This window comes from Schistocerca gregaria, chromosome 1 (genome assembly GCF_023897955.1).
Source record: "Schistocerca gregaria isolate iqSchGreg1 chromosome 1, iqSchGreg1.2, whole genome shotgun sequence".
Taxonomy (NCBI): Eukaryota; Metazoa; Arthropoda; class Insecta; order Orthoptera; family Acrididae; genus Schistocerca; species Schistocerca gregaria.
In genome coordinates this window covers 137528909-137673087 of record NC_064920.1, presented here as the reverse complement: position 1 = coordinate 137673087, position 144179 = coordinate 137528909, and positions in this window count along the sequence as shown.

The window sequence follows — 144179 nt, the reverse complement described above, 5'->3', positions numbered from 1 at the left end:
TTATTGGGAAAATTACTTTCATTAACTTTCTTTTTTTATGTTCAAGAGGCATTAATTATCAAAAACACTGTTGATGTTCTTTCAGTAGGGACACTCGGAAATCACTTTAGTTCAAACGGAGAGGAACCTGAGAGGTGTTATGATAAGGAGAAAAATCAAGGTAGGTACATAAATGCAGTTATAAATTACCTTATATTTGAGCACACGAACACATCCATTTAGCTGATCCTTCACTGTACATTATTATAGTACTCCATTACAGTGATTGCGCAATGTGGTGGCGATTGCATGTCGGTAGGTGGAATTGCAGGTAGAATTGCTGGACTCTGTCATTTCTTGGTGGCGATGATAGGTACAAATTCCAGAATAGTTCCAGCTATTTATCCATCCATCCGAGGCATTGGAAAAGAGCAGAAAATTCCTCTCTCGGGACCAGCACAATATGCAACATTTACATGGCAATGCACATGTTTGGTAGCTCGTCCCCGACTCGTAGCTCGTCCACGACTGACTCTTGTTCCACCTTTTCTACCTAGGCCAACCACAATTTGCGCGCGCTACACAGTTCCGTCCCCGAGGGGAACCACAACAACTTTTACATACAGAATAACAAAGAACCCTAAGTGAGGATGAGCAGTTTACATAACAGTAAAGAAATACATTAAATAAAACAAAACATTTGCACATATTGACATTTCTACCAAAAATTATTCACACAAAATTAGAATCATATACAGTAAGTTTTGTTCCCTCCAAATGTGACAAAGAATTTAAATGACAGATACATTACTTTGCATAGAATCAAATCATGACATCAAAGTTTTAAACAAAGAAAACAGTATACAATTTTGTGACATCTATTCAATCAAAAACATTTACAAAAGCTTAACGATGTAATATTAAATGAAACAAAAACCAAAATAAATCATTGGAGTATTAGAGCTATGGTGTTACAAGTTCTGCAGAATTTCGGGGAAAATCAGTATTACTTGGGGAAATTGTAATCATGTAAAAAAATTATTTGCCAAATTAAAATAACAGAAAATAAAAAAGAAAAAAGGCTCGCATTTCCGAACAGCTCTCCAAGAATTCTGTAGAACATCCTAATGACATTTTTTGCGCGAATACTACAAGGTGTATAACTTTGCTTTCGCCATTTTTCCCCAACATTTGAGGCTTTAATGAAACAAATTGGTTATGCATGTATCGTTCAAAGTATTTTCCATCGCTGGCCACTATTTCCTCCCATCTTTCGGGCAGTGTACGAATCCCGCGTCGAAAAAACTGTTCATCTTTTGAAGCAATCCACGAATCGATTCAATTTGTGACTTCGAAATTGTTGGTCAGCCAGGCCATGGGCCATTGATCTAAACAGGTAATAGTCAGAGGGAGCAATGTCTACGGCGGGTGCGGTAGGACTTCCCATTTTAACAAGTACGTTTTGAGCTCTTTTGCAGCGTGGGGTCGAGCGTTGTCGTGCTGCAAAATCACTTTATCGTTCCTCTCGCTGTGTTGCGGCTGTTTGTCTTTTAATGCTTTGCTCAAACGCATTAATTGCGTTCGATAACGATCACCTGTGATTGTTTCACTTGGTTTTAACACCTCATGGTACACGACGCCGAGCAGGTCCGACCAATGCATAGCATGATCTTGGAGCCTTGAATATTGGGTTTGGCGGTCGACGTGGAAGCATGGCCGGGATATCCCCATGATTTTTTGCGTTTAGGGTTATCGTAATGAACCCATTTTTCGTCGCCGGTCCCAATGCGATGCAGATATCCCTTCCGTTTTTGCCTCTGAAGCAACTGTTCACAAACACACAAACGCCGTTCAACGTCTCTTGGCTTCAGCTCACACGGGACCCAATTTCCTTCTTTCTGAATCATGCCCATAGCCTTGAGACGTTTCGAAATGACTTGCTGTGTCGCTCCCACTAATCGTGCCAATTCGTCCTGAGTTAGACACGAGTCTTTACTCAGCAATGTCCCCACTTCTGCATCTTCGATAACATTCTCTCTTCCACCACTGTGCCGGTCTACGACGTTAAAGTCACAGTTCTTGAAGCGTTGAAACCACTCACGACACGTTCTTTCACTTATAGTGTCCTTACCATACGCACTTGAGAGGATTCGATGAGACTCAGCCGCTGTTTTCTTCATATTGAAACAAAACAGTGACACCTCCCGCAATGGCGAGAATCAGGCTCGTAAACTCACATTTTCAATCGAGAACAACTTTATGATGCAGACACAAACCGACTAATGTCTGAATGAGGTTATGCTGACCGACGTCCAAGCTAACTGCCTGACGTCCGCGATCTGTTTCTTTCCACCGCTACTTACCGATACCTATCGGCATACGGCAAAAGTAAAGTTGTAAACCTTGTAGTTTACGAAATAAATCTAATAACGAGGGACTCTTTTTTCATGTCGCATTGCCATACGGTATAAAAGTCACCGCCCCCCAAAAACGTGCAAATATGTGAACTAAAATACCATACATTTCGACTTGTTAACTACACTAGTATAGTGGTGGTTGAGCCATTTATAAAAGTTGAGCCACACAGCCGATTGGTTTATTTGGGGCAGGGGACCAAACATGTAATCGTGCACCTTCCAGTGCCTGTGCTGGTCTGAATAGCCTCGTCCTGTTTCCACAATGAGCGCCCACAGGAACTACAGCACTATGAAGTTGGACAACGAAACACCATGTGTCACTGCAGAACTGTCCAGATGGATATGCAGCGGGCTGGGTTCTTAAAGAATCTATATCTACAGTTCTGCACTGAAAAACGTCTGTGTCCATTTAAATGGATATTAGGTCTCAGCATGAATCATAGAATGCAAGCTTTCATAGCCAGTATTTGTGTAATTGCTGATACTTGTTTTACGGGCATAAGGTCATGGTCCAAGACATAATTCTGTGCCTAGCGTTTCGCCTTCTAATTCTTGAGACATCATCAGAGGTCTTAATGAACTCAGAGACCAGTTAGAGACCCGAATAAGCTCAGCAATCCGATCAGTTTATATGTATCCAGCCGATTTGTGACGTCATTGGACTGCTGCCTAAGGTAGCGAGCGGAGACGCACCGACATATGCTACGGAGCCTGTAGTGTGGAAGAGTTGGCGCTGTTTGTTTTATCTAGCACTAGGGCCCCGCATATTGGTCACTTTCAATTCTTCTTCTTTTCTGACAGGTCAGTAATTAGGACTGGCACATGACATGCATGACTGGAAAAAAAGTGGAAATATTCCACTTATTACGTAGGTACCAACACTGCAGTGAAGGGGTCTGAAATCATATTTTGCTGCCGAAGTTTGGAAAATGTGGAACTCTGGCCGGCAACAGTCGGTTTACTACGAAATAGTCCAAAAAATCTCCAAAATATACGTTTACTCATCTACATATACTCGTAGAGTGAAATCTGGATGAAGGATTGAACTAGAATATTGATTCTAAAATTTGTCGAAAGCACAAATGTAATTTATAAAATGATTTAGTGAACGAACTAAGTTTGTCAATATTTTTTTACAAATGATAACAAAAAATTAACTGTTCGTACTGTAATACAGAAAAAATTTCATATTCATATATTCGTGAAAACTACTCTGAATTTATAAAACAGTCGTACAAAGAAATATGCGTAATTTATAAAAGTATAAGTATCGCAACGCCTTTTCATAGTTTCGTACACAGCTATTGTTGCCTCCGTTTGAGCTTCGCAACTGAAGCGCTATCAGGTGCTAGGCGTTTCCGTAAGTTGACTCGAGTGTAGGAGCGTCTTAATAATAAAGAATAAATGTATTAAAACTTCATGCATGATGGGAAGTTTTTCAGCCATCTCGTATATGGTGTCATATCTTCTGAAATATGATAGGTAGGTGCTTTTACCCCAACAGCAATTGTTGCCTGATGAGGGATACGTGCATCAAGTTTGGTTGAAATCGGTCCTGTGGTTTACGAGGAGATGCGGAACACACACACACACACACACACACACACACACACACACACACACATACATCCATTTTCATAACAACATATATGGATGTAGTATTACGGTTTTTGATCTGTTGGGCGTTGGAAAATATACACTACATCACGACACATGTATAATTTTTCATACATGGGAAAAAATGGGAAAACCACTCGAATATCACGTTTACTTCGCACATTAAATCTCAGCACCTAGATTTTCGAGCTGAATTTTTGGGGTAGGTGAGGTCTCATTCGTACACAAAGGAAAACACAGAAGTAAATAAACGTGTAAAATATGCAGATTTTGCATTTGTCTGGTTTCACGACGCATGTGTAGAGAGCTAATGATGAAACAGGTAGTGTCAGTTTGTCTCACTAGAAACGGTGAAAATTGTGGAGCACAATAAACCATGCCTTTCGCATTGTGGTCAATTTAATGGTTTGACTTCGCACCCAAAGACTGCTCCCCTATTTCGACGCCTTAAAAACTGCCTTCCGTCTAAAATTTTGTGGAGAGGAATGGAGTGAAATTCTGGAAGTTTGTGGAGCCTCGTTTTGCGATATGAGAAATGTCTACAGGCTCATTTAGCGCATGCAGAAAATGAATTTCATGCGTGCATTTTTGAGCATTGGAGAGTGTCTGACAGATATTTTTAAGCGAGTCTCCCTGAAAAATGGTAACTATTTATGGAATACTGGAACTGGAAATTGAAAAGGTGTGGTACGTTCCTGCTGAGGTCATCGGTCCCTAGGCTTATACACTACTTAATCTAACTTAAACAAAATTACGGTAAGGACAACGCACATACCCAAGCTCGAGGGAGGACTCCAGCCTACATCGGGGGGAGCTGCACGAACCGTGGAAAGGTTCCACTGACCTCACAGCTACCAAGCGTGGCTGAAATACTGAAAAAAAAAACGGTATTGGCGGACATAGCAGTGGTATGGTTAGACAGTAGGTGTGTTGCAGAAATTCTTTTAAACGTTCACAGTAAAGTATTTACGTGCTTCTTCTCGGAACAACGGTAAAGTTACCCCAAAATAGAATCACACTTAGAGGTGTTTGCGGTGCATGTATGGTGGTGGTATACACTCGCGAAAAACAAGTATCTATGTGTGTTGTCTCGATGTGTTGTGTCGGGTTCTTTAGCCCAGAGACTGATTTGATGCAGCTCTCCATCCTACTCTATCCTGTGCAAGCCTGTTCATCTCACAGTAACTACTGCAACCTACATCCTTCTGAATCTACTTACTGTATTCATCTCTTCATCTCCCTCTACGATTTTTACCCTCCATGCTTCCCTCCAATACAAAATTGGTGATACCTTGATGCCTCAGAACCGATCCCTTCTTCTAATCAAGTTGTGCCCCAAAGACCTCTTCTCCCTAATTCTATTCAGTACCTCCTCATCAGTTACATGATCTACCAACCTAATCTTCAGCATTCTTCTGCAGCACCACAATTCGAAAGCTTCTATTCTATTCCCGTCTAAAATATTTGTCATCCATGTTTCACTTCCATACATGGCTACACTCCACACAAATACTTTGAGAAAAGACTACCTGACACTTAAATCTCTACTCGATGATATCAGATTTCTTTTCTTCGTAAAAGCTTTCCTTGCCATTGCAAGCATACATTTTATACCCTCTCTACATAGGCCATTATCAGTTATTTTGCTCCCCAAATAGCAAAAGTAATCTACTACTTTAAGTGTCTCGTTCCCTAATCTAATTCCCTCAGCAGTACCTGATTTAATTAGACTACATTCCATTATCCTTGTTTAGCTTTTGTTGATGTTCATCTTATCTCTTCCTTTCAATACACTGACCATTCCGTTCAATTGGTCTCCCAGGTCTTTTGCTGTCTCTGACAGGATTACAATGTCATCGGCAAACCTCGAAGTTTCTATTTCTTCTCCATGGATTTTAATTCCCACTCCTAATTTTTCTTTTGTTTCCTTTACTGCTTGCTCACTGTACAGATTGAATAACATCGGTGAGAGGCTACAACCCTGTCTTACTCCCTTCTCAACCACTGCTTCCCTTTCATGTTCCTCGGTTGTTGTAACTGCAATCTAGTTTCTGTACAAATTGCATATAGCCTTTCCCTCCCTGTATTGTACCTCTGCTACCTCCATATTTTGATAGAGAGTATTCCAGTCAACATTGTCAAATGCCTTCTCTAAGTCTACAACTGCTAGAAACGTAGGCTTGCCTTTTCCTAATCTATCTTCTAAAATAAGTCGTACGGTCAGTATTACCTAGCGTGTTCCAGAATTTCTACGGAATTCTAACTGATCTTCCCCGAGGTCAGCTTCTACCGGTTTTTCCATTCGTCTGTAAAGAATTCGTGTTAGTATTTTGCAGCCATGACTATTACACTATAGTTCGATAATTTTCACGCCTATCGACACCTGGTTTCTTTGGGTATTATTATATTCTTCTTGAATTCTGATGCTATTTCACCTGTCTCATACATCTTGCCTACCAGATGGTAGAGTTTTGTCATGGCTGGCTCTCCCAAGGCTGTCAGTAGTTGTAATGGAATGTTGTCTACTTCCGAGGCCTCTTTCTGACTAGGTCTTTCAGTGCTCTGTCATATCCTTCACGCAGTGTCATATCTCTCATCTCATCGTCCTCTATGTCCTCTTCCATTTCCGTAATATTGCCCTCAAGTACCTCGCCCTTGTACAGTTACTCTATGGACTCCTTCTATCTTTCTGCTTTCCCGTCTTTGCTCAGAACTGCTTTTCCATCTGTGCTCTTAATATTCATACAGGTGGCTCTTTTTCTTGCAGAGGTCTCTTTAATTTTCCTGTAAGCAATATCTATCTTACCACTAATGATATATGCCTCTACATCTTTATATATCTCTTCCAGCCATCCGTTCTTAGCCATTTTCCACTTCCTTTCGATTTCATTTTGGAGACGTTTGTATTCCTTTTCGCCTGCTTCGTTTACTTCAATTTTATATTTACTCCTTTCATCACTTAAATTCAATATCTTTTCTGTAATCCAAGGATTTCTACCAGCCCTTGTCTTTTTACCTTCTTGATCCTCTGCTGCCTTCACTATTTCATCTCTCAAAAGTACCCATTCTTCTTCTACTGTATCTCTTTCCCCTGTATTTGTCAATCGTTCCCTAATGCTCTCTCTGAATCTCTCTACAACCTCTGGTTCTTTTCGTTTATCCATGTCCCATCTAATTTCCTACCATTTGACAGTTTCTTCAGTTCATAACCAATAAATTGTGGTCAGAGTCCACATCTGCCCCTCGAAATGTCTTATAATTGAAAACCTGGTTCCTAAATCTTTGTCCTACCATTATGTAGTCTATTTGAAATCTTTCAGTGTCTCCACGCCTCTTCCACTTGTACATCCTTCCTTCATGGTTCTTAAACCAAGTGTTAGCTATGACTAAGTTATGATCTGCGGAAAATTCTACCAGGCGGCTTCATCTTTCATTCTTTACCCCCAGTTCCATGTTCACTTACTATAATTTTCCTTCTCTTCCTTTCCGTACTATCGGATTCCAATCCCCCATGACTATTAATTTTTCGTCTCCCTTCACTATCTGTATAATTTCTTTTATCGCATCATACATTTCATCAATCTCTTCATCATCTGCGGAGCTAGTTGGCATATAAGCTTGCTCTACTGCGGTAGGTGTGGGCTTCGTCTATCTTGGCTACAATAATGAGTTAACTATGCTGTTCAAAGTAGCTTATCCGCATTCCTGTGTTTATTCGTTATTAAACCTACTCCTGCTTTACCCCTATTTGATTGGGCAATTATAACCCTGTATTCCCCTGACCATAAGTGTTGTTACTCGTGCCACTGAACTTCACTTATTCCCATTATATTACTTTAACCTGTCCGTTACCCTTTTTAAATTTTCTAAAAAAAAAACTTGTCCGATTAAGGGATCTGATATTCCACGCTCCGATCCGTAGAATGCCAGTTTTCTTTATCCTGATGACGACGTCCTCCTGAGCAGTTCGCGCCCGGAGATGGGGTTTACCTGCGGAACATTTTTTCCAATTGAACGCCATCATCATTTATCCATACAGCAAAGCTGCATGCCCTCGGGAAAAATTACGGCCTTAGTTTCCCCTTGCTTTCAGCCGTTTGCAGTACCAGCACAGCAAGGCCGTTTTGGTTATTGTTACAAGGCCAGATCAGTCAATCATCCAGACTGTTGCCCATGCAACTACTGAAAAGGCTGCTGCCCCTCTTCAGGAACCGTACGTTTTTCAGCCCTCTCAGCAGATACCCCTCCGTTGTGGTTGCACCTACAGTAGGGCTATCTGTATCTCTGAGTCATGCAAGACTCCCCACCAACAGCAAGCTCCATGGTTCATGGGGGGAGGGGGGGGGGAGTGTTCCTTGATAAATCGGACAATGTAGCCACGAAAAGCATACTTACATGTATCCTTATTAAAAAAAAAATGTGGGGAAAAAGCGGTGGAATAACTCTGACGACACGAGCTGCTTGTCTAAAAAAAGGTGAATCTAGTCGCGAAACCAGTAGCTACGTGTATCTTCCTAAAAAGTGGGGGCAAACAGCAACAGAACCCATATTACATGCATCTTCTTAAAAAAAAAAAAAACAGGGGAAAATTAGAAGTGAAACGTGTGTGCTATGTTTTGCTGGAAATTTTAAAAATCAGCTGAATGCAGTGCTGTTGCTGCTCCAATGAACTTGAGATGAAAAATGACAGTCTCACGACACCAGGGACTGGTGGGGGAGGTGTCTGGGGAACAACAAATAGCAGCACGCAGGGGCGGTGGGGCATCGCTTTTTTTATCGCAAATTACCATCATTAAAATGAGAGTTACCTCTTTAAGCTAAAAGCATTGAATACCTGAGCAAACATGAACCAAGGCCGCCGTATGGTGTTTCATAACAGTTATTGGCCATTAATTAAGACCTGAATGAATAAAACATGCGCCCATTTACATTAGGGGCATTAAATTAGGCTAGTGCAACTGGGCGGTTTGATTACTTAAGGAGAAGAATGCTCCCCATTGGCCCAGAATCGGCAACCCCCTACTAATATGTGCATTTTATGCCTTATTATAATTATTTCATTTTGTTACTGATTGCCGCTTAATTCCTCACTGTGCTTTGTATATCCCTTAAGACGAATGGCGTAAAATGTGTAAAATAAAGGTAACTGGCGATTTTCTGTGACTACATATAATCGTGAAACAGGATTCAGATCTGATTCGCGATAATGCTCAACATAGGGTAGGAATCGAAACAAAATGAAAGTGTGTTAAAATACACATCCCTAACGGTGCTGTAATTTATCGAGTTTTCGCCACGCGGACGGAAACACATGCGTTTTCGCACCCGTAATTAACAGCCTGCCTCGGAGGGCAGCCTCATCAACACTTGCTCGAGGCAGGCCGCACAGTTAGCGCTCATCAGGGAATCACAGGGCAACCGACGGCTGTAATTCGTTCTCATCGGCTGCTCGTTATAGCTGGGGCCGAAGCAGTCTCTGGCCGCGGAGGTGCTTAATTACAAGGACCGGCGAAAGCGCGCCATCCGTCTGCCGGCCGCCAACACGCGCGAAGGGGGGAGGGGGGGGGGGCTGCCGGGACAGGTGCTTATTTTAATCGGCGGGGATTCACCGGAGTTCGGTATCGCCTGGTGTGAGCGCTCGGTGTTTGAAGAAAATCTTGTGTGTGTGTGTGTGTGTGTGTGTGTGTGTGTGTGTGTGAAACAGAGAGAGAGAGAGAGAGAGAGAGAGAGAGAGAGAGAGAGAGTTCGTAGGGTCAGGCAGAGGGAGAAGGGATGGGACTTAAAGGTCGAAGAGATGTGTTTTTTCTGTCCCATTGATATTGATAAACGCCTGAACAGCTGGGAAGGTGCTGCCCACATTATTAAGGGGAACTGTATGTCGTGCGCGGCAGTTTCCCGACCGTGAACTATGTTCTAACGCAAGTTTCAGCATCATCGACCAAACAAGTGAAAGTGGAAGAGTAATTTAATTCATTTGTTCCCTGAAGTATCACAGGAAACGGTGGAGATCCCGAGAAGTCTCGAGAAAAATGACAAATGGAAACTTCTAGCTTTTTTAATACACGATATCCTGCAGACAGTACATGCAAGTGACGAGGTACACTGTGTGTTTCTTAGATTTCTAAAGGCCTCTCGACACTTTCCCTCATCATCTGAGGCTAAGATTGTCTCACTGAATCTATGACTAACACAACTCAGCATGTTAGGTCTTAGAAGAATTTTGCTGTATAGACCACCCCTTTTTTTAAAAAATACACTGTATTTCATTACTAGCTGTGCACCTTTGCTTGGTATGTATTTATGCTAGTCCATCTCCTGAATCTCCCTCTTTCTGCCCAACTTCTTTGCCCATCTCCTTCTCCGCCTTCTCTCTGTCCACCTCCTCGAACTCTGTCTCCATCTACCACTATCTGTGCCCGTCTGCTACTCGTGCCTCTCTTCTCCATCTGCTACTCCCCATTTCTCTGCACATCTCCTCCTCTTTCCTCTTTATGTACCCCCCCCCCTTCTCGATGCCCATCTCCTCCTCTTTACTTTCTCTGTCCATCTCCTACTCCCCCTCTCTCTGCCCATCTCCTTGTTCCCTCATATCTTCTGAACTACGTGTCATATAATGTTATAATTTCGCAGATACATTCAGGAGCGAATGTGGACACTGTCTGATAAATCTATTGCGAGCAGAGTTAGTAGCAAGGAAGCAATAAATGTAATCACATCAGGCAAGATCAAGATTTTTAATGTATACACAGTGTAAATGTGGTAAAAGATAAACATTTTTCCTTCCATCATTTTGTGGGGGTTTTCAGTAAGAAAAAACTTCGTTAAGGTCTCAATTCATATGTAAAGTCAGTTGCAAGCCACTAAGTTATGTCGTTCGCAAATACTGGAAAATGAGCACAGTACCTGTGCATTATGCAGTGTGTACATTATGCAACAAATAGTGTGAAAGTATGGAATAGACACTGAAAATTGTATAAGCGTTGCGTTCATTACTTTGAATCACACTGCTTGTTTACCACTTATAAAATAACAAGAACATTTTCACAAATATGATAATTTTCCAACGTCAAATAGTAAACAGCTGTTTCAAAGAGTAAATATTTCCCCCTAATTCGCGTAATATTCTTGAAATAAATAAGTTTCTTTACTGTACACTTCCTCAGGTATCAAGCTATCTCCTCACCAAATTTCATCGAAATCAATCAGCAGGTTGGTAATAATAAATTTAAACGTCATTCATGATGTGGCGGTTTTTCAGGCTTCTGACTGTTTACGAAGTCATATATCACGAACATTCAGTGGTAAGTGTGAGCATTATCTGCGTAAGTGTCGCGAATACAGTTAGTAAAGAAGTAATAAATTAAAACGTCATGCTTGATGCAAAAATGAACAGCGAAAGCTAGCGAACGGTAATTTTTTTCCGTTCATCATTATGTGGCAGAGGTGGGCGACCAAAGTATCGTGAAGGTTTGAAATTATTCGTAAAGTTTGTTTCAAGTCACTATGTGCTCTCATACTCAAATACTGGTTTAATAAAATCTGGGTAACCGCACGCCGTGGTCTTTTCCACCAACCTCACCCCGCCCCTCCCCCCTCCTCTCACCCCCTTTCCCTGTCTTTCCAGACAGTGAGCGATATGTGTACCAGGTTTATCTGACGTCGGTCCAGTGGTTTCTGAGGACATATATGAATATCTTTTTTCATAATGTGTTTTGACTAGATATAGCTTAAATGGTGCCCCTAGCTAAGCTGAAATTACCAGCGAAAACCCCATAAAAATCCATCCAGCAATTCTGGAGATTAGCGCGTACAGACAGACACACAAACAAGAAAGTTTCAGTAAGAATTTAAATCACTATATTTTTTTCATGATCCGATTTTGAAGAACGAAAGCCAATACGGTGCCCGAAACTACGCTCAAGATACTTGTGGAAACCCTATGAAAATTCGTCTGATAGTTATTGTGAATAGCGTATTCAAAGACAAACAAGCAGACGCAATGGTTTTACAGATTTGCTATTATTACAGATCAGCAATTACCTATTCGTGTCCCTTGGACATTAAGAACGGATATAAAAAAAAATATGCTTTCACCTTCTCATGGTTCACACAGGAGTGAGTTAAAAGAGCAACATAGTTTTTTCGTTACTGTTATTTCGTCCCCGTCCTCCCATACGGGCAAAGAGTGGGCTGTCACTTGTAGAACGTCCCACACGTCAGCCACAAGCTTTAAATTATACATAAATGCGAAACAGTTATGATTAAAAAGTGAAGTTTGTTTTTGCAGATCTTACAAAAATCAGTAAAATGATATATTTTTAAGGTATTTAACTGAAACAAAACTATTGATTTTCTTTGTTTAAAAATCAAAGATTGAAAGTGTAAATAGTAGAGATAAGAATAAAAATACATATTTCAAACACTTCCCAACGACTGTGATGTTCATTAAAACGGAGCACTGTACCTCCACTAAAACCGCTGGAAGGGCAGCACTGGGAAAAAATGGTTCTGCGCAGAGGAAACGTTAAGTGTTCTGAGGGGCTGAAGGGTGTCGGTATGAATATAAAGTTCATCAGTCACCTAGACTTAGAACTACTTAAACCTGAAGGACATCACACACATCCATGCCCAAGGCAGGATTCGAACCTGCGACCGTAGTAGCAGGGCGGTTCCAGACTGAACGGATCGGTCACCGCGGCCGGCTGAAAATGTGTACCGGACCGGGATTCGACCGCGGGATCTACTGCTTACTAGGCAGGTGCGGTAAGCACTGCGCCATCACATTGAATCCCAGTCCGGTACACATTTCCACTCGTCGCCGCCGATTCCGCGTAATGTCCCGATACAGCCGACAGTAGTGATCCGTCCCCTCTCCTTTCCTTCCTTCCCTTCTCCATCTTCACTTTACAAAACGGCTTTTCTGTGCTGGTACAGCGAACGGCTGAAAGCAAAGGGAAACTACACGCGTTAGTGTCTCCGAGGGCTGCAGCTCTGCTGTATAGTTAAATGATGGTGGCCTTATTTTGAGTAAAATATTCCCGAGTTAGCATAGTCCCCCATTCGGATCTCTGGGCGGGGACTTCTCAGGAGGACGTCGTCATCAGGAAAACAAAACTGGCGTGCAGCGCATTGGAGGGTGGAATATTAGATCCCTTATTCGGGTAGACAGGTTAGAAAATTTAAAAAGGGGGAGAAGATACACTGAAGTTAGATATAGTGACAATAAGTGAAGTTCGGTGGCATGAGGACAGGACTTCTTGTCAGATGAATACATGTTTATGTATATAAAATGAAACGGGGGTGATGAAGGAGTGGGTTTAGTAGTGAATAAGGAAATAGGAATACGTTTAAGTCACAATGGACAGCATAGTGAATGCTTTATCTTAGCCAAGATAGACACCAAATTCACGCCTACTGCAGTAGTGCAAGTTTGTATGCCAGCTATCCCCGCAGATGATGAAGAGATTAAAGACATGTATGATGGGATACCTAAAGGAGACGAAAATTTAATTCTGATGGACTGGAATTCGATATTAGGAAACGAAAAGTAAACTTAGCTTCGCCCAAACAGCCCATGAAGGCCCAACGGTACCGACCATCTACTACAGTGATCTGAAGGGGACCGGTGTTACCACTGCGCCAAAACTGTTTGGTAGTAGGAACAGAAAGAGACGCATGGGATACTTAAAGGAGACGAAAATTTAATTCTGATGGACTGGAATTCGATATTAGGAAACGAAAAGTAAACTTAGCTTCGCCCGAACAGCCCATGAAGGCCCAACGGTACCGACCATCTACTACAGTGATCTGAAGGGGACCGGTGTTACCACTGCGCCAAAACTGTTTGGTAGTAGGAACAGAAAGAGACGCAAAAATGGTAGGTGAACATGGACAGGGGAAAGGCATGAAAGGGGAAGCCATCTGGTAGAATTTTGTACACAGCATAAATCTGTCATCTCTAACGGTTTCAGACTCACAAAAGAAGGCTGTTTACGTGGAAGAGACCTGTAGACACCGAATGGTATCAGATTAATTATTTAATGGTAAGACAGAGATTTAGGAAACAGATTTTAAACTGTAACACATTTCCAGTGGCACATGTGGACTCCGGCCACAATTTATTTGTAATGAACTGTACATTAAAACTGAAGGAATTGGAAAGAGGTAGGAAAATGAGGAGGTGGGACCTAGATAAGCTGGAAGAACCAGAACATGCTGAGAGTGTCAGAGGGAGCATTAGGCCACGGTTGACTAGAACAGGGCAAGGAATACAGTAGAAGAATGATTAGCTCTAAGAGATGGAATAATGAAGGCAGCAGAGGACAAATAGGTAAAAAGGGAGGATCTTGTGGAAATCCTTGGATAACAGAAGAGATACCGAATTTAACTGCTGAAAGGAGTAAAGATAAAGATGCAGTCAATGAAGCAAGGGAATACAAACGTTTAAAAAATGAGGTTGACCGTAAGTGCAAATTGGCTAAGCAGGAATGGCTAGCCGAATCATGTAAGGATTTAGAAGTAAGGAGAAAAATAGATGCCACCAAGAGGAGAAATTAAAGAGTCTTTTGGAGGAAAGAGAAGCTACTTTATGAATATCAAGAGCTCAAATGTAAAACCCGTCTTAAAGAAGAGCTGAAAGGTGGAAGGAGTATTCAGAGGATCTATACAAAGGAGGTGAACTCAAAAATAATGTTATACGAAAGGAAGAGAATGTAGATGAAGATAGGATGTGAGATATGATACTGCAAGAAGAATTTGATAGAGCACTGAAAGATCTAAATCCAAATAAGGCAACGGTAATAGACAACATTCCGCCAGAACTACTGATAGCCTGGAAGAGCCAGCCATGACAAAACTATTCCACCTGGTGTGCGAGATTTATGTATATTCAAGAAGAATATAAGAATTCCAGTTCCAAAGGAAGAAGGTGCTGACAGGTGTGAATATTACCGAACAATAAGGTTAATAAGTGATGGTTGCAGAAACTTAACAAACAAATGGCAAATGGCTCTGAGCACTCTGGGACTTAACTTCTGAGGTCATCAGTCCCCTAGATCTTAGAACTACTTAAACCTAACTAACATCACACACACCCATGCCCGAGGCAGGATTCGAACCTGTGATCTTAGCGGTTCCAGACTGTAGCCCCTAGAACCGCTCGGCCACCCCGGCCGGCTAGAAAATTAACACGAATTCTGTACGAGAGAATGGAAAACTGATTGAAGCCGAACCCGAGAAAGTTTAGTTTAGATTCCAAAGAAATACAGAAAACACTAGGTAATACTGACCCTGCGACTTATTTTAGATGATAGGTTAAAGAAAGGCAAATCTACGTTGATACCATATGTAGACTTAGAGAAAGCTCTTGATGTTGACTGTATTTGAAATTGTGAAGGTAGCAGGGATAAAGTACAGGGAGCGAAAGGCTGTTTACAACTTGCACAGAAACTAGACGGTAATTAGAAAAGTCAAGTGGCATGAAAGGGAAGCAGGGAATACGAACGGAGTGAGACAGTGTTGTAGCCCATCCCCAATTTTATTCGACCTGTATATTGAACAAGCAGTAAAGGAAATGAGAGAAAAACTTGGAGTGGGAATTAATGTTCTAGCGGAGGAATAGAAACATTGAGGTTTGCCAATGATACAGAAATTCTGTCAGAGCCAGTAGAAGTCTTAGAAGAGCAGTGTCTTGAAAGGAAGATATAAGATGAACATAAAAAACTGCAAAACAAGGATGATGGAATGTAGTCGAATTAAATCAGCTAATGTTGAGGGAATTAGATTAGGAAACGAGCCACTTAAAGTAGTGGAGTCAGCCGCTGTGGCCAAGCGGTTCTAGGCGCTTCCGTCCGGAACCGCGCTGCTGCTGCGGTCGCAGGTTCGAATCCTGCCTCGGGCATGGATGTGGTTGATGTCCTTAGGTTGGTTCGGTTTAAGTAGTTCTACGTCCAGGGGACTGATGACCTCAGATGTTAAGTCGCATAGTGCGTAGAGCCATTTTAACCATTTTTTGAAAGTAGTAGATGAGTTTTGTTATTTGGCCAGCAAATTAACTAATGTTGACCGGAATAAGGAGGATATAAAATTTAGACTCGCAATGGTAAGAAAAGCGCTTGTGATGAAGAGGAATTTGTGAACATCGAAACCAGGTTTAAGTGTTAAGGAGTCCTTTCTGAAAGTGTTTGTCTGGGGTGTAGCCATGAATGGATGTGAAATATGGACAACAAGAAGTTTAGACAAAAAGAGATTGGAAGTTTTCGAATTGTGATGGTAGAGAAGAATGCCGAAGATTACATGTGTAGATAAGGGAACTATTGAGGAGATACTGGACAGAATTGGGCAGAAGAGGAATCTGTGGCCCAACATAACTAGAAGAAGGGATCGGTTGGTAGGACACATTCTGAGGCATCAAGAGGTCTCCAATTCAGCATTGGGGGGAAGCGTAGAGAGTAAAATTCGTAGAGGGAACCAAGAGATGAGTACAGTATGCAGATACAGAATGATGTAGGTTACAGTAGTTATTCAGAGATGAAGGGGTTCGCGTAGGATAAAGTAGCACGCAGAGCTGCATCAAACCAGCCTTCGGACTGAAGACGACAACAGCAAGGATATCATATTCACTGTTGACCGTAGAAATTATTTATTTCACAATTGCAAAAAATGGTTCAAATGGCTCTGAGCACTATGGGACTCAGTGCTGTGGTCATTAGTCCGCTAGAACTTAGAACTACTTAAACCTAACTAACCTAAGGACATCACACACATCCATGCCCGAGGCAGGATTCGAACCTGCGACCGTAGCAGTCCCACGGTTCCGGACTGCGCGCCTAGAACCGCGAGACCACTACGGCCGGCTCACAATTGCAGTTTCGGCCTTTGGACCATTGTCAAGTGGTATTGCAAAAGATTTTGCTTCAGCATATGTCAGACAAATATCCCACGACATATATGCATGTTATCGTCAAAATTAGGCCATTTTACTGTAGAATTATAGTAACATCAGACGAATGCGAAGCACTGTATAGCGTGAAATGACGTAAATTACGTGAAATGCTACCAATGTTAAGATCATCTACGTAAATGGCTACAGATCAATGTTCTAATACAGTCTTTAAATGTACACTAAAGCCTTAGTTTGCTTGCAAACTGTGTGCTAGAACACTGATTTTCAGCTATTTACATGGATGATGTTAACGTTGGTTACATTTAACGTAATTTATTAACAATGTTAGATGATTCGATATTTCAGCTGGGATAAATTGATTGGTCTGTCTTCGTAGAATGTCTTTGGTGGTGTGGTTGGGGCGTGCGAGGCCAGTGAGAGAGCGCGCGCGAGCGAAGATGTCAAGTGGCTCGGCGCGCGCAGGGAGAGTTTGCGGGCATAAACGGCCAGCGAGTGGACAGCTCTGGTGAGGCTGCTGGGAGCAGAGGAGTGAGCATCCGTGGAGGAGCGCACATGATCGGATTCTCGCTAGTTCGCAGGAATAAGGCGGCGCGCCATGGTAGCCATCTTGTGTAGAATGATGGTATGTCGCTTTTGGAACTTGTGGTCATCGGAAACGAGGGGACTGATTTTGGTTTCACCCGATGAAGTGACCTTGTTCTAGAACCTCGTAGGACCTTGTAAGACGGGGAGAAATATGGACAGCACCGGTAACGGATAAGTTGGTTTTGATTTGGTGGAAATTAGGTACGAACTGTAACGTACTGCGTTGGTCGAGAAGGACCTGTTGTGCTGGTAGTCAGGTCTGGGAAGTGTTCGTTGGTTAGTTGATTTGGGGGAAGGGACCAAATAGCGAGATCATCGGTCCCATCGGGTTAGGGAAGGATGGGGAAGGAAGCTGGCTGTGCCCTTTCAAAGGAATCAGCATTTGCCTGAAGCGATTTAGGGAATTCAAGGAAAATCTAAGTTAGTATGGCCGAGCGCGGGTTTGAACCGTCGTCCTCCCAAATGCGAGTCCAGTGTGCTAACCACTGCGCCACCTCTCTGAGAAGTGCAGTTTGAGTAGTACAAAAGAGCGACCGGTCCAAGGGGTTGGGTAGATGTTAAGTAATTTTAAGTAAGGTTAGTGTGTACGTTGTACTTTGTTAAAGGATTATCTTTTGTGTTATTGTAACATCTCACTGTGTACGGTTATACTGTTCACTGGAATTTTTCTTGTTTGAGGGATATGCGTTTTGGCACAGTGTTGTAATAGCTGGAAATTGTGGACAGCTCTCAGCTTAATATGTTGGTAACTGTACTCGGTAAACTGAATTTTATAAATTGCATTATCTTTGCGTAACTGTAAATGATAACGTGAGAATTTACGCTGATCATTTTGCGCGGGAGCTTTGGATAAATTATTTGTTATCACGTGCTCTCGTAAATGCTTTTGGTAGACTGATTTAACTTGTGGAAGCTTAAAGACAATTGTTAGTTTATAAATTATTGTAAAAGAACTGTCATCTGGTATTGTCCGAGTTTTTTTTTAATCTTTTTATTTTGTTCATTTCAACTTCAGTGATTGAAATGCAACTTTGTCCAATGGAGTCAGTTTTAAAAAGTGTTTTAATATTGTTGTTTAATTAATTTTTTTTGTATTGTCTTTGTGTAAGCTCTTGTCAGTGAATGCTAGAAAATGAAACAAAAGAATTTCAGTGTAAAATGGAAATGATAAACTAGTGATAGTTGGATCATAAATACACGAAAAGACTAACACTTTCCATTAGCAAAATAAATGAAATGTACAAAAGAGGTTGTTTGGCTACCGTAAATCAATAAGTTCTTGTAATAAGGAGTGTTCGACTTTCAGTGTGCAACAGTCCACTCCACTTCCTCACTAAATCCGCGTCTGTGCCTTTCAATTTAAATCGTTTCACTATATAACAGAGAAGAAAGCGAAAATGGGACAGAATGAACTATATCAGAATATACTTACGTTCAGAAAAACCTGAACACCTTAAAAGTCTAGAGATGTTGTTGTTGTGGTCTTCAGTCCGGAGACTGGTTTGATACAGCTCTCCATGCTACTCTATCCTGCGCAAGCTTCTTCATCTCCCAGTACTTACTGCAACCTACATCCTTCTGAATCTGCTTAGTGTATTCATCTCTTGGTCTCCCTATACGATTTTTACCCTCCACGCTGCCCTCCAATGCTAAATTGGTGATCTCTTGATGCCTCAGAACATGTCCTACCAACCGATCCCTTCTTCTAGTCAAGTTGTGCAACAAACGTCTCTTCTCCCCAATCCTATTCTATATCACCTCATTAGTTATATGATCTACCCATCTAATCTTCAGCACTCTTATGTAGCACCACATTTCGAAAGCTTCTATTCACTTCTTGTCCAAACTAGTTATCGTCCATGTTACACTTCCATACATGGCCACGCTCCATACAAATACTTTCAGAAAGTACTTCCTCACACTTAAATCTATACTCGAACATTCCATTATTATCGTTTTGCTTTTGTTGATGTTCATCTTATATCCTCCTCTCAAGACACTGTCCATTCCGTTCAAGTCCTCTTCCAAGTCCTTTGCTGTCTCTGACAGAATTCCAATGTCATTAGCGAACCTCAAAGTTTTTATTTCTACTCCGAATTTTTCTTTTGTTTATTTCACTGCTTGCTCAATATACAGATTGAATAACATCGGGGATAGGCTACAACCCTGTCTCACTCCCTTCCCAACCACTGCTTCCCTTTCATGCCCCTCGACTCTTACAACTGCCGTCTGGTTTCTGTACAATTGTAAATACCCTTTCGCTCCCTGAATTTTACCCCTGCCACCTTTAGAATTTGAAAGAGAGTATTCCAGTCAACATTGTCAAAAGCTTTCTCTAAGTCTACAAATTATAGAAAAGTAGGTTTGCCTTTCCTTAATCTAGCTTCTAAGATAAGTTGTAGGGTCAGTATTGCCTCACGTGTTCCAGTACTTCTACGGAATCCAAACTGATCTACCCCGAGGTCGGCTTCTACCAGTTTTTCCATTCGTCTGTAAAGAATTCGCGTTAATATTTTGCAGCTGTGACTTATTAAACTGATGGTTCGGTAATTTTCAAATCTGTCAACACCTACTTTCTTTGGGATTGGAATTATTATATTCTTCTTGAAGTCTGAAGGTATTTCGCCTGTCTCATACATCTTGCTCACCAGATGGTATAGTTTTCTCATGACTGGCTCTCCCAAGACCGTCAGTAGTTCTAATGGAATGTTGTCTACTGCCGGGGCCTTGTTTCGACTCAGGTCTTTCAGTGCTCTGTCAAACTCTTCACGCAGTATCATATCTCCAATTTCATCTTCATCTACGTCCTCTTCCATTTGCATAATATTGTCCTCAAGTACATCGCCCTTGTATAGACCCTCTATATACTCTTTCCACCTTTCTGCTTTCCCTTCTTTGGTTAGAAATGGATTTCCATCTGAGCTCTTGATATTCATACAAGTGGTTCTCTTTTCTCCAAAGGTCTCTTTAATTTTCCTGTAGGCATTATCTATCTTACCCCAAGTGAGATAAGCCTCTACATCCTTACATTTGTCCTCTAGCCATCCCTGCAGTTTTCTGTCGATCTCATTTTTGAGAAATTTTCATTCCTTTTTGCTTGCTTCGTTTACTGCATTTTTATATTTTCTCCTTTCATCAATTATATTCAATATTTCTTCTGTTACCCAATGATTTCTATTAGCCCTCGTCTTTTTACCTACTTGATCGTCTGCTGCCTTCACTACTTCATCCCTCAGAGCTACCCATTCTCCTTCTACTGTATTTCCTTCCCCCATTCCTGTCAATTGTTCCCTTATGCTCTTCCTGAAACTCTGTACAACCTCTGGTTCTTTCAATTTATCCAGGTCCCATCCCATTAAATTCCCACCTTTTTGCGGTTTTCTTCAGTTTTAATCTACAGTTCATAACCAATAGATTGTGGTCAGAGTCCACATCTGCCCCTGCAAATGTCTTACAATTTAAAACCTGGTTCCTAAATCTCTGTCTTGCCATTATATAATCTATCTGAAACCTGTCAGTATCTCGAGGCTTATTTCATGTATACAACCTTCTTTTATGATTGTTGCACCAAGTGTTAGCTATGATTAAGTTGTGCTCTGCGCCAAATTCCTCTTTCATTTCTTAGCCCCAATCCATATTCACCCACTACGTTTCCTTCTCTCCTTTTTCCTACTACTGAATTCCAGTCACCCCCGACTGTTAAATTTTCGTCTCTCTTCACTATCTGAATAATTTATTTTATCTCATCATACATTTCACCAATCTCTTCATCATCTGCGGAGCTCGTTGGCATATAAACTTGCTCTACTGTAGTAGGTGTGGGCTTCGTCTATCTTGACTACAATAATGTGTTCACTATGCTGTTCATAGTAGCTTAATCGCACTCCTATTTTTCATTCATTATTAAAGTTACTCCTGCATTTCCCCTATTTGATTTTGTATTTATAACCCTGTATTCGCCAGACCAAAAGTCTTGTTCCTCCTGCCAGCGAACTTCACTAATTCCTACTATATCTAACTCTAACCTATCCATTTCCGTTTTTAAATTTTCTAACCTACCGGCTCGATTAAGGGATCTGACATTCCACGCTCCGATCCGTACAACGCCAGTTTTATTTCTCCTGATAACGACGTCCTCCTGAGTAGTCCCCGCCCGGAGATCCGAATGGGGGGCTGTTTTACCTCCGGAATATTTTACCCAAGAGGACGCCATCATCATTTAACCACACAGTAAAGCTGCATGCCCTCAGGAAAAATTACAGCTGTAGTTTCCCCTTGCTTTCAGCCGTTCGCAGTACCAGCACAGCAAGGCAGTTTTGGTTAGTGTTACAAGGCCAGATCAGTCAATCATCCAGACTGTTGCCCCTGCAACTTCTGAAAAGGCTGTTGCCCCTCTTCAGGAACCACGCGTTTGTCTGGTCTCTCAACAGATACGCCTCCGTTGTGGTTGCACCTACGGTACGGCTATCTGTATCGCTGAGGCACGCAAGCCTCCCCACCAACGGCAATGGTCATGGTTCTAGAGATAGGACGTTAATATTCACAGGACATGTACATTAGTATGTTCTGCAGAAAAGATTAACATTTGAACCACGTCCGTACGCGGACTCAATCGATATCGTAGAGCAACACCAGCTACTGGTTAAATGTGCCTACGGATTTCATAGTCGCTATAAACGGAAGGCAATGGATCAGTGTGACTTGAGCAGACGTCCATGATGCCTCGCAGACGTATGCGCGAACCGTACCGTCAAATCAGCGAGTTTGAAAGAGGGTGCATTACTGGCATGAGAGGATGTGATGCATCCATCCGCGAAACTCTTGCTCGTGTTGGACGACGTGTTTCGGCAGTGCAACGGGTGTGTGCAGAATGGTTCAGGGAAGGCCGTAGAACACATGATGGGTCAGGTAGCACCACACGGACAACCGCGCAGAAGATCGACAGCTCATTCGAATGGCACTGCGTCCCCCTCAGCTCTTTCGCAACAGTGGAACAGTGTACCACGTCGTACACTACTTAGGGTAACAGTCCGTCGCCGTTTATTATGGCATGGATTACGTACGAGTCGTCTACTGCTCCGCCTAACTTTGACAAGTGCTAGACGGCAATGGTGTATGACACGACGTCAGTCATTTTCCCAGACCTACCAGATCACCAGACTTGTCGCAAATCGTAAATTAGTGGGATATGTTGAAATGACATGTAGTGCTGTGACCCAATGCCAACCAACCACAGATGAACTTTGGAAGCAGATCAGTTCAGCATGGATGGCTATATCACAGGCCACCATTCGCCCCTTATAAGCGTCGACACCGTAATGCATGAAACAAGCTATCAGGGCCCATTGCGGGCTCTGTTCCCGCTACGAAACAGGACACATGCTGAACCGGGGTGACTGAAATGCTAATGGTTTCTGCAGAACATACTAATGTACATGTCCTGTGAATATGAACACCCAGTGTCTAGTCGTTCATGTGTTTTGTTTTTTCCTGAACACAAGTGCAGATGTTCAGTATTCATCACATCCGACAGTGAGTAAATCGTACTGCGTTTGCTACCTGCTGAGTTGTAAGATCTGTTAGGCTTTGAGTGAGGATAGTAACGTCCTGCACGTCTAAGGAGTTGCGTGGGGTAGTACTGAGACGTGCTGTTCAAGACAGCTAATTATACACGAACAAACTGTTAACTGCTACGTGCCTATTAAATGTAAGACCGCATAATTTTTCTGTGGGGTTAAACAAAATAATTACGCTATTTGGCAATACAATTAGAGCAACGTACGTAGAAGGTCTTATGACAGCAGCGACGTGTTCTTCTGTTAACTTCAAGAGACATGAAACGAATTGTAGAGCCATTCTCATTCAGCTCCCCACGGTACTCGATCCTGTGCGAGCCGCTTCATCTTTTGTTTCATGTCTCTGGTCACAAACTTGTAGGTTCTCAGAGAATCGGTTTCGGTCAGCAATGACTATCTTCAGATCTGTTTTATAAAAACATGTCCTAATATACTGGGGCAATAGTGGCATCGTCAAAAGCTTAAACACAAAATCAGCACCAGCATCGTTGCACATATATAAATAATAGTATCCGCAAGAGTCATCTTGCCACTATGGCTCCAGCATATTTGGACACGTTTTAATAAAACAAATCTGAAGATGTCAGTGCTGATCGAAACCGGTAGTCTGATGACCTACATGTTTGAGACCACAGACGTGGAATAAAAGAAATGTATTCTTTGTTTTCGGGTCACTGTTCCATTAGCGACCATGTCGCAGCTTGTGAAGGCTCTTCATCTCCGAATAACTACTTCACGCTACGTCAATAAGAAACTGCTTACTTTATTCGTTCCCTAGTCTCCATCTACAATTGTCGCCCCCCCCCCCCCCCCCCAACATCCTAACATTTCACTCGGTTACCAGACTGACGATACTTTCACGTGTCTGGATGCATTCTGCCAAGTGTTCCCGTTCCTTGATCAAGTTATACCGTGATATTCTTTTTCCCTCATTTCGATTTAATGTCTCCTCATTAGTTACTCTGTCTGTCCATCTAATCTTCGGCATTCTCCAAGGGCACCAAATTTCGAAAGCCTCGAGTCTCTTCTTGTCTGAAGTGCTTATCTTCAACGTTTCTGAAACGTGGTTGTCAAGGAAAGGCAGGATTCGGTTACGATTGTGGACGGGGCCGTAATCAGTTGCTATTGGTTGACTTTTACACACAATTTATTTTAAATCAGTAGCTCCAGACTCAACAATAAATTTAAAAAAGTACCACACTTTATTAATGAAGGGATAAACAACATTGTAAATAATAGTGTTTTGAGTGAGTTACAGTTTATCAAATCACCATTAAATACAGGTACAACAGAAAATGTTTTAAAAGCAAGCGGCTGCGATGTGTGCAGAAGGCCTTACACGCCAGGAATGGCAATGAATTAAGAACTGTTCAAAACTCGCTACAACTTACAAATTACAGGTATTAAAATATTAGAGGCAAGTCGCCACGTAAACAGCAGGCGGCATCAGACGCCAGGAATGGCAGTAAATAAGGTTTTAAGGCTTACTGCTGAAATACAAACACCAGATAGAATTTTAAAGCAAATGACCACAATAACGGCTGAAGGCCTTACACGCCAGGAACGGTGATAATATCAAAAACAAAATTGAAACCTGCTGTAAAAGAGCAAATACAATAGGAAAAAAATTAAAAACAAGCAACTGATCCAGACGGTGCTCCAGGAATCGACCTCTGAGGAGGTCTGGCCATAAACACTTTCGCGAGCGATGAGATAGGCAGCCAAGAGTTGCATTCATTTCACAAGATGGTAACTCAGATTAGTGGCAGTCTAACGAATGACTAATGATAACCTTGTGAAGCTACGTGGCGTCCGGTAAACCAAATGCAAGGATGAAACAATATGCCAAAGCCGGAGCTGGTGGTCTGCACAACGCCCAGAACAACGGAGAACAGCGGCAAGGCGAGAAAATGTACACTACTGTTACATATACTAACCCCCAGCGCAGGTAACTAGGGCGTTAGCGGCCACCAGGCAAGAAAAATTTCCGCTGGTTGAACTTAACAAATTGTAACAAGTTCATCGCAGTAAATAGTAATAATAAGTCGAGGAAAGCTAGTCAGATGTGCCTTCCCCAAGCACTCCACTCGGTGCTCTTCGCCTTGGCGACACTACGAGCAGCAACACGTACTCAGGTCACTGGAGAATCGCGAGATGTCACAGTCGTGGAGGTTTCTCTACTTGAATTGAAATGCACTCATCTTGAAGCTTGGAGGATCTGGTTTACTACGAGGTCGTGACCACAGCCCTTCCATCAGGCAGTCCATGCGCGCCGCCAGTGATTCCGACGTGTTCTGGCACTGCGCGGACCTGGATCCTCCTGAGTCCCCAACTGAACTGCCACACTCACACAGATTGACGCGGGAAAACAACGACGTCGCGCAAAAGATAGGGCAACAGTTACTACATATCGATAACCGCCTCTGCTGCCACTGGCGGACGAGCAACGCTTGCGGAACGAGCGGCGCCAGTGAAGAGGAGCAGAAGACAAACAGCCGCAACCATGCCAATTAAAGGATACGGTCTGGACTCCAACACAGGGTGGAAGCCTTCGGACAGCACCAACGCGAGCCGCAGCACGGCTGTTTCACTTCCTAACACTTAAATTTATATTAGCCTAGTGACACGTCCAGGCTTCACACGAATAGCACAAGCATATACGCCAGGGCGACTTTCTACAGTAGATCCTAAGACAGAAAAACGCGGCGGAGGACTTTAAAATATTTATAGATAGATATCGATGGTAACGAATTTCTCTTCTTCAAAAATGCTTTTCGTGCTGGAGCCAGGCTGCTTTTTACTATCCGTTCTACTTGGGCCATCGGCAGCTATTTTGCTATCCAAACTGTCCAGTATCTTATAATCTAAATCCTTCAGCATCCTCTGATTTAAACACAATCCATTAATCTAGTTTTCATGGTGTTCATCTTATGACCTTTTTTTCAAGACAGAACTGTAGTAAAGGGGTCTATCAAAACTTTGCGTTTGAGGGCGTTGCTGAAGAGTATACGCTACGTAGCGCGATTCCATTGCAGGTTATAAGCACCGATATCAATAGGCGGGATTATATGGCATTAATTCTTCTCGACGTGGGGGGCGGTAACGTGAACTATGGTGACGTCATTACGAAAAGCGTCCAGACAAGACCAACTTGCTGTTATTCTTTTCCTGGCCGCCAAAGGACAAACACCGGTAGCCATCCATCGAAGAATGAAGAATGTGTATGGGGTAGCATGTCTGTCGAAAATCACGGTTGTCCAATGGTCAATCAAGTCCTTTGCTAGACGGCATTAGACAAAACACGCCCACATATTGCAAACGTTGTGAAGTAGAAGTTACGCCTAATCAAGTTCGAGACACTCGAGCATCCGCCCTAGAGCCCTGGTCTTTCCCCACGCGGTTATCACGCCTTCAGTACCTTACAGAATACATGGAAGTGTCGAGGAGCCGGAGATCAGTGTTAAACGTCCCGTCGACAACGAAATCATTAAAGACGGAGCATAAGCTCCGATTGGGGAGAGATGGAGAAGGGTAGCGGACGTTCCCTTTCGAAGAAACCATCCCAGTATTTCCCGCAAACGATTCAGGAAAATCACGGAAGACATAAATCAGGATGGCCTGACGTGTGTTTGAACCGTGGTCCGCCAGAATCTAGTGTGCTAACCACTGCGCTGCCCAAATCGGTTTCAAGTCTCGACGATCCCTAGGACGATCGACTGGGATGTGCAGCTGCCAATTATGGACTTCTTCACGCAGCGCGACACGGTGTTATACCAAACGGGTATCTTCAACCTGGTGCTTCCGTAGGATAACTTCCTCAAGGCTCACGGCGATTTTCCATGATTGGCATACCGATTCTCGAGTAAACGACCTTCGAAGGGAAACTTTTTGATCACCCATTATACGAGCACTAGTCGAGATTGTGTAGCAGGTAAGCACTTCCTCGAAGGTGCTTCAGAAGTCCTCGGTGTGGACCGCTGTCAGAATTGTATATATATAAGGGGAAGCCGTTTAACTACATGAAACTATCCACTTCGGGAGGATACCTGTTTCACCCACCGGAAACGGCATACAGCTACTCGTCAAGTGGACACACTGATGTCTTTGGCCTCGGGAGAGCCAGTCCTGACTAAACTCTACCATCTGGTGAGCAAGATGTATGAAACAGGCGAAATACCCTCAGACGTCAAGAAGAATATAATAATTCCAATCCCAAAGAAAGCAGGTGTTGACAAATGTGAAAATTACCGAACTATCAGTTTAATAAACCACAGCTGCAAAATACTAACACGAATTCTTTACAGACGAATGGAAAAACTAGTAGAAGCCGACCTCGGGGAAGATCAGTTTGGATTCCGTAGAAATACACGAACACGTGAGGCAATACTGACCTTATCACTTATCTTAGAGGAAAGATTAAGGAAAGGCAAACCAACATTTCTAGCATTTGTAGACTTAGATAAAGCTTTTGACAATGTTGATTGGAATACTCTCTTTCAAATTCTGAAGGTGGCAGGTATAAAATACAGGGAGAGAAATGCTATTTACAATTTGTACAGAAACCAGATGGCAGTTATAAGAGTCGAGGGACATGAAAGGGAAGCAGTGGTTGGGAAGGGAATGAGACAGGGTTGTAGCCTCTCACCGATGTTATTCAATCTGTATATTGAGCAAGCAGTAAAGGAAACGAAAGAAAAATTCGGAGTAGGTATTAAAATTCATGGAGAAGAAATAAAAACTTTAAGGTTCGCCGATAACATTGTAATTCTGTCAGAGACAGCAAAGGACTTGGAAGAGCAGTTGAATGGAATGGACAGTGTCTTGAGAGGAGTATATAAGATGAACATCAACAAAAGCAAAACGAGGATAATGGAATGTAGTCGAATTAAGTCGGGTGATGCTGAGGGAATTAGATTAGGAAATGAGACACTTAAAGTAGTAAAGGAGTTTTGCTATTTGGGGAGCAAAATAACTGATGATGGTAGAAGTAGAGAGGATATAAAATGTAGACTGGCAATGGCAAGAAAAACGTTTCTGAAGAAGAGAAATTTGTTAACACCGAGTATAAATTTAAGTGTCAGGAAGTCGTTTCTGAAAATATTTGTATGGAGTGTAGCCATGTATGGAAGTGAAACATGGGCGATAAATAGTTTGGACAAGAAGATAATAGAAGCTTTCGAAATGTGGTACTACAGAAGAATGCTGAAGATTAGATGGGTAGATCACATGACTAATGAGGAGGTATTGAATAGAATTGGGGAGGAGTTTGTGGCACAACTTGAATACAAGAAGGGATCGGTTGGTAGGACATGTTCTGAGGCATCAAGGGATCACCAATTTAGTATTGGAGGGCAGCGTGGAGGGTAAAAAACGTAGAGGGAGACCAAGAGATGAATACACCAAGCAGATTCAGAAGGATGTAGGTTGCAGTAGGTACTGGGAGATGAAGAAGCTTGCACAGGATAGAGTAGCATGGAGAGCTGCATCAAACCAGTCTCAGGACTCATGACCACAACAACAACAACAACAACTAGCAATAAGCCTGTATGGCAACTTCACAGTGAGGGGATGTTACTGGATAGACATACGATACATCGTTACAGTGGAAAGCACTTTGTCCCACGCCGATTGCCCAGAAAAATCCACGAGGCGCTGCATCCACTGGCCAACAGGGAAACGTGCGGACGGGTGGTAGAGGTCTCTCCGTAAGGCTGATATTCCCTTGGGATAGAATATCACAATCGCCATTGAACAAGCGAACTGGAACACACTATCCGATCATGTGGTTCAGTTTGTCCGCCTTCGTCTCCACACAGTACCCTGAGGAACAGTTTACTGCTTGGTGGTCATTATATGGCACCACAGATCGCCTGACCGTAATGATCTTGATAATATCTGGGACGCTATCGAACGAGTTGTACGGGGTAGGGTAGACAAGATCTCCACTAGTCAAAAAGTGTAGAGAAAGGGTCCACTAACTTCAGTGTTAGATTTCCAAAACTTCCCCTTAATACAGAGCAGGGCATTTCCTGGGAAACTGTGTCGGTTTACGTCGCCTCGTAGCTGGCGGCTGAGGTGAGCATAGTAGTGCTCAAACTAGGTCAGAAAAGTTACATACGTAGGATAGTAATGCAGCAGACAAAGATTAGCTGAAACGAGGTCAGACAATCCTACTTTATGGCAACGTTACTTTGAGATACTGTAGGAAAGTGCGATACACAGATATGGGGAAGCTCGAAGCGAATTTTTGACAACACGGAGTGAGCTTGTTTTCTTTCTAGGCACGTAGGAAATCACACTGGTGATCCACCTTCAGTACTAAAAGCACGTACGCAGACTTTTTTTTCCCTTTATAGCTCCCTCTAGTACCATGGAATTCGTTCCCTCATGTCTTAGCAGATGTCCTATCATCCTGTCCCTTCTCCTTATCAGTGTTTTCCACATATTCCTTTCCTCTCCGATTCTGTGTAGAATCTCCTCATTCCTTACCTTATCAGTCCACCTAATTTTCAACATTCCTCTACAGCACCACATCTCAAATGCTTCGATTCTCTTCTGATCTGGTTTTCCCAAAGTCCATGTTTCACTACCACACAATGCTGTACTCCAGACGTACATCCTCAGAAATTTCTTTCTCAAATTAAGGCCGGTATTTGATATTAGTAGACTTCTCTTGGCCAGAAATGCCTTTTTTGCCATAGCGAGTCTGCTTTTGATGTCTTCCTTGCTCCGTCCCTCATTGGTTATTTTATTGCCAAGGTAGCAGAATTCCTTAACTTCATGGAATTCGTAACCATCAATCCCTATGTTAAGTTTCTCGCTGTTCTCATTTCTACTACTTCTCATTACCTTCGTCTTTCTCCGATTTACTCTCAAACCATACTGTGTACTCATTAGATTGTTCATTCCGTTCAGCAGATCATTTAATTCTTCTTCAGTTTCACTCAGGATAGCAACGTCATCAGCGAATCGTATCATTGATATCCTTTCACCTTGTATTTTAATTCCACTCCTGAACCTTTCTTTTATTTCCATCATTGCTTCCTCGATGTACAGATTGAAGAGTAGGGGCGAAAGGCTACAGCCTTGTCTTACACCCTTCTTAATACGAGCACTTCGTTCTTGATCGTCCACTCTTATTATTCCCTCTTGGTTGTTGTACATGTTGTAACATGTTGTATATGACCCGTATCAACCTATAGCTTACCCCTACTTTTTTCAGAATCTCGAACAGCTTGCACCATTTTATATTGACGAACGCTTTTTCTAGGCCAACAAATCCTATGAACGTGTCTTGATTTTTCTTTAGCCTTGCTTCCATTATTAGCCGTAACGTCAGAATTGCCTCTCTCGTGCCTTTACTTTTCCTAAACCAAACTGATCGTCACCTAGCGCATTCTCAGTTTTCTTTTCCATTCTTCTGTATATTATTCTTGCAAGCAGCTTCGATGCATGAGCTGTTAAGCTGATTGTGCGATAATTCTCGCACTTGTCAGCTCTTGCCGTCTTCGGAATTGTGTGGATGATGCTTTTCCGAAAGTCAGATGGTATGTCGCCAGATTCATATATTCTACACACCAACGTGAATAGTCGTTTTGTTGCCACTTCCCCTAATGATTTTAGAAATTCTGATGGAATGTTATCCATCCCTTCTGCCTTATTTGACCGTAAGTCCTCCAAAGCTCTTTTAAATTCCGATTCTAATACTGGATGCCCTATCTTTTCTAAATCGGCTCCTGTTTCTTCTTCTATCACATCAGACAATTCTTCACCCTCATAGAGGCTTTCAATGTATTCTTTCCACCTATCTGCTCTCTCCTCTGCATTTAACAGTGGAATTCCCGTTGCACTCTTAATGTTACCACCGTTGCTTTTAATGTCACCAAAGGTTGTTTTGACTTTCCTGTATGCTGAGTCTGTCCTTCCGACAATCATATCTTTTTCGATGTCTTCACATTTTTCCTGCAGCCATTTCGTCTTAGCTTCGCTGCACTTCCTATTTATTTCATTCCTCAGGCAGTTGATAACAAGAAGAAAGGAAGGCGATGGTGTAAAAGGGATGTGTCTTCAATGTTGCTTCTCTCTGACTCACTTTAAACATGAAGAACTTGCGTTTGTGACTTAATAACGTTCATTCTGGAACATCCATTAATCACTATAATCGCTGTCTCCATTATTGAATATTACAGTGGTTGGACAAAAATACGGAAACAGCGCGAGAAATATTTGCTTGAACGGACCTGCTAGACAAGCCAGTAGGTTACGCTGTTGTATTTGATCATGAACGGCACCTGTGTAACGTCCTCAATACGTTACAACTGTCATTCGTGGCCAGAACAATGTTCCGTATCGTTCTGAGGGCGTTATATAGAAGCTAAGAGAATTCGAAAGTGGGCCAATTGGTGGTGGTCTTGCGGAGGAGCCGAAGTAGCGCTTTAGTTTACATGATGGGTTGTTGATTTGGGGGGGGGGGGGGGGGGGAAGAGACCAAATAGCGAGGTCATCGCTCTCATGAACCCTTTCAGCCCCAAGTATCACGAAGCAAGCTCCATAAGCTAAGGAATTGCAGGACGAGTTAGAATTGCGGAATCATACATCAGAGTTGCAAATGCCCGTACCAGTAAAACACGGTTCCAAAGCCATATAAAATGAATTTTGGAGCAATGGAAGGAAGTCATTTGGTCAGATGAGTCTTGATTCATACTGTTTCCAAATTCTAGTAGAGTTTGCGTTCTAGGAGTAATACGTGGGGGAGGGCGGTTCTGTGATGATTTTTGTGCAGCCATATAGTGGTATTCCATGTCCTCCGTGATAAATCTACAGGTCGTATTACTGCCAAAGATTAAGTGACAGTTTAGGCCGATGAGGTTCATCCCATGGTACTATGTTTGTTCTCCAGTGGCGATGCTTTGTTCTGCGATGACAGGGTCCCAGTTAAACAGCTAGTATTGTCCAGGACTGATTTTGTGAGCACGACGATGAATTGTCGCAACTCTCCTAGCCATCACAAAAACACGATCTCAAAATTACTGAACCTTTGTGGTCTATTTTGGAGCGAAGGGTGCGTGATCGCTAACCAGCTTCATCATCGTTGCCTGTGTAAGATCTCCTTGAAAACCATACAGAACCCGAATGTATACATTCCGAGACGTCTGGAAGCTGTTTTGAATGCCATCGTTTTTTCTACACCCTGCTGGGCACGGTCAGTGTGTTGTGTTTTTGGTGTTTCGATGTTTTTGTCCAAGCCTTGTATATTGACAAATAAGGAATACTTATCTCCTTGTATTTGAGCAAAGAGGTTCTCTGAGCTTTGGAGAAGGGCAAGTGAGCACGAGAGGTTACAGCGTTATTTTAATTACACACATCAAAAAAAGTTTTGCATCACCCCAGTTCCCAGAACTCCTGAAGACAGACGTTGACTATGGATATTGTATCACGGACACAGTCCCTTTCACTGTTCAGAGATGTCAATAAACCCGCCCAAAGATGTAAACAATCATGCATGAGCAGCGCCTGTTAGACGGAGGGAGTCCGACAGCCGATCAGTTCCAGTCATTCCACCAGGAAGGAGGTACATGACTCATGCTGTCCCGAAGTTCAACCATGCCTAAACGGCCAATACCGTGGATCGAACTAGTACGCATTGTCACTTTCTGCCAGGAAGGGCTCTCAGCAAGGGAAGTGTCCAGGCGCCTCGGAGTGGACAAAAGCGACGTTGTTTGGACATGGTGGAGATACAGAGAGACAGGAACTGTCGATGACATACCTCGCTCAGACCGCCCAAGGGCTGCTACTGCAGTGGATGACCGCTACCTACGTATTACGGCTCGGAGGAACCCTGACAGTAACGCCACCATGTTGAATAATGCTTTTCGTGCAGCCACCTGTGTGCAATAGGCTGCATGATGCGCAACTTCACTCCCGGCGTCCATGGCGAGGTCCGTCTTTGCAACCACGGCACCATGCAGCGCAGTACAGATGGACCCAACAACATGTCGAATGGACAGCTCAGGACTGTCATCACGTTCTCTTCACCGACGAGTGTCGCATATGCCTTCAGTCAGACATCGTCGGAGACGTGTTTAGAGGCACCCCTGTCAGGCTGAACGCCTTAGAAACACTGTCCAGTGTGTACAGAAAGGTGGAGGTTCCCTGCTGTTTTTTTTTTTTTTGGGGGGGGGGGGGGGTGGACGTACGCCGCTGGTGGTCACGGAAGGCGCCGTAACGCCTGTTCGATACGTGAATGTCACCTCCGACCGATAGTGCAACCTTATCGGCAGCATATTGGCGAGGCATTCGTCTTCATGGACGACAATTCGCGCCCCCATCGTTTATATCTTGTGAATGGCTTCCTTCAGGATAACGATATCCTGGCCAGCATGTTCTCCACACATGAATCCCATCGAACATGCCTAGGATAGATTGAAAACGGCTGTTTATGGACGACGTGACCCACCTACCACTCTGAGGGATCTACCCCGAGTCGCCTTTGAGGAGTGGGACAATCTGGTCCAACAGTGCCTTGATGAACTTGTGGATAGTGAGCCACGACGAATACAGGCATGTATCATTGCAAGAGGACGTGCTACTGGATATTAGAGGTACCGGTGTGTACTGCAATCTGAACCACTACCTCTCTGTATGGAGGTACAACATGCAATGTATGGTTTTCATGAGCAACAAAAAGGGCGGGAATGATGTTTATGTTGATCTCTATTCCAATTTTCTGTACAGGTTCCAGAACTCTCGGGACCGAGGTGATTTGTGTATTTATTGAATCAGCGCATTCTAAACTTCACAGTTTTGCCAGTAGTTTAAGAAGACTACAAAGAGATACAGTCGACTAAATATTACCAGCTCTGGTACCGCACCAAAAACTGACAAAAAATCAAAGAAAGATAAGTATTCATATAAAACAAAATTGTGCAATGGCTAAATGGTGAAATGGAAATACGTTATTTTCCTTAAATACTTTCTTATCCTCATTCAGTCACCTAGGGCATTTAAAATTGTAATTTATCTTTTTTTGTAATTTTGTAAGAAAACGTGGAAGCACTCTTTAGCTTAACATTGCTACACTCCTATGGCTACCTGACTTGTTGCGGGGAATGTGCAACTGAAAATCACAGGTCTCAATAGTTGCGGAATTCGTATTCAGACTGTAAGCGCAGTTTTGGGCGTTTTGTAGAGTTCGTGCGTTGACAAGTTAAGGCTGCCGACATCGTTTCTAGTAATGTCCGCAAGCTTTGCGCGTCATATTAACACTCACGGTTCAGAACGGCTCCTCTTCACTTTTGGTGATGACTCCATACGATGACGTAAGGCCGTCGCCACCAGTGCGGAAGTGATTGCTACATACACCTATGTTCGCGTCTCTATTTCAATTGCCCACACGATTGTATCTGAGGGCTGTCAGCAGAGAAGTGATTACCGGAGCGGTAGTCGACGTTTGAGCCGCCCATTACATCTGTGAAATGAAGTACTACAGTCCCGCGGTCGGTACTTACTTTCGCGACTGACCGATAATCTCAGATCACGGTTCGTAAGTCAGCCCGCGTATTTTCCTCTCTATTGCTTCCTCACGCCACGTTACTCTGCGCAAGAGAAATTTCGTTTACGACTGCTGCAGTCTAGTTAAACTCGAGTCCTCCCGCTACGCACTAGGCGTACCTAATGCGGTAGGCGCCTAGTGCGGTGCTGCGTGATTTCCTAGGTCGCCGTGCTCCTGCATCGTTTCAGCTTTCCCGACGCCTTATTCTCCAACTGCTCGTAAATCACGGTGCGCCGTAGGCCTCTAACTGAAAAGCAGACGTAAAAGTCTTAAACAAACACGTCCCGAGTGCGGCAGTAAAACAGGTAGAAACTGGCTTCTGAAAGTCATTGTTATAACGCAGCAAGTACGATAATGTATTTATACTACGGCATAAAATATACTGTATTCCTAAGTGTGAAATTTGAATAGAAGTGTGAAACTTCCTAGCAGATTAAAACTGTGTGCCGGACCGAGACTCGAACACGGGACCATTGCCTTTCGCGGCCAAGTGCTCTACCATCTGAGCTACCCAAGCACGACTCACGCCCCGTCCTCACAGCTTTACTTCTGCCTGTATCTCGTCTCCTACCTTCCAAACTTTACAGAAGCTCTCCTGCGAGCCTTGCAGAACTAGCACTACAGAAAGAAAGGATAAAGTTAAAGTAAAGATAACGTTTGGGAGGTAGGAGACGAGATACTGGCAGAAATAAAGCTGTGAGGACGGGGCGTGAGTCGTGCTTGGGTGGCTCAGATGGTAGAGGACTTTCTCCGGAAACGCAAAGGTTCCGAGTTCGAGTCTCGATCCTGCACACAGTTTTAATCTGCTTGGAAGTTTCATATCAGCGCACACTCCGCTGCAGAGTGAAAATCTCATTCTGTGAATAGAAGTGTACTTACGCCAATAACCCGAAGGCCACTCGTTAGAGATTACGAATCTTATCATACAAACTTAGAGTTTTACTGGGTCTGGTAGTACTGCATAACGTCCATAGGCATCACCGTAATTGTGACTTCAAGAAAAATATTTTGTTGTTGTTGTGGTCTTCAGTCCTGAGACTGGTTTGATGCAGCTCTCCATGCTACGCTATCCTGTGCAAGCTTCTTCATCTCCCAGTACTTACTAAAGCCTACATCCTTCTGAATGTTCTTAGTGTATTCCTCTCTTGGTCTCCCTCTACGATTTTTACCCTCCACGCTGCCCTCCAATACTAAATTGGTGATCCATTGATGCCTCAGAACATATCCTACCAACTGATCCCTTCTTCTGGTCAAGTTGTGCCACAAGCTCCTCTTCTCCCCTTCCCCAATTCTATTCAATACCTGCTCATTAGTTGTGTGATCTACCCATCTAATATTCAGCATTCTTCTGTTGTACCGCATTTCGGAAGCTTCTGTTCTGTTCCTGTCTAAACTATTTATCGTCCACGTTTCACTACCATACATGGCTACACTCCATACAAATGCTTTCAGAAACGCCTTCTTGACATTTAAATCTATACTCGATGTTAACAAATTTTTTAGATGTGTAAAAATCGATACATGCATCATGATCCTGGCTGGGGTCAGTGATGCTGCTCACAGTTTGTTTACTCAGATTTTGAATTTGCAAGATAACTCCTGTAACATCACTCGCATCTCTTAATATTTCTCCGTACTGTCTCAGACGTGAGCAAGAACACTGTAGAACTCAAATACCACAAACCTTTGTAAGTCCAGTAGACATCAGTAAGTGTGAAGTATATCAAAAAATCTACAGTGATGTCAGCTAGTGATAAGAATACGCCGCCAACCTGGGCGTCTTTGTGAAGCTCTTAGACAGGTGGGAAGGCACTGATTATGTCAGTTGCGTTGGGACTTTATGGAGAATCAAAGGCGATGGGTGAAAATGTTTCCTGGACCGAGATTCAAAGGCGGGATCTGCACCTGCACATGTGCGAAAGAACAGACACCACACATTCTCATTACTGATTCGCCTTTGGAGTGGATGCAGTTACGTTCGACTTCCTGCAGGAATCACAAAGTAGCGAGCATGGAGGATAGCGATAGGGACTGAGAATGGGTGGCGCTAGATGGGAGTGTGGGTCGGTAGGGAGGCGTGCTAAAATAGTCCGTGCAGCTGCGATAAACGCTGTGTCCGAATGGGGCAGTGGTTAACCCAGATGCCCAGTCAGCCGGCGCGGTAGCTCAGCGTGTTAGGTCAGAGTGTTTAGCCACCCTCTGTAATAAAAAAACTGAGTGAACGGATCAACGAAGAACCTTAACGGGTGCCATCGGACATCCGCGCAGAACAGATTCCACGAAAAATATAGAACAAAATGAGATCAACAAAGAAAAACGTAAGTAGGAGATCCTAGCTCAGAATCACTGTCTGCTACACATTTTCACTCGTTGCCACTGAGTCTACATAAAGTTTCGATGCAGTTGACATCAATAATTCCTTCCCTCCCCTTTCCTTTCTCGCCTCTCCACCTTCAATTTACATAATATTAATATGTGTCACAGTTACAGATTTTGCGTGGTTTCTGTTTTTTGAGAGATGTTCGACAGAACAAACACTACGGATTCACATGAAGGTTGCCCAGAAAGAAATGCACCGTTTTTTTCTTCTTCAAGGGTTTTTCATTGAACGTAATGAGAATTACACACACGAAAGAATGGTGTTTTATCTACACGCTCTATTCTGCCACGCAATGTCTGTCAGGCCGGCCGGTGTGGCCGAACGGTTCTAGCCGCTTCAGTCCGGAACCGCGCTGCTGCTACGGTCGCAGGTTCGAATCCTGCCTCGGGCATGGATGTGTGTGATGTTCTCAGGTTAGTTAGGTTTAAGTAGTTCTAAGTTCTAGGGGACTGATGACCACACATGTTAAGTCCCATAGTGCTCAGAGCCATTTGAACCATTTGAACCATTTAGTTCCCGGATAGACCTCTCACCGACCAGGTGGTGATACTGGTGTATAGGTGTCTATCGGGTCTGATCTTATAGCGTTTCATTGCATGGTGTAGCGAGGCTACTCAGTTGACACCTAAGTCTTGGGTGAGTGCACGGAATTTTGTTGATTATAGTTGTGGGGACAGTTTTGTTCGTAAAATTTGCTCGGGTGAGTCCCGCGTGAGCCTGATTTAATTGGGAGATTGATTTGTTAGGTCCTAGGATTTGTGGAATCGATGTGACCGATATCCCGTCTGCATTGTACGTTGAGTGGTCGTGACGCGGCCAGAGGTAATTGAGTTGCTTGTCGTTTTTACTGAGGTGGTTTGGGTATTGTGCGTGTGTGTATCGAGAAGGGAAAGCTTCGAACACGTGTTGGTAGTTGTATTTTCAAGACCACTAGCTTGCAGCAGACAGCGAATTGGCTCATAGAACGACGAATTGTTTCACTTTACCATAATGGTGTGCACCTATCAGTGAGTAGACAAGCGATAGTAAATTGAAGGAACCATTTAACGAGCTACACGTAGCTAAACCAAAACTTGATTCTCAAGGTGACGAGTGGCCGATTTAAATGTTAGGGAACTTAGCGGGTCGCGTGTGGTCAACGCCTGAAGAAGTCAAGATTTGCTTTTAAATTGTAACTTAAGGTTAGTTGAAAAGTAGCGGTAACATTTAGGATTTTTGTTTGATTTTTTTTTTATTAATTGTTTCCGTATGTGTGGACTGATAATATACTTGCTGGCACTCGTTCACTGGCGATAACCAAAGTGTAGGGAAATACTTAGAAGTTAAAAAAAAATCCAATTTTATTGGGGTTAAAGGAAACTTCCCAGTCTATTCAATTGGTATCTAGTGTGAATATATCCATATCATTTTCGGAAGTATAAAAGAGTGTAATTTAGAGATATTGATACAGTGGAGTCGATATCACGTATAATGTTGCGTTTTTAAATGTGTTTGGTAAAAGGTACTTGAACGAATGATATTATAAATAAGCTACTGAAAGTAGATCGTCTCAATATTAAAGAAAAGACTTCAATTAAGGGGAAAAAGTTTTCTAAACGATGAATAAGTTTAATTGAAGTAATTGAATTATTTATGGAAAGGCCCAAGATTTTGCTACTAACAAAGGTTCGTTATTCTGTGACGCATGCCAAGTCTCATCACTTACATACACTCCTGGAAATGGAAAAAAGAACACATTGACACCGGTGTGTCAGACCCACCATACTTGCTCCGGACACTGCGAGAGGGCTGTACAAGCAATGATCACACGCACGGCACAGCGGACACACCAGGAACCGCGGTGTTGGCCGTCGAATGGAGCTAGCTGCGCAGCATTTGTGCACCGCCGCCGTCAGTGTCAGCCAGTTTGGCGTGGCATACGGAGCTCCATCGCACTGGTAGCATGCCGCGACAGCGTGGACGTGAACCGTATGTGCAGTTGACGGACTTTGAGCGAGGACGTATAGTGGGCATGCGGGAGGCCGGTTGGACGTACCGCCGAATTGCTCAACACGTGGGGCGTGAGGTCTCCACAGTACATCGATGTTGTCGCCAGTGGTCGGCGGAAGGTGCACGTGCCCGTCGACCTGGGACCGGACCGCAGCGACGCACGGATGCACGCCAACACCGTAGGATCCTACGCAGTGCCGTAGGGGACCGCACCGCCACTTCCCAGCAAATTAGGGACACTGTTGCTCCTGGGGTATCGGCGAGGACCATTCGCAACCGTCGCCATGAAGCTGGGCTACGGTCCCGCACACCGTTAGGCCGTCTTCCGCTCACGCCCCAACATCGTGCAGCCCGCCTCCAGTGGTGTCGCGACAGGCGTGAATGGAGGGACGAATGGAGACGTGTCGTCTTCAGCGATGAAAGTCGCTTCTGCCTTGGTGTTCTTATTTCAATTTCCAGGAGTGTATATGAAAATCACTGGCTGTGCTGTGTGCAGTCTGTGGCTGGTTGTCACTGTTGTAATATATGCTATTGTAGTGTTGGGCAGTTGGCTCTTAACAGCGCGTAGCGTTGCGCAATTGGAGGTGAGCCGCCAGCAGTGGTGGATGTGGGGAGAGAGATGGCGGGAGTTTTGAGAGCGGATGATCTGGACGTGTGTCCATCAGAGACAGTAAATTTATAAGACTGGATGCCATGAACTGCTATATATATTATGACTTTTGATCAGTATTAAGGTAAATACATTGTTTGTTCTTTATCAAAATCTTTCATTTGCTAACTATGCCTATCAGTAGTTAGTGCCTTCAGTATTTAGAATCTTTTATTTAGCTAGCAGTATTGGCGCTCGCTGTGTTGCAGTAGTTCGAGTAACGAAGATTTTTGTGAGGTAAGTGATTCATGAAAGGTATAGGTTATTGTTAGTCAGGGCCATTCTTTTGTAGGGATTTTTGAAAGTCAGACTGCGTTGCGCTAAGAATATTGTGTGTCAGTTTAGTGTTGATCAGAATAAGTTAAGAGCGAAATCTCTCAGTAAGTTCAGTTCTGCTCAGCTGTTTGAAAATCAAATAATGTAAGAGGTTTATCAGCACAGCAATTCTTAAATTTTTCTAAGGGGACGTTTTATAAAGTACATCAACAACAGACACCATTTTGAAAGTGTCCTGCAACTACGCTACCAGTCAGAAGTGAAGGAAACTTGGCGGGCTTACTCGGGAGACTTCAGATAAGGCATACGTAACGTTTCGCACTCGTAGCATTGTTTTTGGATGATAAAAAAAATGCGATGCATTACTTTATGGGCAATCCTCGTATAAAAGATAACACAGCTATTAGCAGAGGCCTCTCTGCAATACACAACGACATATGGGAGAGGCTGCTGAAGACTATGGCTTTACTCACTGTATAGCAGCCCTCTCATGCTGAGGGCATATAGTGTCGAGCATGCAAGAGCTCTGTTCAGCTCGAGGCCTCAGTTACAGCAGTCAACATCATTGTCTAGGACCAACTAGGAGTAAAATTTGAGATGTACTTGTACTGTAGTTAATCTTGAACATTTCACGTCAAGAGAACACTTCGTTAATTAAGCATCAAGTTACGCTTTGATAGTGAACGATATTACCACATCAGTCCTGTAGCTAAGAACGTCAGAGTAAAGTAACTCTTTTACTCATTTATATAAGAAATTGAACTAGTGTCATGAGCCTTCTCCCTGCGCAATCACAGAACACACAGTTATGTCGCCAAACGAAAGTAGTTCTACTTGGTCACAACAGTTCGAATACACTACTGACCATAAAGCACTGTTAAGAATGACAAATATAAGACATCTGGGAATAGCCACCGAAGCGATGAACAGTGAAATGATGACATCATAGTAGTTGTAACAAAAGCAGGTGCCAGCTCAAATTTGCTGCAAAAATCTTACGGAATTGTAGGTCATCTACCAAACGAGAGACTCACATAACACTCATTCTCCAGATACTTGAATATTGCTTGTCTGTATGTGACCATTAACGTATATGGTTAATGCAGGAGAAAAAGAAGATCGAAGGAAGAGCGACACGTCTCAGACGTGGATTTATTTAGCAAATGTTGGAGCGCTATTCGGAGATGCCAATAAAAAACCAATGGTAGACGTTACAAGCTATATGCATGACAGTGAGGGTCTCTGGTATATTTCTGACTGCGTACGTTCCTAGGTGGATCGTACAACCATACAGGGAGTTTTAAAAAGAGTGTCACACATTCCTATTGTAGGTAGTATTGGTCAGAACTAGAAGAAAAATTCTTATAATCACATTTCCGGAGACATGTACCTGTTGAGATATTGGCCAGTCAGGTCGCTAATATTCCCGTACGCTTACCACACACTCTGACACACCATTCAGCTCCTCGCAGGGGTGAATTACGCATTCTTTCTAATTCACCTACCTCTGTTCATATTGAAATTAGAATTATGTATTAATACCTTCAGCTGCTGATGCGTGTTGATATATATCAACGAGGACAGGTGAAAATTTGTGCCCCGACTGGGACTCGAAGCCGGGATCTCTTGCTTACATGGCAGATGCGCTAGCCATCTGATCTAACCGAGGGCACAAAGGATAGCGTGACTGCAGGGAATATCTCGCGCACGCCTCCCGCCAGACCCACATTCTCACCTTGTATGTCGACACACTAAATTCTTAGTTTCCCTGCCCAACATACTATCACTCGTGGAAGACATTCTTACCAAGTCCCGTAAGAGTTAAGGTAACATGTGTGCATCTGCACAGAAGAAGAAGGCCCTGGCCAGTATTGCCAGAACTATATACTTATATGGATGTGGTGTCTGTTCTTTCGGACATGTCCAAAAGAATAGACACCATTGATGACCCGCAGCCGTCTAGAACGAAATTAGAATTATATATTAATACATTCAGCTGGCGACGGGCGTTGATATATATCAACGGAGACAAGTGAAAATGTGTTCCCCGACCGGGACTCCAAGCCGGGGTCTCCTGCTTACATGGCAGCCGGAATAAGAAAACCGGCAACCAGAAGTGTTTACATAAACACTCAAAAGCGGTATTGGGAAATCGGTTTACGAAATCCTATTTTGGGAACCCCATGTAAATGTGGTGTGTGACGTCCGTATATTGTCGATGTGTTGGGCATACACCAATGCTGTTAAATGTCCTCATGGCCAGAAATGAAACGGATTCATATCCAGTGAACGGGAAGATCTTTCTACCGCTGTTGTTGTCTTTCTGCAACAGTAACGTTCTCCATTTCTGCTGGTAATTCATCGCGCAGAAAGCGGCGATAAACAGCAGCTGTTAATCAGTTTGGTAAAGTGTATGGCGCTATGACTCTGTCATCGACTGTTTCTAGCCGTAGACTGATAATGAAGCGATCCAGGTGCCTCGCCTTGTAATAAATCTTGACTTATCAAAAATGTAGATGAAGAATAAAAGGGAAAAAAATGTTGCAACTTAAGTTCTCTAAACTTGATAAAAACTGCAAAAGGAGAGTGGTTATTGTTATTCCTTAGATCTATGCATTGAAAGTTGCTTAAGTTTCATATTAAGTTCATATAACTTGGATTATACACACTGTTGAATTAAAAATGTCCGTTTCACGTAATAGTACACGCAGTTAAAGACGAACGTGTCACGACAGTTACTATTTTCTTAAAGATGTGGCTAGCTTCGTAAGAGTGTAACGACGACTATTCTCTTTAACAGTAGAGTAAACAGGAGAACATGATGAGAGTTTCACTCTGCAGCGGAGTGTGCGCTCATATGAAACTTACTGGGGTTTTAAAACTGTGTGCCGAGCCGAGACTCGAACTCGTACCAGTTGCCCGCGAAGGGCAATGTCCCGAGTTGGAGTCTCGGTCCGGCACACAATTTTAATCTGCCAGGAAGTTTCAGGAGAACTTGAGCCACCTTATTTTTAGAATAAATATGGTTTCAGCACGTACGGCTGCTGATGATATAGAAAATATTTATAAGTAGCTCAAAATAGGAAATGAAATGAGCTGCGTCAAAAATGGTTCAAATGGGTCTGAGCACTATGGGACTTAACATATGAGGTCATCAGTCCCCTAGAGCTTAGAACTACTTAAACCCAGCTAAACTAAGGACATCACACATATCCATGCCCGAGGCAGGATTCGAACCTGCGATCGTAACGGGCGCGCAGTTCCAGACTGAAGCGCCTAGAACCGCTCGGCCACATCGGCCGGCTGAGCTGCGTCGTTATTTAACATATGCGGCTGGCTTCGTCCTTTTGTACTTGAAATAATTTAAAATTCCGACCATATGTGCTTGTATTGCTAGCACATTTTTCTTCTCTTAATCAATGATACCACTTTTTAGCGAATATTTGTGCGCTACGCCCAGCTTTAGGTCAATTTACCGGACGTTGCAGCAATGGCTGCTACGCTCTGTAGCGGATGTATGTTCGGGAGAGGTGCTTTACACGCATTTGAATATTAAACAAAATTACTTATGTTAACGGACAGTAATTATATTCTGAGATAACAAACAGAAATTATTACACCACAGACCTTTTCATCCGCGTAACAAAATGTAAGCGTAAAAGTTTGGGTCTTATTTTTCAGGTCGTGCGGTAGCGTTCTCGCTTGCCAGGTTCCCGGGTTCGATTACCGGCGGGGTCAGGGATTTTCTCTGCCTCGTTATCACTGGGTGTTGTCTGATGTCCTTAGGTTAGTTAGGTTTAAGTGATTCTAAGTTCTAGGGGACTGACGACGATAGCTGTTAAGTCCCATATTGCTCAGAGCCTTATTTTTCAAGGACTCGAATAGAAGTAATTTTTAATTGTGTTACAGTCTTCACACAAACACTGTTAACTATGAACATTGTATTTTCTTTGATTTCGTTGCATTGTAGGTGCGACTGTTATCTTAGTCTTTTGGATCTTGTGCTTTTGCCAGTTCGTGTCTTCTCACGCGCAAGAAAATATTTATTTATCACTTTTTCCAGGCGACAATACAACCTCCATGATTGATCGAGGATTTGCATCTGCTCACACACGCATATTGTGAGAATTTATTATGCCACCTCATTTGAATCCAGCCTCACACGTATGTAAGATGCACACGCTGTGAACGGCGGATCTTCAACGGCCAATTCCTCAGCGGGTGTTTGTTTCCTGACACATAAATATAGGAACTTTTCTCCTAGTTTTGACCGATTTATCTCCTGTATTAGTACGTGACACTTCTCTAAACATCCTGTATACGAACAATATTGGAAGTTACCACTATGAGAAAAATGGCGAAACCAGAGGTGGTACAGAAGGGTTACTCGTCCTGGGCACCATCTGCGAATGGGAGAGGAATGGTGGAAATGCTAATGGTTATGCTATGTTGAGTGTGGACCTAGAAACGACGGAGAGGCTCCGTCCCCACGGCAGCCGCTGTGGTCCACTTCACCCCTCCGCCGCCCCACACCGAACCCAGGGTTACTGTTCGGTACGGCCCCCGGTGATCCCCCCCTCTCCCCCAAGGGAACGTCTCACACCAGACGAGTGTAACCCCTATGTTTGCGAGGTAGAATAATGGTAGTGTACACATACGTGGAGAACTTGTTTGCGTTGATTGCGCAGCAATCGCCGACATAGTGTAGCTGAGGCGGAATACGGGGAACCAGCCCGCATTTGCCGAGGCAGGTGGAAAACCGCCTAAAAACCATCCACAGACTGGCGGGCTCACCGGACCTCGACATAAATCCGCCGGGCGGATTCGTGCCGGGGACCAGGCGCTCCTTCCCTACCGCACGGCCAACCGGGCGGGCAATGCCAATGGTACTAGAGGTGCAGATGCAGATGTGGGTCCTCTCTCACTGTGAACACATTCTGAATGTGTGTGTTCTGAAGTATGAATCCCCAAATCAGTATCCACTACGATCATGGTAATGTGGCATAGGACACAGGAATGCGATATTGAGTTTGGAAAAGTGTTACAGCATGAAGTCGAGCGCCGGCACGCCAATCGGGAACGACAGATTAGAGAAGGCTGTGAGAAGGGGTCAGCCAATCGTACGCTGACAACACCCTTCCACGACGACAACGCGACATCAGCGGCCTGTACGTGGAGAGGACATAAGCGCCACACCCTACTGGTGAGGCCCAGTTCAATAGAAGCTTCAAGATTAGCGACTTGGATAGCAGCGTCAACGTTAGGCACTTCGATAGCAGTTCAGGAAAGACTTTTGTCAGTTAGAGATCAGCAATCACTGCAAAGACTGATTATTTCGTATGTCGCCCTTTGCTTGCGACACATCTGTGCAATTGCCAAAGTTAAGTATTGTATTCGATTAAGGGGACCACACCGTGGTTCAGGTCGAAAGAAAACCGATTTTCGGTTTTCAACATATTTCGATCGATTAAGGTTTTGTTTAAGTACTCTGAAAAGGATTTTGCTGAAAAATTGTTTTCCGAGCATTTAAAGAGCATTTTCCTACCATGTGTGTTTCTGTGCCACAAGGCTGCGAAAACTAACTGTTGATGTGATAGGAAAAATATTAGAAGATGGAAAATTGTTGACCGTACAGGGTCAGTTAACTGCAACAAAAATAGAAAACTTGCAGGTATCCTATGGGCAGGCAATTAGGAGAAATAAAGAAAATCTGGAGGCAATGAAAGATGTTTGGGCCTATTCTTCCATAAGCCCTCTACTGATGATAAGCCATGTCATGGACTGTGTCCATCAGGAGAAAATTCGTGGTGCAAATAGAATAGGCCTCAATCAACTGGAGAATCTTATTCTCACCAGCGTTCTCTTCCAGCTGCTGTCATTAACCAATTAAACCTATTTTCAGAGACTTGGCTCATCCTGACCTTCTAAGGAAATGTCTACGTGGGCAGACATAGAACCCAAATGAATGTTTGAACAGCATAATTTGGAACCGCCTTCCTAAAACTGTGTTTATAGGCATGCATACAATGAAACTAGCAGTTCATGATGCTGTTATGACATTCAGTTGTGGTAATATTGGAAAGTGTTGGGTACTGAAAAAGCTGGGAATTAATCGTGGTGAAAATATGACCACTGGGCTGCAACACTGCGATAAAATGAGGATAGCCGATCCAGGCAGGTCTGCATCTAATATGGCCAAGAAACCAAGACTAACATTCAGGAAGGTGAAAGAGAAGCTGGAAGACCTGCTGGAGGCCAAAGAAGGGCCGTCATATGCAGCTGGACAGTTTTAATTAACTGTAACTAACAAATTTCAAAAGTTTTTTTTAAAGTCAATTTCCGCAAACTAAAATTTTCAGTACATATGCCGCATTATATCAGAAACTATCGTACATGAATGAATGAAATTTTCAGAGACTCTGCGTAACATAAAAAGCCACCTATGGTACTACATTCATTAATTATTATTTGTTTCGCGTATGGCTCATAACATCACAGTAACAATTACAGAAACAGTACGACTTAATAAAAGAAAAATCACATATGTATCAACAGAACAATAAATAGCAGTTTGTACATAACTACACCACCAACTGTAAATTTACACTCACAGAAGAGCAATCACAAGCAGACGTCCAGCTTAGATAATATATAGTCGACTGCCTCTTCGGTCGCGATTAGGAAATCCTGTGGGTCACCCTCATATCCCCTTAGTGGGCATTCCTGCACGATGTGTTTGACCGTCTGTCTCTCAGTGTCACAGTCGCAAGCGGCCGAACGATGTTTACTCCATCTGTGTAAGGAGTCGGCGCATCTCCCACAGTTGGTTCTGATGCTCTTAAGAGTTGACCAAACTTTGCGAGGGCAATCAAATCCTTTTGGTTTACTAAAGATGCACGGCATACTGTGGCAGTTTACTGCTGTTCTGGTCTCCCATTCCTCTTTCCATGCCCGCATCTCGTGGTCGTGCGGTAGCGTTCTCGCTTCCCACGCCCGGGTTCCCGGGTTCGATTCCCGGCAGGGTCAGGGAGTCGCTCTGCCTCGTGATGGCTGGGTGTTGTGTGACGTCCTTAGGTTAGTTAGGTTTAAGTAGTTCTAACTTCTAGGGGACTGATGACCTAATATGTTAAGTCCCATAGTGCTCAGAGAGAGCCTCTTTCTATCAGGTAAATTGGATAAAGCAAATTTTAGCACAGTTGGCTCTATTAGCATCATGTAACATACTGTAAAAAAATTAAGGTCCTGCATCAAATAGTTTTTTTTTCAAAAATGGGTCAATTACCTTCCTAAATCAACACGGGGTAGTTAGGCAGGGTGTGGTCCCCTTAATTGTAATAAAAGTCATTAATACGACTTGTCTGATTGTTTGTCTAGCGAATCAAGTGTGCAGGGTTTCTAGACACCACAAAAAGAATCATAGCGTGTAGGCTTTCACGGCCAGCATCGTCAGTAGTTAAAACTTCCGGGCTGAGAGGCCGTGGTCGAACAGTAGAACTTCTTCTCCCTGACGTTTCGTTGCCAGCTGCGGACAACATCTTCCGAGGCGAGTCACGACTCGCCTCGGAAGATGTTGTCCGCAGCTGGCAACGAAACGTCAGGGAGAAGAAGTTCTACTGTTCGACCACGGCCTCTCAGCCCGGAAGTTTTAACTACTGACCACAAAAAGAATTCGTAATCACAGATTTTGGGGAAAGATTGTCCACCAGAGCTGCAAGAGCGCCTCGCAGAGTCAGGACATCGAGTCCGTGCGATCTCTCATTCGCTCTGGGGCTGGTTGCATTCCAGAGTTTCGCCTGCAGGCGGCGCGGCCGCTGCGGGCGCCCCGGGTGTTGCGGCCTTCGTTCATTATCACTACACGACCGAGCGCCGCTCTCTGTAATGCAGGAACAAGCCGAGGCGTCATTAGGCCACATGAGCCAGCAGTTCAAGGAAGCTGCGAGGCTCATTACGCAGTCAGAAGGCCCGCAATTAAGATAGCCAGCCGTCCGAGCAGCGGGAGGATGGGCGCTCGCGGCAGGCAGGGTCGGGTGCGCGGAGAAGAGGAGAAAGCCGCTGCCGGCAGCGTGCAGCCAGTCCACTGGGGCTCTGACGCTTCAGTGAGATCTACGGTAAACCGGTGCTGCCTTCTGTAGCTCAGGACGCCAGTCTGTAGACACTTTGCAAAGACTGGACGGGAAATAAATAACGCAATAAAGGGACAGGCAAATGAAACTGCCAATCGAGATCACACCTAGAGCCGGCCGCTGTGGCCGAGCGGTTCTAGGCGCTTCAGTCCACAACAGCGCTGCTGACTCCGACTGGAATCGAACCCGGCACCCCGTGCTCGGGAAGCGAGAACGCTACCGCGAGACCACGAGCAGCGGACGCAATTATTGAACCACATGAGAAATCCGTAAATTAGTTAAAAACTTCGATGTGCACACACTTTATTCAACATGTAAACGTCACTACAGGTATTCGGATTCAGGTAATGACATCTTTGATATGCCTACCATCATTGGCGATGATGTGGCGCAGTCGAATAGCGAAATTCTGCATGACCCGCTGAAGTGTCGGAAAATCGATGCTGAAGATAACCCTATCAATGGCTGTTTTCAGATTAGCAATGGTTCTGGGCTTATTGCTGTTGTGTCTTTACTATAACCCTACAAAAAGGAGTCCCATGGGCTCAGATTCACAGAATATGTCGGCCAATCTAGCACCATGCCAGTGACCTCGCAGAGCCAGAATGCGGTCTCCGAAGTGCTCCTCCAGGACATCAGACACTCCACTGCCTCGATGGAGTCGAGAGCCGTCTTTCATGAACCACATCTTGTCGAAATCAGGGTTACTTTTGAAAATTGGGCTCCAATCATCTTCCACAACCTTTACGCACCGTTCGGTAGTCACCTATCATAAAGGAATATCGCACCGATCATTCCGTGACTGGAGACTGCACAGCACGCAGTCGCCCGTTGAGGATGAAGAGACTTCTCGATCGCGAAATGCGGATTCTCAGCCCCATAATGCGCCAGTTTTGCTTATTGACGAACCTATCGAAACGAAAGAGGTTCGTTGCTAAACCAAACCACACAGCGCATACTAATTCCCATCATGCCCCGCGACCAAACGAGCAGTTTAAACGTGCTAACGCAAACCTTTCAGAAGTTACGATTTCATTTCATATAGATCAATTATTGTCGCCCTGTATGTGACTAACAGCTGGAGCCACAATATGCGTGATTCAGTGTTACTGAGGTACAAACTGCACGAAGTTATACATCCATGATAGTTACAAAATGTCCTGTTAAAACACATGGAAAGAAAGAATAATACGTTCCAAAAAAAGAGCACAAGTAACATGGATGTCCCATACGGACTGAATACACGTTGAATTTCTGAACTGCCGTTTAACAGATTACGATTCAAGTACAGGACTCGCAAACACCAATTAACAGTAATTCTACAACAGTAACAATGGCAAATTGCGCCTTCGGTTTTCATCGAAACTAACGCGAAAAAATGTTATTGTTACCACTTCCGCCATATAGCCTGATGGTAGTTGCCTTGAAGCGAGTACAATATGCTTTAAGTGATCACGCGTTTATTTCGCAAGAAAACGGAACATCCATCTGTTAAGCGAGAGGTGGACTGAAAGCATTTCACAACGTATGTGATTAATAATGTCGGTTTTCGGTACCATTTCCACAGCTTGAGGTGCAACTCTTCTGTCTACTACGGCCACCGAAAGTTTTTACCTGCATTTAACGGAACGACTTCACATTCCCTTACCGTCTTCAATGAAGAAAACTAGAAGTGTAGTGCAGGCAGGCCTGGACCCAAGGATTTAAATGTTATCACGTGCAGCTATAGTATAAGAAAGTCTCTGTGTTTTGGCATACTTGGTCTGTCAAAACCGTAACAGCAAAGCGACGAAAGATTTTTAGCGTATTTGCAACCACCTTTCAAGTAAATCAAATCAACCTTAGGATTGTTGACCATAACAACAACAATCATTTATACCTATTAACTTCTTGTAATCTGGGTTCGCAGTTTTTTCAAATCATTTATTTGACGTAATGTTCGCTTTTAGCACTTACTATTTTATTGCGCAATTGCAGTTTCGGATATTGTGCCACTTTCAAGCATCTCCCAAAGACGTAATATAAAGTTTTGATGTTTTATTATGACATTGCAATTGACAATAAATAACTTTGAGAGCGTTAAAGAGCTACTTCCTTACTCGGGTAGGCACGCCGGCCCCAGATCGAATCCGCCCGGCGGATTAACGACGTGAGCAGGTGTGCCTGCCAGCCTGGATGTGGTTTTTAGGCGGTTTTCCATATCCCACTAGGTGAATACTGCGCTGGTCCCCATTTTCCGCCTCAGTTACACGGCTCGCAGACATCTGATCTGCACTATTCCATGGATTACACTCGACTCAGACAGTTGGGGTACAGGAATTCCCTCCCGGGAGGTACAGGGTGGCGGCAGGAAGGACATCTGGCCACCCCCTAACCATTAACATGCCATATCCGATTAACGATGGCTGACCCTGTGTAACTGCGGGACAAGCTTCAAGCGATAGGCAGATAGAATTGGCTGTAAATAACTTTCTTCCAGGGCTGTGTCACTTTTTATTGTAGTAGTGCCAATGGTTGTTTTCAATGATAAGACTAACCTCTATCCGAACAGGCCTTGGAAGGCCCAATGGTACCACCGACCGCCGTGTCACCAGCAGCTCACAGGCGTCACTGGATGCGGTTTTAGGAGGGGCATGTGGTCAGCACACATCTCTCCTGGCAGTATGTCATTTTACAAGAACAGAGCCGCTACTTCTCAAGCAAGCAGCTCCTCAGTTTGCCTCAGAAGGGCTCAGTGCATCCCAAATGCCAATAGCATCCCAAATGCAGGCCAGATGGTCACCCATCCAAGTGCTAGCCCAGCCTGTTCGGTGATCTGACCGGAACCAGTGTTACCATTGCGGCAAGGCCGTTGGGTAATGAGATGACTAGATTTACATACATACAGTCAACGGCGGGCAGAGGTACCAAAGCGAGACAACAGAGTAGAGAGCGTATGTTGACTGATTTCAACTACATGTAACTAACACAAATATGATCTTGTCACTGATAGTTACCATTATTACTATTCTTGTCAACAGTGACACAGCCGTACAAGAAAGTTATTTTTAACCCATTTCAATGATATAACAAGGCATCAAATCCTTGAAGTTTTTCTACACATGCTTGCAAATGCATGAAACCCGAAATTACCATATAGCAACAAAACAGTTACAGCTAAATGCCAAAATTACATAAAAAGAATACAATGGTGGGCAATAATATCTACTTTCCTAAATTTACTGTGTCACTTCTGTAAGGTGTCAGGCAAATCCAACACTTTCCATGAAAACCCTGACATGATAAGCAAATCCAGCAGTATGTCACATAGCTCCGAATAAATCGTGACATTAAATTAACCAAAGTAATACGAGTAACGAGTGAGCAAATGGAATACCACAGACTAACACAAGAATGCCTAAATGTATGTCATACCTTCCCACCGTGAGACAGACGCAGTTCCGAGGGGAGAAACGAGAACAGAAGCCGAGAGCAGAACCGTGTTAAGCTAGAAGGCCCTACGATAAGGGACAGACTGGACACCCGCCGCTAAGACCACACCACCTGCATGTTGTAGCGTGAGACTTTTTCACGTCTTTGTTACGTCAAGGACCATCCCCCAGCCCATGTTAAAAGCTAGAGCACTCCAGAAAAACAATATAGATCTTACGATAACGCTAAAAAGACCACACCAGTTGCAGGTTGTAGCATGGGACTTTTTCGCGTCTCTGTTACGTTGGATACTTTAAAAACATTGCCCCACCACGAAAAGTATAACGTTTCTCATTGGATAGACAGAATTTTTGTAGACGGATCTTAAGGTTAACATTGAGACCCTATTTGGTCAGATGAAAACACAGCCAGATTTTTGTTTTTTAAACCAATTTCGGTAAATGGTAGTAAAGAGAAGTTAGGAGGGAGAGTTGCTTCCGAGACGGCGAGGTGAGCGGAGCTGCGCCGGCCGCCGCCCCTGACGAACACCAACAAGGTAATGAACGCACGAGAATCCGCGTAACAGCGCATAAAGCTTCACTCAGAACTGCAGAAGTTTCATCTGTTACACCCCCTTTTTGCGTAATACTAGTGTCGATCGTCAATTAAAGCTCATGGTGTTCAATTTTGCCACTTGAAGTAAAAATCTGAAACGCGATGGTTTTTCTGCTATATAGTTATTGAGAAGCCACATCAGCCACTGTAATTTACAAGTTAGATAAGTAAATAAAGATAATTGAGGGGCACTGTAGACCATATTTATAGTTTTCTCTTTTGTGATACTTAATTTAAACTTAGTTTATAGATGTGATGTGGCATAGGTCATCCTTCGATCGATTGTAGAACTTGGAAACCCTTCAGGGAATATTCGTTCACTTTTTGGTTGAACGCAGTTGGTTTTTACCATCCTGCATAGAAACATTTTCTTTTATCAATAGTGCAATTTATAAACGATGTTTTGTGAGTAGAATAAAATTTCCAATGGTAAACTGAACTGCTTTTTCGACGTTATTTTACCAGCTAACTAAAAATAGGAAAGCCTTGAACCCCTTACACTAAATTTAGTTAGTATTAAGATTCTTTTACAGGGAGTGCAGTGGAGCTGACGCTCAGATCATTTAGTATTTGGTTATATCATCGCTAGTCTCACTGAACTCTTCTGAATTCTACATGTCGTGTGTGGTCTGGCGTCTCCTTACCAGCAACAGGTCCCAGGTTCAAACTAGTCAATTCTCTAAAAAACACGCTCAGAGCGTCGTTGCGCGAAAGTGGTAGGGAGACACGATATAGAACAAACAGACACCACCATGAGTGTTAGACTTCTTTATAAACAAACGTGAGCTTCAACATACTATTGATAAATGAGGTATACTCTGATCACACAGGACATTATGACTACCGACTTACTATTGATATAAACCTGTCTGAGGGACAGCAGCGTTACCAGGCGAAGAATGATTGCTAGTCAGACACACGCTCAGTGCATGTAGTATCAGTGAGCGTGCTGTCCGTGTGGAGAAAGGGGAGGCGCGCTATCTATTTGAGTCTATTCGAGGGCGGCTTGTCATGGCCCGGAGGCTGGGCACGAGCATTTCAAAAACCTGAACGATTTGTCGGGTGTTCGATGAATGCTGTGGTGGATGTCTCCAACAGGTCTAAATTAATGTCACCCACGTCCAGACGTTGTGGGGTTGGGCGGCCACACTTCATTACCGACGCCGCAAGTTATGGGCTGGGACAGGAGGCGAACTGTGGTGAAACTAACGTTAGACTTTAATGTTGGGCAGAGTACAAGTGTGTCAGAAGACACAGTACACCGAACACTCCCAATAATGGGTCTCCGCAGCTGACGAAGCTTGGTTATCCCAATGTTAACGCCATGACATCGGCAACTGCGACTGATATGGGCACGCGACCATAGACACTGCATGTTGGTACAGAGGCAGAGCGTGGCATGGTCTGGTGAATCCCGATACCTTCTTCATCATGCCGATGGGAGGGTGCGAATCCGTCGTCTTCCAGGAGAACAGCTCCTTGACGCCTGTACTGCAGGGTGGAGACAAGCTGGAGGCGGCTCCATTAGACTCTGGGGAACATTCACAAGGGCATCCATAGATACAGTGTAGCTTGTGTAAGACGCTGTGATGGCCAAGGAATACCGTTCGCCAGCTGCAGACCACGTACACAGCTTCATGGTGATCATGTTTCCCGCCGGAGTGGCATTTTTCAACAAGATAATGCATCCTGTCAGAAGGTCAGGAGTGTGATGGTTCGAGGAACACAGTGGCGAGTTCATTTGATGAGCTGACTCCCCAACTCGCCAGGTCTGAACGCATCTGGAATGTGACTGAATGTGGCGTTAGAGCTCATCGCGACCCTCCCCAGGATTTAAGGAAATTAGGTGACTTGTGTGTGTGGATGTGGTGCCAACTTCCTCCAGCAACGTACCAAGGCCTCATTGCTTCCACGCCACGGTGCGTCACTGCTCTTATTCGTGTCAAAGGTGGACATACCGGCTGTTAGGTAAGTGGTCGTAATTTTCTGATTCATCAGTGTGAATGTGCTATAAATAAATTCATCGATCAATAAATCACTGATAGAGACAGCTGTCGCATTTACATCAATCAATGCAATTAATGCCATGGATGAAATGAAACCTGAGGATAATGAAGTGAAATTCCTGATACGCAACGGTGTATGCAAGATGAAGGTTTTATTTCCACTGCAAACGCAACGTCTGTAAGTGGTTTACAGTGATTCAAAACTGGGTGCACCAGCATCACATGGTTTGATCAAACTTACATCCCGAACTTAAGAGGAACTTAAGACAAAGTAGTAGGTTGTTATCAGTAGTAGAGATTTCGGAAGAGACAACCAGGACTACCATAATTCCAGTAACAACGTCATCTAGTATAACTAAAGTCGACGTGAGCAAATATGGCCGCAATCGTTGAGACTAGGTGCGTTAAAACACACAAAAACAGCATTAGGGGAAACACTGTCTTGAAACAAAAGTCCAAGTGCGATAATTTTCGAAAATTACAACAAAACAAGGCCACAAAACAGTGTAAGCGCTTTCTGTCTTCGATCTCGGCAAGCAAAGCGATATCTCAATGTTTCCTTGAATAATACCTCACTGGTCATTGAAGAAACAGCATCCGACTATTCACCAGCTTAGGTTGTGCTTAGCGCTCCACAACAAGACAGACCCTGAACAATATGAGAATAGGGGTGGCCTCGGTGAAAACAAACATGGTCACGGAAGCGTGTATGACGGTAAGTACGAAAAAAATGACTCTATGGGACTTTACTTCTGAGGTCATCAGCCCCCTAGAACTTCGAACTACTTAAACCTAACTAACCTAAGGACATCACACACATCCATGCCCGAGACAGGATTCGGACCGTAGCGGTCGCGCGGTTCCAGACTGTAGCGCCTAGAACCGCTCCGCCACTCCGGCCGGCAGGATAACTACGGTTATGGTGCTGTGCAAGAGATGGAACACCTCCTGACATGTCCAAACTGTCCCTACATATACAACCTCGACGATTTGTGACTGAAGAAGAAAATGGACATTGGCCAGTACTAGGCTGAAACACTGTGATTGGTTTCCGGACACGAAAACGTAAAAGTGTCAATCCAAGTACAATATAGGACGCTCTTATCTCCAAAACAGAATTTAGGTCCAAGCACGTTTAGTACGTAAGATACATGGTAACATTGGGAATACTGGAACTGGCAACATTGGGAATACTGAAACCGTGAAATGAGACGGAATAACTGATTATGGTGACACCGTTTCTGACGCTTCTCCACCCCCCCCCCCTACCCCCGCCCTCCATCTCGTCACCCTTCACCGCCACCAATATAACATGTTAAAATGGATAAAACGATTTAATTGTAAGTACGGATGCTAATTTGGTTGCATCATTGCTTAGTTTATAGGTTTAGCATCACTTCCAAGAAATAATAATACAGATAAAGACGTCAGTTGAAAATAACTGGTGAAAAGGACAGTGATGAAAAGAAAAACCTTGTGGCATCATGGAATCGCTCGACATAAACGAGAGTTGGTGGACGTGTTTCTACATCTGAGAAATGATGTGTATTCTAATTTGGCGCCAGTCTCGTAGGAGTGGTGTTAGTAGCGCAAAAAGACGTGGCTGCGGACGGCCACGTGGCTGTACCGAGAGGGGAGACCATCGTTTTCGGCATATGGGTCTGGTGCACCGCACTGCATCTGCTGCAGCAATTTGAGCTACAGTTGGCACCACAGTGACACAACGAACTGTTACAAATCGGTTACTTCAAGGACAGCTCCGAGCAGGGCGCCCTGTAGCATGCATTCCACTGACCCAAAACCACAGCCATTTGCGACCTGAGTAGTTTCAAGCCAGAGCTCATTGGAGGGCAGAATGGAAGTCTGTTGTGTTTTCTGATGGAAGCTGGTTCTGCCTCGGTGACAGTGATGGCTGTGTTTTGGTGAGAAGGCGGTTGAGGACCTGCAACCAACCTGTCCTGTTGCTAGACGCACTGGACATACACCTGGATATATGGCGTGGGGTGCGTTTCATATGGCAGCAGTAGCACTCTCGTGGCAATCCCACACACCTTCACTACAAATTTGTACGTTTGTAATCTGGTTTCGCAAAATAGAGCGGATCAGGTTATGGTTGTGGAGAGGGCCGTAACCAGTTACTGTTAGTTGCACAAAACACACAAACTTTTATTTTGCTAAGAACCACTTAATTACACATTGCCTTAAAAGAATCAAAACAATACTGCTGAAGGCCTAGTTAAGAAAACTTGTGATACCTTCTGGGCTGAAAGCCCAAAACCACACCAAACCCAGACCGGCTGAAGGCCCGAACACAAGTTATAAAAATTCCTTTAAAGAATACAAGCGGCTGAAGGCCTTATTTTAAAGAAAAAAATACTTGACGTAAATTCTTGGCTGAAGGCCACACACAAGGCATTGAACAACTCAGGGCTTAGGGCCTGGATAACAAGAATTTCAGACAGAACAATCTTTCAAAATTTTAGTTGTTAAACAAATCAATCTTCAGACTTTAATTTAAGTCTGCTGAAGGCCTTATCTTAAAGATATTTCACGTTAAAGCTCGGCTGAAGGCCACACACTGGACATTGAACAACTCAGGTCTTAAGGCCTGAATAACATTAATTTCAGATAAAACAGACCTTCAGGACTAAGTCATTAATCAAATCAATCTTCAAATTTTAACTTAAGTTGGCTGAAGGCCTTATTTTCTAAAATTAAAACAAACTAAATTAATAGACGGCTGAAGGCCTCGGACAGTACATCAGACTAAAATGGAAATCACAATCTAAAACCAACAGAACAGTGGTGCTCGGAAGTGTTCCAAGGATTGGCCTGAGGAGGTAGCTCTAATGTAAGGTTAGGTGAGACAGGCAGCCAAGAATAAGGTTAATAATCGGATGGCAACCCGACCCAGGAATGGGTGAAGGACCGACCAACAACCTGATCAATTCTCTTCTGCCCGACCAACGGTACGACAACGAAAAATATTAGCCGAGGATGAAGATACCAGCGGCATTACGTCTTCAAAATTGGCAACTAAAAACAGCCAAGGCATAATAGCCACTCTTAAGAAAAAATATGGACAAACAACTAAAAGGTTGTCGAAATACACGCCGTGCCGGACAGTATCAACACAGCGAGGAAAACACACTGCCGGAAAACTACGCTGACGACCAGGGCAAGTAACTGGGGCGTTAATGGCCACAAGGCAGAAAATACCGCTGGTGTACTTCACTGATAAGTGACAACCAATTTAATAGTTAAGACCATACAGGAAGACGGCTGCAAAATTTCACCAAATCCAACACACCATATGTTGCTGCTGGAACAGTCCAGGAAGCAACAACCGGCGATGAACAAAGAGATGTCACAACAGTTGAGGTTTCAGAAAAGGTCAACTGATCACTCAGCTTGTGTGTCCAGGTTCGGTGGACGACGAACTTCGTGGCTCTCGCAGCTAGCACCTCACAATCCGATCGCGTGTGCACGCCGCCAGCGGTCCTGGCCTGACATCCCTCGCTGCTCTGTCCCAACCGACCGACTGCCTGCAGCACGCAGACAGCATTAAAATAGCAGCTCAGTCAAAACTACACAAGCTACACACGGCTCCACGAAAACACTTCCACAAACAACTCGAACAATACTAAAACCATTGACTGAGGAACAACAAGGACGAATCACACGGAGAACCCAGAAGCGGTCGTCAACCAAATTAAAGTCGTCCAATGAGACGACTGACCGAACGACCAACCAAGGTCGTTCCCACTCAAATCATGTGTGGCAGCAACGGTCGGGCGAGTCGTGGCTGTCCGGACCTCACTGCTGCTCCGTCCCCACTCAACTTCCCACACGCGACGACCCGGAAATACTAGCAGTCGCTCCAAAGATAGTACGATAGTGCCCTTATCGGTAAGCGCTGCTGCTGCCACTTACGGGCAGACAAGGCCAGTAAATCGAATAAGAAATGGGACGGCAGTGCCGCAAAGGCAAGATGTCAAGCAATAAACGGCACGAACACGAGCTGCGCATGGCTCATCGTTAATCTGCTGATTCGACCTGTTATGCTGCCATACATGAACAGCACTCCAGGGGGAGTTTATCCAACAAGCTAACACTCTCCCACATGCCAATGTTGCAACCCCACATTCTTTACAGTGTTGCCGCGGCCTGATCGATCACCTTATCTGTCTCGGCGTCATTCTCAACCATCATTAGCCGTCCCTGTGTTGACGGACCAAGTGCAACAGGCGTGGAATTCCATCACATAAACTGACATCCCACACCTGTACAACACAATGCGTTCATGTTTGCGTGCTTGCATTCAGTATTCTGGCGGTTGACTGCTCTTTAATGTACGAGGATTCCAAATTTGCAATCACTTGTTTGCATTAACCTGTGGTGTGGCAATGTAATCACTTAAATACACTCCTGGAAATGGAAAAAAGAACACATTGACCCCGGTGTGTCAGACCCACCATACTTGCTCCGGACACTGCGAGAGGGCTGTACAAGCAATGATCACACGCACGGCACAGCGGACACACCAGGAACCGCGGTGTTGGCCGTCGAATGGCGCTAGCTGCGCAGCATTTGTGCACCGCCGCCGTTAGTGTCAGCCAGTTTGGCGTGGCATACGGAGCTCCATCGCAGTCTTTAACACTTGTAGCATGCCGCGGCAGCGTGGACGTGAACCGTATGTGCAGTTGACGGACTTTGAGCGGGGGCGTATAGTGGGCATGCGGGAGGCCGGGTGGACGTACCGCCGAATTGCTCAACACGTGGGGCGTGAGGTCTCCACAGTACATCGATGTTGTCGCCAATGGTCGGCGGAAGGTGCACGTGCCCGTCGACCTGGGACCGGACCGCAGCGATGCACGGATGCACGCCAAGACCGTAGGATCCTACGCAGTGCCGTAGGGGACCGCACCGCCACTTCCCAGCAAATTACGGACACTGTTGCTCCTGGGGTATCGGCAAGGACAATTCGCAACCGTCTCCATGAAGCTGGGCTACGATCCCGCACATCGTTAGGCCGTCTTCCGCTCACGCCCCAACATCGTCCAGCCCGCCTCCAGTGGTGTCGCGACAGGCGTGAATGGAGGGACGAATGGAGACGTGTCGTCTTCAGCGATGAGAGTCGCTTCTGCGTTGGTGCCAATGATGGTCATCGAACCCATCGTTCTACCATTCCTAGACCGGCAAGGGAACTTGCTGTTCCAACAGGACAATGCACGTCCGCATGTATCCCGTGCCACCCAACGTGCTCCAGTAGGTGTAAGTCAACTACCATGGCCAGCAAGATTTCCGGATCTGTCCCCCATTGAGCATGTTTGGGACTGGATGAAGCGTCGTCTCACGCGGTCTGCACGTCCAGCACGAACGCTGGTCCAACTGAGGCGCCAGGTGGAAATGGCATGGCAAGCCGTTCCACAGGACTACATCCAGCATCTCTACGATCGTCTCCATGGGAGAATAGCAGCCTGCATTGCTGCGAAAGGTGGATATACACTGTACTAGTGCCGACATTGTGCATGCTCTGTTGCCTGTGTCTATGTGCCTGTGGTTCTGTCAGTGTGATCATGTGATATATGTGACCCCAGGAAAGTGTCAATAAAGTTTCCCCTTCCTGGGACAATGAATTCACGGTGTTCTTATTTCAATTTCCAGGAGTGTATGTTACGTAGACAAATGTATTCCGGATATTTCATCACTCTACGTTAATTACTTCTGGTCTTGCAATTTTTTCACCTTATTTGACGAGTATATAAAAATAATTTAAGAGTTACATTGATCATCTACTTGTAAATATTACCATAAGAGCGTCTGTCCCCGGTAGCTGAGTGGCCAGCGCGACAGAATGTCAATCCTAAGTGCCCAGGTTCGATTTCTGGCTGGGTCGGAGATTTTCTCAGCTCTGGAACTGGGTGTTGTGTTGTCCTAATCATCATCATTTCATCCCCATCGACGCGCAAGTCGCCGAAGTGGCGTCAAATCGAAAGACTTGCACCCGTCGAACGGTCTACCCGACGAGATGATCTATGGCCGATCTGCCACTACTATATACTGATCTTGATTGTTCCAGGAATGCAGCAAACTCGGATACATCGCCATCGCTTGCCACGGTAATGATGCATGACACCCATACTAACAAACCCGACCTTGCATGAACTATCGCAGCTTGTAAGTCATTACTGCTCTTACTACCCATCCCACTGTCGCAGAGGTTTTTTCCCACGGCACGAGCCTTGGCACTTTCTTCCCTCTGCGCTTCAAATTGCTACCCTCATTCGCGTTTCGTCCATTATCTATCACCTGATGGACCTTGTTAATGCGTAGTGTTAACTAGACGCACGGATAACACCACAGCCCAGCATCCTGTGATCCACCTATTAGATAACTAACATATTGACCGAGGCTTTTGGTCTCGTCACCACGTTGGTGCGGGTGTGGAGGAGCCCTAGTCACACCACGAAATCGAACGCCATCTTTTGGTATTGCGCGTACGTGACGCGGTATGGACAGAATATAAACTGGACAGTATATAAGCAGACAATCGAAGAAAAAACGGAAACAGCTGAGATAAGTGACATTGAGAAATGGCAAACTGTTATGTGGAGGGACCGTAGCAGACCTCTTCTGCATGTTCCCATGTTGACCCAACAACATACCGATTATTAATGCAGTTGGCACGATGTCATAGAGACTGGACCGTGCATCAACCGAAACGTGTCTCTTAGTCGCTTCAGTCTCGCTTCATGTGACACTAGGTTGACAGAAGCAGACAGGTGAGTGCAGTATTATGGCAAGGTGGGACATTGACCTGTGGGTCCCTGGACCTGTGGTAGTAAACACAGGCACCACGAGAGCTGTGGATTGCGCGAATACTATTTCGGACCACCTGAAATCTGTTCTTGTTTGATGCTTTCCCGAGGGCGATGACATATTCCACCAAGGTAACTGTCCGTATCACAAGCCTTCAATCGTTCAACGGTAATTTGAGCAGCATGATACTGAAATCGCAGTTGTCTTTGTCACTAGACTGACCTGATCTACATCGCCGGATCTGAAGCTGACGGAACGTAACTGGGGCAGCACCTGGCGCCAGTTCCGCACCCACAAACCACCTGCTGGTAGTTTACAGTAACTTCGCAGCCTGTGCGAAGACATCAAATGCCACTTACCTCCGGAAACATGCGAAGGACGTGTTGAATCCATGCTACGCTGAATCGGTATTATATTGCGCTGCAAAGACGGATCTACACGTCAGTAGACTATGGTCAAGCGAACGTACGAAGTGTGTTCAATAAATAATGAAACACATTTTTTTGCTGGTTGGTTTTATACAGGATTCCAATACGCCATATTATTTCCCACTCTTTTGGCTACAAACCCCTATTATTCAGCAACATCTGCGTTCAATTCGACAGCCTTACGCCACCTAACTGGGAGTGCCCGCACATCCGCATGGTAACACAGTAATGGTTCTACTGGTCGCTATAAAAGTCAGCGTCTTGTTGCATCAATACCTTCCCCATCATCCAAGTACGGGTGGAGTGCATCCTTCATTGGGCAAAAGGAGATGGAAGTCGGAAGGTGCGAGATGTGGGTTGTAGAGTGGATGAAGAAGAACAGTCCAATGAACTTTTGTGAGCTCCTCTCGGATGCAGCGAGGTGTTTGATTGTGACCCGGAAATCACCTCGAATGAGAGGGAGTCTACGTTCCAGTATTGCAGGAGTCACAGCTGTGTCAACGCCACCTCTCTAGGTGGCAGTGTGCGGCCGACACACGGGAGATTTGTCAGGTTTGCGCGACCTTGTTGTCATGATGACAAACACCTTTCCCAATGGCTCACCATGCTTTATTGCTTTGCCAGGTCTCCGTAGACATTCTGCAAACGCCTGTGAATATCTCCGATGCTAGGGTTTTCCACAAAAAGGAACTCAATGACGGGTCTCTGCTTGGAACACGCCGCTGTTAGTTCACGACACTACAGGCGCTAAAGCCGGAATATTCCACGATGTCCTACAACAAATCAGCATTTTTTCATCCGAAGTTGGCTGACAACAGAGATATGTCGCATTCCTTAATGAGCATCCCTTGCATAATGCTGTTGCTGTTAGTCGTTCATGTGTACTTTCTGGAAAGTCAGTCCTCCTGTTATTGCATCTGTTTATTAGCAATTGTCTTTCCCCTTCTGTCTTAAAATCTTTCTAGTGAAGGCACACAGGAACGCTTAGAAACTCCCTTCATACATCTCTATTCTATTTTATGAAATTTTGTTGCATTACCATTTGTTTACATCAAAACTGGGGATAAACAATATTGTGTTTCTGGTTTAATCTGTGACACTACGAAAGACATTTTTTCCTTCGTTTATGACTGACACTGAGCCAGTGCAGCAATTGTATCGAACAGCCGGATGCATCACTCGATTGTCCTGTAAACTGTTGGCGGTAGGCCAGTCATATTTGACGAATTTTCTGTCCTCCGAAGAACGAGGTTCAACGTCAAAATTACTACCTCAGGACGTAACCACAGTTAAGGACAGTCGCTACCTGGCGTAGCAACCAACCTAAGATGCCTGCATATCATCACCTACGATAACAGCAGACAGCATTGTCTTAGTAAGACTCATATACAAAAAAAAGTCTGAGTCAGGTCCGGCTGCGCCTTATACAACTATTAGAATTGTATATCGAAGATTATAGTCAATTTGACTTTGAGATGAGACCGTCATTCCGTATTCTATCAGTTGAGATGTTATAGTGCTCAGCGACAGTAACAAATTCACAGTTATTCCTATTGAGACGGCTTGTTTGGAAGGTAGTATCTGAGACTCTTCAACTTTTAATAAACTGATATACATACGGGTTGCTCAAAAAGTCTCTCTGCAGTGCCGTGTTATTGTTAGCCGCAAGTGCCTTATGATTGTTCGCCTGCCAAAGATACTGCATATTTTCCAACGAAACAATAAACGCACAACGATACTGCAGTGATATTCTGTTCCCATTCATAGGAGAACTTGTGTTAAGTGAGCTCTTATTTTCAACAAGATGGTGCAACCGCGCATACAGCTCGCGTTTCAATGTCATTGCTGTTCGCCCCGACAGCTGAGTGGTCAGCGCGACGGATTGCCGTCCCACGGGCTCGGGTTCGATTCCCAGCTTGGTCAGGGATTGTCTCCGCTCAGGGACTGCGTGTTGTGTTGTCTTCATAATCATTTCATCCCCATCCGGCGCGCAGGTCGCCCAATGTGGCGTCGAATGTAATAAGACCTGCACCAAGGTGGCCGGACCTGCCCCGCAAGGGACCTCCCGCCCAATGACGCCAAACGCTCATTTCCAATGTCACTGCGTGCTGTTTTTTTTGTGATCGCACAATTTCACAGGGATTTTGGCCTCCACGATCGCCTGATATAACATTACATGACTTTTTCTTATGGGGTGCAGCGAAAGCAACTGTCTATAAAAATCGTCCAAAATCCATCGATGAACAGAAAACTGCAATATCAACTTTCACTGCTTCTGTTACAGAAGAAATGTTACAGCTTGTGTATGGAAACATGATTAGACGAACTGAATTGTATATTCAACAACAGGGGGGGGGGGGGGGGGGGGAACACTTCCAGCATTTAATGTGAAAATTTGTAAGTAAAAATGAATATTCAATAAATTATTAACTTGTATTTCACTGAGTTTCATTTCGGTATATTCACTGCGGCATACGGCACGCTCGGCTAACAATCATACGACACCGCGGAGAGACTTTTTTAACACACCGTATTTTGTGTGTATTGTACCATCTGCTCGACTTCCTCCAGAAGCAAATCTAGCATTGCTAGGATCCCATAAAGTGCCAACGCGAATATCTTGTTTTCGTCAGGCACTGCATCAAATACCGTGTATGACCAAATATGATTCTGTTTACGTTGGCAACTCGACGGTAACAATTCAGAGCATTAATTTTCATTTAAATAGCCGCATTCTTAAAAATGCCCATAACAAACTGTTAACCAATACTTCATAAGAGTATTCCAGATCAATTACGCTCTTCAGCAAATATGTACAGCTCTGTATATAGCCTACAAGCACTCTTTGGTGCAACAGAAGCGTATACGAAAAAGTCTGGTTATTAGAAGTCAGACATTTTGAGGTGGAATTTCTTCTACTCCTTTATTCTGCAGTTATTTGCGCATTTCCACGAGTTTAATAAACACAACAGATAAACACAACATAGACTTCAGTTATAATATATTCTCGTTCGCTATTTACGTCATTCTGACGATGCTGGGGTATGTTTTTCATTCTGAGATTGTAAATGTTACATGGTTTTCAGGTAAAAACTCGTCGACCCACGTTCGGAGCGCAAGTTCAACCAGGAAGGAAATTTCTTGAAGATTGTTCGATGGACATCGGAAAAGGTGAAAATCTGAGGACGCAAGATTAGGTGTATAAAGTGGTCGCGGAATGACTTCCCCATCCAACTCAGGTATACCTTTTTTTGTCAATCTTTCAAAATGTGGGCGGGCGTCATCGTCAATTAGAAGCGCTTCATATAGTCTTCTGGTCCTTGTTCTTGGAGTGCGTCTGTAAGAAGACTGAGTTGTTGACAATAAATGTCAGCAGCTTTTGTTACACCCATGGGAAGCAATTCGTAATATTTCTCACCGTCGCTGTTCTACCGGGTGCATAACATTATTTTTTTGCGGATGCGCGCAGGTGTTTGCACGGGGCGTTGCTGTTTTGTTAGGGTTCAACAATATCTTTCTTTCCTCGTGTTAGTATAAAGACACCATTTCTCGTCACCAGTGACGATGCAGGATGGGAATGGTCGGTTTTGCTCACGAGATAATTGATGACGAGCAAGCAGAGATGCACATATTGCCAACCGCTGATTTTAGTGATATTGGCTTAGAGCATGCGGCACCCATACACCCGATTTTTGAACCTTCCCCATTGCACGGAAATGTCGCGCGATGTGGTAGAATTATCACAGTTCATCACATTTGCCAGTCACCCGCCAGGCTAGCCGAGAGCACTAACGTGCTGCTTCCTGGACTCGGGTAGCCACGCCGGGACAGGATCGAATGCGCCCGGCGGATTAACGACGGCCGGTGTGCCGGCCACCCTGGACGTGGTTTTTAGGCGGTTTTCCACATCCTACCGAACAATCAGTTTAATAAGACACAGCTGCAAAATACTAACACGAATTTTTTACAGACGAATGGAAAAACTAGTAGAAGCCGACCTCGGGGAAGATCCGTTTGGATTCCGTAGAGATATTGGAACACGTGAGGCAATTTTGACCCTACGACTTATCTTGGAAGCTAGATTAAGGAAAGGCAAACCTACGTTTCTAGCATTTGTAGACTTAGAGAAAACTTTTGACAATGTTGACTGGAATACTCTCTTTCAAATTCTAAAGATGGCAGGGGTAAAATACAGGAAGCGAAAGGCTATTTACAACTTGTACAGAAACCAGATGGCAGTTATAAGAGTCGAGGGGCATGAAAGGAAAGCAGTGGTTGGGAAGGGAGTGAGACAGGGTTGTAGCCTCTCACCGATGTTATTCAATCTGTATATTGAGCAAGCAGTAAAGGAAACAAAAGAAAAATTCGGAGTAGGTATTAAAGTCCATGGAGAAGAAATAAAAACTTTGAGGTTCGCCGATGACATTGTAATTCTGTCAGAGACAGCAAAGGACTTGAAAGAGCAGCTGAATGGAATGGACAGTGTCTTGAAAGGAGGATATAAGACTAACATCAACAACAGCAAAACTAAGATAATGGAATGTAGTCGAATTACGTCGGGTGATGCTGAGGGAATTAGATTAGGAAATGAGACACTTAAAGTAGTAAAAGAGTTTTGCTATTTGGGGAGCAAAATAACTGATGATGGACGAAGTAGATAGGATATAAAATGTAGACTGGCAATGGCAAGGAAAGCGTTTCTGAAGAAGAAAAATTTGTTAACATCATTAATTTAAGTGTAAGGAAGTCATTTCTGAAAGTATTTGTATGGAGTGTAGCCATGTATGGAAGTGAAACATGGAACAAAAATATTTTGGACAAGAAGAGTATAGAAGCTTTTGAAATGTGGTGCTACAGAAGAATGCTGAAGATTAGATGGGTAGATCACATAACTAATGAGGAAGTATTGAATAGGATTGGGGAGAAGAGAAGTTTGTGGCACAATTTGACCAGAAGAAGGGATCGGTTGGTAGGACATGTTCTGAGGCATCAAGGGATCACCAATTTAGTATTGGAGGGCAGTGTGGAGGGTAAAAATCGTAGAGGACCAAGAGATGAATACACTATGCAGATTCAGAAGGATGTAGGTTGCAGTAGGTGCTGGGAGATGAAGAAGCTTGCACAGGATAGAGTAGTATGGAGAGCTGCATCAAACCAGTCACAGGACTGAAGACCACAACAACAACTAGGTTAATAGCGTGTTGGTCCCCAAGTCCCGCCTCAGTTACAAGAGTCGCAGACATCTGAAAAACCCATTCACACTATTTCACGATTTATACCAGACGCAGACAGCTGGGGCACACTAATTCTATCCTGGGGGGTGGCGGGGGGGGGGGGGGGGGAATGGCGTGGTGGCACGAAGGGCTTCCGGCCCCCCTTACAATTAACCATGCCCGTACTTAACCCTGCCGACCCAATGTACAATGCGGAATAAAGGAAGTAGCAAAAGAAAGAAAAGAAAGATCATATTTGCCAGTTTTCGAGTATACAGACATTGGTAATGTGAATCAGTGCCTTTAAACGTTTTCCTCAAACAATGAAGGTCCTGCTGAACTTGAAGAGTTACTTATGTCAAAACGATCCTCCGAAAAGCGAGAAAACCGTTTTCTAGCCGTTCTCTGTCTAATGACTTCATCCTCATACACGATACTAAAGTTTCTGGCTGCCTCTGCTGCTATCATCCCTCTACCGAACTCAAACAGAAGAACATGTCGCAAATGTTTCGATTTCAACACTTGGCACTCCATTTCCTAACGTCCGCAGCCCCTCTCATTATCTCTAAATGACAAAATGAGAATATGTAAACTAAAATAGCCACATTGAACTACAAATAAAAAAATAATAATCGATAAACAAACTTATAGCTACCGGAATACCAACATGCAGAACAAAAACGCCAAGAGCTTATGGACCAACCTAGTATGTCCACATGCCACTTAAGTAAAATTTCTCCTAAACTCATTTTAATCATTAATTTTGTAGACAGGCTACATGCATACACTTGTTGTTTAGTATTTAGTATTATAGAATTTTGTACCGATCGACCTGACTGCTTTGTGCATTCTGAAAGGTATTGCCTGTCGAAATGTTTAAATATAGTTAAAGAAGCCAAACAGGCAAGGTTTTGGAGTGGGATATAAAGCCCTGTCCAGTGATCCCGATTTATGCCTCGGATTGTTTCCCAAGGTCATTAGACGAACATTCTATTATCTCCCCGTTTACATAGTGCTCCCAAAACCGGATTTCATAAATTGATTTCCGAAAAACTATTCTGGGTCTTCATGTGAGCACCTCAAAATCGATTATGGAAATCTGCTTCTGGTTGCCGGTTTCCCATGTCCGTCATCGATTTTCGCTCCCTTGTAAACGTAACCGGTTTTGAAATGTGCTTGGGCTGTCACATTTCGTCATCTTTTTGAAAAATTTCGGCTAATATGGATGGAGTAGCTTTTAGTACAGTGAAGGACAAGTAGAAATACAAGACTGAACTGAAGAGAAATAGTGAATGTGCTGACTATGCTGTTTTCCAGGTGCCATATTTAACTGGATTAGCAAATCCGCTTCAGGCCTTAACATGTAAACAAGACAGTTGAAAACAATTTCCGAAATTCGGTATTCGTCTCTTGGGAGATGTGTCGCATGTAAGCGTTGTGTATGGCTGCTTTAACAAAGCGTCTATCGATTTTATTCTCCAGTTGAAATTGGCGGTTGTACGAATCTCGGTGTAGGCAGGACTCAAGGTTAGCTTAGAAGAATAAAATTTTAATACGAATTTTTCACGATGTTGAACAGTGATAGGATAACGTTGGCTCACTGCATGGTTGTCCGTTGTCACTGACTTTTAGCTTAAAGTGTATAGTTACATGAGCTACACGTCCTCTCCTATGTTATGCACCTCTTACGTATGTGTGTGCACCAGTAAATTAAATAGTTCTAGTTCTGAAAGAACTGCTGACACACGACGCTTCACAACTAAGTCTCGACGCTGAGAGATACTATCGGCTTGAGGGACCGCTGTCATTTCCCTCTCCTGATACTGTCAGTCACCAGCTTGCTTGCACTCGTCCTATTTCACTCCCTGCCTTAATGGACGGGTCTCTGCACACACTATTTATCTACATCTTTGCCGCCAGCCTGCTTTCTATTCATCGACTCCACTTGCAAAAACAACTTAGCCGCGTACCTTTTATACAGGCCCTAATTCGATCATTTATAACCATTTATCACCATATCTGCGCAGAATGAATGGAGAAGTAATGATACGTTTTGAGACTTCTCTGTGAATGCAGATTTTCGTAATTTGCTTCGTAATACTCCACTTAAGCCTTGATGACCTTCCTTCACCGACTTTGTAATTTTCTGGCCCTAGATAAATGACCTCATTCAAACAGTTCTCCGTGTGCAAGGCAAAGACTTGCAAAGAAAAAAAAACCCGAAAATCAGAATCATCCTAAAAGCTGAAATTCCCCCACCATTTCCACGATTCGTAAGTCGTCTTGTTTGCATACAGCCTTCCATTTCATAGAAGGAAGTCATTCCTTAATATCTAGCACCTGTAGATACCTACAGCGATTTCTACGTATTTAAATCCCTATATGAATTTCTGTGGGTATCAGTCTGACGTCAAAAGAGCAGCCTGGCGCATTTAGTAGACTGTTTCTTTAGTGGTCAGCAGTTACGTAAGATACTCCTATTGTAATTAGCTGTTGCCATCTTTACTTCTGTGAATGCCTCAGAAAGTTTGCGATCATACAGGAGTTACATCAGAGAGGTGGAGCATTTATACGAGGATCACTCCAAGCGAAGTGCACACTATTTTTGTAAAAATACAGTTTTCATTCTGCACGTGTGAAAGTTTTACAGTGTGTAGATACATCCTTCCCGCTTGTTTTCAAACTTAGTTCAACCTGTTCCCGGGAGTGGCGCCGTCACAGCATGTCTTCAAGATGGCTGCTACACTTGACGTTCGTCAGAAACAACGTGCTGTCATAGAATTCCTGTGCTGTGAAAACGAGACTGTGGGGGACATCCAGAAGAGGTTAAAAAGGGTGTATGCATGTGCTGCTGTCGATCGGAGTACAGTTAGTCGGTGGGCAAGCAGGTTACGCGATGAAAGCGGGCACGGCAATATTGAGGATTGTCCTCGCAGCGGCAGGCCTCGTACTGCACACACTCCAGACAATGCGCAGAGAGTTAACGAATGGGTGACTGCTGACAGACGCATCACAGTGAACGAATTGTCACCCTACGTTGGGATAGAGGAAGGAAGTTTCTGCATAATACTGAAAGTGTTGGCGTTAAAAAAGGTTTGTACCAGGTGGGTTCCCAGGACGTGGCTCACAAAGAAGCAAGAAAAACGGTATGCAGCAAACTTTTGGAACAGTACGAGAATGGTGGAGATGAATTTCCTGGAAGAATTGTGACAGGTGATTAAACATGACTCCATCATTTTTCACCAGAGACGGAGAGGCAATCAATGGAGTGGCATCATGCAAATTCACCCAAGAAAAAAATTCAAAACCACACCTTCTGCTGGGAAAGTTATGGCTACGGTGTTTTTCGATTCCGCTGGACTCTTGCTTGTGGACATCATGCCAAGTGGAGCCACCATAAATTCTGATGCATATGTGACCTCACTGAAGAAACTTCAAGCTCGAGTGACTCGTGTTCGATCACATCGGCAAAACCAGGATGTACTGCTGTTGCTCGACAAAGCAGGGCCACATGCCAGTCAAAAACCATGGGCCACAAAACTCGGATGGACAACACTGAAACACCCGCTTTACAGTCCTGACCTGGTTCCATCTGACTATTATATCTTTGGGAAATTGACAGACTCTCTTCGTGGAATAAGGTTTGAAGATGACTCCCTTGTGCACGCCGCCAAACAGTGGCTCCAACTGCTTGTTCCAGGATTTTACCGTGCGGGTATACAGGCGCTGGTTTCAAATTGGCGTAAGACAGTTGAGAGGGATGGAAATTATGTGGAGAAATGAAAATATTGTTCCTAAAGGATGTATCTATACACTGTAAAACTTTCAAACATGAAGAATAAAAGATGGATTTAAAGAAAAATAGTGTGCATTTCTTTTGGAGTTACCCTTGTATCATAAATGCCTTTGGTCGGTCCTTCACATTCGGGACGGTGAACAAATACAATATACTAAAGAGGTCAGACATACCAGGTATGTAAATACAACTGCTGAAAAATTAGCTGAGGTTGGTGGAACATTTGGTCTGAAGGCAAAATCGATACATGCCTGCAAAGGTATTACGGAGGCGTGCTGAAAAGTAATGCCTCTGAATTTTTATGTGAAAATTCTTCAAAGCTTTTTAAATAAAACAAATGTTATTAACATGTTACAACTTTACTGTTCATATCTACACATTTATTTCTCAACATATTCACACTGGCGCCGAACACGTTGCTCCCAACGAGAGAGCAGTTTCTCGATATCGTCATTTTAGAAAATTTGACTTTGTTGACGGAGCCACAAGTACACCTCTGCTTGAACCGCTTCATCAAGTATCAAAGCGAAGTCTTCGAAGGTGTTTTTTAAGATCTGGAAACAGATAAAAACCCGTTAAGGCTAAGTCGAGATTGTCTGGAGAATGATCGGTGGCAGTGAACGCAAGACGTCGCACTGTTATACGAGGTGCATTCAAGTTCTAAGGCCTCCGATTTTTTTTCTAATTAACTACTCACCCGAAATCTTTGAAACTGGTGTTACTTCTCGACGTAATCGCCCTGCAGACGTACACATTTTTCACAACGCTGACGCCATGATTCCATGGCAGCGGCGAAGGCTTCTTTAGGAGTGTGTTTTGACCACTGGAAAATCGCCGAGGCAATAGCAGCACGGCTGGTGAATGTGCGGCCACAGAGAGTGTCTTTCATTGTTGGAAAAAGCCAAAAGTCACTAGGAGCCAGGTCAGCTGAGTAGGGAGCATGAGGAATCACTTAAAAGTTGTTATCACGAAGAAACTGTAAGGATTACGCCCTCGCTGTCCCAGAACATGGACACCATCATTTTTTCAGCACTGGCGGTTGCCCGAAATTTTTTTGGTGGCGGTGAATCAGTGTGCTTCCATTGAGCTGACTGGCCCTTTGTTTCTGGATTGAAAAATGGCATCCACGTCTCATACATTGTCACAATCGACGAAAAGAAAGTCCCATTCATGCTGTCGTTGCGCGTCAACATTGCTTGGCAACATGCCACACAGGCAGCCATGTGGTCGTCCATCAGCATTCGTGGCACCCACCTGGATGACACTTTTCGCATTTTCAGGTCGTCATGCAGGATTGTGTGCACAGAACCCACATAAATGCCAACTCTGGAGGCGATCTGTTCAACAGTCATTCGGCGATCCCCCCAAAACAATTCTCTCCACTTTCTCGATCATGTCGTCAGACCGGCTTGTGCGAGCCCGAGGTTATTTCGGTTTGTTGTCACACGATGTTCTGCTTTCATTAAACTGTCGCACCCACGAACGCACTTTCGACACATCCATAACTACACCACCACATGTCTCCTTCAACTGTCAATGAATTTCAATTGGTTTCACACCACGCAAATTCAGAAAACGAATGATCGCACGCTGTTCAAGTAAGGAAAACGTCGCCATTTTAAGTATTTAAAAGAGTTCTCATTTTCGCCGCTGGCGTTAAAATTCCATATGCCGTACGGTGCTGCCATCTCTGGGACGTATTGACAATGAACGCGGCCTCATTTTAAAACAATGCACATGTTTTTATCTCTTTCCAGTCCGGAGAAAAAAAATCGTAGGCCTTAGAACTTGAATGCTCCTCGTAGATGTCGTAGCTCCCGTGTGTGGTCTGGCATTGCCATACTGAAGGAGAGGATGCTCTGTGTGTGGTCGCATTGTTAGAAAACGAATCTCGACTATAGCACGCTGTTTCTCACGCAACAACGCAACTGCGTTAACAACGCCATGTAACACGCTACGTTTCGGAGCCCTCAAGAGGCAGAGGGTTCCATATATGAAGACATGAAGAACAAAGCTGGAGAATGTGCCTAGAGTTTGTATTACTTAAAAAGCTTAAAGAGTTTTCACATAATACATTCGGAGGCATTACTTTTCAGGATATCCTGGTGAGGTAATGGGCGAGTTGTGGCCCCCTGGAAATATTTTAAGTTCAGAATTGGCGACCACTGCTCAGGCCATTCGGCAAGCCGCTGATCGCTAGCAACGCGAGCCATGTCGTCCAGCCGACCGTGTAGCTGGGAATCCCATGGTGACGCTGTGTCGATAAAGGAGACCTGCCACGAGTACCAAAGATGGCAGCCTTTGTGAAACCTTAAAGGCAGACATTTCACAGTTCGTATAGAAATTAATAGTAGCCAGAGGAATCATGATACCTGAAAAAGAAACATGTGCAATATCATTATTTGCACGAGGATTCTGATGGTATAATCAGATTTTCAATATGTTTATTAGTTTAATGTTTACTATCTGACAATAAATTCTACAAGTAACACCCAGCAACGAATTTCCAAAATCTAAATGGTTCATCCGATTTTCTCGATCGACATCTCTTTAGAATGCTATTAGTGTAAACTTAAATTGGTTTAAATTACAGACATGTAACTTGAATAGTACGTGAGTTACTGGAGGTCAAAGTGGCCGATTGCTATCGATAGCGTCAGGCCGTAAGTGTTCCACAGTTACACGAAAAAACGGTAGCAGCATGCTTATAAATAAATTTATTCATCTATGTCTTTGTTTCTAACCATTCTATTCAAGAAGAAATTGGCTGAATATTTACTGTGTTTTAGAAAGCACAGAGACCTTAGGCTACTGGCCTATTCCTTTGATATATGTTTATTTGATTTGTTTATGTATTTAATAATGTGTCTTAGAGCGTTTTTATGGTCCACCCATAGGAATATTTATTTAATTTCAAGTTATTTAAATTTAAATCCAGTATCTGAATATGTTTCAATATGTTTGGGAGAGTGCATTGGCTTGAAAAAAAAAATGGCTCTGAGCAGTATGGGACTTAACTTCTGAGGTCATCAGTCCCCTAGAATTTAGGACTACTTAAACCTAACTAATCTAAGGACATCACACACATCCATGTCCGGGGCAGGATTCGAACCTGCGACCTTATCGGTCGCACGGTTCCAGACTAGTGCTTATACCAGCTGGCCACTCGGGCTGGCCCATTGGCTTGAAGACAAGGAGGGAGCGCTCTACCCAGTCACAGCGCTCGTTAATGGGGAAACTGTATGAGAGTCCTGGAAAATAAGGCGTGGCAGACACACGGTCGCGGGAAGGGCTGGAAGTGGAACAGCGACGTAGAGTAGCGGGAAAGACTTAGAGGGTCGAGCAATTTTCGTGTGGTCGCGGGAGATGGAAATATTTCTTAGTGCTGACTTGTGCACTTGTGAGACATAGTATGCGTTTAGAAGTGAATATCTAGTGAGCTACGTTGTTGTTCATAACTAAGTACGTGAAGTAGGACTCTATTGTTTCCCTGTTATTCAACTTCTATTTTATTTAATTGGTGGACCATCGACACCAATAAGTATTTTACAGTAACAAAGGACATTCTTAACGGTACTTCTGCTATCGCACTCATTATTTAAAGTCCTTAAAATAGTAACTGCAGAATTTATTTAATTGCAATCTTTCATGTATAAATGTCTATGGTACGTTCACAACTCGGGACCCTTCGACCATTCGATTCATGTGTATATTCATATTGACTCAGCAGTATTTGGCCTGTAATGAGGCAACTACGAATCTCAGCCCGTAGACAACGAAACCATCCAAAACCCTTATGAAACGTCCCCTTAGACAAATTATACAAAACTGTGCTTAAACTGACGCACAATATTTTTTAGCGCAACGCAATCTGACTTTTAATAATCCCTACAAAAGAATGGCCCTGACTAACATTAACCTATACCTTTCATGAATCACTTACCTCACCAAAAATCTTCGTTACTCGAACTACTGCAATACAGCGAGCGCCACTACTGCCAGCTAAATAAAAGATTCAAACTACTGAAGGCACTAACTACTGATAAGCATAGTTAGCAAATGAAAGATTTTGATAGAGAACCAACAATGTATTTACCTTAATAGTCATAATATATATATATATATATATATATATATATATATATATATATATATATATATATATCAGTTCATGACATCCATTCTTACTAATTTCAGAACTCCGCCATCTCTCTCCCCACATCCACCACTGCTGGTGGCTCACCTCCAACTGCCCAACGCTATGCGCTGTTAACATCCAGCCGCTGCCCAACACGACAACTGCAGATACGAATGCAAACCAGCCACAGACTGCACACAGCACAGCCAGTGATTTTCATACAGAGCGCTACGTGACGGCGGAATTACCAATATGAGAACCTAAACAGCCTACTTACACCCTTTAATATTTCAACTCTGAGTCTGTGGGTACGTAGATGAGGGCCATCACTCCATTTTATTTTAAAGCCCACACCACCGTACATGGTGAGGTACTGAAAGAAGGGAGATTCGAAGACAGAATGCGCTGAAGCGTAACAAGTTGTTCTGTGCTGCAAGTAGTACAGTGCCCAAAATTTTGCAAGCGATCGAGGTAAGTTGCGTCACTTGGCATTCTAAAACGCTAAGGAATACGAAATGGTAACGGATCCGGAAAAAAGGTGAACATATGTACATCAACATCTCGTGCAATATTCTCAGATGTAGGATCTTTCTTTACAAGTTTAAGACAAAAATTATATTTTGTGGGCAAAGAAGATCCCGTTGCAGGATAGAGCACTGGAGGGACAGTGAACTGTTTGTGAGACCTGAGTTTCTCCTGGCGTATACAACTTTCAAATAACTTCCGGGAATTCAGCCAGTTAACACTTTCAGCTGACTGGGAATACAACTCCCGTCACTGCCAGTCACTTGGCCAAGTTTGAACGTTTTCATCGCGCGGAGTCGGATGTTATAATCGACGTTCTCTGATAAATCTCACAGAGAAATCTTTTGACGACGCTACCTTATCCGTGCTAGGGAATGGTTTAAATTTTGCACCCATTTCGAAGAGTTTGCCGGTGGTTGATTTTATTAGTTCAATTGAACAGGCAGTTTGCAAACTACCTCCTGACGCTGTAGAGGAGGTTAGGAGGGAGGCATGCCGTGTTTTGACTAGGGCTCGTCCACCCAAGAGTAATGTAACAGCAGCAGAGAGGGCTGCTGTACGCTCTCTCAAAGTTGATCTTAGTATTGTTATTTTTCCTGCGGACAAGGGCAATGCCACGGTTGTTTTAATAAAACATGATTATGTACGAAAGATGCAACGTTTACTATCTGATTCAGCGTATCGCAGAATCGATGCTGACCCCACAAAAAGTGTTGAGAGAAAGACCAACAGCCTCCTGAAGAAGAGTGGTTTGTCGCAGGACACTATCAAGAGCCTTAACACCTATAGTGCTGTTCCCCCTAGGTTAATTGGCCTTCCAAAGGTTCACAAGGAAGGAGTTTCCTTTCCGTCTTATAGCGACTAACATCGGCGCTCCGACATATCGTGTATCCAAGCATCTTGCTTCTCTGTTGAGTCCACAAGTAGGTCAGTGTGAACATCATATCAGGAACTCAGGTGAATTTCTACGTCGTTTGGAGGGACTGAGGTTGAATGACTCTGATATTTTAGTGAGTTTCGATGTGGTCTCTCTCTTCACTCGTGTTCCTCTGTCTGATTCGTTGCGGTTAATTGAGGCCAGGTTTGGTGCTGAATTAACTAATCTCTTTCGGCATGTGTTGACATCCACTTACTTTTTATTTAATGACCAGCATTACGAGCAGACAGATGGAGTTGGGATGTTGTCTCCTGTGATCGCAGATTTGTTCATGCAAGACTTGGAGGAACGTGCATTGGAGTCGGCGCCTTTGAAACACGCCTGTTTCTTTGGATATGTTGACGATACCTTGGTTGTTTGGCCACATGGTAGGGGGAATTTGAATGTCTTTCTAGAACATCTGAACTCGATCCATCCTGACATTCGTTTTACGATGGAGGTGGAAGAGGACGGTTTCCTTCCCTTTCTTGAGGTGTTGGTTAGGAGGTAGCATGATGGATCATTGGGACATGCAGTCTACAGGAAACGTTCTCACACCGACCTGTACTTACAGGCTACTAGTTGCCACTATCCGGCTCAGCGTGAAGAGGTACTTCGTACCTTGGTACACAGGGCACATGTCGTTTCTGACGCTGAGACTTTGTCAGCTGAGCTATCCCATCTTGAAGTTACATTTCGTCAAAATGGTTATAGTGATAGACAGATTGAACGTGCTTTGCGCTATCGACCAACTGTACATCGGGTGATTGATGATAATTCTGAGTCAATACCTAAGTCTACTGCCTTTTTGCCTTACGCAGGAAACACGCCCAACAAGATCGGTGAAATCTGTTTTCCGACCTCCATCTAAAATTAGAGCACTTTTGAGTTCCGTTAAGGATGATCTTGGATTGCGTAAGGCGGGTGTATATCGTATTCCCTGTAACTGAGGCATGGCATATATTGGTCAAACTATCAGGACCGTGGAGGACCGATGTACTGAGCATAAACGGCACACACGATTACAGCAGCCAAATAGATCTGCTATTGCCGAACATTGCTTGTATACTGGTCACTCCATGTTATATAATAACACCGAGATATTGGCATGCACGTTCAACTATTGGGACAGTGATATTAGGGAGGCAGTTGAGATTAAATTAGCGAGCAACCTCGTTAACAGGGATGGAGCTCTCTGCTTAAATTCTATTTGGAATCCGGCTCTCTCTCCCTTGTCAAAAAACAGAGGGACAGAGTCAGTGCTGCCTCACATGCGAATTCCTAGTCTCACTATCGATAGCTCTGACTTTGGTCATCTTTGGTGGCACTAGTGTGCAGTGTGTGTGTTGTCTTTCCTGCTTCAGTCCGAGAACCGAGGTTTTAAATTTGCATCTACGGCGCCCGTCCGTTGCAGTTTGCCCTGAAAATGGTGGGGTGTTCTCCCGCTTCAATATCGGCGGTCGCTGAAAGCGTTACCTGGCTGAATTCCCGGAAGTTATTTGAAAGTGGACTGTTTATTTACTTATTATTGTGTTTAAACAAGTCGTCTTTTTTGGTAATTTATGGTACGGTCGTATGGGACCAAACTGCTTAGGTCATTGGGTCGTAAACTTACACACTACTTAATCTAACTTACGCTAAGGACGACACACACACACACCCATGCCCGAGGGAGGACTCGAATCTCCGAAGGGGGAAGCCGCGCGGACCGTGACAAGACGCCCTAGACCGCTCGGCTACCCCGCGCGGCCAAAGTCGTCTGTCATTAAAATGGTTTAATACTGACGTACATCATTTTTGGAGCAATACATATCCTGTTGAAACATTACACACCTCCTCAATGGCATGGTTTCAGTTGCTTTCTACGTACTCATTGTGGTATCGATAGTAACGATGCCACATAGTTTCAAAGGTTGGCACTACCACGAGACACCGACGGCAGCGCCCCCTAACTGATGCTGTGCAGTTCTACGAGCTCCGCTACAGATTATTCCCAATTTCATCAGGTGCAGCCAGCCAGGACACTTCGCTTCAGCTTCACAACTCATTCCAAGTTATGTATTCTTATTGCATGAGTAAAGGGGATTTAAATTAATACAGCAGTACCGACGTGTTTTACCTTTTTCTAATCCAACCCACGCGCCGCCTTCCAGGCGGGATACAAAACTCATGCCGTTCATCGTCGCTAATTGTTCCGCTTTTTGGCTGAGTTACCCTCCCAAGAGCAACAGAGCGTGCAGGGCCTCCATCTGCTCCTCCACTCTCTTTTTACAAGGCCGTTTGCTGGGTAGTGTTACATCTATAAAGACAACAGCAACACCTGGGCAGAGTCGACAGAGTCTTAGTGCAGTGCGAAATACCCCTTTCTCAGTTATTTGGTATTTTACGAGGCATGGTCCTCTCACGTTCCCGGGTCTTGAAGGCGCTGACATTATCCTCATCAGGACAAAGTACCTGCGAAACGATCTGTTAAGTACTACATTAATGACTCCTGGCAATTTTCACTAGAAACATCGCTTGGCGTTCATTTTTCCTCACACTAGTGAAAGGAAAATGCCAACGCCCTTGCCGCAGTGCTAACACCGGTTCACGTAGCTCAACGAAGTTAAGCGCTGTCGGGCTGGGCTAGCACTTGGATGGGTGACCATCCGGTCTGCCGAGTGCTGTTGGCGAGCGGGGTGCACTCAGCCCTTGTGTGGCAAACTGAGCAGCTACTTTATTGAGAAGTAGAGACTCTGATCTCGGAAACTGACGTACAGCCGGGTGAGCGGTTTGCTGACCACATGCCCTCCATATCCGAATCCAGTGGCGCCTGTGGGCTGACGATGACACGGTGGCTGGTCGGTACCTTGGGGCCTTGATGGCTTGTTCGGGAGGAGTTTAGTCTAGTTTTAGCGAAATGAAAATATCTCTCTAGAACTGACACTGTACTACAAACTGACTTTAAGCGGTTTCGGTAAAAAAAAAAAAAGCCGAAGAGGCACAAACACTGTTATTTTATGCTGTACAATGAAGTCCCTAGTATATTTGTATTTTCTTGGAAACACTCGGAACATATAAATATTACGCAGTGCTCATGTATTACGCATTATACTATAATTACATTCATTAGGACGGCATCCTCGACAACTCGCCACTGTTTACAAATAAGATGCATTTTGTTCTGTGAAAACATTAGTACATGATAGGCGTTTACTTTAATGGATATCTTATTCTTTTATTGATCTTAATCTGTAACAAAACTTAATTAATGTTACCCAACCACATACACGCTGTACAGAAATTCATCTATGGAGTTCTGAAGCAGAAATAATTTCAGCTTATTATCTGCCAACACCTTTTAATTCACAAGAGAGGTTTCAAATATTTTTATGACTGCTCCTTTCTTTGCAAACGTAGAGTTGCGTTATTTACAGTGAAGACTCTTATTGTTCTTTATGTTATATTAAGTTAATGTTCCTACTATTTTCACGTTGCATCTGCTTCTTCACAAAAAAGTCACACGAGAATAGATGTACTCTGAAGTCGTTCTTAGTATAAGAACTTCTTTAAACATTGCCTACTTGCCTTTTGAGGCTGAACATAAGATATCACACTCATAACATGTTACTATGTAATGAATGCTTTTCATCATCTTGTATTTGTGTAATTACACCAGAAAATTATTTCAAGAAAAATCAAAGATAGGAAATATCACGAAAAATAGCAATTACGCTTAAATAAAATGTTTCTGAAGTCGAGAGTTTCAGAAGATCTATATCATTTCCACTTCAAGTTCTGGTCGATATGAACATCAAGGTATTTTGAACAATCAGTCCTGCACATTACCTCTTCCATGCATACTCCTGCTGTCGATGGCGTACAGATTTTTTGGGGCGGCAGGTTAAATAATAATGAGATACTGGTCGTCGCCTGAAAACTGTTTTTGGGGTCAGCCAGAAAGTGACGGTGAGCATACCGACCATAGTTTCCAGGGTGCATGTCCACCTTCTTCTTGTGCTCACTGAAAGATATGTTTCTACTCTCTAGTTACTCAGCAGGATTAGGAATTATCAGTATAAATAAAAGTTTTGTGTCCTAACTGATTAATTGATTCAGTAAACGTTTAGTTTGTAGTAAATTACTTGAAAACTATTAGATGTAGCTTAATGGGGTCACATAGGTAATGTTTTTATATCAAACTGAAGCTTCATATCAATTTACATTTTTATGACTGTAATATTTAGCGCCTTCTATTTTTTCTAAAAACGCCGATTTTGATCAAAATATTGCTCTGATCAAGTTGAGACTTGTAACAGTTGATTGCTATATATATGTGTACATTCTGAACAGTTTTTGGCTTTCTGGCTTTATTATTTAGCAGTACTTGCTTTTTATTTAAAACGACGTATTTAACAAAACATATTCATATTATCACTCTGAGATTTAACAATTTCAACATTAATATACTGTAGCTTACGTTGATTAAGATTAAAAAAATCTTCTTTAATTTTTAATGTTATTCTTAGATTATGGCGCAGTACTCTGTATCCTACGAACAGGCGCGTTTGATGATGTGGCGCTAAAGCCAGCCTAACCTAGGACGGTGCTTCCTTCCAGAGAGGCGGAGCGGAAAAGATGCGTGAGGGGGATGACAACTGCGCATGCGCGGCAAAAGAGAGCTGGAAAACAATGTCCCGTTACCGAAATGCACTGCTGTGGGCAAGTCAGGATCGTTTGCCCGCGGTACATAGTATTATACGTTCAAATCTATGAGAGAAATAATAACTATTAAAACTAGTTTCGACCAATCGTCATGAGAGAAATATTAATTCACGTCCTGACGATGTTGCGGCCACTGCTCCACAGATATCCTCTGCATCCCCGTCGGGAGGTGAGAACAGTTGACACAGCTTTGTGGAGACGTTAACTTATCTCAAAATGACATTTGTGTGATGACACAGTCATTGAAACTCGTTGCAATAATTATCATTTATTGCGATTTGAACTGCATTATAAATAAAAATTTAATGCACAACAAAATGTTGTTCAAGCACAAACAGAAGTCATTATATTTGCTTGATAAGTACTTCTACTCAATATAATTTTAAGAAATGTGTAATATGTATGTGTGAATGTGATGACTACGGTTACGTGTAATCACTGTGTGTAAAAAAGAATTAGTGGTAGAAAGAACTAATGTGTGCCTTTGATTGTGTAAATCATGGAATTCTTTTAGATAAACTTAATCATTATGGTTTGAGGGGGGCAGTGCACAAATGTTTTAGTTAATACATAACTGGAAGAATGCAGAAAGTTGAAATAAGTGGTTCACGTAATGTTAAAACAGCAGCTGATTCCTCAAACTGGGGGGGGGGGGGGGGCTATCAAGTACGGGGTCCCACACGTTTCGGTCTTAGGTCCTTTACTGTTCTTGATATACATTAATGCCTTACCATCCCACATTGATGAAGATGCAAAATTAGTTCTTTTTGCTGATCATACAAGTATAGTAATAACATCCAAAAACCAAGTACTAAGTGATGTAATTGTAAATGATGTTTTTCACAAAATTGTTAAGTGCTTTTCAGCAACAGACTCTCTATAAATTTTGATAAAACACAGTATATACAGTTCTGTACAGTAAATGGCGTAACTCAAGTAATAAATATAGACTTTGAACAGATGTCTGTAGCTAAGGTAGAATTTTCAAAATTTTTAGGTGCGTCCATTGATGAGAGGTCAAACTGGAACCAACACACTGATGGTCTGCTGAAACGTCTGAGTTCAGCTACGTATGCTATTAGGGTTATTGCAAATTTTGGTGATAAGAATCTCAATAAATTAGCTTACTATGCCTACTTTCATTCACTGATTTCGTATGGCATCATATTCTGGGGTAATTCATCGCTGAGTAGAAAAGTATTCATTGCTCAAAAACGTGTAACCAGAATAATTTGCTGGAGCCCACCCACAGCCATCCTGCAGACATCTATTTAAGGATCTAGGGATCCTCACAGTAACCACACAGTATATATATTCACTTATGAAATTTGTTGTTAATAATCCAACCCAGTTCAAAAGTAATATTAGTGTGCACAGCTATAACACCAGGAGAAAGTATGATCTTCACTATGCAGAGTTAAATCTGACTTTGGCACAGAAAGGGATCAATTATGCTGCCACAAAAGTCTTGGTCACCTACCAAACAGCATCAAAAGCCTGACAGATAGCCAACCAACATTTAAAAATAAATTAAAATAATTTCTAGATGACAACTCCTTCTACTCATTGGCTGAATTTTTGATATAAATTAAGGGAGGGAAAAAAACCAACTTAAACATTAGTGTCATGCAATATTTTGTGTAATGTAATATCTTGTACAGACATCTTTTATTAACCTGACACGTTCCACATCATTACAAAGTGTCGTATTCATTATCTATGGAACAAGTATTAATCTAATCTAATCTGCAAGAGACTATCACAAAAACAGTCAGTGAATTGTCATATTTTTCGCTGTTAAATGGGCTTTATGAGTGTAAAGTAACGTGTTCAACATTGCAGCGACAGACCGCGTTTATAATCCATTGAACAAGCAAACAATTGACCATCATCTGTGAATAACTCCAGGGAATGCTGACCGATAACATTGACAGATAACATGGAAAACCACAGATATCTCGACAAGTAACAGTTGGCGTCATTTTAGGACCTTATCCAGTTTGTGTCTTGAAAATGAAAGAGGTTTACATGTGGAAATGTAGCATACAGCTTGGTGGGAGCAACTTAACTTCTCATTGGACAATATGTAGAACATTATAGCCCGCATAATTAAAAAGATACGAAGTCCTAATCAGAAAGGGTAGGAAGTTCTCATTATTACACATGCAACTGACATGTTGGCAACAAATTTTTTAAACCACTAGTCTTTAAAACTAAGAAATATTATTGTTTCGTTCTAAATGCTAATCATAATACCATCGTCATTTCTGTGTGATCCTGTTTGCGAACTGTCTGTCGATCATCACTTCCCTGCGAAGTTATTCTTTCTGGAGCTCTTCAGCATGCCGCACAGATTGTGCTCACGCTACAGGTGGGATCTTGTCTGTTGCCTCATGCACGAGTGATGCAATCTTGAATATTTTGTTTTTCTTTTCTCCCACATAGCCTTAAAACTCTTTGCCCAAATGAATTCCATGGGGCTACACTGACAGTGACACGTGGGTAAACGCAAAACTGTGTGACCCCATTGACTTGCAAGAAAGTCAAGTTTGTATGTTCTGTCACGTGACTTTGAAACATCCTCTTAGAAAAATTATACATTACTGTGCTTAAACTGACACACAATATTTTTAGCGCAACGCAATCTGACTTCCAAAAATCCCTACAAAAGAATGGCCCTGACTAACATTAACCTATACCTTTCACAAATCACTTACCTCACAAAAATCTTCGTTACTCGAACTACTGCAATACAGCGAGCGCCACTACTGCCAGCTAAATAAAAGGTTCAAACTACAGAAGGCACTAACTACTTATAGGCATAGTTAGCGAATGAAAGATTTTAATAGAGAACAAACAATGTATTTACCTTAATAGTCATAATATATATAGCAGTTCATGACATCCAGTCTTACAAATTTCAAAACTCCGCCATCTCTCTCCCCACGTCCACCACTGCTGGCGGCTGACCTCCAACTGTGCAACACTATACGCTGTTAGCATCCAGCTGCCGCTGCCCAACACTACAATGGCAGACAACAATGCAAACTAGCCACAGACTGCACACGGCATAGCCAGTGATTTTCATACAGAGCGCTACGTGGCGGCGGCGTTACCAATAAAAAAACCTAAACAGCCTAGTTGCATAGCCCCCATGTTCCCCACAAAAAAATTTACAAATTGTTTTGGGCAGTGGCCAGTGGATTTGAAAAAATTTTTCATAATTACAATAACAAAGAAATGAAATACACACACTTATCGATAAAATGTTGGTCAAAAAACTAAAAATTTCTCACAGTCCATAAAGACAGTCCTGATCGTTCATCACAGTAAAATAGCAGTGTTTTTTTCTCAAAGTCTGAGCAGTAAAAGAAAATGCACACAGAAGTAGTGGATTTCCATGCAGTCTTGAAGAAGTAGTGTTGTCCTTTCAACAGAAAGACAGTGCTGACTCTTGACATGCAGACAGGAAATGGGCCACAACAGAGCAAACCCACAGCAGTCAGTCGAAGTTGGAGAATATTGGTAGGTAGGTCGTCACAGAGTAGACCCACTGTAGTCCTGGTAGAGAGTATGGTATTGGTTGGTCATCAAAGGTGCAAAGCCACTGCAGAAATAATGGTATTGGTGGGTCATCAAAGGTGCAGACCCACTGCAGAAATAATGGTATTGGTGGGTCATCAAAGGTGCTGACCCACTGTAATCCTTGTAGAGACTGCCAGCAGCCATCTGTTGCGACTGTGCAGGTGCACAATCACCATCGAAGAGTGTTGCAGAGAATATAGCAAGTCCATCAACCACCACTTGTCCACGCACAAAGTTTTTGGAATAGTCCTTATAACCAGCAATGCTGTTAACCAGTCCCTTGCTGAATTATCAACACATGTGCAAACACTAACAGTCCTTACTTCTAACATATTGTCCATATATTATGACCAACAGAAATGTATGCAATGAAATGATACTTACAAGTAACTTAATTTGATGAACTGGTGTCAATTACAATTTTATACAGATAATATTTGTAGTACAGGCTTTACAAAAGAATCGAAATAACATATACATCAGTGTTACAGGAATTATGACATAAGTAAATACATAAAAGATCAGAATAATTATTGAAACATCAACCTCACACATGAGCATTAAAACAGAACAGAATAAATAATGTCTAAACATCTTTACAAAGAAAATGACATATTATCAGAAAAATCCTACAACGGAAATCTTAATACCTAAACACATAAAGACAGGACAAACACAGATTCACATAGCGTAATAACACAAAATACAGGACAGGGTTTGTTTTCAGTGTGAAACTTGGTAATGCAGTCCAACCCAAAACTTCATTCTGTAGATCTTTCGTCTTATCTTAACATTTGTTTCCACCAAAATATCCTATCCAAGCATGCTTTCTGTATTTTGTTCATATCCACTTTCAAAAATAGTTTTCCTCGACTGTACACTACTTTTTTTGGCCAAATCATTTTCTTATAGCTTCTCAATGCATTTCTTCCAATTCATCACAACTCGTTCTCTTTTATAGCCTACCCCATCTTAAGCTAACTTAAATCTACTGAGCTCAGATGCTAAACTAAGGGACGAGGCAATGCAGCAGCACAAAACAATTAATACAAACAGCAATTTAAAAAAATGGAAGTTGTCAAAGCAAGCAGCAATATTACAATAAGGCAATGCGCAGCAAACAAAAGAAATAAATCCGTTGTAAAACTGGCTTAACAGAGTAATACAAAGTCAAATTCAGTAACATTATGCCTGGCAAACAGCAGCAGCAAATGCAATAACTTTTACCTAAACATGACAAAGCTCAAGCAGAAAAAAAATTACAGTAAAAATGACCATGTTTAATACCTACGTCACATCTTACACTAGGGTGATGCATCACGAGAACTTACTCTAGCAGACAAGTTACCAAATTGTAAAAAAAAATTATTTACGTAGTTCCTGTGAAGGGAAATGTCTATTTATGTTCCCTCGTTTTCTTGGAAGTAGATCATAATTTTTTTTTACTGGATCTGTAGGCATAAAATAACTATATTAGTACATCTATTAAAATTTATTTTAACCAATGCTGCAGTGCAGCTAGAAACTAGATATTAAACAAAATAGGCAAAGCAAGGCGTGAAACGTCATTCGATAGCCATAAGCCATTTCATAATGCAGTATACAATCTTCCAACTAGCAAGACAATAGACATGAAACGTTGCTCATGATTTCATTTCAGTAAATATCATAAATTAAGAACTCTACAGTGTAATCATGTTTTCAAGTTTAAGGGTGTCGTATTTACGATGCTTTCTACAAAGGAATGTCAATAGCGAGGATAATGGCCTCTTTTTTTTTCTCTCCACCTGTGTCTGTGACAGGCACACACTAATAGCTTTTTTTAAGGCGTCTGTCGAGCAACTGGGTGCCCACGACGCATTACGTGCAGGTGGTCACTTAACTTTCTTACCGAAATATTTACGACAGCAGTTTCTGCTATAGTGACAGTCTCATATAAAAATATTTCACAGGTCAAGAATTTGCGTTACAAATCCGTAGAAACAAAATCCTTTAAATATAATAGTGTCCAAAAAAATTTCGTCAGCATAGTGATACATTCACGCATATACACACATTTCATAACACTTAAAGTACGATTCTCGGTTTCCAACATCCTTTTTCACAAACCAGAATCCCTAACCACTACTCATTATTCCTTACCTTATTACATATATAAATATTCGTCGACACTTCTTCAATATTTCATCATAACAGATACGTAGCATAACCAAATAACTCATATAGCATCAGCTGAAACATACCTCAGCAGCATAATTCACATCGACCTCATAATAATAACATCGTAACACCTCAGTCAAATCTCAAAAACGTCATAGCTTTCTGCAATAAGTACTTTAAAAATCATGATCCCATACCAAATACATCTTTCAGAGCTCTCATAGTATCACAATGGTTCCGAAAAAATATGAACAGTTCACAAAGTACAGACGAAATACAATTTCATAAGTGTTAAATTATCCAACTGTGTAATTGCGTAAACATGTGTCACTGATGATGTAAAAAAAAAATTTGTTTCTTAGTTAATAATCAGATAGCTGTGTAATTCTGTGTTAGAGAAATATGGTACCGATGTGTAAAGTTGTATAAGCAAATACCCTATTACCTAGGGCTCCTTGTGGTTGCCATACACATGGTACACAAAGTAAGCGTGTACCCCCCTGAGGATTAATGTAATTATATCTTCAGGTATTACAGAATACAGCAATGGAATGAAATGTATCACGGAAAACTTTCTTTGTAATTCAAATATGTTGAAAAATAAATGGTTTAAGAACAAACTTAATCACTCAAATGCGTGTCCTGTAGCGCTAGATGTGCGTGTTGCTGTAAGACAATCTCTGTGGAAGTGTCGTAGTTATTGTCCTCCGAAAGCTAAGTTCTGCAGAAGTCAATGTACTTACCTCATGATAAACGAAAGTGAAATGCTTTGCATATAGATATCTTAGTTATTACGCTTATTGCTGTGATGAAGTAAGTACTGTACTGTATGTATTGTTGTGCTACAGAAAAGGCTGTCTCATTGTAGGTATACCACAAACGTTACTACTAAAACATGTTTTACTTTCCAGAATAATACAGAAAAACTGTGCAGATATAAAACAGAAACACCGCAAAAGCAACATTGTAAATTGTTACTCATCAGTAGCGTAGTGATAAAATCGTTTAGGTGTCACATAAACTAATCGCTGAGTCATCTGGTATCTCACAGAAAGTACTTTAAATCCAGAATGTATTTTCAAGTAAACCAAATTGTTGGATTAAAATTTCATTAGCAGTACTGGTAAATGTTCTAAGTATGTCAGCCTTATAGTCGTTACGTAATTGTGCAACTAACAAGCAAGAATGTACACACACAATAACACTGTGACTTCTGTTCACTATAACAATGCATTTGTAATTACTGTCTAAAAATGTTCGCTAGGTTCTAGACTGGACAGTTAACTTTAAAACATAGTTGCATGTTAACAATTTCTTAAGTTTGACGAAGCATACTAGAAATGTGAAGTGAAAAGTTTTATGGCAAAGACAAAGTTAAGAAGCAGATTATCTATCGATAAACGGTTTTACATGTGAAATGTGGTGTAAGCCTTTACTCTTCCTAGTACGCAGAGTTTCAACTTCAACGCAGTTATCATGTGGTATACGTCGGTAAAGAATACTGGAATTTTTCTCTAGGTTAGTGTCTATGTTATTTTTCTCTGAGCCAGCTGGCGCACGCGGGTGCCTGCGGTGCGAGTCATTGTCTGTCTCTTTGTTGGCGCGCGTCGTTATTGGCATTAGGAGACCTAACTTCTACAAATTCACCTTGCCGAGAGAGCCTGCTCTGTTTGAATCCCGCCAGTTCTGATAAAATCCAGGTCTGTCGTTATAATTATATCGTCTGTCGTCATGTCGGTAGTTCCTGTAGTTTCTTTCTTGTCGGTTAAGTGGTGGAGAATTCCTCTCTGAATTATCACTGCACTGTGGACCGATGGGTCTGAAGTTATTCTGTCTCCCGTGATAATAATTATTTTGGTTCCCATATTGTCTGTTTCTCTGGTTGTCTCACTATGGAAAAGCGATCTTTCTCTGTAACTATTACTACTCTGCCAACGGTTGTCATACGGGTGGTGTCTGTTTTGGTCACGATTTGTGTTGTCAGAATAGCCTTGTCGTGTCCAGTTATTATTTCTTTGATCGCGGAATTGCGACGGATGTGACCTTTAATTGTTGTGCTCCTGTTTTCGCGTTCCGCGATTGTCAGTGTCAATTTCTAGTTCTTGTAACAGTCCCTGAAAAGCTTCAATGTAGTCTCTGCAACGTCCTGCGAAAATAATATTTATTAAACGTTTAGGCAATTTCATTAAGCAAATGTGGATGAGTTCTGAGGGGCTGTATGGGTTTGACAGATACTGATTCTTGTGCAACATGTCTTTAAAATATTTCACAAGACTGGAAAATTCAGATTGTTCGAAATGTTTCATCATTATGATGCCATGTTTTACCTGGTCTTGTGTGGCTTGAGACCAATATGCTGAGAGGAAGGCATGGTAAAATTCTCCTTCACTGTGGCAATCGTGAATGACCGATCGCATTCTTACAGCTGGTTCATTCTCAAAGTAGCCACACATAAATTCTAATCTGTGCTCTAATGACCAGTTGGGAGGAAAACAATGAGAGAATTGATGAAGCCACGCTTGTGGATGAATGTCGTTGCCAGAATTCTTAAATGTTTTGAATTTACGTGTAGTAATGAACAGCTTATAGTCAAAATCATCATGTCGGCGAGTCGCAAGTCGGTCATTGTTACGTCGGGGGGCGGTTCCATCTCAAAATTCGGTGTACGTTGCCAATTTCTTTCATAATCTCCGAAGTGCCGTATGTTATTATTTTGTGGCAGTTCCGTATTTTTATATCCCTCTTCCCGTGTTGGAGCGCGAGTGTCCTCTGAAATACGTAATTGTTGTATTACCTGTGTCAGCTGATCTTGTACTTCCCGGATTTCTCTTTGCTGTTGCGTATTAATTTGATTCTGATTTTGTTTGAATTTGTTAATTTGTTCATACTCTTCTGTGTCAGTGATGGCTACAGGTCTTGTGTCATTCAGATCATCATCTACCTTTGCAGATAAGTTAATGAACTGATCCGAAAGTTCGGCTACTTTCTCCGATAATGTACTTATTTCCTCAGTGTGTGTTTCTGAACCAAATTTCAGAGTGTCCATTTGTGTTGAAATCGTATATACTGTGTCCTTTAAGTTTTGCTGAGTTTTTGCAAGTTGCGTAACCGAATCGGTAGATGCAACTGAGTCAATTTTGGCTTGCAAGGTCTCATGATTTTCATGAACAATAGTTTGCAGTTATTTTATGGCTGATTCGTGATTCTGTAATGCATATTCATGCCGCGAAAAAATAGGTTGAAAATGCTCACAAATTTGTGTTTTTACATCATTACAGACTTTTTGACATTTCGATTCGATTTTATGTAACTCAGTAGTTAAATCTTCACGTGTTTGTTCAAGCGTATGTTCCACTGAGTCTAACTTTTAAAGCTTTTGTTCCATTGTGTCTAACTGTTGCTGTGTTTGTCTCTGGTGTTGTTCCATTGTGTCTAACTTTTGAAGCTTTTGCTGTGTTTTTCTCTAATTTTGTTCCATTGTATCTAACTTTTGAAGATTTTGTTCCATTGTGTCTAACTGTTGCTGTATTTGTCTCTGGTGTTGTTCCATTGTGTCTAACTTTTGAAGCTTTTGTCCCATTTGTTGCACTAACTGTAATAACAATGCACTGGTGTCTGAAACATGTTCCTCAGCGCTATTCGGCAATGCATTAGAAGCGGCAATATTCGCAGTTTGAAAAGCGGAAAATGTGTCTTGACTTATTTGAGAAAACGGTGAGGACGCAAAATCTGAATCTACAGTATTTGCAAGACTGTGTCCTGTCATTTCAGAATCCTGAGTCGAGCTGTTGCCGACCGATCGAATGATAATGCTTCCCTGTTCACTAATTGTTTCACTGCCTACGCCATTATTTGCAGCCCACTCTATTTCCCTATGCGCACTTACCAAATTACTACTTTGAACATTAGTTAATTCATTACTCGGTGGCGCTAACACACTGCTTTCGTCCTCACTGTCATTAGTATTACGTTTTTCACATGCCATTATTGTCACAATATTTCACACGAAAACACAGAAAAAAAAACAATTTGAAGAGCAAAACAAGGAAACACATTAACATAACATTGAAAATAATGTCTCATTAATTGCAAGCGCAGCTGCGAAATACTTGCTGCAAATCTACATGCATGCCACAACTGTTTTACTGTACAACAATGAAAAACTACAATTACAAAGGAAATTCTCTTTATAATTACACGCTAGCAATAAACAAAGGCTGCACTATTTGCACAAACTACAAGAAAAAATTAGAAGATTCCAGTGAGGTATCCTCAGCTAAGGGCCGACATATGAAACGTCCCCTTAGAAAAATTATACATTGTGCTTAAACTGACACATAATATTTTTAGCGCAACGCAATCTGACTTTCAAAAATCCCTACAAAAGAATGCCCCTGATTAACATTAACCTATACCTTTCACAAATCACTTACCTCACCAAAAATCTTCGTTACTCGAACTACTGCAATACAGCGAGCGCCACTACTGCCAGCTAAATAAAAGATTCAAACTACCGAAGGCACTAACTACTTATAGGCATAGTTAGCGAATGAAAGATTTTAATAGAGAACAAACAATGTATTTACCTTAATAGTCATAATATATATAGCAGTTCATGACATCCAGTCTTACAAATTTCAAAACTCCGCCATCTCTCCCCCCACGTCCACCACTGCTGGCGGCTCACCTCCAACTGCGCAATGCTACGCGCTGTTAGCATCCAACTGCCGCTGCCCAACACTACAATGGCAGACAACAATGCAAACCAGCCACAATCTCCACACGGCACAGCCAGTGATATTCATACAGAGCGCTACGTGGCGGCGGCGTTACCAATAAAAAAACCTAAACAGCCTACTTACAATTTGTATAAATTAACGAGCTGCAGGAGATCGACACAAGGTTGGATTATACTGTATTAAATATTTCTATTGTTAAGCCGGAGGAACGTATCCGATTTTCTGGTGTTTGTACTTGTTGTTTTCTCTGTAAGAGCTGCACAGGCAATGACAGACTTCGAAGGAAGGTATGACAAGAATTGTGAATAACGTCACCAAACTGACAACGTTCATTTCTGAATGGTAGTCACTGCTGCTTTTCTTGCACGTAGATACAAGTTTATTCTAAGAAACAAAACCAGAGGAAGAGCCAGAATGCAGAATAATTATCCGAGAACCTATTCCTATGAGAACTTTATAACTGCCAGTACCATCATTCATTTTCAGCAGATCTTCCTGGAATGATTAACTGACCCATGTTTTATCTAGGTAATATACTGTTGAACTACCTCCTCCTCTCGTATCATATCTGTAAATGGGATATAGTTCGTGCTGCACCTATGCCACCTCTTTGAACTAAAAACTCTCTTCTTAACATATCTCTAACCAACGTATTTTAAAATTCTTTACACTGACGAAGAACTTACCACTGAACTCTGCATAACAGCAACACGTTTTTGTGATGTCGTCATTCATCATTCACATGGAGCACTTTAAAACACAGTTGTTAAAACGATTTTACAGGTTTCTTGCGATCTCGATGTTTTCCAAGCGATATCAACGTTTTCTATGTTCCTACAGTTCTGACACTTTCATTTTCAGTTCTCTTTACAGTTCTCTTGCCGACACGACAAGGTTCTGGAGTCCGTTCTTGTGTTTTCATATGTCAACAGTATGAGACCTGCTTTCACATTCGCGTTTGAAAAAGTTATAAATGCGGTAAATAACCCGCCTCGCCAGCTTTTGAGGCGCTTCATATTTATTGCCGCCACCTGGCCTTTTTTTAAACGCACTTAAACCTTTACAGATACACATTCACAGCTGCACTGCCGCAAGAAAGGAAAAGGAAACAAAATAAGTTGACAGTTGAATGAATAATTCGGTTGTCGCGCAGTATGGCAACAGCGCAGTATGTAGGAGCGCGATTCTGGCTCTATAGCTGTAACTCTGTGCTAATCGCTCGGAAAGAGAATGAATATTATTGTCTGCCGGTGTCTAGAGGAGGGGGATGCGCAGAACAGCTGAAGATTGGACCGCCTTGTTACATGACGCGAACTTAAGTTGCAGTAATCTGGGCTAGGTCCGACTCACTCGCCTCTGCATCTCTCAATTGACACAGCGCTTGTTTCGCTAGAAGCTGAACTAATAGTATCCAAATCTGTTCCTTGATCTTCTTCCACAAGCTGTAACGTGGTGCAGTTGTTGGCACGTTAGTCTCGCATTGAGGTGAAGTAGGTTTCACGCCCTCGTCCTCTCAGTAGTATTTTGTTTTTCATGGTTCCTCTAAATCATTGGTTCCCAACCAATGGTCTGCAGGGACTAAAATATCGGCCACGAAATATTTGAAATTTCTACCTTTTAATCGTTTTAAATGATTAATCTCGCGTTATGCGGGGTGTGCAGCCCCGCTCGCTCGCTGAGCGCTGGCGAGCGCAGATGGCCTGGGTGCAGGGGAGAAGGGTGGAGAGGGGGGGGGGGGGAGGGGGAACTGATCGACGTCTCTATATGGCACGAGTCTGTTACCCAGTCGTACGGTACGCTTTCTTTTGTTTTTCTCGGCGGTGTCTGTGATTCTATTTGGCTGTTTAGTGGTTCGACTGCATCAGTAGTTTGATGGACCTTTAGTCCTCAACGTGCTTATCAGTATCTGACACGTAAAAGAGGTTGTTGACTACCTAATTAGAATCTCACATAACAGAGCGATATGAGATTAAAAATAAAGATAATGAAAACACATTTGTGTATTTTTATATTATTTATTTATTTTATTACAAAGATGCATTATTTTTACGCTTTTGCTTGTTGTACTTACATTCGATTCTATTTCTGTTTTATTTTCAATTGATGGTGCCTGAGAGAGAATACTACGGTAATTCAATTAAATTCGTATTTACTTCGATAGGAAGTAATGGAGAAATAAAAACATTGTGCGTTATATATGCAACTGTTCTCGCGAACGTTGAGGCCAGAGAAATTAAAAAGCCACTCAGGAACGGTACGTCGTAATTTATCTGACCGACCACCAGAATTCTTCAATAGATAAGTAGACAATCGGAAACAAATCAAATTTGGCCCTAATAGTACAAGATTTGCGTCATCAGAGAAAACACCGGTAGTGTCATTTGAGATATCGAAATTGATAGCGGAAAGACACGCGAAACTTCGTTTGATCAAAACTGTCGATGAAATTTTTGGGCTAGAACACAACCGCCCCCTCCCGACCCCCCACCCAAAAAAAAGAAAAGAATCGAACAAGTGGGTGGAAGCTCGAGTTGAACTAACGTCAGATGATGTTGAGGAGCAACTTGTTTCAAGACAAAAAATCACCACACTTTACTTTGCAGTGCGATGAATAGATTGACATGTCTAATTGTTGTCAGTTACTCGTATTTATCCGCATTTTAGACGACAGCAACATAAGAAATAATTACTCCGCGGGAGCTGGAAAAGACATGAAAAAGGTATGAACCTCATGAAAATAATAACGGAATATTTTCAGAAACACAACATTATGTGGAAAAAGCACGTAGGTTTCTGTGCTCATGGCTCTCCAGCTATGATAGGATCACGTCCGGCCTAGCGACGTTAACAAAAGAGAACAATGCCTCGACATTAGAAAGTATTGTTTCATACATTGACAGGCGTTAGCCCCCAAGACTCTTCCTGAATGCTTCAATAATAGAATGCAGTTAGCTGTAATTGTGATAAATCTTATCAAAAGCAGTGCCTTAAGTACAGGCCACTTTAAAAATCTGGGATCTTCCTCAGGAACAGGGGTCAAAACGTCGATCATTTTAGAAGAAACATGACGCAGCCTAATAACCCGGAAGATTTTAACTTCAGTGACAACGGCCACGAAAGCCTGCAGACTTACACAGTAGACCAGCTTCTTCGCTATTTCTAAAGTTCTCGTCCACAGGCGCTGGACCGTAACAATCTGCCGGCCAGTGTGGCCGAGCGCTTCTAGGCGCTTCAGTCTGGAACCGCGAGACGACTATGGTCGCAGGTTCGAATCCTGCCTCGGGCATGGATGTGTGTGATGTCCTTAGGTTAGTTAGGTTTAAGTAGTTCTAAGTCTAGGGGACTGATGACCTCAGATGGTAAGTCCTATTTGAACCATCTCAGATGTTCAGTCCCATAGTGCTCAGAGCCATTTGAACCCTAACAATCTGCCTGGCGCCTGCCATGCAGTCACATTTCGCACATTCCATGGTGGGGCCCACAGGAAATACGGAACCGGTAACGAACTTGGGTCGACCCACTATTCACTTCGCCCGCCATACATCGAGAAAGTTCGGCTCAGTCGATGTCGATCACGCATCAATGAAAAGCTACCCACTATACGACATGATAAACAGAAGTGACAGGCACTTCTTTTTCAGTCAGGCATGTCTGTTCACTGCACGAGATGGTTCAAATGGCTCTAAGCACTACGGGACGTAATATCTGAGGTCATCAATCCCCTAGACTTAGAACTACTGAAACCTAACTACCCTAAGGACATCACACACATCCATGCCCGAGGCTACATTCGAACCTACGACCGTACCAGCAGCGCCGTTCCGGACTGAAGCCCCTAGAACCACTCGGCCACAGCGGCCGGCTCTCTGCAGGAGAAATTTACTATAAATACGACTTAAGAAAGAGGCTAATAACGCAGAATATCCATTGTAAAACCTAATAGGAAATTCCGTCACTGGCTGCTGCCTCGTCTGCTTTGAAACGTCTTACACTGAAGAGCCAAAGAAACTGGTATAGAAGTATGTAAGACGACAGAGCACGGCGATACGGTCGGCAACGTCAATATAAGACAACAAGTGTCTGGCGCAGTTGTTAGATCGGTTACTGCTGGTACAATGGCAGTTTATCAAGATTTAAATAAGTCTGAGCATGGTGTTTTGGTCGGCCCAAGAGTTATGGGTCACAGTGTCTCCGAAGTAGCGATGAAGTGGGGATTTCCCCGTAAGAACATTTCACGAATGTACCTTGAATATCAGGAATCCCGTAAAAAACATTGAATATCCGACATCGCCGCGGACGGAAAAAGATCCTGCTAGAATGGGACCAACGACGACTGAAGAGAATCGTCAAAGTGACAGAAGTGCAACCCTTCCGCAAATTGCTGCGGATTTCAGTGGTGGGCCATCAACACATGTCAACTTGCGAACCATTCATCGAAACATATCGATATGGGCTTTCGGAGCCGAAGGCGCACTCGTGTACTCTTGATGAGGGCACGACACAAAGCTTTACGCCATGCCTGGGCCCGTTTACGCCGACGTTGGACTGTTGATGATCGGAAACATGCTTCCTGGTCGAACGAGTCTCGTTTCAAATTGTGTCTAGGGGATGGACGTGTACGGGTGTGGGGACAACCTCATGAATCCATGGATCCTGCGTGTCAGCAGGAGACTGTTCAAATTGGTGGAGGCTCTGTAATGGCAGGGGCGTGTGCAGTTGGAATGCTATGGAACCTCTGATACGTCTACATACGACTCTGACCGGTGACACTTACGTAAGCATCGTGTCTGATCATCTGCATCCGTTCATGTCCATTGTGCATTGCGGCGGACTTGGGCAATTCTAGCAGGACAATGCGACATCCAACATGTCCAAAATTCTACAGAGTGTCTCCAGGAACACTATTCTGAGTATAAATACTTCCGCTGGCCACCAAACGCCTCAGAGATGAACATTATGGAGTGTATCTGGATGCATTGCAACGTATTGTTGAGAAGAGATCTCCATTCCTTCATACTACTACGGATTTATCGGCAGCCTTGCAGTATATATGGTGTCAGTTGTCTTCATCACCACTGCAGACATTAGTCGAGTCCGTGTCACGTGGTGATGAGGCACTTCTGCGAGTTCGCGGGGGCCCTACACGATATTAGGCAGGTGTACAAGTTTCTTTGGCTTTTCAGTGTAACTGTTCCTGAGTACAGCGAGGGCTTGTTTCAGTATCTTTCTTTGTGAATCTGTGTGGCGATGAAATACTGACAGGATGGTATCCTTGCACATGGACACGTTTCTTAAACGTGGAATTTAAGATTTCGGCTTTCTATCTGCTGCCTTCAGATCAAATAACAAAACAGTCAATGAGAGACTGGAGGAAGGGGCAGTACCTTTGAGAAGGGTTATTTTTTGGTACCAAGGGTTTTTGTTTCAAAATAATAATCTGTGCAGTGGTCAAATTCTGCTACGCTGGCATCATGATGTGCTGGAAACCGCTGTTGGGTTCACACGTAAACGTTCTTAGAAGTTCACAACTTGTCGTTAACCCCGGAACATAACCTGTAATGCAAGTATTAAGTGTCTCCGTTTTTCCATCACTCTTCCAACTGTACCTCTAAGCCAAGGAAAAACTTCGCCGTATTTTCTTGTTTTACGTGTTAGGTAGTTGCATAGTGTGGTGTCACCGCCAGACACCACACTTGCTAGGTGGTAGCCTTTAAATCGGCCGCTGTCCGTTAGTATACGTCGGACCCGCGTGTCGCCACTATCAGTGATTGCAGACCGAGCGCCGCCACACGGCAGGTCTAGAGAGACTTCCTAGCACTCGCCCCAGTTGTACAGCCGACTTTGTCAGCGATGGTTCACTGTCTACATACGCTCTCATTTGCCGAGACGACAGTTTAGCATAGCCTTCAGCTACGTCATTTGCTACGACCTAGCAAGGCGCCAAATTCAGTTACTATTCTGAACAGATAATATTGTGAATCATGTACCGTCAAGAGCGACGTTCATCATTAATGGATTAAAGTTAAGTATCAAACTAATTACGTCTGCTTTCTGAATTCTAATTCCTTGTCATGTTCCATACCTCACGTCAGTAGAGTCCTTCCCTCCTGACGCCAGCCTGCGTGAGCTAAAACGCGTGCATTTTGGCCCCCACTAGCAACACGGTGTTGGCTCTTCAGCCAACACAACACGTAGAATGCAGTTTAATGTGTATTATTGCTCTAACAGCTACTGTTTTGCGTATGGCGGATTTCAACTAAATGTACTCAGTTTCTGTTCGAGGCACAGTGATTATTTTCTGTCATTTCGACCAAATACAAATACTCTTACCGAGCGAGATGGCGCAGTGGTTAGTACACTGGGCTCGCTTTCGGGAGGACGACGCTCCAAACACGTGTCCGGGCAACCTGACTTAGATTTTGCGTGATTTCCCTAAATCACTTCAGGCAAATGCCGGGGTGGTTCCTTTGATAGGACATTCTCCGTCCTTCCCTCATCCGAACGGACCGATGACCTCGCTGTTCGGTTCCGTCTCCCAGATCCACCAACCAACCAACCAACAACCACCCTTCCAGCTTTCTTGATGATGTTTTCATTATTAATGGTCATCGTCCTCGTAACAGCGCTGTGATCAGTAATGCGTTTCTCATAGACGACTTTCGTAAAAGTTAGTGTATTTGCACCTGGAGGTTTAAAAACATTTCTTTCTCGTGTGGGATTTTATCTTGCAGCAGTGCCTGACATGTCATTAAGCAACGGTCTTAAGAAACAAACGAATCATTGTAATCTTCCACAGAGTCTCTTTTGTGTTGTTCAAGATAGTTACCCTTTCTATGTTCTCTTCATTTTTTTGCCTATGGTCTTGACAATTTTTTTCACCAAATTCTCGTGTGACGAAATAAATCTCGGGTGAACAGCCTGGTATGAGTGTGCATAGGACACAATATTTCGGCAATCGACCACGTTGCCATCGTCAGGTGCGCTGATGTACTGACTGGCGGTGGGCTGGTGCCAGGTATATATGTAGGACAATCCGCCTTTCGCTCCTCCATCAGGCGCTTCCTATGAGTCGCTACGGTCCGCGCCCCGCGCGCGGTCCAGGTACTGCATCCGTTCTCCCGCCATCTGGGCACTGCGTCCTAGGTGTTCTCGTTCAGGAGAGTCTGCCGGCAGCGCTCTCATTATTCTTCCCTCCTCCCCCGAAGTCGGTACACTCTGGGATATATCATTTTTCTTCTTAATCCGGGTGATCGCGGGTTCCCACGCCTTGCTAAGGATGTAGCTGCTGTCACGATTTAGTTGTGGCTCCCCTACTCTGATCTCTATGGCTTCTTTGATGATATAGTCCCAGAATTTGGAAGTCTATGTCAGGACTTTGGTTTGGTCATAATCCATGCTGCTAAGTTCCGACAGGCAATGCTCAGCGATTGCCGACTTACTGGGCTGTTGCAGTCTAGTGTGCCGTTGATATTCTCGGCATCAGTCCTCCATGGTACAAATGGTCTGACCTATGTATACACAACCCCATTGACAAGGTATCTGATAAACCCCTGATTTACCTAGACCAAGGTTGTCCTTGACTCTATCAAGAAGGCTCTTGGTTTTGCTTGGAGGACGGAAGATGGTTTTCACTTGGTGTTTACGTAAAATGCGTCCAGTTTTCTTTCGGATTAGACTCCACAAAACGGAATAATAGCCAAGGCAGCCTCCTCCTGAGGTTCATCCTCAGTTTCCGCAAGTGCTGCAGGCGTGGGATGTAGAGCCTTCCGAATTTGCCCTTCCTTGTAACCGTTCCTCCGAAACACGGTCTTCAGTTGGTCCAATTGTTGGGGACTGACCCTGTTGGAGATGGTGTGAGCTCTGTGTACAAGAGTTTTGAGCACGCCATTCTTTTGTGCCGGATGGAGGCAGCTACCCGCATGTAGGTACAAATCGGTGTGCGTCTTCTTCCTATATACGCTGTGGCCCAAAGTGCCGTCAGCTTGTCTTCTAATCAAAACATCTAGGAAAGGGAGCATCCCATCCGTTTCGATCTCCATGGTGAACTTAATATTCTGGTGTCTGGAGCACATCTGATGATGGGAACCTGGTCGACTGCCGAAATATTGTGTCCTATGTACAATCAAACCAGGCTGTTCACCCGAGATTTATTTTGCTATAAAATGAGAAACTGAAGAATTACAAATTCTCGTGTGTTACCGTGAGCCCGAAAGGGTGTTTAAACGCGCAATTAGGAATTACTGAACTCACCTGAAGTAGTAATTCGCTCCCCACCGGTGACGGCCGCTGGCGCTCGTGAGACGTGCAGTGTCACCTGCTGTGACGTACTCCGTCGGGGCCCATATACCTGGTGGCCCCGGTCCACGGCCGGCAGTCTCCGGCTTACGCGCAACGATATCAAGCCGGACAGCTCAGGACCGGCCTCTAGACGCACACAAGTCTGCGCTGAGATGTCGGAGCGAGAGGATGTCCGTACAGCGAAGGGTGTGGCGGATCGCCGTCCGGCAGAGCTTGCTTTGCCGGCGGCCCCATCCGGCCCCCCACCTAAGACGACCCAGGCATCGTCAATGGACACGACTATGGATTTCGAGTCGGCTGCACTGCAAGTACCGCTGCCCGAATCAGACGACGAGACGGCGGCACGACATGAAGCGTCCACCTCCACCAGGACGACGAAAAGAAGGGCGACCACCACCACAGGAACTACTCGAGCCCCTCCTAAGGGAAAGAAGGCAAAACCGGCGGATGTCGTCGTCGATGAGGAAGGTTTTCAACTCGTCAAACGGCCGGCCAGGAAGGCTCAACTGTCATCTGCACCGCCGGTTCCGACGACAAACAGTTATGATGAGCTCGCTGAGGGTGTGGAGTTACCTACTCAGAAGAGTGAACCAAGGCCGCCGCCTATTGTGGTCCAACATACTGAAGACTACGACGGCCTCTACAGGATGCTGCTTCGTCTTGTTGGCCAAGACAACGTTGTCATCAAGCCTGCTGGCACCAACCTGTACAAGGTCACACTGAAAACAGCTGATGACTACAGAAAGGTTACGGCTGCGTTCGGAGGACAGGAAAGCCGTTCTACACTTATCCGTCGGCAATGGACAAGACGCTAAAGATCGTCTTTCGAGGGCTCCCTCGCAACTACAGCCTGGATCACATCCGGCAGCAACTGGAGGATATGGGCTATGGATTTGGACTCAGGTCGATAACCCGCCTACCGTCTCGCCGAACCAGAAAGGAGACGCCGCTGGTCCTAGTGGTCACTTGTGATATCCCACACAACCGTGGGCTGTGGCAGGTCACGAAGATAGCGGCGACACCAGTCATTACAGAAAAACTCCGCTCGAAGAGGGGAGAACCTCAGTGCTACAACTGCCAAATGGTTGGGCATGTAGCACGGTTCTGCACGCTACCCCCACGCTGTGTTAAGTGTGCAGGGGGGCACGCTAGTCGCGACTGCACACGGCAGCGGACAGATGGACCGCCCAAATGCGCTGGATGTGGGGGAGAACATGTTGCCTCTTACCGCGGCTGTTCCAGCTTCCAACGGGCTGCGGCACGGAGCCGTGGCCAGCGCCCTGGCTCAATAAAGCGGCCTGCACCAGTCAGACCTGGAGTCAGTTTTGCTGCTGCTGTTTCCCCTGGCTCCTCTCCGCAGGCCCCCGTACCTGCGACGGCACCAGCCACTGTTGCAACAGCTGCAGACAACAAGAAGGCCCGCCGTCCACGAGGCACAGCACGACCACCAGCACTGCGTCCTGATCAGCAACAGAGTGAAGACCAGGGACAACACGACCGCTCCCAACAGGGACGCCAGGCTGTCGTCGTGGAAACCCCAGCTCAACACCCACACGCTGCATCTGCACCCTCCCAGGCGGCCGATTCCAGCATGGAAGAAATGAAGCTCCTCCTGCAAGAACTTCGGGAGCTTCTCAGGGATATCCCGCGGCAACTCATCGCCGCTGTTAGTGCAGCCGTTCAGGCAATCACCACCGGACCACTGAAGACCCAGCATGGCCCGTAGTCAACGAGGAGTCACTGTATGCGTGTGGAATGCCCAGGGCATCCGCACCCAAGATGGCGAATTTCGTCAGCTGCTGCGAGATGAAGCCGTTGACATTTGCCTCGTCTCGGAGACTTTTCTCAAGCCTGGAGTTCACGTCCGAGCAGCGAACTACGTGTGCTATCGGACTGACAGACCAACTCATGGCGGTGGTACTGCGGTCTACGTCCGGACTTCACTGGCGCACCATCAGATACAGCTTCTGCCACTACAAGCGATGGAGGCAACTGCTGTAGCTGTTGACACCTCACATGGGCGCATCACGTTTGTGGCTGTCTACCGTCCACCTGGCAGGCAGTTACTCCAACAGGACGTTGAAGCGCTGCTGACATTACCTGGAAAGGTCTTTGCCGGCGGTGATTTTAATGCAAAACATACTGAATGGCATTCTCGTCTTACCAACAACTACGGACGAAAACTTCTCCGAGTCGCACAGCGGTGGAACGCCATCATCCTCGGACCTCATGATCCCACCCACTTTCCTAACAATGGTGGACTTCCAAACGTGCTCGACATTGCGGTGGCCAAGGGGGTGCTCTATGTTATATCTACCAGCACTCGCAACGCCTTATCCTCGGACCATGTTCCAGTTATCTTTGACATCGATGTCGATGCTCAGCCAGTGTCGCGGAGAGGAATCCAGACCAGGAACACCAACTGGATCCGATACCAGGAGCTGATCGCTGAGGGCCTCCGAGATGCACCAGATGCTGCTGAGGTTGGAGTTGATGGCTATGCCCGATTCCTTGAAGACTGTGCTATACAGGCGGTGCACCGGGCCACACCGCGGCCGCGATCTGAACCACCTGACCGATCTCGGCAACTGCCACCACATCTAATGGAGGCGATAACCACCAAAAATCGCATATTCCGTGAATGGCAGCTGACACGAAACGCAGCAACGAAGAGGGCACTAAACCGGATGAGGAGAGAGATAAAGGTTGCCGTTGCAAACCACCGCCATCAGGAATGGTCCAACCGCCTGGCCACTCTTCGGGTTGATGATGATACTGCTTGGAAAGCCACGCAGTTCTTCCTCCGCCGACGACAGAGGATACCGCCGCTACAAGTCGGTCAAAACATCGCCAGCAGCCCAGCGGACAAAGCCAACGCCATCGCTGATGTTTTTGAACGAAATTTCCAGCCCATAATGGACCCCATGGATCCGGATCACATTCGACTGGTTACACAACGTCTTCCGGTATTCCTCAATGGACCTGTGGGCGACGATCACATCGAAGAGGTGGATGCTGATGAAGTCTCCGTAGAACTTCGGCGACTCAACAAGCGCAAGGCGGGAGGCCCTGACCAGCTCACAAATGAAATGCTGCGACAGATGCCACCAGCAGCCACAGAACACCTGGCTCGACTTTTCAACAACATTCTCCGCACTGGACACTATCCTCAAGCATGGAAACATGCGGAGGTAGTGCCCATCCAGAAGCCTAGGAAGGACCCTCGTTTACCAAGTAGCTACAGGCCCTTCAGCTTACTACCAGCGGTCAGCAAGGTCTTTGAAAGACTTTATCTCAGACCCTTACAACGTCACATTCAGGAAGAACGTCTACTGCCGGACGAACAATGTGGTTTTCGCCCTGGTCATGCAACAACGCACCAACTGCTTCGACTAGTCGAAGAGGCCCTTGATGCCATCGAACGACGGGAGTTTTTCGGGGCCATCTTCCTGGATGTCTCACGGGCGTTCGATTCTGTATGGCATGAGGGGCTCCTTTTGAAGCTTCTGGACCTCGATGTGCCCCTGCCGCATGTCCACCTCCTACAATCTTACCTCGCCGACAGAAGCTTCCATGTCCGCACGGAGGACTTGTCGACGCGCCGTCTGGTCAGGGCTGGAGTTCCCCAAGGCTCCGTCCTCGGCCCCATACTCTACATCCTGTATACTGCAGACATGCCGCGGATGGACAGGGTCCACCTTGCCCTCTACGCAGATGATACGGCGATGTACGCAAGGAGCATTAATGCAGCTCTACTCCAACGACGCATGCAAGCAGCAGCTGACACACTTAGTCAGTGGGCCAGGAGGTGGCGCCTCAGCTTCAATGGCGCTAAGACGCAAGCCCTCCTCATCACGAAGAAACATATTCCAGCTGCTCTACCTCAGATCACCATTAGGGGAACCGCCGTACCTTGGGGCACTACAGCAAAGTACCTGGGTGTGACGCTGGATAGAGGGCTCACTTGGAGACAACACATCGATGATATAGTCAAAAAGGTCAGGGGTAGAATGACACAGCTCTACCCCTTCCTCAATCCATCAACTGCACTCCCACCTGACCTGGGTGTTGCGATGTATCTGACTCTAATCCGTCCACTCATCGACTACGCCGCTGTGGTTTGGGGCAACGCCGCAGCGAGCCACGTCGGAAGACTACAACGACTCCAAAACCGGATCCTACGGCTGGCGTTGCACCTCCCTCGGGACTTCCCGTCGGACGACCTTAACCGAGTCTCCAACATTCCAACTGTTAGAGAGAGGTTTCGCCAGGCTGCGCGACTCTTCTACGAGAAGACCATGCAGTCAACAAATCCGCTCCTCCGAGCACTAGGCCACCGTGTGCAGCGTCTCAACGCCACCAGATGGCCACACCTGCTTCGCGACCAATAAGTTGCAAGCACGCCAGGAACGCCGTCCCAGCAGACTGAAAGGACATAAACACAACGAAAGGACAACCCACACACACCGCCAGCTTGGAGGAATAGCCAACCAGCTTAGACTCCACCGAACAACAGAGACCAATCTGTCTCTGTCAGGCTGAAGCTAGCTTTCGACCGGCCTCTAAACCGAGCTGCCTTCGCGAATGCCGGACATTTGCCACACTTGCCCCCTCGCCAGGTAGCGATCCCTCAGGTAAGGGACGCCCTACCTTGTACTTCTTCTGTCCGCTTTCAAACCACCCCCTCCATATCTCACTTGATACAACCAGTACGTAACGGACCTTCTTCTTCGACATCTTGGCGAAATACAGAGCTTCTTTTCCGAAATCGAAATATTTATATCCTTTGGGAAAAGAAAGCAATTCCGACGATTATGTCAGTATGTAATTAGTTCTGCCAAATATAAACATAGATCCCTCTGTCTATATGGTGGCTTCCTTTCACGCTTACTGATTGCGATACGCCCGCATCTCGTGGTCGTGCGGTAGCGTTCTCGCTTCCCATGCCCGGGTTCCCGGGTTTGATTCCCGGCGGGGTCAGGGATTTTCTCTGCCTCGTGATGGCTGGGTGTTGTGTGATGTCCTTAGGTTAGTTAGGTTTAAGTAGTTCTAAGTTCTAGGGGACTGATGACCATAGCTGTTAAGTCCCATAGTGCTCAGAGCCATTTGAACCATTTGATTGCGATACAGACAGTCCATCGCCATGGGAGCAACAAGAAAGGAACGCTGTAAACAGAACGCGAATGTACGCTTATAATTTCATCTTGATCGCTGCATTCTGCCTACTTTAATTACTACAACTGCATGCCCAAAAGACAATAAGGAAAGAAGAAATGGGTATGTGAATGTTTGAAAAGAAGAACGACGTACTCCATATTAATTTACTCAACATCTATGATTGACATGTCATCTAAAGTCGACGTACAATTTTAAATGTTAGAAATAAGGAAATTAAGTAATACAGAATGCTATGCTTGTACCGTACGTTGTTGTTCTATATTGTTTGGATCTGGTATTTAGAGAGTCACAGAGGAAGCATCCTAGGGTTTGGAAGGAAAAGCCGTATTTATAATGATCTCCTCTACAACAGAAACAAGAAGCACAACTTAAGGAAAAATAATGTAATGTGTGTTCTAGTTCACAAGCGACATTGAAGCAGGTAGTTCCTGTGACTTAGTATGGACAGAGGTTATATTCGACAACCGGAGTAAATTAATAACTGATTCCTTTTACCAACCCCCGGTCTCACATGAAACAGTTTCTGAACATTTCAAAGAAAACTCGAGTCTCATCCCAAATAGTTACCCTACTCATACAATTATAGTTGGCAGTGACTTCAGTCTACCCTCCGTATGTTGACAGAAATACATTTTCAGACGCTACTGTAGATAGAAAACAACTTCCATAATTGTTCTAAATGCTTTTTATAAAATTATTTTGAACAATTAGTTCACGAGGCAATTCAAATTGTAAATGGTTACGAAAACACACTTGACCTCTCAGACACAAATAATCCTGAGCATTACGACGGGTACAGGAATTTGTGAACACACAGTCGCACCGAAGCTCAATTCCGTAAGAAAGAAATTCGCCAGAACTAAACGCGAAATATATATATATATTTTTAAAAAGCAACTAAAGATTCGGTTGACGTCTTTCTAAGAGACAGTCTCCAATCCTTCCAAACTATGTAAGTGATGACTATATGTGCCTTAAGTTCAAAGAAATAGTACCAACAGCACTCGAGAGAATCATACCGAATAACTTAATATCAGAGGGAACTGATCCCCCATGGTACACAAGACACGACAGAAAGCTGCTGCAGGAGCACCGAAAAAGGCACGTATAATGTAGACGACCGAAAAATCTCCAAGATTGGCGAAGTTTTACTGTAGCTCGAAATTTGGCGCGGATTTCAGTGCGAGTTGCATTTAATAGTTTCCACAACGAAACTCTCTCTAGAAATGTGGCGAAAAATCCATAGAGATTCTGGTCCTATGTTAAGAAAACCAGCGGAAAGACTCAGTAAGTGCCTTTACTGCGGGTCGGGTGGCGAGTGTGGAGGAGGAGGAGGAGGGGAGGGGAGGGGGAGTGGGAGGGGGAGGGGGTAACAAGGGACCCAAGCCTTCAGAGCAGGTAAAATCGTGGCAAACGTCCGGCGTGGCAAATGTCCGCACACCGCCTTCGCGGCTGGCTTAAAACCACGACGCTGTTGTCTGCACACGAAGTACCATCACTGTATGATTGTAACGAAATACAAAAACCGTTGAAAAAAATTGAAATTTGTTGCAATGAGTAGCAGCTCTGCTATTATGTGGATCAATGCAGTATAGTGCCCAAGGGAAAGAAACATAGAGTATCGCATTACAGTATTATGGGTTACTTCTGGAACCCGTCACATCGCTTAAGTATTTAGGGTCTTAGTAAGAAGCGATATGAGACTGGTAGAACACACAGATCAGTAGTGAGACAGGCAATGGAAGTCTTACTTTCATTGAAAAGATTCATTCAAGTAAATGGAGTACAAAGCCCTAGTGTGACCAGTTATAGAGTTCTCCTACAACACCTGACATCCTTATCAAGTAGGCACGAGAGTAGAGAAGAAACGAATTCAAAGACGCACTTCCACGACGATGTAACAGAGATACAGAATTTAAATGAGACGATGTGCGCGCATAAGTATGAACATTTAAACTAACTTGCCCTGGTATGCTAAAGAACACAGTTACAGACTGAATTACGTCTAGGTAATGGTTTCAGCTGAGCAATCAAAGCTCGGTGAATTTTAAATTCCTATACACGGCTAATACGTTAGATCCCAGTTTCCTTTGATGTATACTGCTTGGAGATTGACTGTTAACTACGCTAAAAGTATCGTAATTCTAATAAATTGTTAAGACAGTAAGATGCACATTTATTTTAAATTTTTGCTGATTTGCACAGGGCATGAGTGAACTTTTGTCGTGGCAAATACTGTTGATCAGTAACAGTTACTTTATACAATGGTCAAGAAGAAAATAATAACTATATTTTAAACATTCAAATCTCATTCTTACAGCAAATATTCGAAATTCCACCCTACAATATCGCTGCAAAGCTAACACCGACATAATCAAAGGCAGTGATGACGTCTCCAGTACTAGAAGGGAAAACGTTAGGCACAGAGATGCACTATCACACCAAAAGCATCCAGTCACCAAAGGAAAAGTGCACAGGTCATCCCCGTTTTCAAGAAGGGAGGTCGATGTGCAGAGCTATAGACCTATATCTCTAACGTCGATCAGTTGTAGAATTTTGGAACACGGATTATGTTCGAGTATAATGACTTTTCTGGAGACTAGAAATCTAGTCTGTAGGAATCAGCATGGGTTTCGAAAAAGACGGTCGTGTGAAACCCAGCTCGCGCTATTCGTCCACGAGACTCAGAGGGCCTTAGACACGGGTTCACAGGTAGATGCCGTGTTTCTTGACTTCCGCAAGGCGTTTGACACAGTTCCCCACAGTCGTTTAATGAACAAAGTAAGAGCATATGGACTATCAGACCAATTGTGTGATTGGATTGAAGAGTTCCTAGATAACAGAGCGCAGCATGTCATTCTCAATGGAGAGAGGTCTTCCGAAGTAAGAGTGATTTTAGTTGTGCCGCAGGGGAGTGTCATAGGACCGTTGCTATTCACAATATACATAAATGACCTGGTGGATGACATCGGAAGTTAACTGAGGCTCTTTGCAGATGATGCTGTGGTGTATAGAGGTTGCAACAATGGAAAATTGTACTGAAATGCAGCAGGATCTGCAGTTAATTGACGCATGGTGCACGGAATGGCAATTGAATCTCAATGTAGACAAGTGTAATGTGCTGCGAATACATAGAAAGAAAGATCCCTTATCATTTAGCTACAAAATAGCAGGTCACCAAGTGGAAGCATAAAATATTATAAATCCCATAAATTGTTTGGGAGCACGCATCAGAAGTGATTTAAAACGGAATGATCATATAAAGTTGATCGTCGGTAAAGCAGATGCCAGACTGAGATTCATTGGAAGAATCCTGTTGTTGTTGTTGTTGTTGTTGTTGTCTTCAGTCCTGAGACTGGTTTGATGCAGCTCTCCATGCTACTCTATCCTGTGCAAGCTGCTTCATCTCCCAGTACCTACTGCAACCTACATCCTTCTGAATCTGTTTAGTGTACTCATCTCTCGGTCTCCCTCTACGATTTTTACCCTCCACGCTGCCCTCCAATGCTAAATTTGTGATCCCTTGATGCCTCAAAACATGTCCTACCAACCGATCCCTTCTTCTAGTCAAGTTGTGCCACAAACTTCTCTTCTCCCCAATCCTATTCAATACCTCCTCATTAGTTACGTGATCTATCCACCTTATCTTCAGTATTCTTCTGTAGCACCACATTTCGAAAGCTTCTATTCTCTTCTTGTCCAAACTAGTTATCGTCCATGTTTCACTTCCATACATGGCTACACTCCAAACAAATACTTTCAGAAACGACTTCCTAATACATAAATCTATATTCGATGTTAACAAATTTCTCTTCTTCAGAAACGCTTTCCTTGCCATTGCCAGTCTACATTTTATATCCTCTCTACTTCGACCATCATCAGTTATTTTACTTCCTAAATAGCAAAACTCCTTTACTACTTTAAGTGTCTCATTTCCTAATCTAATTCCCTCAGCATCACCCGATTTAATTTGACTACATTCCATTATCCTCGTTTTGCTTTTGTTAATGTTCATCTTATATCCTCCTTTCAAGACACTGTCCATTCCGTTCAACTGCTCTTCCCAGTCCTTTGCCGTCTCTGACAGAATTACAATGTCATCGGCGAACCTTAAAGTTTTTACTTCGTCTCCATGAATTTTAATACCTACTCCGAATTTTTCTTTTGTTTCCTTTACTGCTTGCTCAATATACAGATTGAATAACATCGGGGAGAGGCTACAACCCTGTCTCACTCCTTTCCCAACCACTGCTTCCCTTTCATGCCCCTCGACTCTTATTACTGCCATCTGGTTTCTGTACAAATTATAAATAGCCTTTCGCTCCCAGTATTTTACCCCTGCCACATTTAGAATTTGAAAAAGAGTATTCCAGTCAACATTGTCAAAAGCTTTCTCTAAGTCTACAAATGCTAGAAACGTAGGTTTGCCTTTTCTTAATCTTTCTTCTAAGATAAGTCGTAAGGTCAGTATTGCCTCACGTGTTCCAACATTTCGACGGAATCCAAACTGATCCTCCCCGAGGTCTGCATCTACCAGTTTTTCCATTCGTCTGTAAAGAATTCGCGTTAGTATTTTGCAGCCGTGGCTTATTAAACTGATAGTTCGGTAATTTTCACATCTGTCAGCACCTGCTTTCTTTGGGATTGGAATTATTATATTCTTCTTGAAGTCTGAGGGTATTTCGCCTGTCTCATACATCTTGCTCACCAGCTGATAGTGTTTTGTCATGACTGGCTCTCCCAAGGCCGTCAGTAGTTCTAATTGAATGTTGTCTACTCCGGGGGCCTTGTTTCGACTCAGGTCTTTCAGTGCTCTGTCAAACTCTTCACGCAGTATCGTATCTCCCATTTCGTCTTCATCTACATCCTCTTCTATTTCCATAATATTGTCCTCAAGTACATCGCCCTTGTATAAACCTTCTATATACTCCTTCCACCTTTCTGCCTTCCCTTCTTTGCTTAGAACTGGGCTGCCATCTGAGCTCTTGATATTCATACACGTGGTTCTCTTCTCTCCAAAGGTCTCTTTAATTTTCCTGTAGGCTGTATCTATCTTACCCCTAGTGAGATAAGCCTCTACATCCTTACATTTGTCCTCTAGCCATCCCTGCTTAGCCATTTTGCACTTCCTGTTGATCTCATTTTTGAGACGTCTGTATTCCTTTTTGCCTGCTTCATTTACTGCATTTTTATATTTTCTCCTTTCATCAATTAAATTCAATATTTCTTCTGTTACCCAAGGATTTCTAGCAGCCCTCGTCTTTGTACCTACTTTATCCTCTGCTGCCTTCACTACTACATCCCTCAGAGCTACCCATTCTTCTTCTACTGTATTTCTTTCCCCTATTCCTGTCAATTGTTCCCTTATGCTCTCTCTGAAACTCTGTACAACCTCTGGTTCTTTCAGTTTATCCAGGTCCCATCTCCTTAATTTCCCACATTTTTGCAGTTTCTTCAGTTTTAATCTACAGGTCATAACCAATAGATTGTGGTCAGAGTCCACATCTGCCCCTGGAAATATCTTACAACTTAAAACCTGGTTCCTAAATCTCTGTCTTACCATTATGTAATCTATCTGATACCTTTTAGTATCTCCAGGGTTCTTCCACGTATACAACCTTCTTTCATGATTCTTAAACCAAGTGTTAGCTACGATTAAGTTGTGCTCTGTGCAAAATTCTACTAGGCGTCTTCCTCTTTCATTTCTTAGCCCCAATCCATATTCACCTACTATGTTTCCTTCTCTCCCTCTTCCTACACTCGAATTCCAGTCACCCATTACTATTAAATTTTCGTCTCCCTTCACTATCTGAATAATTTCTTTTATTTCATCGTACATTTCTTCAATTTCTTCATCATCTGCAGAGCTAGTTGGCATATAAATTTGTACTACTGTAGTAGGTGTGGGCTTCGTATCTATCTTGGCCACAATAATGCGTTCACTATGCTGTTTGTAGTAGCTTACCCGCATTCCTATTTTCCTATTCATTATTAAACCTACTCCTGCATTACCCCTATTTGATTTTGTGTTTATAACCCTGTAGTCACCTGACCAGAAGTCTTGTTCCTCCTGCCACCGAACTTCACTAATTCCCACTATATCTAACTTTAACCTATCCATTTCCCTTTTTAAATTTTCTAACCTACCTGCCCGATTAAGGGATCTGACATTCCACGCTCCGATCTGTAGAACGCCAGTTTTCTTTCTCCTGATAACGACATCCTCCTGAGTAGTCCCCGCCCGGAGATCCGAATGGGGGACTATTTTACCTCCGGAATATTTTACCCAAGAGGATGCCATCATCATTTAATCATACAGTAAAGCTGCATGTCCTCGGGAAAAATTACGGCTGTAGTTTCCCCTTGCTTTCAGCCGTTCGCAGTACCAGCACAGCAAGGCCGTTCTGGTTAACGTTACAAGGCCAGATCAGTCAATCATCCAGACTGTTGCCCCTGCAACTACTGAAAAGGCTGCTGCCCCTCTTCAGGAAGAATCCTAAGAATCCTAAGAATCCTAAGGAAATGCAATCCGAAAACAAAGGAAGTAGGTTACAGTTCGCCCACTGCTTGAATATTGCTCAGCAGTGTGGGATCTGTACCAGATAGGGTTGATAGAAGAGATAGAAAAGATCCAACGGAGAGCAGCGCGCTTCGTTACAGGATCATTTAGTAATCGCGAAAGCGTTACGGAGATGATAGAAAACTCCAGTGGAAGACTCTGCAGGAGAGACGCTCAGTAGCTCGGTACGGACTTTTGTTAAAATTTCGAGAACATACCTTCACCGAAGAGTCAAGCAGTATATTGCTCCCTCCTACGTATATCTCGCGAAGAGACCATGAGGATAAAATCAGAAAGATTAGAGCCCACACAGAAGCATACCGACAATCGTTCTTTCCACGAACAATACGAGACTGGAATAGAAGGGAGAACCGATAGAGGTACTCAGGGTACCCTCCGCCACACACCGTCAGGTGGCTTGCGGAATATGGATGTAGATGTACTGGACATTACTATGGGGAGAGTCCACCCTTCCCTCTTATGACGACGTGAACTCTGCTGGGTACACTTTCAATGAAGTGTCTGTATGCCTGTGGAGGAATGGCAGCTCATTCCTCCTCCAGACCCGAAACCAGAGCATATAGTGATGCCGGGAGCTGGGATCGACGAAGTCGTTCTAATTCGGCCCAAAGGTGATCACTTGGGCTAAAATCGCAACTCTGGTCCGGGCAATCCGTTCATCAATGTTATTGTCCACAAACTAATACCTCACTAAGGGTGCTTCAACACCGTGTACGTCTTACGATAATACAAACAACCATGGCCGCCGAACTACTCGTCTACTGTACACTGTACACCATGTTGTTTAGCGTTTTCTGAAACACAATAAGAAAACCACACCACAACCACAAAAAATACATCCATACTGTAGCACTATCTCCCCCTTACGTGACTGATGACTGTTGGCTGTACACATGGTGGCAGGTAAGTCTCTCCTGGTATTCGGCAAAGCCAAACCCTTCAATGGGATTGATACAAGGTATATCATTACAATCAATGGTGTCCAGTGAGTGAGCCACTGTCCACCGGTATCTCTCTTTATATCATCTCTAGTGTCGCGTAACACTGACTAGAGGAAAGTGTGGCTTGTGACTGCCTGCCTGCTCGGCCATTGCACAGCATTCTTTTTAAATCCCAACGGAGAGTCACTGTGTTAGCTGTACTGATGGTAGCACTTGGGAACTCACGAGTGATTCGTTGCCATGATTTAACGTGATTTTCGTAGTCACATTCCGCAATGGTCGGCTGATCCTGTCCGCCAGTTCATGCGTTCTGGCCGGTTTGGCTTAGCCGTAGTTGCTTCTCAGCGTTTCCGCTTCACAATCATATTACCAACAGTCGAACTGGCCAGTGTTAAAATGTCTCTGAAAGCTGCAGTGACAAGTACATGTTCGTATCACTGAACTTTTCTGACATCTCTGTTCTGTTGTTACTATTTCTCTACTGGCTACACAATATTGTTCGTCTACTTCTATCCGGACAACCTAGTGGTCAGTTCCGCATTGCGTAGGGCTACCCGGATGCTTTTGATCGTACAGTGTGTGCGCTGGACAACGACCTAAAGCACATGAAAGGAAAATCATCAAGGACGCTAACACCGGATATGAAATGGTCGAACAAACCCACACAGCTAAACACGTTCGCTTAATGGACAAAATTGAGCGCGAACGTTGCTGATTCATCTACATCTACATCTGCATGGATACTCTGCAAATCACATTTAAGTGCCTGGGAGAGGGTTCATTGAACCACCTTCACAATTCTCTATTATTCCAATCTCGTATAGCGCGCGGATAGAATGAACACCTATATCTTTCCGTACGAGCACTGATTTCCCTTATTTTATCGTGGTGATCGTTCGGCCCTATGTAGGTCGATGCTAACAAAATATTTTCGTATTTGCAGGAGAAAGTTGGCGATTGGAATGCTGTGAGAAGATTCCGTCGCAACGAAAAATGCCTTTCTTTTTATGATGTCCAGCCCAAATCCTGTATCATTTCTACGACACTCATTCCCATATTTCGCGATAATACAAAACGTGCTGCTCTTCTATGAACCTTTTCGATGTACTCCGTCTGTCCTATCTGGTAAGGATCCCACACCACGCAGCAGTATTCTAAAAGAGGACGGACAAGCGTAGTGTAGGCAGTCTCCTTAGTAGGTCTGTTACATTTTCTAAGTGTCTTGCCAATAAAACGCAGCCTTTGGTTAGCCTTCCCCACAACATTTTCTAGGTCTTCTTTCCAACTTAAGTTGTTCGTGATTGTAATACGTAAGTGTTTTGTTGAATTTACGGCTTTTAGATTATACTGATTTATCGTGTAACCCAAGTTTAACGAGTTCCTATTAGCACTCATGTGGATGACCTGACACTTTTCGTTATTTAGGATCATCTGCCACTTTTCACACGATTCCGATATCTTTTCTAAATGGTTTTGCAGTTTGTTTCGATCTTCTGATGACTTTATTAGCCGATAAACGACAGCGTCATCTGCAAACAATCTAAGACGGCTGCTCAAATTGCCTCCCAAATCGTTTATACAGATAAGGAACAGCAAAGGGGCTATAAGACTACCTTGGGGAACGCCTGAAATCACTTCTGTTTTACTCGATGTCTTTCCGTCAGTTACTACGAACTGTGACCTCTCTGACAGCAAATCGCAAATCCAGTCACATAACTGAGACGATATTCCATAAGCACACAATTTCACTACGAGCCGCTTGTGTAGTACAGTGTCAAAGGCCTTCCGGAAATCCAGAAATATGGAATCAAACTGAAATCCAGCACTTCATATGAATAAAGAGCTAGTTGTGTTTCACAGGAACGATGTTTACTAAAGCCATGTTCACTGTGTGTCAGCAGACCGTTTGCTTTGAGATAGTTCATAATGTTCGAACACAATATATGTTCTAAAATCTTGCTGCATATGGAAGTAAACGATATGGGCCTGTAATTTAGTGGATTACTCCTACTCCCTTTCCTGAATATTGATCGTTCTATTGCCGTGGCTGTACAACGATGCGTGTCAACCTGTACTTAAAAGGGGCGTTCAAAAAGAAACGAGCTGGAGGCACACTTACAGAAACCAGTACCTGTATGTTATAAGTACTGACCCTGGTAGTTGAAACACTTGTGCCACTGTGACACAAGGTGGTGAATGGCTGGACGTCGCCGTCCACACAAGTGCAGGAAAGGTTAGGCTGATGATCTTCTTTGACAAAGACGGCTCCCTTCAGATTCACTTCCTGTAGCACGGGACAGCAGTGAATGCCCAGCGTTACTGGCAAACTTTGACCACCGGTCGCCAAGCGATCAAATCAAAACGACCAGGCAATCTCACCTGTGGGGTTATTCTGCTCCACGACAATACAAAGCCTCATAGGGCCAACACAGTCGCGGCACTCCTGAAGAAATTCAAATGGCCTGACCTCTCTCCCTATGATTACGTCATATTTGGTCCCTTTAAAAAGGCTCTGAGGGGCAAACGATTCACCTCGGACGACGACGTCCATCTGTGCTTGCGGAACAGTTTAACATCGCAGCCCCAGGAATTTTATGAGACAGCCATTCACTGCCTTGTGTCACAGTGGGACAAGTGTGTCAACGGCCAGGGTCAATACTTCTAACATACTTTTTTAATTACGCCTCAGGCTCGTTTCTTTTGAACGCCCCTTACATATGGAAAATTTTCGTACATTCGACGTCCGTTACGCTGCTGTGACTTTATTTTCAGGCTGTTTATCTACACACCTCACATGTATAGTGAAGATGGAATAACCAAAGGAACGCTACATCACAACCTTACCCTCCACAACAGTTCTCCGGGCGTACTAGTATGTTCGTAATGTCAGTTAGACTGCTGTAAAAGCAGAGGCTCTGTGGATTACGGACACACTCACGTTAAATGACACCAACTGTACGAGGGCTATTCAGAAAGTAGGGAACGTTTCCGTCTGACGCCGCTAGGTGCGCGCCGATCGCGTATATTTTGGTATGTGTGTGCTCGGCTGCACACGCGGCATTCCGAGTTGCGATGTCGAGGCGGAGGGACGTGTTTGATGATCGAGCGAAGGGTGTGGCGGATCGCTGTCCGGCGGGGTCAGCTCAGGCGACTGAGTTGCTCCCGTCGGGGGCCCCATCCGGCCTCCCACTTATGACGAACCGGCGCCGACTACCTGACAGTGACTTGGATGTATCTTCTGGTGACGTTTCTCGCTCCCAGGAGAGCATGCACAAGCTTGCACATGGGGGTGACTAACTCGGTCGTGAGGACAACGTAGCTGCCGTGCTTGCGTACTGCAGGATCCGGAAGGCTGCTGCACTGCCGGGCACGGGGCGACAGGAACCACGTGAGCCGGTGGGGGCCTCGCCAGGCGCATCGTCTGTGTCCCTGGCGACGTCGGTCTCACTGGGTGCGCCACGGCGGCCGGCCATGCAAGAGGTCGGTTCGCTCGTGGCTGCTCCTACGGCCCTGCGACAACAAGAACCCGTAGCCACGCCAGTTACTGCCCTGCCCTGCGCGAAGGGCACTACCGCGGTCTGGGCGGGTGCAAAGTCAGCTCAAGAGGCAGCCGTGATTGCCGACGACGAATTGCCAGAAGCGAATCTTGCGGAGGCCATTGCTGACGCAGACAGACGTGACGCTGGCGATGCTCGTGCGCTCCGGAAGCTCCGTGTCGACGCGGCTGACGACTCTGACATCCGCTCCCAAGCCTCCCACACTTCTCGGCCGCGGAAGAAGCCGCTGACACCGCGGCCCAGGCGGTCGCGACGACGATGCGCACTAGGGAGCAGCAGCCCTCCACAGGGCCTCCTGCCGTGCGCCACCCTGATGAGGACGGGTTCATCACCCCTGCAAGGCGGCACACGGCGCGGGCGGCTGTCCTACAGCCTGCGCTGCCTCTGCCGACCGCCAACACCTTCCAGGAAGCGTCTGCTGACGTCACGGATGACTCCGGGGTTCCGCACCGGAAAGCAGCGACGCGCCCCCCGCCGATTGTGGTCCAATGGGACGGCCCTTATAAGCCGTTCGAGCAGAAGATCACTCGGGTGGCGCCCACTGCCAGCGTCAGGACTGCTGGCAATGACCTTTACCGTCTCTCCATGACCAGTGTCGAGGACTACCGTGCTGTCATGGATGTCATCTGCAAAGATGGCCTCCATTGCTACACACACCCGTCGGAGCCGCTCAAGCTGTTGAGCTACAGTTTGGGGCGGATTACCTACGTGAAGAACTGGAGGACATGGGCTTCGGCATCCGCCACACGGGGCTCATGAACTCACAACGCACTCACCGCCCGATGCTGCTGTACCAGGTCGTTCTTGTGGACAACCTGGAAAATCGCAAGGTCTTTCAGGTGCGGCGGGTTGGGCGCGTCGACGTCGAAGTGGAGCCACTGTGGGGCAAAGGCAGGAGGGCCCAATGCTTCTCTTGCCAACGGCTCGATCATGTGTCTCGCTACTGTTCGATGCCGCCCCGCTGCGTCAAATGCGGGGCCCAGCATCAGAGCAAGGAATGCACGCTCCCAAGACAGGATAAACCGACATGCTGCAACTACAGTGGCGCGCACGTCGCGAGCTACCGTGGCTGTCCGGCCTTCCAGCGTGGCCGTCATCAGCACCGTGGCCAGGCTGCCCCTTCCCGCAAGGTACAGCCTGGCACCAGCTTCGCTGATGCCGCCAAGGGGGGGGGCTCCCGCCCCCTCCCCTCAGCGGCCTGCTGGCTCCGATGGCGCTGCGCCGCAGCAGCCTGCCTCATCTGCAGCGGTTGCTGCCCCTGCACCCACGCCTGCCGCACCAGCAGCCGCCCCCCGCCGGCGCCGCCGACGGCTGCGGCGTAACGCCCCTGCGACGGAATGTCTGGCCAACGAAGCCCCTCTGGGGCGACGGCGGTATGACCCTCTGGCTGTGCCCCTGCCGCCACCGCCTCCTGCGGTCCCACCGCCGCCTGCTGTTCCTGCTTTGGAGGCCGCCCCAGGGGCCCCTAAGGCTCCCGATGCCACTGAGCTCCGTACGCTCCTGCGTTCGTTGAGCCGGCTGCTCGAGCAGCTACAGGTGCTCGTCACCGCCGTCACGTCCGCCCTCCAGGCCGGCGTTGTTCCTGCTGACAGCCATGGATAATGAGCATGTCCATGGGCTCACGGTGTGCGGTTTTAACGCACGCGGCTTGGTTCCCCAACAAGGGGAATTCCGCCAATTCCTCCGGGATGAGGCGATAGACGTTTGCTTCGTCTGCAAGACGTTTCTGAAACTTGGTGTGGCCGTCGGGGTGGCGAAATACCGCTGCTACCATACCGACCGGCCCACTCATGGCGGAGGCACCGCCATCTATGTGAAGGCTTCGCCGAAGCACCATGCAGTCCTGATGCCGCTTCTTGCTGCGGTGGAGGCCACTGGGGTGGCTGTCACCACCATGGCGGGGGTCATTACCTTCGTCACCGTCTTGAGGCCACCGAGGGCCCACCTGCTGGCGGCCGACCTTGATGCCCTGCTGACGCTGCGTGGGAAACTGTTCATTGCGGGTGACTTGAACGCCAAGAGCCCGCAATGGAACTTTTGAGTCACCATCGTCAGCGGGCGGCGCCTTCTTCGCATCACTCAACTTCACGGCGCTGTCGTCCTGGGTCGATTTGACCACACCTTCTTCCCCAACGGAGGCCAGTCAGACGTGCTCGACGTCGCAGTCCTGAAGGGCTTCGGGCACTTTACGTCGGCTACCGTCCGCTGTGCCCTGTCCTCCGACCACCTTCCGGTGGTCTACGACATGGACGTCGTCGCCGCCTCCCTTCCGCCTGACCGCCGCACCTTCCGCGGCATTGACGAACCCGATTTCGGGCTGAACTGCTCGGTCGCTTCGACGGTGTCCCAGATCCTGCTCTGGAGGGGCCCGATGCTGCGCTGGCCTTTTTTACGCGGCACACTGTCAGCGCTGCTGCCGCTGCGTCTCCCAGTCAGCCGCTGCGGCCTCTCGAGATGTCCCGGCAGCTTCCGCCGCACATCTTGGATGCTATAACGGCCAAAAACGGTCTCCTGCGTGAGTGGCACCTTACTCGCCAGCCTGCGACCAAGCGCCGCTTCAGTCGGGCACGGCGCGAAATCTGGGCCGCTATCGACCAACACCGGAACCGTGACTGGGCTGGCCTTGTGGCCACCCTCACCACGACTGATGGGAGTGCCTGGCGGACCGCCAAGCGATTCCTCCGCCGCCATCAGCCTGTTCCTCCGCTCCACGTCGGCGGCGAGGGTGTCTGTAGCCCGGACGCGAAGGCCAACGCCCTCGCCGACGTGTTCGCCGACAACTTCCGCCCGATCGCAGACGTCTTCGATGCCGACCACGTCTGTCTCGTGGAAGACCGCCTCCCGGTTTTCCTCGCCACCAGGGCCGCTGACGATGTGATCGCGCCCATCACCGCCGATGCGGTTGGACTCCAGCTGCGCCGCCTCAACCCCAGGAAGGCGGGTGGCTCCGATGGTGTCACGAACCGCCTCCTGCGGTTATTGCCGTCGGCGCTCCATCAATCAACTGCGTTCTCCGTTCCGGGATCTTCCCTTCCGCGTGGAAACACGCGGAAGTGGTGGCTATCCCCAAGGCCGGCAAGGATCCGCATCGGGCGGAGCACTACCGGCCGATCAGCCTGCTCCCGTCTCTCTCCAAGATCTTTGAGAGACTGTACGTGGAGCGGCTGTGGCGACACGTCCCTGCCGAAGGGCTCCTTCCAGCGGAGCAGTTCGGCTTCCGGCGGGGCCACTAGACCACGCAACAGCTATTACGCCTAGTGCAACAGGCGATGCGGGCGCTGGAGTCGCGGGAGTACCTTGGGGCGGTAGTCCTCGACGTCTCCAAGGCGTTCGACTGCGTGTGGCACGAGGGCCTGGTGTACAAGCTGCTTGTACATGGGGTCCCGACGTCACACGCCCTTCTGCTGCGGTCCTACCTCGCGGGCCGCACCTTCCACGTCCGGGCCGGCGGCGGCACCTCCACTGACCGGCCAATTCGTGTGGGGGTACCGCAGGGGTCGGTTCTCGGCCCCCTGCAGTACACCTTGTACACCGCTGACGCACCGCAGGTGGCGCGCATGGAGTTGGCTCTTTATGCCGACGACACTGCGCTGTTCACCCGCAGCATGAACGTGGTCACGATGTGCCGCCGACTCCAACTAGCGTGCGACGTCGTGAGGGCGTGGTCCACCAAGTGGCGACTCAAGTTTAACGCCGCGAGAGCCAGGCGGTCGTCTTCACTCGGAGACGGCTGCCTCCTGACCTGCCGCCTGTCTCGATCTCGGGATGCCCCATTCCGTGGTCGCCGACCGGCAAACACCTCGGTGTGACGCTGGACAGCCTTCTCACCTGGCTGCCGCACATCCGAGACATCAGGGGGCGGGCGATTGGGCGTCTCCAGGCGCTCTACCCGCTGCTGAACCCCTCATCCACCCTCCCCCCTCGGCACGGCCTGACCGTGTACTTGGCCCTCATTGGGCCGGTACTCGAGTACGCCGCCGTTGTGTGGGGGAATGCCCCTCCGTCGCACGTTGCGATGCTCCAGCGTGTCCAGAATCGGGCGCTGCGACTCGCTCTCCACAAGCTGCCTCGTTACTTCACGAGGCTCCTTCATGAGGAAGCTGGCGTCCCGTTGCTGCGGAATCGGTTGAGGCAGTCCGCCAGGGTGTTCTATACCTCTGCAGAACACTCTGGCAGTCGTCTTATACGCGGACTGGGACACCAAGTCCACCACAGGCCGACCACGCGTTGGCCTGATCTGCTGCGGGGGTAGTTTCTTCCGCGGCCCTTATGACGCATTTGACGCAGCGTCCGCCCCCACGCGGCCGCTCACATAGGCCAATCCTAACCGTGAGGCCAAACAATAGTTCTTGAGGTCCACACAGGAACAGAAGCTTCGCTGCTTAGCCTGTCTTCCTCCTGGTAGATGTAACCAGAGATTTGCAGTGCAGTGCAGTGCAGTGCGGCTGCTCAGTCGCCATCCGTGACAGCGGAGACGTCTTCACGGGTCTGGTTTTTTCGATATTCGAATTAGAAATGTGCGCTGCAATTGTAAATCCCGTCAGTTGTGAGGTGTGGTCTGTGATACGGTTTTTCTTGGCAAAAAACCTAAAACCTATAGAAATTTATCGCGAACTGTGCGAAGTGTACGGAAACATCGTAATGAGTGAATATTTCGTCCGAAAATGGTACATTCGGTTTAAAAATAGCCGAACTAACGATCATGATGAAGAGAAGAGTGGACGCCCGAGCATTGTGACTGACGATCTTGTCGCTAAAGTTGGTGAAAAGATCCGTGAAAACCATCGCTTTACGATAACGGAGCTTTAGCTTTCTTTTCCACGAGTTTCACAAACTTTGTTGTTTGAAATTGTCACTGAAAAGTGGAACTCCAGGCGGGCGTGACTCATTGGCTGAAGCCTCAGGTGGTAGAATTTTACGACGAAAGCCTTTCAAAGCTTGTCCATCGCAATGATAAGTGCGTTTGGTTACTATGTGGAAATGCAGTATGTGAGTCGCTCTTTCAGATGAATATAATAAAATGTATTTCTTGTAATTAGTTTTTTAAACGCAAAAACGTTTCATACTTTCTGAATAGCCCTTGTAATTTATGTAACCTTACATTCATATGAGTAAAGAAATATACACCATACACTAGCTCTTACGTGAGTGACAAATTAGGTAAAAACTGTTAATGGTAAAGAAAAGAAACAGATGAGTAAGCTAAAAACCTGCACACTTGTTCTCTACAGCACATTAGGAGATGGAAGTGTCACTCAATGAATAACCGCAAAAGTTGTATAAAATGCAAAACTTCGACAAAATTTCTGCTCCTTTGTTATGTTTTGGAGATTTTTTTATCAAATGTGCCTGCACGTCTAGCTCGCGAGCGGTATGCTGGGGGAATTAGTAAAACAGTATGGCAGCACTATTGCAGCTCTGAATCAGCTGAGTAGCGGAGTATCATTACTTTTCTGTTGGTTGAAGTTTTGAAACCAATCGAGATTTGCCGTCAGATGGCAGGGCAATACAGTGAAAGTTGTTTGAGTCGAACAGAAGGGCACGAGTGGGCAGATAAGTTCAAATGGACTCTTCAAGATTCGCCATGCCCAAGATTCGCCGTCTATCTGTGTAGTCAGAGAGAACAACATTGCGAGAGTCGATGAGTTGGTATAGAAGAACAGGCGTGCTACGGTGGGTGATATTGCAGCTGCGATGAACGTCAGCGTTGGATCAGCCCACCATATTGTTCATGGCGTGCTTACATTCAAGAGAGTGTGTGTGAGGTGGGTTCCAAAACATTTAATATCATAAATAAAGCAGCATGGATGAGTTCAGGGAGTTTTGTGATATTGCGAAGCTGGAGGGTAGGCATTTCTTCACTCTATTGTCACAGGAGATGAAAATTGGGAGCATTTTTAAACCACTGAGAGAGGATTCGCTGACGACGCCGAAGCCCAGCCAGCAGTGCATAAGTGGTTACGCACACGCCCCCAAGAAATCTTTGCATGCAGAACTGAGAACTTTGTCCAGCGCTAATATAAGTGCCCAGAACTTGAGGGCGATTACGTTGAACAACAAATAAGTTGGAGTGTCAGTAGCCATGTGACCATTGGGGACTTGTTACAGGAAGTTATGGAATCCATTGATTTTCGCTCTCGACTATGTTGGTTGCACATGCTGGCGTAATATGCTTGATCATTTGTACTGTTTCCATTTGAAGGCTCCGTTGATCTTTTCATTCTGTTCCATACGTTGATGGTAGATTACACTGAATGCTGTCTGTCGGCCGGTGCGGCCGAGCGGTTCTAGGCGCTATAGTCTGCAACCGTGCGATCGCTACGGTCGCAGGTTCGAATCGTGCCTCGGGCATGGATGTGTGTGATGTCCTTAGGTTAGTTAGGTTTAAGTAGTTCTAAGTTCTAGGGGACTGATGACCTCAGCAGTTAAGTCCCATAGTGTTCAGAGCCATCTGAACCATCTGAATGCTGTCTAGTGATCTGAGAAAGCAAGCTTCCTAGACTCCCCAGATTTGACTTCTGGGCTGGATTCAACATTTGGCGATGAGAGGTCAATAGATCCCATAGCGGTAACACAGTGCCTGGCTGCGACAGTTTATCGTGGCCTTTTGTGTTTTGCTAGCGCCTTACTTCTATCTTGTCTTTTGTTTGCAGGGGTGTGCTTTCATGTTCAACGGTCTCATTTGCTTGTGTGCTTATTTTTATTGTTTGCCTTGTCTGTTTACTGCAATGAGCAACCCACCTCAGCCACCCCCTGCTGAGGCGCCACAGCTACCTACATTGACCAACAAGTGAATGTGGTGGCAGCTAGGTACCAACTCTTTCTTTACAACAAACGGTCAGAACAAACTTACCGCGAGTGTGTAACAGATTTGTGGGGAATGAAGAGGAAATGCAAATTCAAATCTGCTTTTGGTGCTTTATATTCACATGTTATGTTGTGTAAAAGTATTGTATACAATGTGACAGATGTTAGACGTACAGGACAGATTTTGAAACAGTCCGATCAATCACTTCAGCAAACAGTGCAAATACTAGATCAGTACGATTCAGGCGCCGTGTTGGCCGATAAATTTCGGCAGCCACTAATTTGTCGGGTTGAGTCATCCTTTGCTCACGACCGGTACCAATAGGCAGCAACAGACACGTGTGTCACGGCACGTAAACAGTTCTCTACGCAGGCGAACAAAGTCATGCCCTCGGTGCTATTCGTGGCACAAACGCCGAGACTGCCGGTACAGACAAACACAGAATAATGCTTGTGGCAAGGAAGATCGTGTGCAATCCGTACGTTTGCAACGGAACAAACATAAGAATTCTGCCCACTCACAAAACTCTAGTCACAAGGCTCATGTAATCAATGCAGAAGACTGTTACGAGCATTAACAAAACTTGCAAGTGAACGGTTTCTTCAATGCTATGCCAGTCTAACGAGCTTTTTGTTCATTTACATATTAGTGCAAAACGTGTGAAATTTCAGTTGGACATGGGTGCCTCTGTTACACTGTTGAATCGTAAAACATATGCAGTGTTAGGCGTCGCGCCGTCTAGGGCGTCCTCTAACGGTTCACACGGCTCCCACCGTCGGAGGTTCGACTCCTCCCTCGGCCATGGGAGTGCGTGTCGTCCTTAGCGTAAGTTAGTTAAAGTTAAAGTAAGTAGTGTGTAAGCTTAGGGACCGATGATCTCAGCAGTTTGGTCCCATAGATTTAAAAAAGAAAGAAAGAAAAGAGCCCTGTTAGGCTCCCCACGCCTGTCTAAAAGTAGCACACACCTACGGTTTATAATGGACAAGACATTCCCGTTCTCGAAAAATGTAGATTGCCTGCCATGTATCGCTTGCATACGCGAACTGTGACTTTCACTGTGCTACAATCATGTGATTGTGAGAACATATTTCACCTTGATGGGTTTGATTTGTTTTACTTTAAAGTTCAGGAAAATGTGTTGTCAGTGACTGCAATCAATGCTCAAGACATTCTTGGTGACTGAATTCCCTGGACTCTTTCTGGAGGTTTAGCCAAGGCTAACAGTTTTGTTGCACATTTTACCATGAAAGACAATGCTCAGCCGGAATTTTGCTGGGCCCAAACTGTTCAAATTGCATTAAGGGAAAAATTTGCTGCTGAACTTAAGGAATTGCAAGATAGCATCGCTTGCGTCGCATAAACGGTCCGTTTGTTTGGACACACGAATGCCAAGAAGCTTTCCAAAAACTTAAAGGTGCGTTGCTCAGTGGTCAGTGCTTGGTCCACTTTGATCCTGACAAACCAGTTGTACTGCAAGTTGACGCTTCCTCTTACGGAATCGGTGCAGTGCTTTCACACAGAACTGGTGATGAATACAGGCCTATTACTTTCGCATCAAAAGTGCTGTCCAAAGCTCAGTGTAACTATTCACGAATAGAAAAACAGGCATTGGCTATTGTGTCTGGTGTCACCAAATTCCACCTCTATTTGTATGGCAGAAAATTCTGATTTGTAACGGATCTCAAGCCATTGCAGTCCTTGTTTGATCCCACGAAACCGGTTCCTGTCCGAACTGCCCAAAAATTGCAAAAATACTAGTACGAAATTGTGTATCGTCCGGACGCACTTTCACTTCTTCCGATTGGCCCGCATGCAGATTTTGACGCTTCTGCCTCATCTTCTTGTCACATCGATGCTCAGGCTTCTGAAATGCTTTAATTCTTTCCTCTGTTCTACTGGAAAATTACACCGGCCACAGAAGCTGATTCAGATCTGATCATTGTCCTAAAATACATTCGCACATCCTAGCCTCGCTCTTTGCATAGCATCAAGAACTCTGTAGTGCGCCGATACTTTGCACGGCGGCACACCCTCGCTATACAGCAACCTGTGATTATTGTTCAAAATGACAGTGGACAGTCATACTTGTAGACCCCCAAAGATTTGCAGAAAGAAGTGTTGCAGTTATTTCACTAAGCATACTGGGGAATTGTTCATACAAAACAGTCAGCGAGTCGTCACGGTACTTGGCGGGCTATGGACACCAAAATAAAACAGATGACTTCACAATGTCACGCATGTGCGGAACATCAGTCCGCTCCGCCATAAAAGTTCTCTTCTTGGCCTAGGTGTCAATCACCGTAGCAACGTGTGCACATAGACTTTGCGGGGCCTTCTTGGTACACTCGTTGGTTGATTGCTGTAGACTCTTCAAAGCAAGTTCCCTTTTGCTGTGCCAATGAACTCGACCACGTCACGAAGCTCAATTCAGGTGTTGTCTATTTTTTGCCTCGAATATTTGCCTAAAGTTATATTGTAGCACAACGGCCCTCAGTTCACGTCAACCGAAATTGAGACATTCTGTGAACACAATGGCCTCATATCGCTCGCAGCCACGAGATGGACCATCGGCGGTGGAGCTGCTTCACCCGAATGAAGGCTGGAAGTATCGCTTCGCGCCTCATGGTAATGTGTTTTTCAGGTTTTTTCGCGGGAGCAGACAGTAGGCGCGAAGCGAGATACTTCATCGCGCATGCATTTATCTCATTTCGGACCCAGACGGATTGCAGCACCGAAATCACAATGAAATTCGCCACTGTCATGGGCATGGTAATCCTTCTTTATCCCTTCCCCCAGATTCACGGATGCCGGAGACAGCGCTGCCACGGCAGTCGCCGGAGGGTGTCATCTCGACACCATGCTGACGTAGCCTTTGTCTGCTCCACCTCCTCTCGTCCTACCGATGGAACTGGACCCGCCCACGCCGCAGTAGCCGAAGCCTTCGACACCTGGGTATTGGCCTCAAGAGGTGGACGCAAACGCTTCTGGGCGTTTTGCCAACGCCATCGCTGATGTTTTTGAACGAAATTTCCAGCCCATCATGGACCCCATGGATCCGGATCACATTCGACTGGTTACACAACGTCTTCCGGTATTCCTCAATGCATCTGTGGGCGACGATCACATCGAAGAGGTGGATGCTGATGAAGTCTCCGTAGAACTTCGGCGACTCAACAAGCGCAAGGCGGGAGGCCCTGACCAGCTCACAAATGAAATGCTGCGACAGATGCCACCAGCAGCCACAGAACACCTGGCTCGACTTTTCAACAACATTCTACGCACTGGACACTATCCTCAAGCATGGAAACATGCGGAGGTAGTGCCCATCCAGAAGCCTGGGAAGGACCCTCGTTTACCAAGTAGCTACAGGCCCATCAGCTTACTACCAGCGGTCAGCAAGGTCTTTGAAAGACTTTATCTCAGACGCTTACAACGTCACATTCAGGAAGAACGTCTACTGCCTGACGAACAATGTGGTTTTCGCCCTGGTCATGCAACAACGCCCCAACTGCTTCGACTAGTCGAAGAGGCCCTTGATGCCATCGAACGACGGGAGTTTTTCGGGGCCATCTTCCTGGATGTCTCACGGGCGTTCGATTCTGTATGGCATGAGGGGCTCCTTTTCAAGCTTCTGGACCTCGGTGTGCACCTGCCGCATGTCCGCCTCCTACAATCTTACCTCGCCGACAGAAGCTTCCATGTCCGCACGGAGGACTTGTCGACGCGCCGTCTGGTCAGGGCTGGAGTTCCCCAAGGCTCCGTCCTCGGCCCCATACTCTACATCCTGTATACTGCAGACATGCCGCGGATGGACAGGGTCCACCTTACCCTCTACGCAGATGATACGGCGATGTACGCAAGGAGCATTAATGCAGCTCTACTCCAAAGACGCATGCAAGCAGCAGCTGACACACTTAGTCAGTGGGCCAGGAGGTGGCGCCTCAGCTTCAATGGCGCTAAGACGCAAGCCCTCCTCATCACGAAGAAACATATTCCAGCTGCTCTACCGCAGATCACCATTAGGGGAACCGCCGTACCTTGGGGCACTACAGCAAAGTACCTGGGTGTGACGCTGGAGACAACACATCGTTGATATAGTCAAAAAGGTCAGGGGTAGAATGACACAGCTCTACCCCTTCCTCAATCCATCAACTGCACTCCCACCTGACCTGGGTGTTGCGATGTATCTGACTCTAATCCGTCCACTCATCGACTACGCCGCTGTGGTTTGGGGCAACGCCGCAGCGAGCCACGTCGGAAGACTACAACGACTCCAAAACCGGATCCTACGGCTGGCGTTGCACCTCCCTCGAGACTTCCCGTCGGACGACCTTAACCGAGTCTCCAACATTCCAACTGTTAGAGAGAGGTTTCGCCAGGCTGCGCGACTCTTCTACGAGAAGACCATGCAGTCAACAAATCCGCTCCTCCGAGCACTAGGCCACCGTGTGCAGTGTCTCAACGCCACCAGATGGCCACACCTGCTTCGCGACCAATAAGTTGCAAGCACGCCAGGAACGCCGTCCCAGCAGACTGAAAGGACATAAACACAACGAAAGGACAACCCACACACACCGCCAGCTTGGAGGAATAGCCAACCAGCTTTGACTCCACCGAACAACAGAGACCAATCTGTCTCTGTCAGGCAGAAGCTAGCTAGTTCTGGGCGTTTTGCGGGGGATGTTTCCAACAGAGCGAGGGCCGGATTGGAGGGCACGTACCCTGCAGCCTCAGCTTCCAGTCTATCAGGGCGTCCACGCTCCTGCCTCCCCCGCCGTTGTCGAGCTCGCTACACGACGACGGTCCGTCGCTTTGGTGGGGAGGAATGTTTCGGCGTAAAGTCAAGCTCTGGCACGCCAGTCGGGAACAATACAGCAGAGAGGGCTGTCAGACGACGTCAGCCAATCGTATGCTTACCAACCACTCTCCAGGACGACAACGTGACAGCAGCGGCTCCTAGGTGAAGAGAATATAGGCGCTGCGCCCGACTGGTTGCGGCCAAGTTCTACAGCAGCTTCAGAACTAGCGGCTTAGACAGAAGCGTCAACGCTCGTACACTCAGTGTAACTCAGACTTGGGAACTGATATGCTGAAGAGATTTCTTATTTTGCCTGTCGCGCTTTGCTTGCGGTTAGAGGTGCCATGTAACCGATTGTGCGGCCCCTCCCGCCGGAGGTTCGAGTCCTCCCTCGGGCATAAGTTAGTTTAAGAAGTGTGTAAGTCTAGGGAGCGATGACCTCAGCAGTTTGGTTCCACAGAAATTCACACATATTTGAACATTTGAACACATCAATGTAACACCAAGTTAAGTATTCTATTTGTTCATATTGTAATAAAAACTCATTAATACGATTTATCTGAATGTTGTCTACTGATCCGAGAAAGCAGGGTTCCTGAATTCCTCATATTTGACGATTAGGATGGATTCAACAAAAGTAAATGTAAATGAAACAACTTACAATTGTCTCACGTAGATAAGGAAACGTAGACGGCCGCAACGTTCGTCATCACATAACCCAATCCCATGAAGAGGAGAAGTCGTCAACAAATAACAACCCGCAGAGAATTTGGGAGAATAGTGCAGGGAATGAGGCTCTATGACAAAAAGAACCTTGTTTTGTTTTCGACTTGATGCAGAATATACACATCTCGTCCACAGTAAGAAACTGAAGTGCCGAATCATGTTTCTGAAAAAAAACCCTGATTTTGCTGGGAAGTTTGTTTTCGCAATTGCTTTTGGTCTGCCTCCAAGGAGAGCAACACCGTTCTTGCCCAAGTATTTGTCAAGGACAACTTACTATGATCCTATTGCAGGCATGTCTATGACGTCAGCTCTTTCATATGTAATTAATTACCATAGATCGTATGCCATGGTGCGTATTTCAGTTACTGTAACCTAGTACGGGTGCTTACCCTCGTCATCAGCTCCAGCTTATATACCGTTTTCTTACACATGACAAAAACGGTTGCCAATAAAATACATAAAATTATGGCAGTGGTCATCAGCATCATCATCGAGAATTACACAATAACTAAACCCACGTAAGTATTATAAGACAAGTACATATATGATACCGGCAAAAGCTTTCGTCGCCTGCTGAGGAAGTAGTGATCCTAACATAACGCTGATGATGCCGTTAGTCTCCATTACTACTCTTAAATTAAACAAATATTACTTTTCTTACTATTTATTATCATTCTTCATTGGGCCGCTTATGTCAATATATGCCACATATTTTGAGTATTTGCAAGCTGTGTAGTATCAGATCTACATTTGTTGTCTCTCCCGCAGTAGTGCTAACGAAACCGACAGTGTTCCTAAGATTTTGGCGATCGAAACATCGAAGGAAAGACTTACAGCAGACAATGAAATAAACTGTGCCCGACGCGTCTGTTACTATTTGCCTCAATATTAATCCTAAATTATGGTAAGGTTCCCATCCAATAAAAGATTACGTCGTTTTAAGGAGTTTATTCAAGTTCCAAGTTTAGATCAGCCTGACCGTATCTCACTCATTCACGTTTACGAAGTACACAAATCCAGATTCGTTCACGGTGGAAAGTTACAGATTGCTCAGCTGCCCAATGTCCATTAATAAAGTACTCAGTGAAGCAATTAAACACTTTTCACTTTAAATTCGCGTATTTCTGCCTCCCGACACATTGATTAGGTCCACATTGTACAGACCCCCGCCACCACTAACATCGCGCGATCGCAACTGACTGGCATTGTCGGAGAGACGACGTCTTGTCCGCTGGAAAAGGCGCGAAGCGACAGACATTTCTGGAAGTTAAGGCACTTGGATGGCTGGTTGATTTACGGGAGGGGACCAAACAGCAAGGTCATCACGCTCATCAGATTAGGCAAGGATGGAGAAGGAAGTCAGCCGTGCCCTTTCAAAGGAACCATCCCGGCATTTGCCTGAAGCGATTTGGGGAAATCACTGAAAATCTAAATCAGGGTGACCAGACGCGGGTTTGAACCGTCGTCCACCCGAAGTTAAGGCTCTCTAGCTAGCTCATGTTACTGGGTAGCTCGATGGTAAGGATATCGGTCACAACACACGAAGACATTGTTTCTGTAAAGTGGTTTGGTTCAACTCGTGGTACTTGAATATGAGAGCCCTTAAACCCAAAACATTTCCATGCAAATGTATTTATCCCTCTCTTACGCTATCCAACTCAATGTTATCACTCCATATTATTCCTGAATTTTACTTGAATGTTCTCAGTGTTCGACTTCACGTATTCTAGTGAGTTCCGCTGAATAACAATTATATTGTAGTCTGAAGGAGGGCAAAGAACAAAAATGCATTAAGTTAATCACATTACTGCGCGGAGTTTGTCAGTCCACTGAACTATACAGCTGTGCATGTTGGCGGATGAGGATCCCAATGGACAATGGAACCGAGATTACCAGCCAAAGCGTATGGTTCGAAGCGACAGCACTTCTGAATCTTGAACATTTTCACATCAAAGCAAATAATGAGCCAGAGTTGTAGTTGCCACAAGCCTTAGAGACTGGTTGACTGATTTGGGGGAGGGGACTAAACAGTGAGGTTATCAGTCCGATCGGATTAGGGAAGTATGGAGAAGAAAGTCGGCCGCGCCCTTTCAAAGGAACCATCCCGGCGTTTGCCTGAAGCGATTTAGGGAAATAACTGAAAAATCTAAACCAGGATGGCCGGATGTGGGTTCGAACCGTCGCCAAAAATCAAATGGGACTTAACATCTGAGGTCATCAGTCCCCTAGACTTAGAACTACTTAAACCTAACTAACCTAAGGACATCACAAATACCCATGTCCGAGACAGAATTTGAACCTGCGACGGTGCGACCGTAGCAGTCGCGCGGTTCCGGACTGAAGGGCTGGAACGGCTCGGGCACAGCGGCCGTTGTCCTCCCGAATGCGAGTCCAGTTTGTTAGCCTCTGCAGCACCTCGCTCGGTACATGCCTGTGAGAGGTAGACATTTACTGAGCTACAATTTTTGCGTGATGCACGGCACTGGCCGATGATGAAAAGAGGGAAGGTGAAATAGATTTTTTTTCAGAAAATGCTGCACATTCAGCGAGACATTACTGCTGCCGCTACTTCCGTAGGAGCTGTAAAGTTATACGACACTTGCATGTCGCTCGAGAACTGGAGAACGAGTTTCGCCGGAATGGTAACTTTAGGTCTCTAAGGCCGAAGCACGCAGGCCAATTAGCCGGTATCCCCGATCGGCGATACGGGGGCAGGGTGTACAAACCCCCCCCCCCCCATTCCAGTATTACCTGTAAATACGGGTGTCGCTGCGGCGGGTGGTCGGTGCCTCAATTACAACGCCGTAATGGCCCGAGCGGTCGCTGAGCGCCCCGCTGGCTGCCACGACGATCGGGGACGGCGCACAGAGCTCCGTGACGCGACAGGCAATCTGCGGCCGCACATCAAAGCCCCGGGCCGCCGGCCGACGTCTGCCGCCCGCTACACGTGTTGGCCGCCGGCGCAGCACGCCGGCCGGCCAGATAGCAATCGGGGCGCAGAAATTTAAGAGTGCCATAATTTCAGCGTTCCGAGAGCGCGCTGGGCCGGCCCGGCTGCGGGCCAATGCGCGCCGCTCTCGCGCCACCACCCTGCAGATTGAGACGGAACACCGGCGGGAACAGCTTAACAGTTTAATTTAACACGCAACCGGTCGCGGGTGCAGCTCGTAGCGCCTGATTTACGCGCTCCGAGAGCGTGCTTATAGTTTCTTTTCGGATGTTTTCTCCCACCCAACATTTTCCAGTGTTTTTTCCTGGGCAGGATTCACATTGATGAACCATCCTAAGACCTATGAATCCCAGATAAACTGAAATTTTATGGGACTGCTGACATAGCCAAATAATGTATAATGTCATGTCTGACAAAAAAAAAATGCGCAAAGTTGTATCTACAGACCGTTTAATATTACTTCATAGTTGACATTTGTCACTTGCAGTGACAGTGTTGCCTCATCGGCTGCTGGCTGCAGCTCTCTTACTCACGGCGCGGCACTTGACAAGTGCTGTCAAAGAGAGTGAAGTCGTTCAGTATTTATTGACAACACTAGTTCTTCATATTTTAAAAATATTAAAGGGATCCTCACACAATCAACAGTGCTGTCAGTATTGACAATGGGCAACGCGATTTTACAACTTTATATATGCTTCACATTATTCCATTCTTGGGGCGATCTACACTGAAGAGCCTAAGAAACTGGTACATCTGCCTAATACCGTATAGGGCTCCCGCCAGCACGCAGAAGTGCCACAACATGACGTGGCATGGACTCGACTAATGTCTGAACTAATGCTGGAAGAAACTGACACCATGAATCCTGCAGGGCTGTCCATAAATACGTTAGATTACGAGGGAATTGTTAACCCTTGTGAACAGCACGTTGCAGTAGCACAATGCGATACCCCACACGTGCAGAATTGCTACAGAGTAGCTAAAGGAACACTCTTCTCAGTTTAAACACTTCCGCTGACCACCAAACTTCCCAGACGTGTACATCAATAAGCACATCTGGATCCCAGATATGCTTATTGATGTACATGTCTGGGAAGTTTGGTGGTCAGCGGAAGTGCTTAAGCTGAGAAGAGTGTTCCTGTAGCGACTCTGTAGCAATTCTGCACGTGTGGGGTGTCGCATTGTGCTACTACAATTGTCCGTCGGAATGGACAATGGACATGATTGGGTGCAGGTGACCAGGCAGGATGCTTACGTACGTGTCACCTATCACAGTCGTATCTAGATGTATCAGGGGTCCCATAACACTCCAGCTGCACCCGCCCCACATCACTACAGAGCCTCCACCAGCGTGAACGGTTCCCTGATAACTCGCAGGGTCCTTGGATTCATGACGTTGTATCCCTCAGCTCGATACAATTTGAAACGAAACTCGTCTGACCAAGCAACATACACTCCTGGAAATTGAAATAAGAACACCGTGAATTCATTGTCCCAGGAAGGGGAAACTTTATTGACACATTCCTGGGGCCAGATACATCGCATGATCACACTGACAGAACCACAGGCACATAGACACAGGCAACAGAGCATGCACAATGTCGGCACTAGTACAGTGTATATCCACCTTTCGCAGCAATGCAGGCTGCTATTCTCCCATGGAGACGATCGTAGAGATGCTGGATGTAGTCCTGTGGAACGGCTTGCCATGCCATTTCCACCTGGCGCCTCAGTTGGACAAGCGTTCGTGCTGGACGTGCAGACCGCGTGAGACGACGCTTCATCCAGTCCCAAACATACTCAATGGGGGACAGATCCGGAGATCTTGCTGGCCAGGGTGAAACGTCCCCTTAGAACAATTTATACACGACTGTGCTTAAACTGACACGCAATATTTTTTTAGCGCAACGCAATCTGACTTCCAAAAATCCCTACGAAAGAATGGCCCTGACTAGCATTAACCTATACGTTTCACAAATCACTTACCTCACAAAAATCTTCGTTACTCAAGCTACTGCAATACAGCGAGCGCCACTACTGCCAGCTAAATAAAAGATTCAAACTACTGAAGGCACTAACTACTGATAGGCATAGTTAGCAAATGAAAGATTATAATAGAGAACAAACAATGTATTTACGTCACTAGTCACAATATATATAGCAGTTCATGACACCAATTCTTACAAATTTCAAAACTCCGCCATCTCTCTCCCCACGTCCACCACTGCTGGCGGCTCACCTGCAACTGCGCAACGCTACGCGCTGTTAGCATCCAGCTGCCGCTGCCCAACACTACAATGGCAGACAACAATGCAAACCAGCCACAGACTGCACACGGCACAGCCAGTGATTTTTATACAGAGCGCTACGTGGCGGCGGCGTTACCAATAAAAAAACCTAAACAGCCTACTTACAAGGGTAGTTGACTTACACCTTCTAGAGCACGTTGGGTGGCACGGGATACATACGGACGTGCATTGTCCTGTTGGAACAGCAAGTTCCCTTGCCGGTCTAGGAATGGTAAAGCGATGGGTTCGATGACGGTTTGGATGTACCGTGCACTATTCAGTGTCCCCTCGACGATCACCAGAGGTGTACGGCCAGTGTAGGAGATCGCTCCCCACACCATGATGCCGGGTGTTGGCCCTGTGTGCCTCAGTCGTATGCAGTCCTGATTGTAGCGCTCACCTGCACGGCGCCAAACACGCATACGACCATCATTGGCACCAAGGCAGAAGCGACTCTCATCGCTGAAGACGACACGTCTCCATTCGTCCCTCCATTCACGCCTGTCGCGACACCACTGGAGGCGGGCTGCACGATGTTGGGGCGTGAGCGGAAGAGGGCCTAACGGTGTGCGGGACCGTAGCCCAGCTTCATGGAGACGGTTGCGAATGGTCCTCGCCGATACCCCAGGAGCAACAGTGTCCCTAATTTGCTGGGAAGTGGCGGTGCTGTCCCCTACGGCACTGCGTAGGATCCTACGGTCTTGGCGTGCATCCGTGCGTCGCTGCGGTCCGGTCCCAGGTCGACGGGCACGTGCACCTTCCTCCGACCACTGGCGACAACATCGATGTACTGTGGAGACCTCACGTGTTGAGCAATTCGGCGGTACGTCCAACCGGCCTCCCGCATGCCCACTACACGCCCTCGCTCAAAGTCCGTCAACTGCACATACGGTTCACGTCCACGCTGTCGCGGCATGCTACCAGTGTTAAAGACTGCGATGGAGCTCCGTATGCCACGGCAAACTGGCTGACACTGACGGCGGCGGTGCACAAATGCTGCGCAGCTAGCGCCATTCGACGGCCAACACCGCGGTTCCTGGTGTGTCCGCTGTGCCGTGCGTGTGATCATTGCTTGTACAGCCCTCTCGCAGTGTCCGGAGCAAGTATGGTGGGTCTGAAACAGCGGTGTCAATGTGTTCTTTTTTCCATTTCCAGGAGTGTATTTCGAGTCATAAACAGACGAGTGTCGTCGTTGACGGGCCCAGGCGAGGGGTAAATCTCTGTGTCGTGCAGTCATTTAGGGTACAGGAGTAGGCCTTCGGCTCCGCAAGCCCATATCGATGGTGTTTCGTTGACTGGTTCGCATGTGACACTTGTTGATAGCTCAGCGCTGAAACCTGCAGGAAATTGCGGAAGGGTTGCACCTGTGTCACGTTGAACGATTATTTTCATTCGTCGTTGGTCCCGTTCTTGCAGGATCTTTTTCCGGCTGCAGCGATGTTGGAGATGAGATGTTTTACCGGGTTCCTGATATTCAGGGTACGCTTGTGAAATGGTCGCACGGGAAAATCCGCACATCATCGCTACCTCAGAGACGCTGTGTCCCATCGCTCGTGCGCCAACCATAACGCCGCGTTCAGACTCACTTAAATCCTGATAACCTGCCATTGTAGCAGCAGTAACCGATGCAACAACTGCACCAGACACTTGTTGTCTTATACAGGGTGTATCATAATTAATGGCGGAAACGCATACAGTTGAAATTACACGATACTAGAAGCAAAGAAGTCTCAATAAATATAGGGTCGAAAATGCAAAGCTTAAGAGCTACGGGCAATTTTCAACTGCTATACTGTGAAGCAATCTCTTCTACTGTAAACTCTTTGCTTTCCACATTTTGGGAAGTACCAGTATGGACCAAAAGAAGAAAAAATGTCCAGTAAATATTTGCTCTAAAATGAATACCTTCAAAGTTATGAGCAATTGTTCATTAGGAGAGTTGTGATTCCAAGTAGAGAAGATGAGCACATGCTCATAGCTCTTAAGGTATGCATTTTAGAGCACATATTTACTGGACATATTTTTTCTTGTTTTGGTCCATACTACTACTTCCCAAAACGTGGAAAGCAAACAGCTTGCACCAGAAGAGATTTGTTTCTCATGTCAGTATCGAAGATGATAAATTGCCCGTAGCTCTTAAGCTATGCATTTTCGACCCTATGTATACTGAGACTTTCTTGCTTCCTGTATCGTCTACTTTCAACTGTATGCGTTTACGCCATTATTTATGATCTACCCTGTATAGACGTTGCCAACCGCAGCGCCTTATTCTGCATGTTGGCATATCTCTGTGAAGTAACAATCTTTAAACTGCTACGATCTCTGCCATGAACTGAATAAATACCCTGCTACAGCGATGGTTGAATTTTGAAATTTGATACCTCTATTTTCGTCACTTATAAGGTTAAGATGTTGAACACCCAAAAGGAAATGTGTGCCGCATTTATTTTTGTTATAGGTGGTAAATAACAGAAAACAGCGAAAATGGGGCAATACGTCCGAGAATGGTTTGGAAAGAAGCAACTTGTCGTGTGTTAATTTTGCTGACTTAAATCTTAACCACGGAAACAAGACATCAAAGCGTTTTCGATTGAGTCCTTTATCTTACGACAAAGTATTAATATCGATACAACGTGAAATAGAAAAGCAAAATTCGTCAATGGGGGTCGACATCGCAGTCGACAAGATTATCTGTAACTGGGATTTCCAGGAACAGGCAGGTGATTTGAATACTTGAAATTTAATGCTGTAATATAAAACACAGTTAGCAGAAATGTTATTGGAACCTGTGAAGTAATTATATCTGTACTGCACTGAATTAACGTAAATAATGTGACGACGCTGATTGTGTCTGGTAGCCATTGCATATACAGTACATGGCGAGGCCTACTGTTTCCATATTGAAGAAGTAAACAATGCCGTAGAGAATGCTCGATTGGTCACTGCAAAGTGATAAATACAACTGCATACTCCATCTAAAACTGTTTTCTGTTAAGAGTCCACTGCAAAAATTGAATCTGAGAGACAAACTGATAACTTGAAGAGCGCACATTAGCGCTGTGTGGCTGGTTCGTGAAGCTCTGCCAACACCTGAATGGCGAATAACGTCAAATAGTCAATTCTCGACGTCACACGCTGAGTACGAATTGAGGATATTTTTTGAGGCCATCAATACTGCTCGTCAATATTTCTGGCATTGACAATACGTCAACAAGCGCCCACAGGCGGTCAATATAATGGCGGATTGATAATATTGAACACGTTAAGCCTCCTGTTTTTACTTGTTATGCGAAGCTATGTTGGCAGTAGCCATTTTCTATTAGCAGAAATAGTAATTATGAGTAAATAAAGAAATAATTTGAGCCACAGATATAGTCCACCGCTGTATAAATACTGTATGCAGCCGCTGGAAACATTTTAAGATTTTTGATCGTCAGTTTATTGGCGTCCAGATCGGACGTATTTTGGCTCACCGCCATTAATAATACGAGGGTCGGTCAAAAAGTAATGCCTCCCATTTTTTTTCTACTTAAAAAAATTAAGTTAAGTGAAAAATTTGAATTTGGCGCCATTCCTCAAACCTTCTTCTGCAATCCACTGCAGTAGTAACTTTCTGTGTCAACAGGTGGCAGCACAGCAGAAGTTTGTAAGATGGCCGACATCGATGTTCGTTTGAGACAGCGTTGTGTGATTGAATTCTTGAATGCAGAAGGTGAAACGCCCATAAGCATTCATGAAAGACTGAAGAAGGTGTATGGTGTTGTGACAGTGGATGTCAGCACTGTTAGACGATGGGTTCGTCGTTGTAAGGAAGCTGAAGGGCAAACACCGTTGACTGACGAAAAGCGGAGCGGCAGGCCGGTGAGTGCAGTGACTCCACACAACATTCAGCAAGTTGATGACATCATTCGTGGTGACCGTCAGGTGACTGCAGATGAAGTGTGTCGCATTATTTCTCTTAGTAAAGGCAGTGTGATCACGATTATTAAACAATTGGGGTACTCAAAAGTTTGTGCACGGTGGGTTCCAAGAATGTTAACCGATCAGAATAAAGAGGCAAGGAAAACAATAGCCTCCCAACACTTGCAGCGCTTCCGTTTGGAGGGAGATGAGTTTCTGAAAAAAATTGTGACCGGGGACGAAACATGGGTGCATTTTTTTGAACCCGAATCAAAGAGGCAGTCAATGGAGTGGCGTCACACAAGCTCGCCGAGGAAGAAAAAATTCAAAACTGTGCGATCGGCAGGGAAAGTTATGGCAACAGTTTTCTGGGATACAGAGGGTGTGATTCTGGTTGATTTTTTGAAGCAGGGATGCACAATAAATTCTGTTCAATACGTCACAACCCTCAAAAAACTTAAAGTACGTCTTCAGCGAGTTCGCCCAACAAAATCAATGGCAGATGTTCTTCTTTTGCATGACAATGCAAGACCACACACCAGTCGTCACACCTCTGACGAGATTGTCAAAATTGGATGGGAAGTTTTGCCTCATCCCCCATACAGCCCTGACCTGGCACTATCAGACTTCCATCTGTTCGGGCCACTAAAAGAAGCTCATCGTGGGATTCATTTTGAAGATGAGGAGGCCGTCAAAACATCCGTGCGTCAATGGCTTATGAAGCAGAGCTGTGATTTTTACCGTGCTGGGATACATGCCCCTGTTCAAAGATGGACCAAAACTGTAGAGATGGGCGGAGATTACATTGAAAAATGACAAAATGATCCTCAATGTTGTGGTTTTCAACCTATGTAATTGCATTTAAATTTCCTGACAATTAAACGTAGAAAAAAAAATAGGAGGCATTACTTTTTGACTGACCCTCGTACATTATTTTATTAATACATTCACGAGTTGCAACCAAACGGCACTCTTAATTGCATAATGCAAGTCTCAATGTAAGTATCGTAATTTAATTGTGTTTTATTTCAGAATATACTGTTATTACTAACCTATGTGTGTTTTGTTTTGTATCTTTAGTCATTGTAAGATTGTTGGGTGACTTGGCATGGCAAAAGGTTCAGTATTTCTAAGCAAATAGTCGTCCAGTTCGATACATCGTCGTCTTCGGGTGCTGTCTTACTACGAAGTCCGATTTTAGTGACAACACAGAGAGAAGAAACACGGTTAAAAGTACACGCACAGACCTTTAACAAAAAAAAAAAAAAAAAGCTATGCTCAAGCGCCGAGAGTTTGTATGAAACATATTTTAACAATCCGCAAACTTAATTGATCTCTATTTTATATTCATTACTGTAATTCATTGTATTGTCTCGATCCAGATACGAACGAGTTAAAATTACATTGGTGACTTCGTGTCTGGATGCATTGTTATATGAATTACATTGTCGTCCTTTTGTTACATGTTTATTGGATACTACAAATTGTATACGAGACCCTATCATTGACAATTGGAATACATTGAAGTAAGACGAATTACTGGATTTATTTCGACACCTGAAATTACGCTGCAATCGCGGATACAAGGTAAGGCACGACATCTTTAAATCAGCTATCTCACCCAAGCGCTTTGTATTATCGTAGCTTGCTTGATACATCCATCACAATTTTCCATTTCCGCAGCAGTGATTTTAAGCTACATCGCGGTTTCTAAAATTAGTTTCATAATTCATACAGTGCAACAATACAGTTTTATCAGTTCACAACATGGCCGACTTTAGTTCTGTGCGACGTAATATGGCGTGCAAGCTATTAGTGTTCAAAATCCCACTATTACTTGACGACAATTATTTTCTTGTTCAGACATTGTCGCACAGCGAGATTAATTTTGACGTTTATTCTGATTACTCACACGAGCATGGTATTGACCAGAACACAATTAGCAAAGATGGAGAACCAGAGACTGCAAACACAGACACAATCCGACCCTGACATGCCATTAAATATTGAAAGTGACGTTACGTATGACTCGAATACTAATTAGCAACATATTATTGACTATTCTGGTGACGTAAATTTAAAATATAGACCATCCACTAGTAATATGCCTAAATCTAGTTCCGAACCCATTTTGGTGTCTGACGTCACGTCTAACGACGTTGCGGGTGCGAAACAGTGACACATCACTAGTGTTGCCAGTACGTTCGATGCTATTATGAAACAGGTGAACGAACAAAAACACATGATGACTGACAACAAAAATCAGATGGAATCCATTCAGAATCAAATGACGCAACATAAGCGGGACATTGACGCACGTATTGACAAACAGATATCTATACGCGCCACTTTGAAAATAGCTCAAGTCGAGATGAAAACACGACATTATGAAATAAATGAAATTCAGCTGCACTTAAAACGTCAAACGACATTTTATTTAGCCGTGTTGAGAAAAGTAACAGACTGACGGGACAAGTGTCCGACCTCAACGCGAAAGTTTCTGAGCTTACATTACAACAAGAAAACACAAATTAAAATGTGACAGATATCGAAGCACAAGTAAACAATCTCAGTAAAACATGCGAGTCTGTAGTTACTTAGATTAAATCTTATCCGGCAGTTCATGAGATATAAAAACGCGTACTGCCGATGTCGAAAACAAGATTAACACAGTTGACAAACAGCTTTCTGATAAAGTAAGACTACGCACTGATAAACTTTTCTAGTGCATCAGTAGAGTATTTCACACTTGGATAGAGCAAAAAGACAAGTATTTTCACGAGAACTTACAAGAAAAATTGCCTGCTGTTGTCCACGACACTGTCGCGGCATTTGTAAATGACAACAAACACGTAAGCAGGTTTGACAATTACGTACAACCAGTGTGCAATGACGATAACAGCAAACAAAACACACAGTTTGGCGATGAATACATTTATGACGTATACACAGCGTACACTACGTACTCACAACAACAGTAGGCACCTGCATTGCAGTCGTGATAATTATCAACAACATTTTCTTTGCCGTTCGCTAGTTGAACCTTACAGTAATCATTCCGAAACTAAACACTACTATAATGCCAAGGAAGTGGAGACCGTCATAAAACACAGAGAATTCAAGCCATTTATACATGAAAAACGAACCGCTCATCCTGTCATGTTTCTTAACGCCTTCAGAAATGCATTTCCTCGCACGTGGAGTAACCTAAAGAGGATATCTTATGTTGTCGGTTATATTCAAGGCGACGCAGCTGTATGGGCGTATAATGAAGCCGACGCTTCACGTACGAACAATTTGAGAGAGGCATTGAAGGCAAGACGGTCGTTTAATGTCAATAAAAACTTCTGCGCATCCTAGACAACGACGCAGAGTATTTTCTCACAGTGCCCAATTCTTTTCATATGCTTTAAGAGGACCAGCGTTCCTTACGGCAAAACAATTGCTACATTGTTTACACCAGCGCCATGCAAAATATGCAGGTAGCCAACCCAATTCCGGCACGCCGGCTGCTGTCAGACACGCAAGCCAACAGAATTAACCAATCTATGTTTCATTTTGTATCTTTAGTCATGTAAGATTTTTGGGTGACTTGGCATAGAAAAGGTTCCATACTTCTAAGCAAAACGTCGTCCAGCTTGATATACCGTCATCTTCGGGTGATGTCTTATTACGAAGTCCGACTTTAGTGAAACCACAGAGAGTAGAAACACAGTTAAAAATACGCGAACAGACCTTTAACCAAAAAAAAAAGCTATGCTAAAGCGCCGAGAGTTTGTATGAAACATATTTTACCAATCCGTAAATTGAACTGATCTCTGTTTAATATTCGTTACTATAATTCATGGTATTGTCTCGATCCAAATACGAACGAGTTAAAATTAAACTCTGTCGACACCTGCTAAGGTGACCACAACCTCGTGATATGCGATATATCCGAGGAGACGGCGGTCAACAACTTGTGGCAGAACTATTCATCACGCGCCCATTGCTCACATTGGTTAAAGCTAAACTCTGCAAGCAAACTCAGAGACAAAATCAGTGCCAAAAGCAGACTGTAATTTCTCGTTTTGACTGATTACGTGGAACTAATCTCACAATGGCTTAAGCAGCTGACACGTTACACGTTATAGGCCACACAGACACGGCACATAGGAATAGTGTACACTGTTTAAAAGTAAGGAAACCTTTTTGTTTACATACCTCCACTGATTGCTGACTGCAGGCTGCTGTGCTGTTTAAAAGAGGGTGGATACCACTCATGTCAGAGTCACTGGAACATTCCGAGGTGGATGAGCAGCTGGAAGTAATTATAAGTTCCGTTAAACTATCTTCGAGAAGACTTTCATTATTCCACGCTTCATCAGATAATCGCTTTGGTGCGTCAGAACAGCCCTCCAATCCAACACTCAGTTTTCTCAACTTCACTCACAGTAATTTTTTATTTTTATTTTCGCAAGCAACATGTCCTTTCACTTCCACCCAAATAAGTTCAGTGTCCTTAAAGTTGCAGTGATAAGGCGGAAGTCTTATTACTATGTCCACATTTATAAGCTATCTCGTCGATGACACAGGCCGGAAACTGTTGCTTATGAACTGACACGAGGTCTAATCACTCAACTTTTTTCAATGCTTAATCCACAGCAACTTGTTGTAACTACTGAATAATATTTTCCTTTCGAGAGGACGGGGTTGGAGTCCTATCGCTTAAAACTGAAAGGTATTGTCGATAATAATTACTGATAGATTTTCTTAACTCGTTAACAACGTATTTTCGAACCAGTTTAAAATTCTTTCATGATTAATTTCCTCATGGTAGTCTTGACATTTTCTTGGATCTAAAAAAACAATTGGCAGCCGGGAATAGAGCCATGGTAGGCACCAGCATGCAATTCCACCAGCTTTTCCAGTGAGGACTGCCATACCATCTCCTTTGTCGTCATTCCAACATTTCGTATCAGTGTTACCTGCGTTCACCCATGTTTCATCGATGCAAACAACGTCCTCGAAATTAATATCTATCATGTCATACAAAAATATGCATCGCCACGTGGCTATTTCTTCTCGTTCCATCAACATTTTACGAACTGAAGTATTTTTGTACTTGAAGACGAGACTCTGCGGAGCCAGTCGCAACGAAGATCCTCTCCCTTCAAAACGTTCGGCCTCACACAGTGTTGCAAAAGCTTATCTAACGTAGGCCAATCTTTTTTATGATAATAATTGTACATGCGACGCCGGATCGCGTATTGTAAGAAAGCATCCAGGCTTGTTAAGTCGCCGGCCGTTGTGGCCGTGCGGTTCTAGGCGCTTCAGCCTGGAACCGCGTGACCGCTACGGTCGCAAGTTCTAATCCTGCCTCGGGCATGGATGTGAGTGATGTCCTTAGGTTTAAGTAGTTCTAAGGTCTAGGGGACTGATGACCACAGATATTAAGTCCCATAGTGCTCAGAGCCATTTGAACCATTTGAACTTGTTAAGCGTTTCTACACACATCTTTTGTTGTCTGGCGTATGGAGACAAGAGCGTCCGTTACCTTCATTCTCGTATTTCGGTATGGTCGGTAAACTAACCTTAACCGCGGCTGCTGTTCGCGCGGCTACTTTGGAAACGGTAAGAGATGATTTCCATGTTTCGTCTCCCTCTCGAAGTTTCCCGCACATTACACACGAGTTGTTTCAGTTGTCCTTTAAACGTAATTCCTTGCCCGGCTCTCTTTTCTGATGTGCTTGCATCCTGGGTCCTGTTTAAGCTTCTCCTGTTAGTCTCAATTTTGCAATACTCAATAACTCCTTATCAGACCAGCCTTCTGTCTCAGGAAGATTTCCGAGCTCTCCCACGAGGATCTCGGTTGGCTTACTAGAAAAAGGAGCAATAAAACTTGCGATTGACAAATTTACACTCCACTGTGACGTTTGAAATTCTACTTGTCCACACAGTTCTCTATTATCTGCTGTTAGGCGTGCTACCTTTTCTAACAATACGCATACTGCTCTAGTTCAGACACGCCTTGCTTGTCTGGTTCTGTCGAAGCTTTTTTCCTTGACAACACTCATTTTAACAACTAACATTCATAAGACAAGACAACAAAATACATTAACTTAATTCTTATTTCTAGTCATGAGCCATCTTGATTCCCAGCGTCGCCTCGACAAAGGCCCGCAATGACTGCATGTGTAACAAATATTAACATTTAACTGGAACCGATTCCGTACAGGGTGCTGATGGCTCTTAGGGTTACATTGTGCAGACCTAACAGGCAATAACGAATCGTGACTTCCATTACTTCTAAAAACAGACATATCCACTGGTTTTCCACATGCAAGAAAATCTACTACTTTACCAAATGCATGACTTTCCCTTTTCTCCATGACCAAATAACAATCAAAATATTTGAACTCACCAGACATTGCACTGAGAAGGTGACGTCAGTGATCAGACACCTGTGGTAGATGTCCCTTGGATTGTCACCAATGGAGATTGAAATGAGACGACGAAATCAAAAGGCAAAGAGTGTTTGTTTCACAGGGGTACGGACGGAAATAAAAACGAGATATTTTCCTAAAAATAAACAAACCGTTTACTATTTCGAAAATAATGGCAAAAACTGTTAAAACATTCATCGTATTGTGAGACAAGACAGTCAATGCCTTAATGCAAAAACGTCTGCAGTTGTCTACGGAACGATGATTGCAGCCAGGCGCAAACTTCTTCATCTGAAGGAAATCTGCGGCCACGAACGTCTTTCTTCAGGGGTGTACATCAGGGCTCTATGAAGGATGTATAAGGGCTTGTCACCGAAATTTCTGCAGCGTAATCGAAACAACCTCAGCAGCCTACGGGCAGGAGTTACCCTACGACAGAATAATCCTGTCTCTCAACATTCCTGTACGCTTGGACTCGATAGCGCGCTTCAATTTTTGCATAGTGTCCACGACCAGCTGCGCATTAATTGTCCTCCCGTGTTCCAGAGAGTCAATGAGCAGCAAGTCTATGCTTTCAAAGCAAACGGTCGTCATGACTTCCCCGGAACTGGTGTGCTTTTTGTTTC